Below are 130,247 nucleotides of genomic sequence, written 5' to 3'. Positions count from 1 at the left end.
TGCCCAGGCGAGGCAGGGGTCACACAGGTGTGGGGGTCCTAGCACTGCAGCACGTCCCAGTCCCTTGCTGTGAAGTGGCCTGGCTAGTCCACAGAAGAGGAAGTTGAAGCTGGCGAGGCAGTGGTGGACCCATGCAAACCCAGCTGCCTCCTCTGCTCGGCTCCCAGCCAGCCGTTCCCTCTCTTCCCTGGGTCCGGAACACCCCAGCTACCATTTATTTAGCACTTGTTTTGTGCAACGACCACTGTTCAGCACCTTCGCGTCTTGTCCTCATTACTCCTCCAGCAACCCCGTGAGTGAGAGGAACGGCGACTATTTTTATTTTACAGATGAGGGCGTGGAGAGCCCAGGGAGGTGGAGTTACTTACCTGAGGTCACAGCGCAGTAAGTGGTAGAAGTGAGATTAAACCCAGACGCCACAGGCTCCCTGAGTCCCCAGCTGTCCAGCCTCCTCTTCTGGCCCAAGTCCGAGTGGAGAAGCTCAGCCTGGCCAGCAGAGGGAGGTATGGCCTCAAAGGTAAGTCCTGCTTCCCAGGGCTCCGGCCAACAGCGGGCTCCCACTCCCGCATGATTTGAACTATCTGGCCTCAGTCCCAGGTCCTGGTGGAGTTGGGCCCATGGAGAGGTGTGCAGAGAAATAGTAAACAGCCCTCAAGTGAGGTGAGCCGATGGCTCACAGAGGAGGAAACGCAATGGCCTTTAGCATATAAAAGGCGCTCACTCCTCGTAAGGACCTGTGTCAAGTGCACAGCGAGCAGGCACTTTGTAATCCCTCACAGGGGCAGTGAGATGGGCGAGGGCGAGGGCACGGGTCCCCTCGCCCTCAGGCATTGCTGGCGGGCTTAAATCGTGTGGCATTAGCATCTGTGGGCGGCCACCTGGTGATATCTATCAGCATTACAAGCACACAGGCTTGCAACAGAAACGCATAGTCCACTCATCAAAGGCCTGTGCGAGGCCTGCTCTATGTGACACGAAAGCCCCGAGCCACATGTGGCTCCTGAGCACCTGCAATGTGCTGTCAGTGTGAAACACACCCGACTGTGTTAGTGGGGGGGGAAAAAAAGCAAAATAACTCCTTAATAACCTTTTCCTATTGATGATGTGTTGAAATAATATTTTTGATTGATTCGGTTTCATCATTGTAAAAGTTAATTCCACCTGTGTCTTTTTACGTTTTAAATGTGTCTGCTAGAAAAGTTTAAATTACACATGTGGCTTGATTTGCGGCTCGTATGATATTTTTTATGGTGGTAACACACACAACCTCAACTTGGTCATGTTAACCATGTCTAACTCTACAGAGCCGTGGCATTAAGCCCACCCACGTCGCGGTGCCACCACCACGCTCATCTCCAGAACTTCTTCCTCACCCCAAACGGAGGGTCTGTACCCATCCAGCCAGAGCCCCATCCCCTCCTTCTCCCGGGCCCTGCTAACCACCTTCCACTCTGTCTCTTGTCGTCCTCAGGCTGCCAAAAAGCCCCCGCTTCCCTCGCCAGGGAGGCTGGGAAATGCAGACTAGCTGTGTGTCCAGGAAGCAGAGGAAAGGGCTGCCAGTCTCTGCCACTCTGGCCCCGTCCCCTGCTGATGCCCATGGAGGCACACACCTACTGTGCGCCCAGCCCACAGGGCGGCTCAGTGACAGCAAGGACCTTGGCTCACTTGCACTTTCCAGGCTCTCTTCTGTAAAATGGGGATGTTAACAACAATCACTTCTTCCTGCTGATGTGGTGGTGGTGGACGCGTCTGACTTCGTAAAGAAATAGATGACACTGTCCTGCCCTCAGAGTGTTAATAACTGGGGTTAACAAGAATTTAAGACACATGCCCCACCCCAGGGAGACTGTAAGGGTTGTGTTAACTGGGCAGAGGCAGCCATCAGAGGGGCTGCCCCAGGAGAGGGCCTGTGGGCGAGCTTGGCAGCTGCTGAGCAGAATCAGAACAGACCCGGGAGCTAGTGTGGCACGGCCGGGGGGAGAAACAGCACGTGCAAAGGTGTGGGTTGCAGGGTCCTGTACCCCAGTATTTAAAGCAGAAATTCCCACAGGGTGGGCTGTTGGCTGAGCTGGGAGCAGACACACACTTACACGCATGTTCCTTGGCAAAATGGATTTGAAAAAGAAAAGAAAAAGAATGAGAGATCGGCCCTGGCCAGTGTGGCTCAGTGACCCCTGAACCAGGAGGTGAAGGTTTAATTCCGGGTCGAGGCACATGCCCAGTTGCAGGCTCAGTCCTTGGTGAGGGGCGTGCAGGAGGCAGATGATCAATGTTCTATCTCTCACTCTCCCTTCCTCTCTCTGAAAGCAATAAAAACATTTTTTTTAATAATAAAAAAGAAGGAACTCTTACCTTAAAAAAAAGAATGACCGGTTTGGCTCAGTGGATAGAGCGTCGGCCTGCAGACTCAAGGGTCCCAGGTTCGATTCCGGTCAAGGGCATGTACCTTGGTTGTGGGCACATCCCCAGTGGGGAGTGTGCAGGAGGCGCCTGATCGATGTTTCTCTCTCATCGATATTTCTAGCTCTCTATCCCTCTCCCTTCTCTGTAAAAAATCAATAAAAAATATATTAAAAAAAAAGAGAGAGAGAATGAGAGATTGAAAACAGTTTGTTGGGGAGAAAAGTAGTTCAGGCTCGAGACAACCATCCCTGCAGCCTCTGGCTCCCTCCCCACCCGTTCCCAGGCCCTGATGCAAGGCTGGCTGGGAGAAGGTACTTCTCTGGGGGCAGAAGGTGTGTATTTCTTTAAGCTGAGGGCCTGCTGGCTTGAGACGAAAGCCTACCCCATTCTTGCCTGGGTGCCAAATCTACGTGAGGCTTAAATATGCCACAGCCTTGACGCCATGCCTTAGCCATGCTAATGTTTACCACGCTCCTTGAATTCTCCCCTCAAGATACATTCTGTTATTGACCCCATTTTCCAGATAAATCAACTGAGGATCAGAGAGGTTGATAAATCAACTGTGGCTTGCCCACGGCCACACAGCCAGGCAAGGGTGAAACTGACTGATTTCATTGCCTTATCCTGGGTCTGGGGTGTAGACAGAGCAGGCAGAGGTTTAGGACAGCAAAGAAGAATGATCCAGAGGGTATGAGGTTTAGAGTGAAAGGCCATATTGCACAGTGGTTACCTGCTTGGCTCAGGAGTCAGACTTTGGGGTTGTTCGTTACAGCAGCATGACCTAGCTTGTACTGATTGATACGAAACATGAAAAACTAAGCTACATGTCCTTAAAAAGGTTACGGCTTACCATCTTCCTTTAAGAAGTGGCATTTAAATTTTTTTTAATTTTGGAAAAATACACATAACATAAAGTTTGCCATCTTAACATTTTTAAACGTGCAGTTCAGTGGCATTAGGACATTCACATCACTGTGTACCGTCACCATCATCCATCCACAGAACTCTTTTCATCTTGCTGAACGGAAACCCTGTGCCATTAAACAGCTCTGCAGCCCCCTCCCCAGCCCCTGACAAGCACCCTCCCACTTCCCATGCCTGTGACTGGGGCTGCCCCAGGTCCCTCTCATAACGGAATCACTCGCACTTGTTCTTTTGCACCCGGCTTATTTCACTCAGCGCAATGTCCTCGAGGTGCATCCATGTTGTAGCGTGTGCCAGACTTCCCTTCCTTTTCAGTCTGAGTAATAGTCCATGGTACACATAGAAGCACCACATGTTGCTTATCTGTCATCCACCCATGGACACGGGCTGCTTTCACCTTTAGGCTGCCGTGAACGTGAGTGTGCGCATACCCAGGGCAGCATTTTTAAACGAAGTCGTTGGAGGGAGAGGCCCTGCCCAAGAAGCCAGGACCCGGGGCTCCAGGCGGGACCACCCACTCCTGTGCAGTGTTGGGCACACCACTTTCTGCACCTGATCCGCACTCTCCCCCCGGCCGCTGCCTGCTTCACAGCACAGGGATGAGACCGAGTAGGGCTCGGGTATTAAGCCATGAGGGATTGTTATTGTTATTACTCACTGGGGTGAGGGCAATGATTTCCCAAAGGCGTGAGTCACTCATGGTGAAATTCCAGGCATCTGGAGAGGCAGTTCTGGGCAGCAGAGACCAGATTCCACGCAGAGCAGTGACCCTGACCCCGAGCCCCTGGGGGAGCCACACCCTCTCCCCTGGGCCACTGGCTGATGTGAGGAAGGAGTCAGTGAGTGTCACAGGCATATGGGTCCTTAGGGTAGAGCCTGTGGTCCCGTAGCCTCACACGACTGTCAAGGAGGCTCAGAAAGGGCGATGCACTTGCCCAGGGTCACACAGCCAGAGAGCAGCGGAAGCTGGACTGGAATTTGAAACTCTAGACTCCCAGTCCTGCACCCACTGCCTCCCACGTGGCTCCAATTCTAGGAAGAGGGTATCAATATGGGGTGGGAGAATCTGGAAATCCAAATGGCCTCCAGGAGAAATGGAACTGTCCTCTTCAGCATCTCATGGAGACTGACCCAGGAACCTTTCAACTCAGAGCCCTCTATACTTTGCAAAATCTTGAGGCTACTGGTGACAATAACAATTCTCCTTTTAACTGAGTGAGCCCTTTGTAAGGTGCAGGCTTAGAGCTGATCATGTCACGTGTCTGGTCACATTTCATCTCTCCTATGAGTAGGATCCAGTGTCATCCCCTTTGACAGCCCCAAACCTTAACTCAATGACATTATCAAGGTCACAAAATGAGCAGAGGCCGGAGCTAGATTTGAACCCAGGGCAGGGTGGCTGTGGACTCTGTCTACTGAAGCACAAAGATCTGCCTCTTCTACTGAATTCTGTTACAACTCTGTGAGGTAGAGATGGGGGAACCAATTGTGCCCACTGTGCAGGTAGAAAAACTGAGGCTTGGAGCAGGCTGGTGGCATGCTGGCAAGGGGAGGAGTCAGGGCTCGGACCCGCCCTGCCAGGGCAGACTTCTGTCCAATCCTTCTACTCGGGGAAGGAGACAGCTTCTTGGAGATGTGGGATGGAGAGGGGTGCTGACAGAATCTAGATGCGGTCCCCCCTCCATCACTGATAACCAGGGCGGCCATCACTTCAGGAGCCCTCACTGGGGTCCAGGTCCTCAGTTTAACACTCTATGTGGCTTATTTCACTTCCTCTTTGCCCGTGTTGAAGGAATTCATTTCCCTCCCCCATTTTGCAGGTAGAAACACTTCGGTGCAGGGAGGTGAGCGCACCTGTCCCGCTGGCCAGGCTGGGAAGTTGTGGAATGGAGATGCTGAAGCCTGGCCTCTTCTCAACCATGCAAATTTCCCTCCCCAAGGAGAGGAGGGAGACGCAGCCTGAAGGGGCCTGCCTGCCCAGCAGGCCCCAGGGCCCGGGGCTCCCGAGAGTCCCTGTGCTAGGAGTTCCGGACACATGCTCCTAAGAACCGCAGATTCCCTGAGGGGAGCCACCATATGTTCTGAGTCAAGTGTTGCCCGATTGTCTGCATAGGATGATACATGGAGTGGTCCAGAGGCTGAGCCAACGAAGGCCCTGGGTGGCCAGCGGGACGGGTGACCACACTGACAGCTGTCTCCCTAAGCCCCATCTTCCTGTGGCCTTAGCTCCAGCTCAAGCCCCAAGCCCATTGCTCAATCCCCTTCCTGCCCTCATCCTTATCTACAGCTGCCTGTGTTCTGGTATTGGGGGAGGGGGTGCAAAACGCTCAGGTAGAACCTCTTCCCCAACCCCTAAGCCATTCCAGGTTCTACAGTCCCCTTGACTGGCGTTTAGGGCTGGGGTGTGTATTGGTCAGGTTACGTCTTGTTAGCTGCGGTAACAAGTAACTCCAAGATGTCAGTGGCTTTACACCACAGGTCACGGTTCTTCCTCACGTCCCAGTACAAGACGCTGCGGCAGGAGGGTCTTCTCCGGGCAGCTTTTTAGGGACTGAGACTCTTTCTGTCTTGTGGCTCTGCCTTCCTTGTCCTCAGAGTCCTTTCCATTCAGCAGGCAGATCGAGAGCAAGAACTGTGGGCAGGAGGCTTTTATAGGTCAGACCCGAAAATGGTGCAATTAATTTTGCTCGCATCCAATGGGCCAGAACTCAGTCACGTGGCCACATCTACCTGCAGAGGAGGCTGGGACCTGCCGCCTAGCTGTGTGCCCAGAGAGGGGACTGGTGAGCACTAGCTGTCCTCCACAAGACGGTGACCCCGTCTGGCCTAGGAGACAGACAGTCGGCTGGGAGGGTCTGAGCAGGGCTTGCTGGATTGAAAGAGCTGTTCAGGGAGATGGTCCCCTCTCCTTCCCCTCTACGCGGTCGTGTGAAGATGTGACGTCTGAAACTGGCAGCCACCTTGAGACCACGAGGTGGCCCAGCCTGAGGGCGACAGCCAGCACACGGACGATGCCGGCGCGCCATCTGGGTCCTGGATGGCGTCACGGAGCCTCTGAACTAACCGATTCCGGAACCACCCACCTCCAGGTTTCTTGACCACAAAGGCCCTTACAGTTGACGTGAGGAGCGTCAGGGTATTCTGTTGTTTGCAGCCTGAAACCTCGGACTGGCTGGCCCTCAGGAACGGAAGCTGAAAATGGCCGGCAAGCCTACCCTGTGCTATTGGCAGGAGGGGCAGGGGAGGAAGGTGATCGAGGCGACGCCTGCAGGGGACGTGCCCCTGGGTGCCAAGACCTTTCGATGTTGAAAAGCTGTGACTGTCAGAGTCTCCCATCCGTTTCCTCAGCCCCCACCTAAGACCGCAGGACGCTCAGGCTCTGGGAATTGGAGATGGCCTGTGTTTCCCCTTGTTTTCTGTTCCCCATCCAGAGACGTAGATCAGGCAACATCTACTGACTCAGGGAAGGGGTGTTTCAGTAAAAGCAGAAAACAAGTTTTTAGGTTCCAAAAGCCCTGTTTTGTTCCAAAATAAACCATTCCGGAAGGGACTTGGGGCATATTAATTCCTAATGAGTCAGAGAAAGGCGTGATTCGATGCTTTCCCTGTTCCCTGCTGTACACATGCGGGTGGTGGCTGCTCCAGCAGCCAGGGCCCCGGGGTCAGGAGACACGGCAGGGCTGTGGCTGATCTCAGGTGCAGCAGGAGTGCCTGAGAAGCAAGGTTTGGGGGTGGTTGTTACTGCACCTAACCTAGCCCACCCTGACGGATGCACATCCCCCCCCCCCCTTCTCTCCTTCCTCCCAAATAACAAGGCTGGGAAGAGAGCCAGAGAACAAGCTATGAGTGAACATATTTTTAATTCTGTGGGTCAATGTGACCCCGAGAGCTTTGAAGAATCCAAAAGTAGAAGGGGGGGTGGGGGGCTCAAGAGATGAAACGGTCATACGATGTGTCCAAGCCAGGAGAGCCCAAGACAACGTCACACTTATACAACCACAGGGAAAGAGCGTGTGTGTGTGTGTGTGTGTGTGTGTGTGTGTGTGTGTACAACCAAACTAATCAAGATGACTTTTCTTCCTAGGAAGTGGACTATTGTGCTAAAAATGAATTCAAAATCGGGTACCTTCTCCGAGCATCTGAATTTTGAACTGAAATTTGTACCTGCCACACGTAATTCTAAGATTTCACAGCCCCAAGGGTCTTGGATTTGGGGCTTTTGCCGTGGCTCTTCCCTGGGCAGAAGGTTGGACGTGGACCCTGGGGCCACCCAGGTCCAGAAACCAGGAGATCTGAGCCCTACTTTCAATGTCACTTTCCCAGGGAGGCCTTCCCTGACCACTGGCTTTAAAAGGGAAGCCCCCCATCACCGGGGCATCCGTGACTCCTCTTTGTCTTTCTCCAAAGTACTGAGCATCAACTGATACACTGCAAGCTTTACTCATCTGTGTAGTGTCTACTCCCCCACTTGTAAGTTTGCAAAGGGAGGGAGTCCCTCCCTCCATCCATCCCTCCCTCCCTCTCTCCCTCCCTCCTTTCCTCCTTTCCTCCCTCCCTTCCTTCCTCTCTCCCCCTCCCTCTCTTCCCTCCCTCTCTCTCCTCTCCCTCTCTCCTTCTTCCTTCCTTCCATTTATAAAATATTTCAAACATACAGAAAAGCATAGAAAACACATAATGAACAACCACTTGCCATTTGCCCGTCTCCTTGATTTAAAAACTGTTAACGTTTTATTATACTTGTTTCATTTTTTTGGTGCCAGCGTTTTCTAAAGTAAACAATATCCGTCACTATCTTCTTTAAAAACTTGAAGGCAGAGAGTTTTGTGTCTTTTACTCAGTGCCTTCAATAAATAGCCTTTGAATGAATGGATCTCATTGAGTCCTCATGGCAAACCTATGCAGTAGATATTATTCTCCCCATTTTACGGAAGAGGAAACGGAGGCACGCCAAGGTAAAGGAACTGGCCCAAGGCCGCACAGCTAGGTGGCGTGAGAGGGGATCTGATCCGGAGCCCATGCATTTACTGCACTAGGACTCTCTAGGGCCCCTCCTCCATCTTGCCACCTGTCCCATCAGACACCACCCCCAGAGTAGGTCCAGAGCAGGTCACCCCCATCCGGGCAGCAGGGTGGTCTCCATAAAGACTGGGCCCTCTCGCCTGCCCTGGGGTGGGGACAGAACGCCGATTCCCAGACGGGTGACCTTTGGGGTTTGTTATGACTAGAGATTCCTTCTGGGGAACGTGATGGCTGATGCCGGAAGCCTGGGCCCCTAGACTTAACCCCCAGGAATGTAGGGAGAAATGGCCAGACCTCCGCCCTGCAGGCCAGTTCTCCCAGCTGCCTGCGTCAACCAGAGAGGAGGCGGGTCCCGGCAGCCCCTGGGTGCTGGGCCTTCCAGGGAGGGGGACGGGGACCTTCCACCCCGAGGCTGGAGGCAGTGCCTCGGAGTGGAAACAGCCCCAGCTTCAAAGTCAGAGACCTGGCGTCTGCTCTTCCTTCCTCGCTGTGTGACATGGGACAGGTGCCCGACCCGGCGAGGCCCCCGTTTCACACCTATCGTACGCGGGTAATTATTATACCAACCTCAGAGCAGACCTGGGACAGGGTGCAGCCAGCCAGGTGCCCAGGGCACAGCATTTAAGGAGGCGCTGGCTCCCAGGTGCCGTCCCTGCACTTGCAGGAGCCCAAGGTGAGCGCCTGCCTAAATGACCACCCTGACACCTTACTGCGCACCCTAGTCCCAGTCCTGCCCCCCGGGGTGTCCTGGGAAGGAAACGAGCTGTTCCTGCAAACACGTTAGCACGGGGCCTGGGGCCTGCTCAGTGCTCACTGGCAGAAACGCGGTCGTTGCTGCTATTGTTCTCGCTGGCTGCTGTTCGCGGGGAGGCTGGGCCCTGACTCCGGGCCCAACGGCCTCCATCCCCCCCCCTCCCGCCCCCCACAACCCCGTGCGCACTGCGCCCTTACCATTCTTTGTCCCTTCTCACAGTATCTGATGACCATGAACTTCATGACCTCCCTTGTCCTCAAGCTCCTGTTCCCTGTCGCTGCATTAACACTGCGGTTGCTAATAGTTACCGGGTGCTTCCCTGCGCCGGGCACGGTGCTGAGCACCACACGCCAGCTCCCATCTAGTCTTGACCTTGACCCTGTGAGGTAGGAACTATGGCTGTGCCCATTTTGCAAATGAGGAGAGTGAGGCACTGAGACACTGAGTAACTTGTCCAAGGATGCGCTGTTAGGGAGGACTGGGGGGGGAAGGGCAGACCATGGGGGTCCAACCCGAAACTCAGGCGATGGAGCCCAGAACACCGTGCCTCCCGCCTTTTGCCGTCCTTTGCCAAGGGGTGCAGACAGATGGCTCCAGGCAGGGGTCCCAGTGCTCATTTAGGCAGCCTGGCTTCCCTGAGCTGGGTCAGGTCCAGGCACCGGGGACAGGGGGACGGCTTGGTGCCCTCTGCACAGCCCCAGGCCACAGCAAGTGGCCTCGGAGCTCTCCCCAGGCCGCCAGTGGCTTCTGCCCTCGGGCTGAGATATGATGATTCGCGCAAATGTATCGGCAGTCGCTCTGAACCAGCGCTGAGCTCCAGGCTTCGCAGTCAAGAACTTGATCAGTCTTCACAATAGCCTCTCATTTACTACTGTTTCTAGGTTATGAAGGAGGGAGACCTCAAGGCCAGGGTCACAGGCCACGTATATGGCAGGCCCAAGACCTCGGCTCCCACTTGTCTGAACCCAGGTGGCTGTGAGGGCCTCGTGGGCCCCTGAGCCCAGTCACTGCTCCTTCCTGGGTCCCTTCCCCCTGCTGGCAGCCGCTGTGGCCAAAATGGGCTGAACCTGAAAGGAGGTCATTGCAGGGGCTGGGGCAGGGGCAGGGGCAGGGTAGGGAGGAAGGCACATGTCTGGGCTCCAAGGATTCTAAGTCTGGCTGCTCCCTGCCCAGACCCTGTACCCGAACACACACACACACACTGCTTTGGAAGAAGTAGAAAGCAGGACAGGTAAGCTTTGCTTTGGAGGGAGATAGCTCATCCCCAATAATGACGCTGAGGTTTGTTATTCGTTAACATTACTTTCTTCCCTGCCTCCTACCTCCTTCCTCCGAATGTATCTTCCATCCAGGCCACCAGAGTGGTCGCACATCTGGCCACAGGCAGGCTCTGCTCGGACTGCCCAGGGGCTCCCCCCGCACAGGACAGTCTAAACCTTTTCCGGGCACTCAAGGCTGTTTGCAGACGTCCCTCAGCCTTGCCTCTTGTTGCTCCCACCATTCACACACCTCAGCCCTGCACCCCACAGCCTTTGCTGTTCCACAAACAGGTCGTGTTGCAGAGCCTCGTGCAGTGGGCTGCCCTTGCCTCTTTGCCTTCCCCAGGTGGGTCCCTCTGCCTCCGATGGTCTCCTTTCCCCAAGATCCTTCTGGCTCTTCTCAGGCTGGGCTGGACACACGCTGAACCCCCAAGCCTGAGGGTGGCTGTGTAAGTAGCTTAGTGTTAAAAACGCAGGCTTTGAACTTGGACAGATGTGGGTTCAATCCCAGCCCTGCCACTTAACCAGCAACAGAACCGTGGGCTGGCCGTGTGAGCCTGTTTGCTTCTCTGAACAGAGAGAGAATGAAAGGAAGACTCCACTGGGGGTTCTGAGGGCCGGAAGGCGGCCGCGGCCACGCAGTGCTGGCTGGGAGCCCGCAGCCCCGCTGGGCTCAGGTGCTCAATGCCTGCTCTACGGCCGGGTCTAAACACCCTCTTGGTCTCGGGCTCTAGGCGGGCTCTGGGGCAGAGCAGAGAAGGAACGCGTGTGGCCCTAGAGACTGGACCGTCAGACGTTCTCGAATTAGTTGTCACTGTGACCACAGTTGGGAGGATCACCCCTGACCTCCAGGGTGTGCCGGGAACCTTGACTTTGAAGCTCCCAGGGGCAGAATCTAAACCTAAGTTCAGCTCCTCAGTCATGGCCTGGATGCTCAGTTGAAAACATTTCTGTAACAAACACTTAAGGCACAGTATGTGATAATGCCTAATTCTACGTCCATTACAAATATGACACCGTTTAGTCATATCAATATCCCTGTGAGGTGTATGCTAGTGTCCCCATCCCCATTTTGCAGATGGGGAAACTGAGGAACAGAAAGGTTCACCAGATTTCCCCGAGTTGTATAGCCAGTGAGGGACACAGTCAGGACTTGAACCCAGGCCACCTGGCCCCAGACTCCACATGACCCAGTGCCTCTGCTGAGGGATGCCACTTTCCAGGGGTGTCCAGAAAGGGCTTGGTCCTCTGGCCCAGGGAGGCCCAGGCCTGGCATGAAGACCTTGCCCCTCTACAATGTCCCTGGCCTCTGGCCTCCTGGTCCCTCCACCCCCAGGTGGGCCGCGGAGAAAACAAGGCCCAGCTGCAGCTGTGGATGGCCCTGCCAAGCTGGCACTCGGAGGCCCGGGTGCCTCAGGGGATCGCAGCCCGGCAGCTGGGCCGGCTCCAGGGCCAGCATTTACGTCAACACCCAGCGAGCCAGCCTCTCGTGGTGAGTCCCTGGGCCGCCGGCCTCGTGGGCAGAGGTTTGGCTGACCCTGCAGGTTTCCTCTAGCGCGGCCACCTCCACCCCCTCTGCCTGGCTGGGCTTCCAGGAATGAAGTGTTTTCCTGGGGCTGGTGGGGCTGGGAGGTGGGTCCCTGGCCCACTTGCTCCAGTTGGGCTCCCGAAAGCTGGTCTAGGAGCCCCTCACTGCAGCCTGGACAGCCACGTGCCTACCCGGTAACCTGCCTCTCAGGGGACCGGGCAAGGGCTCTGAGCCCAGAGGGAGGGTGTGGCTAGAACCTGCCCTGTTGTTCCTTTCTGAGAGGCTGAGGGGTTCGCGAAACAACTGGAGACAGAGCCAGACAGCTTGACGATGGAAGGGGCCGTCTCAGCTGTGGCCATCACTTCCTCCCCACTCAAAGCGAGTGGCTGCGGGGCCATGGGGGAGACTGAGGAAATACCAGTTGTGGAGAGTGTACCATCTCCTGAATGCAACTAGGCCCCAGCCGTTTAACCCCCATAGTCACCTTGCTTGGAAAGGGAGGCCCAGAGAGGTTCAGTGACTTGCCCAAGATCACACAGTGAGCGACAGCCAGGATGTGATTGAGTCTCTCCCTTCCCTTTGACCCACTTCTGTCTTACTGTCTGGATCCCTTTTCAGGCCATCACCAAAGAGGCAATATAGCACAGTGGGTAAGAGCAGCGATTCAGGGCCCAGCTGCTGGGTTCAAATCCCAGCTCTGCCTCCTTTTTGGTCATGTGACTTTAGGCAAGCTATTTAATTTCTTGGTGCCTCTACTTGCCCATCTGCAAAACAAGGATAATAATGATACAGTACTTAGAGGGTTGCTGTCGGGGTTAAACACACGCATGGCACATGGTAAGCCCTCCATGAATGCTAGTTATTTCTAGTCTCTCGCCAGCCTTCCCACTGTACAGCTGAGGAGGCACAGGCCCAGAGATGGAGGCAAAAACCTGCTGGGTCTTGCCTGGGGCAGAGCACAGCGTTAGCCCATCCCTCCTAAGGTGCCACGGAGAAGCTGTGATGTGTCTGAGTTGTCACTGGACTCACGGCTTCCTCTAGGGCAGTGATTCTCAACCTTCCTAATGCCGCGACCCTTTAATACAGCTCCTCATGTTGTGGTGACCCCCAACCATGAAATTATTTTTGTTGCTGCTTCATAACTGTAATGTTGCTACTGTTATGAATCGTAATGTAAACATCTGATTTGCAGGATGTATTTTCATTGTTACAAATTGAATATAATTAAAGCGTAGTGATTAATCACAAAAACAATATGTAATTATATATGTGTTTTCCAATGGTCTTAGGCGACCCCTGTGAAAGGGTCGTTCAACCCCCAAAGGGGTCGCGACCCACAGGTTGAGAACCGCTGCTCTAGGGGGAGGGAGGCCCTGCAGGGCAGTGTCAGGGCGGAGAGGAGAGGAATGAGTCAACCCGCTGCGACCTCAGGTGAGTCCCTGCCCCCTGGGTCCCAGTCTCTCCTCCTGAGGGGTGAGGGCATTTGGACTCTTGGACTCAAAGAGGCTCCTTAGGGCCTCGGATGGGAGGGAGCCAGAGCTGCTCCCCCCACCTCCTGCCCGCCTCATCCTGAATAACTTCCTTTGGGCCTTTTTAAATATTAGAGTTTCATATGGGATTTTGTTCTGAACCAGGGTTTGCTGTCTTGAGAGGGGGGCTGTGGGACGGTGAGGAGCATAAACGGGGTTCCCCTCCTCCCACCTGGGACCTGAGGCCCAAGCTGATGACTGGCCAGTGACTCACTCCCTTCTCAGCATTTCCTCCCATGACTGCGAGCCCACGGGGCGGCCCCTGAGCAGGGTCCCCTAGCCAGCGCCCCCCCAACACACATGGGGACTGGGAACAATTAACTCCCTCCTCAGCCCAGACCAGATGGTCACGTGGGTCTTGGTTTTGGTGACCACATGTGACTCAGGACTCCCTCAGTGCTGGAAGGGTCCCAGGAGGCCACAGGGGGCAACCCCGTCATGTCACAGGGGGGGAACTGAGCCCGGAGAGGTGAGGTGACTTGCCTAAGGTCACTCAGGGGAGAGGGGAAAAGGAAGCTGGCATACGGACGCCTGACCCGGAGCTTTTCTGCATCTCCAGAGGGTCCCTGGATGTCCCAAGGCCTCTACCCTTATCCCACCCCCAACTCACACTGCCAGGGCTTGCAGCCTCATCTCGCCCCACCTCCCACCTGGCTCTGCAGGCTTCATCAGACTCAGCTGCTCCGAGCTCCCCAAGCAGCTCCTGCTCTCCTGCTTCTTCAGTCTTTCTCCTCTCTGTGCCTCTGTTTAGGGGTGTGTGTGTGTGTGTGTGTGTGTGTGTGTGTGTGTGTGTGTGTGTGAAGGTTACTGGGTTATTCTAACAAATGTATGTACCTTTGAACAGCAAAATAACATTTAGATGCCTATGTCTGTCCCTCTGTTTTAATTGCCTTCTCACCTGGACGACTCCTACTCTTGCTTCAAGACTCAACTCAGATGTCACCTCCTCCAGTAAGACTTCCAAGCCACCTCTCCCACCTCCCAGGCTGGGTTAGGTCTTCTGTCATCACCATCAGTACTTGGTATTTGCCGCTAACTGTGAAGTAATCAGCTCTGCCTTTCTCTATCTTTCCCTCTCGTCTGTGAGCTCATTGTGGGAAGAACCCTTATTTTTGATTCTTCATTTAATAGTAGGGCATGGCCCACTGCATTCCGTGTTTGTTGAATGAATGCATGGATGTATGGATATATGGATGGAATGGGTGGGTGGGTGGATAGGTAGACCAATAGATGAATCAATGAATGGACAAACACAGGATCAATTGTGGATTGATAGACTGATGGGTGGATGGATTAGATAGACAATGGCATCTGTAAGAACTCAGAATGACCGGATATCCTGACCAACAGAGGGGCTCTTGGCTGGGGAGCCAGTAACCTAAGTTGTCATTCGCCTCCTCCATCTCTGCTCAGGTGCCTGGTCCCTCTTGACCAACTGACTGCAACTCAATGGGGTCTCTTGAACTCTGGTAATCAGTCAGACATCAGAGAGTCTGTAGGAGCCCCCTCTGCCTTGATTTTCGGGAACTCTGCGTTGCTGGGGGCCCTCCCTCCGTGCTTCCCTCTGGGTCAGAGCTGCCACTCCAGAAATGCCTCCAGGCACAGAAGCAGAGATTCCAAAGCCACGAGGCCTTAGAAAACATGGCGGTCATCCCTCTCCCATTTATAGGTGAGGAAACTGAGGCCGCCAAGCAGGGCCATGGACTTGCCTAAGAATGTACAGCAATAAATCTGGGATTAGACCTTGGGTCCCCCAACTCATTCACTCATTCATTCATTCATTCATTCACTCATGTGACAAATATGTATCTGGCACCTAACAAATGCCAGGTTCACTGCCTTTTTCCTGGCACATCAGGTCTGTAAATAATCCCTCATGCCAATTTCGAAGCCTTTTCCATGTCCCATTATGAGTTCCTCCAACTCCCCAGGAGACTTATCTATGCCTCACCAGCTGCACCCAGAAATTAAGAACAAATTCATTGCCAGGAACTTCCAGCTCACACTGGTATGTGCAGCCGTGTGCAGAGTTGATCACATGCGTGTGCTGAGAGCTCTACATTTCACTCTCCCTCAGTGGGGTCCGTGCTGGTCCCTACACACGGAACCTTGCCAGTTCAGACTGAAGCCAAGCGTTAACACGTTCAAGCCCCACAGGAGTCCTGGGGTGAAAGGGGGAGCTCATCATGGCATCGGGGACCACAGGGCCAGGAGCAGAGCGCTGAGCTCCTGCCCAGACTGGGGAGTGTGTGGAAGAAGAGGCCATAGAGGGGTGCCTGGGGGCTGGATATTTGTAGGCCAGATTAGCAGGCAGCAATCCACCCCCACCATTAGCCCCTCCCAATGTGGCCCAAGGCAGGGCAGGGCAGAGGCGGCCAGTCTTGGAGAGAGGGAGCCTCCTGTTCAGGGGCAAGCCATGGCCATTCGCTGGGCCCTTCCATGGCCCTTCCTGATGGGCACGACCTCGCTGAAGACGTGGAACAACTCAGGACTTATTGTAGGGGCCAACATAAGGTTCAGCTGCTCCTAGAAGAAGACCTTCTGAGAACAAAGCAATGAACCAAAGAGGAAAAGAAGAATGTGGAAGAGCAACAGAACCAAACGCTGTTTCTAACACAAAATGCATACGAGACAGCCTCCTCATATAATTGACCAGGACACAAGAGAAAGGATGGAATACAATAAAATGCAGCATAAAAAAGGAGAAGGACGTGGACTTAACAGGGATTAAAAGTAATTTAAAACTATTGCAAACAGTTACATACTCATAAATTAACTTTTATACCAGTAATAATCAGAAAAAACTCAAAATAATGGTGGCTTACACAAGAGGTTACACACACATATATTATGTACATAGAGATGATAATATGTTATTATATTCATATCCTTACACTAGTCTTATGTTATTATAGATATAATATATGTTACTCTTTTTTAATCATGTGAATGAAACCTACAGGTTGAGCCCGGGGTGCGCATGGCAGCTGCCGGTGGCATCAGGAACCCAGGCTCCTCCTTCATTCTCCTCTTCCCTCCTCTGCACATGCGGACCCTCCTCAAGGCACCTCATGGTCCAAGACGGCTGTCAAACTGTGCCATCCCGTCTGCATTACTGACTGGAAGCAGGAGGAAGCAAGGAGCGGCGGCGGTGGAACAGAAGGAAGGCCCTTCTTTTCAAGGAGCCTTCCCAGAATCCACACACGCTTCTGCTTCTATCTCCTCACTAGGACCTGGCCACATGGCCACGCCCCCCTGCACAGCTACGGGCATTGCTGCCCCAAATAACATCAGGGCTCAGCTATGGAGGCAGGATATTGGCTGGGGCACCCATCAGGCTCTGCCACAGATCCCGATTCCCAAAAGAGGACAGTGAGGCCCAGAGGGGTGAGGAAACTCACGCGGAAGCACATAAGTGGCAGACTTAGGGTTTCCACCTGAATGAGTGTGGAGCTTCCCACGCATGGTACAGGTGTCCCCTCTCAATGGCACGCCCGGCCATGGGAGCACTGGCCCTGCTCACTCCTAGCTCTGCGTGGGTCAGGGTTTGCTTCGGGTTTCTCTGTCCCCGCCTAGTGTTACCCCTGTGAACTCACTAGCGCCGGGCAGCTTACTCCCCGACCCCTCTGGCACCCAGCACAGGGTGTGGCAGGCTGTGACGTGCAAGGAGCAGGACAAACCGCGTGGCTGGAACGGACTTCATCCTTTCAACTTCATCCACTTTCTCGTGGCGTTTATGCTGTGCCCTGACCCAGGTGTGTTTCACGAGTTTCGCTTTTCAGATGCATGTCCCAGCTCTGAAAGTGCTCGGCCTGGCCCAGGTCTGATAGAGCATGTAGGCCACCTCAAAACAAAGCAAGACAGAGCACAGGAGGGCCAGAGAAGCCAAACTATGTGTCCCAGATCCCAAGACACTTGTGGCGAAGAATATGTCACCTGCCCCTCACTCTGGCTCCTCTTCTGGGCACCTCAGAAACACCACATTTTCTAGCCCCCCTTGCAGTTAAGTTGAGGACATGTGACTGCCCCTGCCCAATAAAATATAAGCCTAAGGGATGAACGTCACTTCTGGTCTGAGGCGGCGAAGGGCCAGTGTGTCTTCTCCACCCTCCTTCTCCAAGGTGACCTTGAAGACCCCTGGTGTAGACCAGTGATTCACCAACTGTAATGCGCAGCCCAATCACTTGGGGGCCTTATTAAAATGAAGGTCCTGAATCATTTCAAACAAGCAGCCGGGTGGTGCGTGCCTTGGAGCAGACATCTGAGGAGGGAAGGCTCAGGGGCCGCGGCTCCAAGACAGAGAGGACCTGCCCGACCTCAGTGGACCATTCAGGAACAAAAGGAAACCTTCGTTGGGTTAAACCACTGAACTTGGGGGTTTATTTGTGACCCAAGCATAGCCTAATGTACCCCAATGAATACATTAGACTAGGAAGTTGTTATTTAGTCATTCAACCAATATTTATTGAGTTCCTACCATGAACTCATTTTGTGCCCTGGACGCCTTGCTCGTAAGAAAACACTAACTCTCAGGGTCGTGCAAGTGCAAGGTCGGCATCTGAGAGTGAGAGCGCCTGGCGCTTGGCCCCCTGGGTGCCCTGTGATCCCACCCAGCTCCAGCGCTGTACGTCTGTGGCGGAGCCAGGATTTGAAGCCGGGACCTTTGACTTGAGTCTGAGTTTGTTTCCAGCAACGCAAAGGGCAGCTGTGCTCAGTTTGGGGTCTTACTTGGGGGACAGTAGCAGCAGCCGAAAGATTGATGGGCTCCCGGGACCGGCACATCCCTCTGGTGCCAAACGTGGCGGCTGGGGGCCTGCACCACCTGTAGGCAGTCAGCAAAGTGGCAGTTCCGGCTGCAGTCCTTCCACACTTCACACCGACGGCCGCGGACCCCCCCTGAATGGCCACGCGCGGGGCCTCCCACTGTCCACACGCGCCCATCCTCAGTTACCAGAGAGAATAAATTCCCAGCAAAATCCACACTCGGATGCAGAGGCCGCTCCAGGCTGGCGGCAACTCTTCAGCTCACCTCCTGTCCCTCTCCTGGGCAGCGGGCCCTCCTCCGTGCCTCGGTGTCAGCCAGCGAGCGTTTCCTGTTACTGATGTTGTTGGCATCACTGATCAGTGCGCCTCTTTCCTGCTCACACCTCCTTTCTTGCCCGTCTTCTTCCTTGCCCCAAAGAAAGAAGTGCTTCAAAACTGTTCCTCCCAGGAGAAGCGAATGAATAGGGACAGAAGTCAGAAGTACTGTACTTCTTGGGGGGCAGAAGTACACTCTTAGAAGGGGCATGAGGAACCTTCCTGAAATGTACCTCAATCTGGGTGGTGGTTACATCATTGGTGTGTACATATGTGAAGAGTCGTCCAGCTGTACACTTTTTAAATATATATATATATATTGATTTCAGAGAGGAAGGGAGAGAGATAGAAACATCAATGATGAGGGAGAATCATGGATTGGCTGCCTCCTGCATGCCCCCTGCTAGGGGGGGAAATCGAGCCCGCAACCCGAGCATGTGCCCTTGGCCAGAATTGAACTTGGGACCCTTTCGTCCACAGGCTGACGCTCTATCCACTGAGCCAAACCAGCTAGGGCTGTACACTTAATATGAATGCACATTAAGCCCTTCAATTTATAGAGATGCCACAGAGAGCTTTATAAGCAAAATAAATGACAACAACAAAAACCACAAGGAAAGTTTGGAGTCATTGGAACCTGTGCTGAAAATCTGGCTGTTTTCTAGCTGTGTGACCTTAAGTGAGTTGCCTAACCTCTCTGAACTTCACCTTTCTTATTGAGGTGTGGACTGTGAGGATTAGAAACATCACTTTAAAAAAAAAAGTACTTGGCACAGGGCTGGCTCCCACTGGGTGCTCAATTCATAATCATTTTCATTATTATAACCAGTGGCCCCACAAGGACAGGATATGGGGTGCTCTTCCCTGCATGCAGGCAATAAGAGGGCACACTGTCAACAGAAAACTTAAAGATAAAGTTGAGGTGAAGCCAGTCTGCCTTCTGTTAGCACCAAGCACTGGCAAACCTCAGCAATGTCAGTCATGAAGTATTCTGTCCCCAAAATATCTTTTTTTCCCCTAAGTTCTCAACAATTGGTATGGTAACTGTTGAATATTATTAATATACTAGAAGCCTGGTGCACAAAAATTTGTGCACCGGCAGGTGGGGGGGTCCCTTAGCCCAACCTGTGCCCTCTCACAGTCTGGGACCCGTCGGGAGATAACCACCTGCTGGCTTAGGCCTGCTCCCCTGGTGGCAGATGGCACGCCCGATCCTGCGGTGCCTGCCCCGTCTCCCCCGGTCGCACATGGCAGGCCTGGATCCCGCGCTGGGTCCGACGGCCACTGGGATTGTGCTGCCGCCTACCCCACCCGCCCCGGGCCACACACAGCAGGCCCAGATTCCCTGCTGGGGAGATCGGCGGCTCGGGATCACACTGCCACCCATCCTGGGCCGCACATGGCAGGCCTGGATCCCACACTGGGGTGGGCGGCGGCTCTGGATCGCGCTGCCGCCAGCCCCAAGCAGGGCAGCGCAGCGGGATCTGCCTGCAGTATGCAAATTAGCCGCCATCTTTGTTGGCAGTTAATTTGCATATCATGCTGATTAGCCAATGTGAGGCATAGCGAAGGTACGGTCAATTACCATGTTTGTCTATTATTAGATAGTATATGTAAGCTTGGAATGAGCACATTTTCATTTCTGGTTCTTTAATAAACATATTCTACATGGACGTTCACTTCGAGAATTTCTAGAATAGCTGTCCCCAACGCACATGGACTCAGGATCACACATTCTTCGGGAAAGTTCCTAACAGTTTGGAACTTGCTCTTGCTGCAGGGAAGTTCCTGTCTCCCCCCGCCACAGTGTCACATATTTCTGCATCTCAACAGCAGGTCCAAGAAACAACGCCTGCAGAGTGATGATGAAGACGAACCTACGGGTTTTTCAATCCTGACATTCTGTGTGGCTACTTGGTGTGCTGGTCGGTGCTTAAAATTTAAAACAGGGGAAGGGTGGCCTGTGGAGGATAATGACTGGGTTTGGTAAGTGCAGATTTTAGTTCACACATGAAATATATTTGTTTCATCTCATGATTATTACTGAAAATAGTTTTTTCCTATAAAGTGGGGTGTTAAAAAATAAAATACTAACATGCCTGACTAAAATATAAGAATTTATCAGTCAATCAATCCATCCATCTGTGTATCTCTCCTTCCCTCCAAGTCTGTGGAAACCCCATCTCCCCTTGGCCACTTCCTCTAGCCATAAGTGATCAAAACCTGCATTTTCATCTTCGTCCTTGTGAACTCTGAGAAAAAAAGACATCTACGAAGGAGGGCTCCTGGTGACCAACTGGCTCAAACAAACAAACAAACAAACCCAGAGCCTAGCAGCCATTTCTGCACGGGGGTCTCTCAGGCAAACTGCAGAAGCCTGTCCTGGACTGCCCAGCTCTCCACTGTGTCTCTGCCCTCTGAGCCAGCCCTTATAAAGGAGTCCCTGGAATCCTCTTTCAACCAGTAGAACAGAGGCTTTCCCCATCCAATCAGAACTGCACAGCTCCAGCCAATCAGAGTGGCTCTATTCTGACCAATCAGGACAGTGTCTTTTGGACCAATCAAACTATGAGGAACTGAGTACTCATTTGCATGAGGATGGACTAATCAGGGACCCTGGGCAGGGACTCCTGTCCATATAAGCCAGCTCCCTTCTGGTTCAGAGAGCGTATGTTCCCTTTCTACCAAAGACTGAAGCTTGCATCTCCCTGGCTGAGCTGGAGCACTGAAGATGTCTCACCAGAGCAGTGCAGACTGAGTACACCAGCAAGAAGCAGAACAGAGCAGACCCTCATGCAGAGCTGAGCTGTCTAGCTGTGGCACAGTTGAGCTTTTTACACTGAATAAAGTTTCCTTCTTCACTGCATCCCAAATTGGGCATTCCTGTTGGCACTGAATTGGCATCAACGACCATCAGTTGACATCCTCCATCCCCATCATCTCCTTCCCTTATGGCTGCATACAGGAGAGTATCGCCCATCTGCTGAAAATCCCTCACTCTCACACTGATATCAAGTCACTCTTCTTTCTCACCAGCAGCCCATTCTGGAACCCTCTGTTGTCCAGCTCCCTCCCTTTGAGGTTTGGGGCACTGGTGGAGATTTGGGGGGTCAAAGGCTTCCCCAGCCACTCCTTGACATCACCTCTATTATCTTTGTCAAAGTCTACAGTCAAAGCTCAGGTCTTTACATCCCCAACCCCCCAGTGGCTGGACTGGTGTCCCCAAAATACCCGGGGCTTAAATGGGGGTCTCTTACTCCTCACATTACACCACTCCCCTCCTCACAGTCAGCCCCAGTCCACTCCTCACAGTCAGCCCCAGTCACCCCGGGCACCTTGGGCTCCTAGACTAGGCAATGCTATCACGCTCTCTCCCACCATCTGGCTTATGCATGTGCTGGTCCCTCCGCCTGGAATATTCTAACCTCTCTGACTCCATCTTTTATTTTTAATATATTTTTATTGATTTCAGAGAGGAAGGGAGAGAGAGAGAAACATCAATGATGAGAGAGAATCATTGATTGGCTGCCTCCTGCATGCCCCACACTGGGGATCAAGCCCTCAACCTGGGCACGTGCCCTGATCGGGAATCTAATCTTGACCTCCTGGTTCATATAGGTTGATGCTCAACCACTGAGCCACCCATCTTTCCTTGGCTCTCTGAAAAGGCACTTCTTCAGAAAGCTGTCCTTCACCTTCCCTCTCAACAAGGACCCTTCCTCAGTGTGCACAGAAATTCCACCTGTTTTCTCACTGTCATCTCCTGCACTGGGCTTTGGCCCAAAGTCTGTATTGTGTATCCAGTCCCTGCAGAGGGGCCCTCAGAGATGGCTGAGCTACATGAAATGGATTTGGTTCTTCCAGATCAGCTGGTAGTGCCCAGCAAGCGTGGGCACGCAATAGGTCCAGCCTGTGTGGGCTCATCCACAGCGGCCGCCTGCCAGAGCCCAGGAAGCAGCCCTGGGGAGGCCCCTTGTTGCCAAAAGCAAACAGGCCGCCAGGGAAGTTTTGCTCTGGGTCACACCCGCCTCTGGGTGGCTGGCTGCCAATCCTCCTGCCAGAAACCGCAGGCCCTCCGAAGCCGCCCAGAGACCGGGCCACAGGGCTTTGGAGGACTTGGGTCAGCTCTGCTAAGGGGGTGTCTGCCCAGCGCTTCCTGGATCCACAGCCCCCCGGGGTTGGGCAGGGGGTCTGGGCAGGGCTGCAGCAGATACAGCCAAGGCTTGGGAAGGCCCTAGTGGGCTGGGAGGAGCTACAGAGGCCCCTGCCAGCCTGTCACAGGCTCTCGGTGCTGACATTGGCTCTGGCTTTCACACACACACACTCTCTCTCACACACACACACACACACACACACTCACACACACTCGCACACACTCGCACACACTGGCAGGCACCCCCTTGGTGGCCTCCACGTTCTCACCTTCAGGTAAATGGGCTCATCAGTGGGAGGCTGAGGATGGGGAGAGGAGCAAGGAATGCAAAGACTAATGTGCATGTAAATGTGCGTGTGTGCGTGTGTGTCTGTGTGTGTGTCTGTGTGTGTGTGTGGTGGGGGGGGGGGGCGGGGGTGGAGTGACCTCACAGCCTCCGGAACATAAAGACTTACAGGTCCTGCCTCCCAGGCTCAAAGCTGGCTCCGTGGGGGACACAGTGACATGAGAGGCACACCACAGACCCACCTCCTGGCCTTCTCCTTCCTCTGCCTCCTCTCTAAGGTAAGGGGGGCCCGGGCCCCGACACATACTGCTGGCTTCCACACCGCTGGGGGAGGTGTGAACTCACCGCCAAGGAGCCCTGCGGGGCCCATGTTGGGCACAGCCAGGCTGCCCTCTGGGCGCCCAGACAGCTGCCGCTGGCCAGCCCTCGGTGTGCCCGCAGGCAAGCCCCTTCTCGCTGAGCCTCAGCTGCTTCCTCGCCTGAATGGGCACAGTGTCCATGAGGTCTTTGTGAAGATCCTTTTTGAGAATCCATCTGAGGTCTGCACAGGACCTGGCACCTGGCAGAGTTCAGAAGGGGACTTTTCTGATTCTTACCAATCCCGACAATCCTTCCACAACGCAGTGGTGCCCTCCTCGCAAGTGAGACTCAAGAGATGACCTGCTTTGCCTAACAACGAGCCAGGATTTTAATGGATGTTGGTGTCTGCCTCATTGGAAAGGTCACTCTGGAAGGGCAGTAATGCTGTGGGCCCTCAGGCAGTACGTGACCTCTGACCCTGGCTAGAGGGGACAAGGAGATACCTCCATAAAGTAATGCCTTCCCTTACGAGACGTTTTCCAAAGAACTTGTGGAATGTCTACCTTGCCCAACAACCCTATCAGGAATTATTAGCGTGTTTTCAGCCAAGCAAGGCTCAGAGAGGGTAAGCAAGTTGCCCAAAGCCACACAGTCAAGAAACATCAGTGCAATAGAGGAGGTGGAGCCCAGGATAGGCCTGGGTGTGTGGGCTGGGGCTCGGGACTTCAGTTCCTACCTATCCACCGCCAACCCGGACTCCAGTTGCTGGGCCCTGTCATCCCCTCAGCAAATGCTGTTCCCAGTCCCATGGGGATTGGCCCCGCCCCACGCCATGATCTCACTGTATTTTTATGCTTCTTTAAGGAGCTTGCGCAGGAGTTTCTCCCTCCCGCTCCCACGCTGTGGTGCGGGGAAGGCTGAGAACCCTGCTGGCTCCCCATCCTGCTGCTTGTTCTGCCAAAGGGGGTGGGCAAAACACTGTGCCGGGTGGGTGGCTGGGTGGTTGGAGCAGGGGATTTGGGGTTTGGGGCCCAGGATTAAATGAAAGACCAACATGAAGCCGCCCCCAACTTGCTGTGCACCCCTTCATTCTTCCCGGGTCCCAGGGCGCCAGGCAGCATCCCACACAGAACACAGGGACTTGGTCATCACGAACATGGAAAGCCACCACACTCCTCAGGGAGAGCATGCCTTGTCCTCTAGGCAGGTGGCCCTGGGCTCAGGGCTACGGGCAGAGGTCTGGGGCGGAGACCTGGCAGTGTCACACTGACTGGGAGCTGGCCTGACTCAGTCCCTGTCCCTACTCCAGGGTAGGGGGCCTCCACCCCACGTTCCTGAGGAGGGGACAGCTCCCTCCCCACGGAGCAGTGAAGGGAAGAGCTCACAGTCACACAGCAAGCCAGTGTCTAAGCTCAGACTTAGACTTCAGCTCTTGCCCAGAAGATTCCATGTCCAGGGCTCTGACCACAGAGCCTTGCCCCCTGGTGACCACAGCAAGGGGCTGGGGAAACCAAGGGGGTAATGGGGCAACTTGGACAGAGGGATGGAGTGGTGAGGATGGATGCGGAGATAGAGGAAGGCCAGAGAGGGCTATGCTGAAACACCCTCCCTGACTTGTCATTATTCCCCTTGGAGAAATGGGTAAACCGAGGCAGGGGCTAAACTGGCATCAGAGCCCCAAAGAACAAGAGGGGAGCATGGCCATTAAGAGCCTGGGTCTGGGGCTCCCAGGACCCTGGATCCTAATCCTGGCTCTACCTCTGATAGGAGATGCCTCTACATTGCCTTGGGCTTTGGTGTCCTCATCTTTGAAATGGGATACCTCACATGGGAGGGTTAAATTAAACAACACATTAAAGGGCTCAGCACATGGCAGGCCCATGGTAAATATTAGCCATCATCACTGAGAACGTTAGTAGCCTCTCCTGGGTTTCAGGGCCTATGGTCCAGCCCGTGCCAAGGTTACGTGGTAGAAAGAGCCCCAAATGGGAAGCCAGGTGCAAAGCAGAAGACCTATGTCCAGGCCCTGCTGCTTCCAGGTAGGAGGGACCCAAGAGCCAATGCTGGGCAGACTTCCCCACTTTCCTCAAGAGGCCGCAGGCACACAGCTGCCCGCCTGCACCCATACTGCCCTTTTAGATGGAGCCCTGCAAGCACCTCCTGCTGAGGCCCCACCAGTAGCTGGTCAGCCTGTTTGGGGCACCCCCTCATGGCCAGGGTGGGAACTGCAAGCCACTGAAAGCATGTTTGCACACTTGGGGGTGCTAGGGATGGGACAAGGTGGGAACCAGAGTAAATGAGTCATTGCCTGCCTTGGGGCCACAGAGGCTATGAGGGCACTGATTTCATCTTCCTAAACTGCAAGTCTTCTATCCAAAACCTCCAGTCCCCCAAGGATCCTACTAAAGATCAGTCCTCCACAGATGGGGCCACTGGGAATATCTTGAATTACGCCTACCTCTTGCTCCCCACCTTCAACTGGACATACAGGGAGCCCATGCATCTGGTTTGGGTGTTTCTCTGTCCTGAGGGGGGAGGGGCAGTTAGGACATTTGAGTTGATACCTTGACCCTGCCCCAGGGCATGGGTCCCTGGCTCAGACCTTCCTCTATTACAGGGCAAGTCCACCCCCGTCTCCAGGCCCTGGGGCCTCAGTGCAGAAGCAAGGGCCCAGCTCTGCAGCTAACACATTGTGACTTCTGACAAGTCCCTTACCTTCTCTGATGCTCAGGAGCCCCATCTGTGCATGGCAGGGGGCAGGCGGGAGGGGGGAGATGGGAGCAGAGGTGCCAAGGACCTGGCTGTGCATCAGAAGCCCCTGAGCACCCTGTTAAAACTCAGACTCCAGGGCCCTGCCCCTGGAAGCTCTGACTCAGTAAGTCCCAGAGGAGGCCTAGGGGTCAGTATTTTACCAAGTTTCCTAGGTGATCCGATGCTTGTCCGGGAACATAATCTGAATTGTTCTAAAGATGAAAAACTTCCATGAGATTGTTGGATTTATTCAGCTCTCAAGATAAGTATCTAAGGTCCACCTGCTGGAAAGTTACAGGACCTGTGGTTTCAATCCTTCATTTTGCTGCTTCTGCCTTTCGGTAATCTTAGAGGGCGGATCCTGAGCCCTTTATTGTAATTCACAATGATGAGCATCACAGCTACATGCATGGGGCATCTGCTGCACCCCAGGCCTGTGCTAAGGGTTTAACATGCATCGTTCCATGTACTCCCCAAAGCAGCTTCTGGGTTAGATACTGCTGTTCCCCCTTTTTTACAAACGAGGATATTGAGGCTCAGAGAGCTTAAGTACCTTGCTCAAGGTCACTCAACTAATAAGGGGCAGAGTACCACAGGAGTGCCAGGGTTCAAGAGCAGGTCTGTGTGATTCTGGGCCAACATGTGGACCCCCACACTGCCCACCCTGGCAGAGAGATAGCCAGTTGTGAGGGTCTCACTGGCCACCTTGAACGACCATGGCTGAGTGGGGTCTCTGTCTCTGCAGGTGTGTGCCCAGCTGTGCCCAATGCCGTGTACCTGCCCCTGGCCGCCGCCCCAATGCCCACCGGGGGTGCCCCTGGTGCTGGACGGCTGCAACTGCTGCCGACTATGTGCACGGCAGCTCGGGGAGCCCTGCGACCACCTCCACGTCTGTGACTCCAGCCAGGGCCTGGTGTGCCAGCGCGGGGTGGGCCCTGGAGGCCAGGGGGCCGTGTGCCTCTGTAAGCAGGTTTGCGGGACTGATGGAGGGTGTGGTTGGAGGGGAGGGGTGGCCAAGGCCAAGGTGTCCTCAGTCAAAGGGAAGCCTTTCTCTCTCTACCTTTTACCTTCACTTCAGATCCATCATCCAGTTCAGCCAAACCTGGCTACAACAAGGTTCCCTAGGCCCACTCCCTGCTTCTCTCCTCTTGTATTTACTATGACCATGCCAACACCTGAACAGCCTTCCTCCATTCCTACCTGCCCAAATCATGGCCATAACCTCCTCCTCTGAGAAGCCCTCCAGTATTCTTCTAACCAGAAGTCATCACCCCCTCCTCAGGACCCTCAGAATACTTTTGGGAAAATAAAAGTGCAACAACCCCTTCTTTAGGGTGTAATATATGTCAGGCACTTTGCTAAGCACTTACTACATAAATCACAATAACCCTATGAGGTAAGTAGTACTTTCAGACCCATTTTATATATGAGGAAACTGAGGTTCATCGATATTAACAGAACAGGTTCCATGCTTGGAACCTGTTCCAACAGGCCCTAAAGCAGTGGTTCTCAACCTGTGGGTCGCGACCCCTTTGGCGGTCAAACGACCCTTTCACAGGGGTCGCCTAAGACCATCCTGCATATCAGATATTTACATGACGATTCATAACAGTAGCAACATTACAGTTATGAAGTAGCAACGAAAATAATTTTATGGTTGGGTCACAACATGAGGAACTGTATTTAAAGGGCCAGAAGGTTGAGAACCACTGCTCTAAAGCAACATTCTGTCTCTCTTCCTCCTGAATCGGGAGCCCATCGTTTGCATTTGCCAGTGACCCTGAGAGCCTCCATCTTCCACACTCTTCCGGTTCCCGGGCCCCTGATGCTTTCGATGGGGTTCTCAGCTCCACGCTAGGGACATTTGGGGCCAGATTATTCCTGTTGTGGGGCTTGTCCTGTGCTTGGTAGGGCATTTAGCAGTGTCCCAGGTCTCTGCCACTACATGCCAGTGCACCCTCATCCCCAAGTTATGACAATCTGTCTCCAGACATTGCTGAATGTCCCCGGGGAGAAAATCATCTCCAACTGAGAACTCGCTGCTTTAGAGAAATAGAAGCAAGGAACTGTTCTTCCCTTCCTCCCTTCCTCCCTTCCTCCCTTCCCTCCCTCATTCTCCCCCAGCCCCCTTGCTCTAATAAGCCTTGTAGAGCAACTGATCTCTTTCCTCTATGTGCAAGTCACACTTCTATAAAAATAAGAACGAGAGGGGTGCCCATGAGTCCATCTATAGGAAAAACCCTGCTAACAAGCAAAACAGCAAAACTTGGAGACAGAAAGTTATCCTTAGTAAATCCTTGTTAAATATTTTATTGGATCAGAGGCGTATAATAAGAAGAAAGGGGCGATTTGTAGATAAACTCATAGATGATTGCTAATTTAAAAAGTTCCTGAAGAAAGAAATGAGACAAGCAACATAGCTTATAAGGCTGATGTTTAGATTAGCCACGGCACTTCTCAGAGTTTATTTATTTCACAGCACTTAGTATGTGCCAGCCACTAGGGGTTTCACAAATCCCACCTCATTTGACCTCCCGACAGCCATGTGATGTAGGCACAGATGCTATCCTTATTTTATAGATGGAAAAAGGAGGCACAGAGAGGTGAAGCTACTTGCCCAAAGTCACACAGCTCATAAGTAGCTGAGCTGGGATTTGAACCCAGGAAGCTGGCTTCACAATCTTAGTGTCCATTGCTCTACTGCTTGACACCCGACATATGCCTGGTACCTAGTGGCTGCTATTGCCAAGAACTTCATTCAGGGGCCTTTTTCTTTATTTATTCCATCTCGATTCAGACTCAAACACCTGGAGGCCAAAGATTTATTTGGTTCTTGTTCCTTCCTGCAACTCCCAGTCCCAGTCTGGCAACATGGTGGATGCTCATGAATGTCTAATGATATGAACTGAATTTGGGAGCTGGGAGCTGGGAGCTGGTGAACCCCACAGGTGGGCCAGGGCCAGCTAAGATGTCACAGGGGCTAAACTAGGTCCTGGCTCTGGGGGGACACCAAGCTCCTGGCTTCCCACCCCCCACACATGCAGCTTCTGCAGCTTGGTGGAGGGCAGCTCCATCCTTCCCCTGGCTCAGGTTCAAAAGCTCGGAGGCCTCCTTGGAGTCTCTCTATTCTTTACATCCCACATCCGCCAGCAAATTCTTCACAAAATTTCCAGGACCTGACCCTTCTCTGTCCCTCCACTGCTACCAGCCTGGCTGAGCCCCATGGCCACTTGCCTGGATGGCAGTAGCTCCATAAGCCTCCCTGCTTCTGCCCCAGTCTATTCTCAACATAGTAGCACAAGGGCCCCTTGTGACACATAAGTCAGATCACGTCCCTCCTCTGCCTGAAAGTCTCCAACAGCTTCTCATTTCCTCAGAATAAAAGGCAGAGTCCTCTAGTGACCTGATCCTGTGGCTCTCTTATCTAACTCCCTCCCTCCTGCTCTCTGCTCCAGCCACACTGGCCTCCTTTGCTGCTCCTTAAATGCCCAGGCACGTGCCCACCTCAGGGCCTTTGCACTGGCCTCGGTACTGTTATGCCCAGATTTCAAGATTCCCAAGAGCCCACCAGGGAGCCAGCGAGTCCGATGCAAAAGCAAAGAGTTCTTTATTTCAAGCTAGCTCAAGCTCCCCATCCACCACACTCACCGACACAACGGCAAGCCGAGTGGCCGAGAGAGCGAAGCCTGATGGGACGAGGAGTTTTACGGGGGGGGGGGGGGGGGGGGAGTAAGGGCAGGAGAGGGGACTGTGGGCCCCACCGATTGGCCAGGCGCGAGTCGGTGTCTCATTACACAGGATGTGGTCATATTGATGGCGTGCACTTCCCTTGATTATCATTGGTTAGTCCAGAGAAATCCTGGGTGTGGCTAGCAGAGGCTTGGGGCTTCCGGGAAGAAGCCTTGCTGAGCACATGGCTCTGCCCAAAAATGGAGGACCCAGGGTAAGATGGAGGGTGTAGTCCTCGCCCTTTCAGATACTGTTCTTTGCCTCCTTCACATCTTTGCTAATATATCACCTTCTCAGTGAGGACTTCCCTGATCAACAAACACATTTAAAAACTATAATCCTGCCCCACTCCTTAACTCTGCCCTCCTTTACTTTTCCAGAACTAATCTCAAATTCTACATACTTGTTATTGTATTTATTTCCACTAGAGCAACATCTCCAATGAGGGCAGGATTTTGCCTGTTTTAGTCATTGCTGTATCACAAGTGCCTAGAACAGTGCCTGGTGCGTAGTAGGCACTCGATAAGTAATTGTTGAATGAATGAACGAATGAGTTCATGAATGAATAGTAACAGTAGTTCTAGTGGGGCTAGCAATCACAGCCACCATTCATTTATTAAGCATGCACTGTGCGATAGCCCTTCATGCACATGATTTAATTTTAGCCTTTAGTAATGAAGTAGGTCCTATTATTATCCCTGTTTTGCAGATGAGGGAACTGGGGCTCAGAGAGGTTAAATCACTGCCTAAGGTCACACAGCATGCAAGCAGATGAAGGTAAAACACACACACACACACACACACACACACACACACACACACACACTAAAACAAAACAAAGAGCCTGTGTTGTTCCTTCTCCTGTAGGGGACCCTCAGAGGGAAGGAGGATTCTGAAATCACCAGATGACAAAACTGTGCTCTGAATTATTTGGGGGAGGGCATTGGCGAGGGTCCGGAAGGAGGAGTGAGGTTTGGGCAGCTGTCAGTGTGCATGGATGGATGGTGGGGGGCCCACGACTGAGTAAGTGTGGAGGTACCTCGTGCTGTTGGGACCATGCCTGAGTGCACCAGGGCTGGGGAGTGGCCGCCCAGGCATCAATCTCCCACCCTCCCACAGCCCGCTCTGAGCTGGAGGACCCAGGAGAGGCGCCAGGAAACCTTGCTAAAATTATCGCCCCTCTAGCTGACTTTCCTAAACAGTCCCTCTGTTTACCAGTTTATCTCAGCAACCAAGAGGCCCGGGGCGGTGGCACCGGGGTGGGGGTGGGGGCCAGGTTTGGCCAGGCTGGGGAGAGGGATTGAGGTATAACTGCCGCTGCAGTTTTAGGAAACCGGTGGCCACGGGGTCCAGGCCAAAAGGCTGGGATTGAAGCGAAAGGGCTGTGGCCTGGGAGGAGGAGGAGGGAGGACTGGCGCAGGTCCCGTTCCCTCTGAGGGAGAAGCGCCACCCACTCCCACTTACTGAGCATCTGCTATGTTCCGAGCTCGGGGCCAAAGGCTTTGAGGCGGCTGGCTCATTCAGTCCTCCAGTGGCCCGGGTACCGCGGCTCAGAGGTGAAATACCTGCCCTCAGCTTGCAAGTGGGGAACCGTGGCTTGAACCCAAGTCTATATGGTTCCCACATTCCTGCATGTGCACGGACTGTTTGAGGTTTTTCTCTGAAGACCTGGGAAAACGGGCTTCCCTTCCCAGACCCAGTGGAACTGCCACCACGTCTCCAGGAAGCTTCCTGATGGCTCCTTTCTTTGCACTTCAGCGGCTCCCACGCACCTCTCCAGGGCAACTGATTGCATCTTGGAGATAAGGACTTGCACATCTGTCTCCCACACTGGCCCCCGAGTCTCCCCAGGCAAGGACTGTGTCTTAGTCCTGTCTAGGCGCACAGCGGTTGGCACCCAGACAGGGCACAATATATGTCTCAGGAATTATAAGGAGTCAGACCTATGTTATCAGTGTCTTTTATATGCTGGGCTCTGTGCCAGGCATTCATTCAAAGGACATGGAGTGTGCCATTCATGCTGTGAGCCAGCACAGGGAATGCCAGGATGAACACTCTCAGGCCCAGCCTTCAAGGAGTTCGTGTCTAGCAGAGCAAGTGGTATTAGTGCCCATGTCTTGGGGGCTTCATTCGAAGAGTGTTTCCTGAGCACCTACTATATGCCTAGCCCTATGCTAGATGCTATGCACCCATTATCTCATGTAACTGAAGGGGGAGGTTGCTGTCCTCATCATTGCTGCTGTTAGGGTGACTCAGAGAAGTTAAGTAGCTCACCTGAAGTTACACCGCCAGCAAGGCAAGCCCTGACCTGACAGTATGACTGCACAGGCAGAGGGACAATGGAAGTTTGCTGCATGAAATCTCAGTGTGCACATCCCAGTTACCCACTGTGAATCTATCACAATTATACTAATAACTACAACAGAGCAGATGTCTCCTTTCGGTTGTAGTCATTACATATATCGTGGTGTTTAGTCTATACCACAACCCCATGAGATACAGGGTGGGGCACAAGTAGGTTTGTAACTGTATGTGAAACAGAGTTTATTCTTGTGTCATTATTTATTAATTATTGTATTGCTTATATTGCAACTGTAAACCTACGTTTACCCACCCCTGTAAGTACCGTTGTAACCCATTTTGCAGAAGAAACTGAGGCAAGAAGAAGTGAAATCACTTGGCCAAGGTCCATAGCTAATCAAGGGGCTCAGACCAGGCAGGTCTTCTCGCCAACCCTGTGCCAGGATGCGGTCGGCCATGCTGGCTTCCTGCAGGTGCCAGGGCAGCTGGCCACGGGAGTGGGTGTGTGTGGCTGGCTGGAGCCCCCGGGCAGTGCTCAGATGCCTCAAGGGCACAGCCTCCCAGGGGGACCTGGGCCAGCTCTGCAGACAGAGCCACGTGGAGGATGTGGCCGGCCCAGCCTTGCCCGGGGAAGGTTGGGGGTCACCGATGGGCCCGCTTTCTCCTCCGCAGGGGGAGAGGATGACGGGAGCTGTGAGGTGAACGGCCGCCGGTTCCGGGATGGGGAGGCCTTCCAGCCGCACTGCAGGATCCGCTGCCGCTGCGAGGACGGCGGCTTCACCTGCGTGCCCCTGTGCAGTGAGGACGTCCGGCTGCCCAGCTGGGACTGCCCGCACCCCCGGAGGGTGGAGGTGCCGGGAAAGTGCTGCCCTGAGTGGGTGTGCGACCAGGCAGGGGCGCTGGGGGGCCAGCCCCTCCTGGCCCCAGGTGAGTGCTGGGCCGCCCAGGCCCTGGGGCAGGGCGCCTGGAGGGCGGGACCTCTGGGGGCAGCTGCCTGCACACACCAGAGGGAAGGTTTTAGCGGCAGAAGCGGGCGGGCCGCTGGCTGAGGAGACAGGAAAGCGGAGTAGAGACGCACAGACCTCTTTACAACCGACTAAACAACAAACAGTGGGCATGTCATTTTAAGTCATAAATAAATTAAGTCCAAATTGTGGCAGAGTGGAGAAGGGAAAGGAGGGTGGGAATACTTGAAGCAAATTCTCACATTTCATAGCGAAGTACACTATTATAATATACATTCTTTTATACCTAATTGGTACATATTAATAATATGTTTACATAACAGGACAAATATCCTATAATATATAACACTAATGTAATACTATTGGGCTTATCAACAGAGGAACTCAAAACTGAACATAGCAACGTGGCTGACACGGGCCTAGGGGTGGGCAGGGCCGGGGAAAAGACAGTTACCTTCTGCCATAAATTCTTCAGTTTTAGAGACTTTGTTGTTGACATGTTGCGGATTTGTAAAAATTGTTATGATGTGTTTTTTTTTAAAAAAAGGAAACTGAAAAGAGAGCACTGCCCCCACAGATGCTGGTGCCTCCTGGGAGGCAGTGGAGCGTGGTGGCTAAGCATGAATCGGCCCGGATGCTAAGGCCAGTTAGGCCACTTCCACGCTGTGTGACTCTGAGAAAGTTGCTTAACGTCTCTGTGCCTCGGGTCCTTCAACTGTAAAATAAGTGTCCACCTCATAGAGTTGTTGCAAGGACTGGAGGAGTTAACACAAGTAACGCAGTTAGGACCGTGCCTAGCACACAGCGCTCCACTGGTGGCAGCTGTTATTCCTACAGAACGTGACCCAGCCGTTTAAATCCACGGGAGAACGCCATGAGTTCACCTTCTGTATAAAAAGCAGGATAGGACACCATGTGTGCGATTTTATCTCCATTATGTGCATGCATATGTGTGTGTCTGCAAGTAAATGTACATGTACACATCATGCATGCTGCACACATGTGCATATACCACAGGGTTTCTCCACCTTGGTACTGCTGGCATTTGGGTTGAGTAATTCTTCAGTGAGGGGCTGCCGTGTGCATTGTAGGATGTTTAGCAGCATCCCTGTCTACCCCTGTGGCAACCTCCCTCAATTGTGACAACAAAAAACATCTCCAGACATTGCCAGGTGACCCCTGGAGGACAATGTCACCCCTGGATAAGGACCACTTGTAGAAAGGGCCAGAAGGAAGGACAACAAGAGATTAGCAGAGAAGAATAAAACGGGAGGAGGGAGCCCAGACCCTGGTGAACCCGCCGTGGTGTTCCAGGCGCGGCCTTGGGGTCACGAGCACCCCTGTTGCGTCACACGGGCTGCAACCTCCTGTGAAAGGAGAAGCCCGCTGGTTGCTGGGGGAGGGCCATGCCAGCACCAGCAGAGTAACCTAATAGCCATCATGTATGAGGGGGTGACCAGTACCGGCACTATGCTAAGTACTCCCTTCCTGAGGGCTGACTGACTTCTGTTACCACAGACTAGTGCTGCCTGTTCTTGAACTTCACATAAATAGAATTGCTCAGTAGGTACCTTTAATGAATGGCTTCTTTTGCTCAGTACCAGCTCTGGGGTAGAGGGGCCGAGGGGCTGAGGGAGGGCAGAGTCCAGAAGCCGGGACCAGCCAGCGGGAGATGGAACCACAGCAGGGCTGTCTGCCTGGAGCAGGAGCCTCTGAGGCGATGCAACCATGTAGACCTTACAGAAAGCAGGCGGAGGTGGGGGTAGACCTGGCTTCTGCTCCCTTCTGCCCCCCAGTTTCCAGTGGGGCCTCCCATGGGTCAAACCTACTGGAAGGTGGCAGGGGAGGGAATCTGAGGATGCAGAGCCTGAAACACAAGAGACATAACGCAGAGCAGAGGAGGGCAGGGAGGGCTTGAGAGCAGGGGTGAGTCCAGCCCACAAGGCAACAAATTGTATTCAGTCCTAACCAAGATCAGAGAATCTACAGTGAGGCGAGCACCGGGCACTATGCTAAGTACTCCACCTGCTCCACTCGCTCCTATTGACCCAGGAAGGAGCTGAGGTCCAGGGGGAGGAGCAATGTGACCACGATCGCACACAGCCCAGGGGGCTGATTTGCTGCCAAGTCCTGACCCAGTGCTGACCCTTCTTTCTTCCCCCAGGACCGCAGGCTGCTGGCCTTGTCGCTCCCCCGCCTCCCGGGGCGCCCTGCCCAGAATGGAGCACAGCCTGGGGCCCCTGCTCGGCCACCTGCGGGCTAGGCGTGACCACCCGCGTGTCCAACCAGAACCGCTTCTGTAGACTGGAGACCCAGCGCCGCCTGTGCCTGCCTGGGCCCTGCCCACCTGCCGGGGGCCACAACCCCCTACTCAGTGCCTTTTAGAGCCGGCCCAGCGGGCAGCCATCCCGCTCCGGTGCCCCCTCTGGGCCCTGGAGGACAAGAATGTCACAGCAGCCTGGGCCCTCTGGACCCTGAGATAGACCGGGGATGCATGCCTTCCTCCTGTTCCCTCTAACTCCCAGCCTGGGGCGGGTGGGGGGGGGGGCGGGGGGGGGAGGACCAGTTTCTAGGGTCTTCTGCTCCATTCCCAGCCTGCACACAGTCTTTATCCAAGGTGCACGGGGGCTAGCTTGTCAGGAGATGGGGCGGCCATCTCTGCCTAACCATCAGGCTCAGGCAGGTGCTGGGCTGCACTGGCCATTTTCCTGGGGTGTGGGAAGAGGGGCACAGATCTGAATCTCCTGCATCCTCTCCTGTGGTGATGCAGACACCTCCCTGTGCCTGCGCCTGTGCAGGAAGCTGGGTGTGGGGTGCTGTCTGAGAAAGCCTTCCCCATCCCGGGCAGAATTCAGGGGCCGAATGCTTTGTGAAAATCACAAGACGAAATCATGTCTTAGGAAGGTCCATTACACTCAGCTTGCATCGTGAGCATCACCTTAGCTGCGCGCCTGCGTGCCGGCACTGAGCTAGGCACTCCGTAGAGATCCGCGCTTTGCAATATTTTGGATTCAAGCAAAGCAGGGGAGCGTGTCCTCCGGGGACTGGGGAACACGGTCTGAAATAAACCAGCCCACGTGTGAGGTTCTGTTCAAAGTCTCGTGTTTAATTGTGTCAAAGACCTTCCTTACCTGTAAGTTTACATCCTCCTCTGTGACCTACTGTGTTTGTTCGAAAATAGAAACTGTGTTTTCTTCAGGATTCAACGAGGAAATTAGAAAACACAGTCAGACACACAGGCCTTCAGTGTAGGACTGAACGAGTTTTCATAGCGCACACACCTCTGTAACACACACCGCAATCAAGGCATAAAACATTCCCACGGCCTCAGAGTTTCCTCCCGCCCCTTCCTGAGGGCTGACGGGCTTCTGTCACCACAGACTAGTGCTGCCTGTTCTTGAACTTCACATAAGTAGAATTGCACAGTAGGTACCTTTAATGAACGGCTTCTTTTGCTCAGTACCAGCTCTGGGGTGGAGGGGCCGAGGGGCTGAGGGAGGGCAGAGTCCAGAAGCCGGGACCAGCCAGCGGGAGATGGAACCACAGCAGGGCCGTCTGCCTGGAGCAGGAGCCTCTGAGGAGATGCAACCATGTAGGCCAGTGATGGCAAACCTTTTGAGCTCGGCGTGTCAGCATTTTGAAAAACCCTAACTTAATTCTTGGTGCCGTGTCACATATAGAAATTTTTTGATATTTGCAACCATAGTAAAACAAAGACTTATATTTTTTATATTTATATATTTAAATGGCATTTAACAAAGAAAAATCAACCAAAAAAATGAGTTCGCATGTCACCTTTGACACGTGTGTCATAGGTTCGCCATCACTGTTCTATGCAGTGTCTCACTTGACCCCACTATAACCCTTTAAAGTAAGTATAAATGTGCCCATTTCATAGACAGAGACACTGAGGTACTGAGAAATTAAGGAGATAGCCCAAGTGTACAACAGTTCAAAGTTGGCAAAATCAGTATTCAAACCCAGAGCGCCAGCTCCAGAACCCGCGCTCTTGGCCACCAGGCCACACTGACCAAAGTCACTACAGTGTGCGGGGTAAGGTGCCAGGGCCTGGAGGAGACACTGAGAGAGTGGGAAGGAAGAAACGGAGGAATCAGCAGGGCCTGACCACACTTGCGGATTTTGTGTGAAGGATGGATATGACGAGCAAGGAGATGAGACCCTAAGCATGCCCCTGGGCTTTCTGCTGGCGGGTGGGGAGGAAGGGGGCCGTGGACAGAAGCCAGGAAGAGCAAAGGTGAGCCCCACAGCTGGCAGATAGGAGAGGGCATTTCAGGTGTTTTAAGTTTGAAGATGAAGTAGTCACCAGGACAGGAGGAGGTTATGATCAAAGATGGGTCAGGGCTGACACAGAGAAGAGTTCAGGTCAAGAATTTGAGTCATCTGCAGAAAGGAGAGGAGTAGGGAATGAGATTGGGAGGGCCAGTTTAGTTGGGGACACAGACAACCAGAATGTGTGTCCGTTGGTGTGTATAACCTGTTATCACCCCACCCGATCCCACTGCTCCCCGCTGGCCGGGCCATCATCAGCTCTGCCCAGATGATGTAGTAGCCTCCTCCTGGTCTCCTGGCTTCCACTCTTGCCCCTTACAGTGTGTGCCAGAGGGACCCTGTTAAAACCAAGCCAGACCACACCACTCCTTTCCCCTCTGAGAAAAGCGAAAGGCCTTCACACAGCCTGCAAGCCCCCACTCTGCCCCAGTCAGCCCTCTGTCCGCGCCCCCAATTACTGTCCCTCTTGCTCATGCTGCTCAGATCTCATGGCCTCCCTGCTGTTTCTCAAACACATTAGACATGCACCCACCTCAGGACCTTTGCACAGGCTGTTCCCTCTGCCTGACATCATCTTCCCCCAATCTCCCCAATGCATGTAGCACATACGACCTTTTAACACATTACATAACCTACTTATAACATTTATTATTTTTGCTGAATTACACAAGCACTGGGACCTTATCTGCTTTGTTCACTGATGGATCTCCGGGACCTAGAACAGTGCCCAGGAGGCTCAGTTGTTACTGAATGAATGAAATAATATATCTTGCTTTTTAAAAGGGGATTTAATGGTGCATTAAAAAGTAAATGTGTAGTTGACAAATGGGAGTGGCTGCCCAGTTCACAGTGATTTCTCAGTGTCATGTCAGCGTGGGTCAGAGCTCACCCCCACCCCCGCCCCAATCATCAACCTCAATATTTCTGAGTGGGGTACCCAGGCCAGAAGTATCAGCATCACCTGGCACCTGGCTAGAAATGCAAACATCTTGTGGCGCATTCCAGGCTCACAGACTGTGGGGGTGGGGCTCATAAATCTGTGTTTTAATAAACCCTCCACCTCATTAAAATCTAGGTCACGCTACAGTGTGACTTCAGACAAGAATCAGAAGAAAACGTGCTGTGCTGCTGCCCCCTTGTGGCATTTGGTGCATTTGGGCTCCTGGAGGAGCCCTCACAGACGGGGGTCCAGCTGCCCCCTGTTTCCCCGGTGGAGAAACGGAGTCTTGGGGAAGGGAGGCACCTTGCCCGAGGTCTCAGAGCGGGGCGGTGACAGGTCTAGGCGCAGGACTCTTTCCTATTTGTGACCAATGCAGCAGCTTTCTTTTTTCAAAATATTATTTAAACAGATGCCGTAAGGGCCCCTGCTGGGCCCTGAGCCAGGGTGCCTCCATCTGTCCCCTGGCTGACTCCCTGGTCCCTCTGCCCACAGTCCAGCTCCCTCCTCCCATCGGCTGTACCGCACAGCCAGAAAGATCCTTCTAGAGCACAATTATGGTTATGTCACTCTGCCTGAACCCCGCTGGGGCTCAGCATGGCCCTCTGGGTTCAGTCCAGACTCCTTCCATGACTCACGGGCTGCTGGGTCTTCCAGTCTCTTCTGTGCTCCAGCCACACTGGACAGCTCAGAGGGCCACCCCCTCTGCCCAGGCCTCTCCCCAGGCTGCACCCTCTGCCTGGGGCACTCTTTCCCCAGCACCCAGAGGACCCCTGATTATTCCTCATTAGTCACAGTTTCCATGTCTACCTGAGGCCGGCCCGCCCCAGTGCCCTGGCTCCTATGCCCTCTCGCCTGCCCGGGGACATTCTACCCCTCCCCCCACACACACACACCTTCCATGTCTCCCTTCCTTCCAGATAACCCCCGTCGATATACACCCGTGCTGGTCCTTTTGCTGGTGCTGTGAAGGGTGCAGCCACCAGCCCATGCCCATCCTGGCTACTCTGGTAACAAGAGGTGGAGTGCCCTCTTCAAGGGGCAACTGCAGCAGCCTCACTGGGAGTGCCCGGGAAAGGGAAGGCCACCTGTGGCCACCGTGTTTCATGTGCCATCAAAAGCCCCCTTGCCGCTCCATGGCAGAAATGTGTTCTAGGGTCTGAGCCAGCCTCCGCGGGGTCATGATTTAGCTAATTCTCGAGAACGCACCTTTTCCCTCGTCCCCTGCAGTTCATCATAATATCAGGGAGGACCCAGGGCAAGAGCCTAGGCCTCTGGGACGCCTTGGGGCTGGCCAAGGAGCCTCGTTGTAAGCAGCCCCATCCCACTGGTTTGCTTCTTGCCTGTGGCCCATTCACTGGTTTCTGGCCCCTCGCCACTGGCTTTCATGAAAACGCTTCCCATCTCATCACTGGGCCAGGTCTTTTCACCCAAGTCCATTCTCTGCTGGATGGGCAGTACCTAACATGAGCTTCTTCCGTGGCTTCTCTGCAGCCCTGAGCCAGCAGGCAGCCAAACACAAGTGGTCGATTCTGCCTTTCACACGCTTCTCACCTCAAGGACTGGACCTCCACGGCTCGATTACTCTCCTGCACCCTCCCCTCTCTGAGACATCCCATTCATGGCTGCTTGGACTCCCTTCCGCTCTTGATTCCTGCTCTGTGCTCCACTCTCAGCCTCATAGAAGCCCAAGGTTTTACAACCTTGTGGCAGCCACCCTACCTCCACAACCTCGCCCTTATCCGGGGTCTCAATGCGACCCCTGTGCCACGTAAAATCCCCCTCGGTCCATTCACCAGCTCAGCCAGATGTCTCGGGCATTTGAATTTGATCGCCAAAAGAAATACAAATATATTTTAAAATCTCATGTCAACCGTCATCTTTGTAATGTTTCCTTAATCATTGTGATGTTTGAGCTGCTGGGTCCAGCCATGCCTGAAGCCATACATCCCGACACCGTTTAGCTATGTGACTCAATAAATTCTCTTTATTACTTAAACTAGTTTAATTGGGTTCCTATCCCTTGAACTAAAAGAGTCGCAACAAATCTAACTACAGTAGGTCCTCGGGTTGCGTCAGAGATCCGTTCCTACGGTGCCAGGTAACGCAATTTTCGCCCCGAGTCGGAACCCACCTACATAAGCACCTACGTCACTCACATGGAGCACATACACAGCAGTAATGAAGTGAAAGAGTAATTGTTATCTTTATAAGAAAGATAACAATTCCTGACCTTTACTTGTGGTAAATAAATAATAAAAAATATAAAGCACATATGTACATATGTCAAAATGATGGAATTTTTTTATATATAAATAAATGGGAACCCTTTGTAATACTTTAAGCAATAAAAAAAATAAAAAAAAACAAAAAAAACCACAAAAAAATATAAATAAATAAATAAATAAATAAATAAATAGGAGATGGCGACGTAACCACGAAATGACATATGTCAAGTCCGACGTCACCTGAGGACAGTCTGTATATACAGTACTTACCTGCCCATTCTCGGCTTTTAGGTTGGGCTTTGCACCCTAGACGTTGAGTAGATTTCTGATCATTCCTATGCCCCTGGAGCCCAGCACGGGGCCTGGTACATGGTCGCTATTTACCTACATGCCTGCTGAATAGTGACTGAGGCCTGGGTTCTGGCCTTGACTGTGCCTCCAGTTTGTGACTTGGAGCATCCAACTCTCCTTTCTGAGCCGTTTCCGCCTGTGCACAATGGAGATGGTCATCTTGCCCTGTCCTGAGAGTGGTGGTGAGGACCAGATGAGCCCACTTATGAAATTACTTGGCAAATGCTAAAGTTCTGCATACATTCTAATTATATTTTCAAGAATGTAGCCGTAACCAGTTTGGCTCAATGGATAGAGCATCGGCCTGAGGACTGAAAGGTCCCAGGTTCGATTCCGGTCAAGGGCATGTACCTTAGTTGCGGACACATCCCCAGTAGGGGGTGTGCAGGAGGCAGCTGATCGATGTTTCTCTCTCATCGATGTTTCTAACTCTCTATCCCTCTCCCTCCCTCTCTGTAAAAAATCAATAAAATATATTTTTTTAAAAAGAATGTAAATTTTGTGCTAATTTCATCGCGCCCCCCCCCCTTCCCCAACCGCCCATGGGTTCCTGGGGGCACAAAGCAGACAGCCTGTTGAAACCACAGAAAGATATGAGAAGAGCAGCTTCAACTCCCCCAGCACCGCCTCCATGTAACACCAGACTCGTAGCCACAGATAAAATGAGCAAGATGGGTCCCTGGTGCTCAGCACCTGCCTCCCACACCCTCCTGCTAGAACTCAGTAAGACAGGAGGTCCCAGTGTCTCCTTAAATTTGAGTCATTGCAAGGGACATGATAATGGGGCAGAGGCTGGCTGACTGTTCTCTAAACTGTCTCCCTTTTCCTTCTGGGCACCTGGAGAGAGGTCCCATCTCCCAGCTAGGTGACTGAGGTCTGGCCACGGCGTATGACTCTAGATCTGGACCATAAACCCCCCCTTACAACTCACTCTATACTCACCCTCTGCCCTTATCCGCTGGTCCCATGCAGAGGGCCAATGGAGGACTCTGAGGTTCTACATGGCTCTTAACTTTTCTTTTAAAAATATTTATTGATTTTAGAGAGAGAGGAAGGAAGGAGAGGGAGAGAGGGGAGATGGAGAGGGAGAGAGAGAGGGAGAGAGAAATATTGATGAGAGAGAATCATCGATCGGCTGCCTCCTGCATGCCCCTCACTGGGGATGGAGCCCACAAACTGGACGTGTGCCCTGACTGGGAATCGAACCAGTGACCTCTCAGTGCATGAGATGACGCTCAAGCACTGAGCCACACCAGCCTGCACTTAACTTTTCTTTATGAGCCCAGGACTCCTCGGGCAGCTGGTAAAGTCTATGATCTCCTTCTCAGACTGGTAATATTAAATATAATGCATGGGATTACAAAGGAAGCAAATTAGTGAAATATGGTAACTATAGCAAAAAAGTATCGGAGGCAGTCATTATCTGTTCTTCTTTACTAACATATTAAACAACAAGATCTAGTCTCATTACCATCGTTTTAAGGTGGTGATACTATAACTGCCACATGATGTGGAAACACCTGTGATTCCATTTGGCAGCAACAGGTATGTGAACACTGCTCTGTTGTCTACATTCATAACTGAAGGAAGTGCTAAGTGTCAGCTGGAGGTCAGTGTAAAGATGCACTATTTTCCCTTTCCCGTTCAGGAATCCCTGAAATCCATCCACAGATCCGCTCTGGGGTAAGGACCGCTGCTTTAGGACATGACAAAGCCGCAAAGAGGAGGAGCGGGTGGCCCCAGAACAGGGGCCCCGCCAACATTCCTCAAACCAGACGGAAAGACTAAGCAGGTGCTCACCTAACACCATGAATAGGTTCTTAGGAACTGGGACTTTAAGGGAGACAACAAAACCACGAGCTGATTAGTAGAAACATGCGTGAAGTTCCTGCCTGCGGCATATTTCTGGTCACAGAAACATCACCAAACTTCTAAATACAGACCCCAACACTTCTAATCGTAAACACTGAAAGAAACGTGAGCCATACGTCCATTTAAGAAAGATGAGTAAAGACAAGAAACATCAGGATTTCCAACCTGCTTGTTCCGGTTCAGGGTCACAGTGGCTGGAGCCTGTCCCTGCAGCTCAGGGTGCAAGGTGGGAACCCACCCTGGACAGGCCGCCTTTCATTGCAGGGCCCCTCACACTCACCCACATGCACTCTGAGCGGGACAATGGAGACACACTAATTCGCCTCATGAGCATGTCTTTGGGGGGGGGTGGGAGGAAACGGGTGGCCCCGGAGAAAACCCACACAGGCATGGGAAGAACGTGCAAACTCCACACAGACACTGGCCCCAACCGGAAATCTTTTTTTTTTTCTTCTCATCAACGTTATAGTGAACCGACGTTGAACAAAAGATGTTATTTGAGGACCTGCTGTATTGTTTTCTAGGAACATCCAGACTCGGGGGCGAGGCCTGACTTGTTTTCCAGGTGGGCGACCCTGAGTGGGTCCTCTAACCTCTCTGAAACTCAGCATCCTCATAAAGAAAATGCAGACAATGATCCAGTCTCACCGGGCAGCCATGAGGGTTAAAGGGGATAACAGCTCTGGATGCTCGCAAACGGCATGGTCATTTCTAGCTGCGGTCTTCAAGCTCCAGCCAGGGAACTGGCGCTAAAAAATAAGTGAAACCTCTTCAAGGCAAATGGATTCCACCTGCAGGACTGGCCTTCACGGTGAACTTCTGACCTTCCCAATTGGAGGGGCTATGAAACTCATTCTTTTCTAAGAAGAGGACGATTACAAATAGCGCTTGTGGATTTCCCCCTTTGTCCTTACTTTGCAAACAGACTTGGCAATCTTATTTGAATTCACAAGTATTTTATGGGATGTGGTGGTTTTCTGACGACCAAAATGCATAAGAATCACTGTTTTATAGAACCACAAAAATAGCCATTTTTATGATCACTCCAAAACTAATAAAGCTTAGAGAGGATTTGATTCCTGACCTGGCATGAGTTTGAAAAATAATAATAATACTTAACATGCATTGAGGGTTTCGCTGTGTCCCAAATGGATCTAAACACTTCGTGTGTGTGTAACTGGTTTACTGAATAATCTGAATTTGGTGAGGGAGGCTTCAAACATTTCCGTTGAACACAATCAAATCTCTCCTCTTGCCCCTTGCCTCTCAGTCCAGTTTAAACTTCGACTCATAATCTGTTGAACACTTCCTCTAAGTCAAGCTCGCCCCTTCACCTCAAGAATGCATTATTTAACAAGCTGTTAAATAGCCTAACTAGGTGAACCTCACGATGCTATGCATCTTACAGGTACTAAGGCCCAGAGAGGTGAGGCAACTTGCCCAAGGTCACACAGCAAGTAAGGTTTCAAACCCAGGCTGTCTGGCTCCAGAAACTTGCCTGTAATCTCTGCATTACAGTTTTCAGTAGGACTGAGAGCAGTGTGAGGGTCCTTCCCATCTCCCACCCCTTCTAAGTTCTAGTTTTTCCATTTATGAGGCCCGGAAGGAGCAGCAGAGGACAGGGGACACAAATCTAGCCGGTGTTTTTTCAAGTCCTCTCAGGAAGATGGATTCCTTCTGTGTGGCCAGTGTCCAGAGGCTGGCACTCCTGGGCCACATGAGTAGCTTGTATAGGGGTCCCTGTATTGGTCTCCTGTCTGTTGAGGGAGATTTGGGATCCCCTGACCTCTCTTGGACCCTGTCCCCAGAAGTATACTTCACAGCCTCTTTCTGCCTCTTTCCTGGAAAGAAAAAGGATCATCCCTTTTGGGCAGGGGACTGGCCAGATGGCCTGGCACCCACTGGGCTCAGGGAAAGCTCACCCATTGTTATGCAGCCAAATGGGGGGGCGGTGCTGATGGCCCCGCCCTGCCAGGTCTCGCTAAGCCAGTGGTTCTCAACCTTCCTAATGCCGCGACCCTTTCATACAGTTCCTCATGTTGTGGTGACCCCCAATTTCATTGTTACAAATTGAACATAATTAAAGCATAGTGATTAATCACAAAAACAATATGTAATTATATATGTGTTTTCCGATGGTCTCAGGCGACCCCTGTGAAAGGGTCGTTCGACCCCCAAAGGGGTCGCGACCCACAGGTTGAGGACCGCTGCTCTAAGGATTTCCGCACACACAGGCACTGAGGCGTCTGAGCTGAGGATCAGCAGGCAACACCACTTCTGGCAGGAGCCCCAAGTCTCTAATAGTGGACCCTGTCATAACAGGGACACTCCCTTTTTCCTTCCCCCAAGAGAGCAGAAAAGGTATATCGTTTCTAGAAAATCATTCCAAATGCTAGTCTTCTGGTTACGGAGGCTGAGGGGGTTGGGATAGGGTCCCTAAGAAGGTATGATGTCTCCAAGAAAGTCCTACAGTGTGTCTGTGGCTTTCCCGAATATTGGGGTACTCAGCACCTTGTGTCCTTGCTTTGGGGTTTTAACTGAAAATATGTAACTAAGGATAAGTCCCCTTTAAGAGGCTGCTCATGTATGCCATCTTACTTTAATCCTCACAACAGCCCTATTAGGCATGGTTATTAATTAGGACAACGGAAGCTGCAATAACAAACCCCCAGATTCAGTGACTTGACACAGTAGAAACGTATTTCTTACTCACATAATATTCCAGGGCAGGCGTTGCTGGTTGGAGGGTGGCGTTCCTTCCTGCGGTGAGCCAAGTGACTGGCACGTTACAGCTTCACCATCCTCTCGGCCTCAGGACAACTGCCTAGCTTGCAGAGGGTAGAGAGACGCTCACCTGCTTCCTGAAGGCCCCACCTGGAAGAGACTGACCACGCCCACTCACTTTTTATTGGTGGAGACGAGTCCTACTAGGACGCAAAGGGGGCTGGGAAATGTAGTCTCTGACCTGACAGGTGTCTTCCAGAGACAACGCCACACTACAATCTGTGAGAGTATGACAAAAAAAGCTTTCTTTACCAATGAGTTTCATTAATCCACCAGGGTAACCAGTGCTCCCCACTCTGTCTGAATTCAACATTTCTGCCCCAGACATAAAGAATGCTCATCCCTAGTGCCAGTCGGTTCCTGGCCTCCTGTGTCATCCTCCCACTGAATGGTGTTATGGACTGAAAGCTGAAAGTCTGTACCCCTTCTATATGTATATGTTAAAATCTTAACCCAAGGTGATGGTATAGGACAGGGGTGGGCAAACTTTTTGACTCGAGGGCCACAATGGGTTCTTAAACTGGACCGGAGGGCTGGAACAAAAGCATGGATGGAGTGTTTGTGTGAACTAATATAATTTCAAAGTAAACATCATTACATAAAAGGGTACGGTCTTTTTTTTTTTTAGTTTTATTCATTTCAAACGGGCCGGATCCGGCCCGCGGGCCGTAGTTTGCCCACGGCTGGTATAGGAGGTGGTTAGGTCATGAGGGTGGAGCCCTCATGAGTGAGATTAGTGCCTTTATAGGGTGAGATGTGATGAGAGCTTGCTTCTCTTGTTCTCCACCATGTGAGGTGCAAATGAGAAGCTGCTGTCCGTAACCCAGGAAGAGGGCTTTCACCAAGAACCTGACCATGCTGGCACCTCGATCTCTGATGTCCAGCCTCCAGGAATGTGAGAAATGGACGTTGCCATTGAAGCTACCAGGCTGTGGTGTTCTGTTATAGCAGCCCAAGCTAAGACAAATCTGCCAAGAATCTGTTGGGTTTCTTCTCAAACCAGATTGTACCAGCCACACTCATTATTATACTGAGGTAATTTTATTAGAAGTTTATAAGCTGATGGGATCTGAGTGCAAAAAGAAAGAGATTTGTTTTTGTGGAAACTCAATAAAGATGAATTGCTTAAAAAAAAAAAGTGTCAAATTAGGCATGGAAGAAACAACTCCAGAAGACCTGGAAAAAATTACTATGAGAATCTAGGGGGATTCTGCCCTCAAGTTGCTACACAATCCTCATTCTACTTAAAATAAACCCAAACTGGAAATCAGGAGGCAGATTCTGGGTATAGGTTATGTTAGGAGGAGAAGGTGAAAAGCCAATCAACCCCACACTCAAAGAACAGACGGGCAAACATTCGAGGCGTGTCATTCACAGTGATCCCTGCTTCTTTCGTTCATGGACTAATCCCTGGGCCAGTTACAATGGACATGTGCACTTCTATGGGATTGTCACCTTATTTTATAGGTGAATAAACTAAGGTCCAGGGCAGCAGCAGGGAAGAGGTGGAACCACAATTCAAAACCAGACAAAATGCACTCTTTAAAATATATATATATATATATATATATATATATATATATATAGCCAAAACCGGTTTGGCTCAGTGGATAGAGTGTCGGCCTGCGGACTGAAGGGTCCCAGGATCGATTCCGGTCAAGGGCGTGTGCCTTGGTTGCGGGCACATTCCCAGTGGGAGATGTGCAGGAGGCAGCTGATCGATGTTCCTCTCTCATTGATGTTTCTAATTCTCTAGCTCTCTCACTTCCTCTCTGTAAAAAATCAATAAAATATATTTAAAAAAATAAAAATATATATATATACTAGTGGCCTGGTGCACGAAATTTGTGCATGGGGGTGTGTCCCTCAGCCCAGCCTGCACCCTCTCGCAATCCGGGACCGCTGGCTCCTAACCACTCACCTGCCTGCGTGCCTGATTGCCCCTAACCACTCTGCCTGCCAGCCTTCTCGCCCCCCTGCCATCCTGATCACCCCTAACTGCCTCTGCCTCGGCCCCCCCACCATGGCTTTGTCCGAAAGGACATCCAGAAGGTCTTCTGGTCTAATTAGCATATTACCCTTTTGTTCGTACAGATACCATATTTTTATTGATTTCAGAGAGGAAGAGAGAGGGAAAAGAGAAACATCAATGATGAGAGAGAATCATCAATCGGCTGCCTCCAGCACACCCCCTACATACCCCCTACTGGGGATAGAGCCCACAACCCAGGAATGTGTCCTGCCTGGGAATCAAACTGTGACCCGGTTCATAGACAGATGCTCAATCACTGAGCCACACTGGCCAGGCCACTCCTTTTTTTATTCATTTTGTGTGTGTGTGTAATCATTACCCAAAGAAATGTTTGATTTTAAGAGAGAGAGAGAGAGTAACACATGGATGTGAGAAACATTGACCATTGCATCTTGTACACACCCTGACTGAGGATCAAAATCTAGGTATGCATCCTGACCGGGAATCAAACTCGCAACCTTTTTGGTGTGTGAAACGATGCTCCAACCAACTGAGCCATCTGACTAAGTCTACTCTTGATGCCAGTGATGTCCAATCGCAGTTTCCATGACGATGGAGCTGGCCTATTGCTGCCACTAACACATGAGCACTTGAAATGTGTCTCGTGTGACTGGATACCTGAATTTTAAAACTTAATTTAATTCAAATGAATTTAAATATAAATGGCCACATATGGCTAGTAGCTACCATATCAGCCAGCCCAGCTCTGTGCTACACTAACGTTAACACATACCTTTCTCCAGGTCCCAGGCGCTTTTATTTCTGTTTTGACCCTTTGCAGCCGTGACGCCTCCAGAAATGCAAACCCTACCCCCCTGAATCACGATATTCAGACATCTCTGGAGTCCAATGCAGTATTTGCCTGGAGAACAGGACAGGCTCTGCCAGCAGTGGCCGAGCACGGACTGCCATGTGCCGGCCACCGCTGAGCTCCCGGGTCAGGGAAGTGTGGCTTTAGGAGCAGGAACTTGGCAGCAGTGACTTCAAGCCAATCTCCACAGCCCTTTGAGCCTCGGCGTCCTCCTCTGTGAAGTGGGATTCAAAGTGCCTTGTGCCGTGTGGGTTACCTCAAGTGACGCCTGCTGAACACCTAGCTCCCTGCTTGGATCATAGTAACTGCTCCGTAAATGCCCTTCAAATTCACTCCAACCCTCAGCGTCTCCCTCCCACTCAGACTAAAGGAGCAGCAGGGAAAAACATGGGGGTGAAATGCTAGGTCATACATAAAAGTAAAGAAGATGGTTTACTAACCACCCCCATACTCACATCACTTAGGTTTTTAAATATTAATCAGAGTAAAGGCTTCACTATCTCCATTAACCCGATGACACCTGTCCTCGGGAGGCGGAAGAACGAACTCCCAGGGTTCCAACTAAATGGCCACAAACACATCAGGGATTTTCTGAGCATCCCTGGCCCGTCCCAACAGCCAGAAACAGGGTCATCCTCAGACAGTTGTCCTTTGTCCCCCAAATAATATCCTCCTCATCCTGGAAACAATGGTGCCCCTCGTACTGAGCATGGCTATGGCGTTTCCCTGGCGATAACCAAGGTTCCATCTCTCTGGGTGCCCCAAACCCTACGGTTTGCCATCCAGTGCCTGGAAGATCCTGGGAGACCCCATATCCTGCCAATAACATTATTTAAGTCAGCACAAGGCACCTTTTAATTTCTTGCAAGCCACAGCCCTAAATGATACTCAGGCTGCCGAAAGACCACAGCTGTCATCTCAAAGGAGCTGGTACCTATTGTCCCCTGAGGTCAAAATAACCCATTCTTGCCCAGACGGCTTGGTTCAATGGTTGAGCGTTGACCTATGAACCGGGAGGTCACTATTTGATTCCCAGGCAGGGCACATGCCTGGGCTGTGGGCTTGACCCCCAGTGGGGGGCGTGCAGAAGGCAGTTGATCAATGATCCTCTCTCATCATTGATGTTTCTATCTCTCCGTCTCCCTTCCTCTCTGAAGTCAATAACAAAATTTGTTTTAAAAAACACGTTCTTTTCGGAGAGAGACCTTATTGGGGAACCCTGTAATTTTCCCTCTGGCCTTTGGGAAAATGACTGAACTATATTCAAACTATAACAATCAATGCCTGCAGATCCAGGAAGCCCTGGTTGGTTGCAGCATAATCCTGTGTGCCAAAAGGTGGCAGGTTCCATCCCTGGTTGGGGTGCATGTGGGAAGCAGCTGATGGATGTTTCTTTGTCACATTGTTCGTTCTCTCTCTCTCTCTCCCCTCTCTTCTCTCTCTCTCTCTCTCTCTCTCTCTCTCTCTCTCCTATCTCTCTCTCTCTCTCTCTCTCTCTCTCTCTCTCTCTCTCTCTCTCTCTCCTTCCCTTGCTCCCTTCCTTTCTCTAAAATCAGTTTAAAAAAAGGAAGAGTCCAGTAAGCTTGGGGAATTAGTGTGGACAAATAAAAGAAGACATTAATGGGGGGGGGGCGGGGGCGGTGTACTAACATTTACTGACGCCTACTCCATGCTGAGCACTCCCCCACACGTTCATTCAATCCCCGCAGGAACACTGCTGGGCAGGTATTTTCACCCCAGGGTCACAGATGAGAAAACCGAGACTCAGAGAGGTGAAGTCACTTCCCTGAGATAGAACTGGCGTCTGACTCACCCGGACACTCACGTCCTTTCCTCACCACTGCCCTACGCGTGCCGTGCCGTCCTAGGTGACAGTCCCCTCTCTCCGAGCCCGCTTCCTCCCCCTGGCGTGGGGACGGCAAAGCCGGCCTGGCTCACACAGCTCTCAGAGGGTCGAGACTCACAGGGGCCGTAAAGGGCTTTCCGGTGCCCAGGGCCCCGATGGGCACTGGGATCACCCGTCTCCTTGGCCTCCTCGCAGACAACCTTGAGCTGTGGAAGACGATCCCAGGCCTCGTGGGGAGGGCACGAACAACAGAGGAAAATCACTAGGCTCTGAGGTTCCCAAAGGAGGGAGAGGGGAGGAGGCAGAGGGAGGGGAGCTGCAGGGGTGCCTCCGGGTGTTGCTGTTTTTGGTGCCTGCACAGCTGATGGTTTTCCAAGCTGAGTAACACACATACTCAAACTCCAGCCTCCTCTGGCTTAAAATAGAGCCGCCACACGGAAAATGCCAAGCACGGGGCAGAGTCACCTGCCTGGCGGGCCCAGACAGCTCCCCCGTGGCCCCAATAATACCCCTCCCCAGCGGCACATCTGACAAAGCACCTCTCAGCTGCGTGTCACGAGGTCCTCACAATTGTGGGGGGACAACCAGCCAGCACTCCTCAGTCCCATCTTAGAGATGAGGAAAGTGAGGCCCAGAGAGGCGACAGGAAGGTGATAAAGCCAGCGGCATCTTGCCTGATGGGGCCGTGTACCGGAAGGATCATGACTGTGTTGGCCAGACAGCCCCGAGTTCAAGTCCTGGCTCAGCCACCGCCCGGCTCTGAGGACTTGGCAAGCAGGGCCTCTTCTCTATGCCTCTGCTTCCTGCTCTGGGAAGTGAGGGATCCATCGTCATGTCTGTGAGTGTGCCGTGCAAGGACAAGCGCTCACCAGTTTTAGCTATGCCCCTGCTATGGAAATGATTTTTTTTTTTTAAAGAGAGAGAGTGGAAGGGAGGGTGAGAGACACAGAGAAACATTGATGTGAGAGAGACACATTGATTGGTTACTTCCTGCAGAGGTACATGCCCTTGACTGGAATCTAACCCGGGATCCTTCAGGCTACTGGGCTAAACCAGCCAGGGCTGGAAATGAATTCTTGACATCTGTGGTCAGACCGTTGTAAACGGGAGTGGGGTGGAGAGTGGGGAGAAGTGGCTACTTTCTACCAGGCACACGGAATGTGACAAACTTATATTGTCTTCAACGTGGTCCTATGAAGCACGCATCATTATCACCCCATTTCTCAGATGGGAAAACCAAGGCACAGAAAATCAGAAGTGTTCTATCCACAGACACCTACCTAGAAAGTGGAAGAGCTGGAATTCGAATCCAGGTCTCATTGCCTCCAGCGATGTTCATGACCGGGACCTCAATAACTATCCTCGGTGTAAGCCTGATCCTAAGAACAAGCCTTCCCCACCCCCACACGGACCCAACAAGCTCTGCTCAGGCCCTTCTTGGGCTGTAGGTCCCTGGTGCCCCACCCACCCCGGTCTGGGACTGTAGCCCGGGTTTCTGCTCCTCTGAAGTTTGGAAGGGAATCAGAATATCAAACTTGCTGATGCCATTGCTAAAAATAAGGCTGAGGTAGCAGTGCCAGCACCCCGCTTCTAGGCCACTGGGCTATAGTCCAGCTTCCAGGGAGTAATGGGGTGCAACTCCCCCCCACGCCGCCCCCGCAGGTACTAGGCCCTAATTCTGCTGGAGAACAAAGTAGGGGCAGGCTCTGGGTGCCGTGTCCCTATGGGCCCAGGCCATTGCTCAGTTGTGATATCAGTAATAGTGGCTAACACTTCTAGACAGGTCTTCAGGGCTGGACACTGCTCTCAGAGCATCACATCTACTGGCTCATTTCATCCTCACAACCACTGTAGTTCCCTGTAGCTGCTGTGACAAATTATCACAAACTTAGCAGCCTAAACAGCACTAATGTATTATCTCCCCGTCCTGTAGGGTGGAGGTCTACACAGGTGGAACTGGGCTAAAATCGACTAGGACTGCAGTCCGTTCTGGAGGCTCTAGGGAGGGGTCCATTTTCTTGCCTTTTCCAGATTCTAGAAGTTGCCTATTCTCCTTGGCTTGTGGACCCTCCCTCAATCTTCAGAACCAGCATCGTCAGGCAGAGTCCTTCTCAACTTGTATTTCTCTGGTTCTCCCACTTCTGCCTCCATCTTCCAGTCATAAGGACACTTGCTATTACATCGGGTCCACACAGCTAATCTAGGATCATCTCCCAGCTCCAGATCAGCTGTTTAGCAGCCTTAATTCCATCTGCAACCTGAATTCCCTTTGCGATGTAACCTAATATATTCACAGGTACCAAGGATGGACATGAGCATCTCTGGGAGGCCAATATTCTGCTGACTATAGCACCTAATGAGATAGGAACTTTTTAAACCCCATTTTACTGGTGGAAAAACTGAGGCATTAATTTCAAACAGCTGGTAAACAGAAGTGGGCTATGAAGCCAGGCAGTCGAGGTGTACGGTCCACACTCAGCCTCTACCAATACATGCTGTGACTGCTCCTTTTTCCACAGGCCACTGGTGTGTATTCTGTGCCAGATCCGGGTGCTGGGGACACAGAGGTGACCAAGATACCTGTCTTCAGAGGGAACATAAGCATGGGATGCAAGAATCACAATGCAGTGTGAGGGATACAAGATGGCAGGAGGCAGGGGCTGCTGGGAGGAGTTAGGAAGGGAGATGTTCAAGTAAACTGAGAGCAGGAGGATGAATAGGGCGTGAGCCGGCTGCACCTACAGCACAACAGACTGTGATAATTAAGGGCATTAATCCTTGTAAAGTGCTTCCATCTGTGTCTGGCCCCGGGCAGGCATTCAATAAAGGCTGGCTATTGAGTGGATGGGGAGAGGACAATTCCAAGCAGAGCAGGACTGTGCAAGGGGCTGAAAATTCAGTGCAGAGGGGCTTTGGAGAGACAGGCTGGAGCAGTGATGGGAAGCAGGTGATACATGCCAAGGCTGCAGCCGAGGCCAGGGATGCAGGAGCTCCGGACAGCTGCAGGAGAGGCTGCCTGATGCTCTGCCCAGAGTCTCCACGAAGACCCAGCCATACTCTGAAATGAGTGTCATCTTGGTGCTGGGGCCCGGAGTGGATTTCTTGGAGAGTGAGTGAAGTCCATGGAAGGCTTCCCAAGCACCCAGCTGTTCAGGTCAAAGACCCAGGGGTTATCTTTGAGTCCCCCTTTGCCCTCCGCACCCAAGCTATCCGCAGGTCCTGTTGCTCCGTTCATTAGGGTAACACTGGCTGCAGTAACAGACTGACCCCATAACACTGGAGCTTAATAAAACAGAAGTTCAAAACGGGGGTTCGCCATGGGAGATGGCTTTGCAAAATGTCATTCAAGCGCCCAGGCTCCTTCCACCCCGTGGCTCTGTCCTCTTCTGAAGACTGCATTCAGCCTGCAGGTGGGACAGAGAAGTGACGCATGGCATGTGGGGGGTTTATGGGCCAGGCCTGCGAGTGGCACAGGCCACTTCTGCCCACATCCCATTGGCTAATGCTTCTAAGTGCCAGTGAGGCTGGGAAAGGTGTACCCAGCTCCACCTCCCTAACAAATCTCAGGTCCATCAGCTTCTCCGTCTCCAGTGCTGTGCCCCGAGTCCAGGCCGCCCTCAGCACACATTTGGACTACAAGCGTGGAGGACTACTGGCCTCCACTTAGCCATCTTCCCTTTCCCACAGGACAGCCAGGAAAGCTCTTTTTAAAAATGTCAATCAGCCGTAACCGGTTTGGCTCAGTGGATAGAGCATCGGCCTGCGGACTGAAAGGTCCCAGGTTCGATTCTGGTCAAGGGCATGTACCTTGGTTGCGGGCACATCCCCAGTAGGGGGTGTGCAGGAGGCAGCTGATCGATATTTCTCTCTCATCGATGTTTCTAACTCTCTATCTCTCTCCCTTCCTCTCTGTAAAAAATCAATAAAATATATTTTTTTAAAAATCAATCAGATCGTTGGTGTATTTGTTTATAGCCTTTCCAATTATACTGAAGAATAAATCCCTATAAGGGCCTGTGTGAAGTTGCCTTTCTGTTTTCCTTCTGCTCCCCCCCTCCAACCCTTCCCTCCCTCCCCCCTCAGACTCCCCCCAGCCCCCACCCCCCACTCCCCCAACCCGCCCAGCGCCCTATTCTCCTGGCTCCAGCTTCACTTCCTAAAGGTCTTGCACTTGCTGCCTGGATGCTCTCTGCCCAGTCACCCTGCAGGAAGGCCTTCCCCAACTACTTTCGCAGACCCAGGCTTTGGGCGCTTTGCTCCAGATGCCACTGTTTGCAGACACATTAGTCCCAGGGCGCCAGCGGGTAAACAAAGGCAGATGTGTGGCAGGGGCTGGGCGGCCGCAGTTGGGGCGGCCCTCCCTGCCATCTCGCCCCCCCCCCACCCCGCCCCCGGCCACCCCCCCCCACACACACACACACACACACACACACACACGCCCCGAAGCCCCGCCTCTGGGTGCCCCACTCCGGCCACGCGCAGCCTGAGCTCCTGCAGCGCCGGTCCCAGGCGCTGGCTGGGGCGGAGCGGGCACGGGGCGGCCGTCGAGGCGCATGGCCCCGGCCCGGACCAGGCTGGCGCAGCGCGGAGCCGGACGGCGCGGTTCGGGGCGCTGCCTTTCGGGGCGCTGCCATGAAGCAGCAGAGCGTGCGCACCGCCGCGCTGGTCCTGTGCATCCTGTCCTACCTGCTGGTGGGCGCCGCCGTCTTCGATGCGCTCGAGTCCGAGGCGGAGAGCGGCCGCCAGCGGCTGCTGGCCCAGAAGCGGAGCGAGCTCCGGAGGAAGTACGGCTTCTCGGCCGAGGACTACCGCGAGCTGGAGCGCCTGGCGCTGCAGGCCGAGCCGCACCGCGCCGGCCGCCAGTGGAAGTTCGCGGGCTCCTTCTACTTCGCCATCACTGTCATCACCACCATCGGTGAGCGCTCCGGAGCCCCCTGGGCGCTCGCTCCATCCCGAGCTGCCCGCGGTCCCCTGGGTTTGAATCCCGCCTCGGTCCCTGCCCATCGGGGTGACTTTGGAAGAGTCACCTCGGCGGCACCGAGCCTCACTTGCCTCCCTGTGCCGAAAGGGCTGTCATTCCTCGCAGGCTGGGCTGGGAGGAGTCAGTAGGTCAAATGTGCCAAGAGGCTGGCGCGCAGGAATGCCCAGAAAATGCCCCAGGGGCTGGGGAGGCAGGGCAAGTGGGACCTGGGAGCCCAAGCGGCTGAAGCTGCTTCCTTGGCTGCACCACACTAGCTGTGTGACCTGAGACAAGTTGTGTGACCTCCGAGCCTCACTTTTCTCCTCTTTAAAGGAGGGGTGCTAATCAGCACTCACTCAGGCGGTGGTGAGATCATTATCATCCAGGAAATAATATGTGCAGAAAGTTTCAGCCGGGGGCCTGGCACATAGAAAGCACTAAAGATAGAAATGGATTTCTGTATTGTAGTTGTCATTCCGTTACTTCATAAGACCGGAGACCTGGTCTGTTTTAGTCACTGCAGCATGGCCAGTGTCTGGCACATAGTAGACACTCAATAAATACATGCTAAAGGAATGACTGATGACCACAGCTTTGGACCTCACCCTCGGGGATCCAGAGCACTTTCTCCGCAGCATCTGGACCGCCAGCCGTTGCCATGGCCACCGCCTGGCTGGTACCTGTGGAGCCTAAGCCTGGGGAAGCAGGAAAGGAGAGAAGCAGGCTCTGCAGGGCTCCGAGCTGGGTGCCAGCCACTCCTGGGCCCCGGCTGTGGCTGTGCAGGTGCCCCCGTGAAAGCCCAGGCCTTGGAGGAAATGTCTCTATAACGTTCTTGCAAGTGAATGTGAGCTTGTGGGTTTAGCAGTGGCGTTAAAACCCGAGTTCTGAAATTACATGTTCTCATCGCTATTGCCGTCCTGCTTCTCTGGTAACTGATTGTACCTCTCTGAGCCCTGGTTTCCTCAACTTCGAAATGCAGTTGTTCCTACCTCACTGGGTAGTTGCCAGGTTTAAATGAGGTCAAGCATGTAAAATGCTTGGCACAGTGCCTGAGGCTAAATAGGCACTGGTAATTAGTAATAATGACAATTCATTATTTGCCAACTGTGGGCCCAGCTCCCATTCAGCCTCTGTCAACATGGGTACCCCTGCTTCTCTATCTTGGCTCAGTCTAAGACCCTGCACACACACACACACACACACACACACACCCTCTGTCGCTGTGCCCGGTGGTGTGGGACCCCATCCATCTCTTCTGCTTTCCCGCACATTCATTGGAGGCCTCCCAGCTGTGTTTGGCCTCCTCTCCTGGTTGTTCTCCTCCCTACCTGCCCCTCTCACCCTCCTGCCCCCCATGCATCTGGGAGCCTGGGGAAGGGACTAAAGAGGGAAACAGGAGTTTTGCCTTTTTGGCCATTTGGGGGCGCTGTGTGGTGCAGGCTGCATAAGGCCGCCTTGCAGACAACCCAGGACCCAGGAGGGTGAGCACCGCAAGGACAGGAGAGAGGCACTGAGAAGCAATGGAGGACAGAGGCTCAGAGCTCAGGCCTGGTGGCCTTTGGGCAGCTTCATTCCTCTAATTCTAATTTCCGTATCTGTGAAATGGGGATAATGTCATCTCATACCGGCACGGAAAGGGTTAAATAAGACAGCCCATGTAAAGTACCCAGCACGTTTAGTTATCTTTATCATTTCACTCTCTGCCAAAACCCTGACATAGCCCTAAATAGCTGGAAACAGCCTTCCTGGCCTCTTACTCCTAAAGAGGCTCCTCTGTCTCAGACCCACTTCAATTTGGTTTCATCGTTATTATTATTGATGATTAAATTTTCGTTGACCCCTTAGCCTGTGCCAGAATCTATAAAAGGCACTGGTGACCAGAGACACAGAGAAGTGACGGGCATGGCTTCTGGCCTCAAGGAGCTCACAGTCTGGTGGTGGGCAGAGCCCTCGCTGCCCCAATAACAGGGCCACGTATTGGAAAAGTGGAAGTGACCTGTAGGTCTTTAAATACATATATTGTGTTGGTATTTTGAATAAATTACATATGTACACACTACACACTTACATGGTCCAAAAAGGTATAAAATGAAAAGGAAGTCTCCCTCTTACCCTGTCCCTCAGCCCATAAATTCCTTTCCCTGGATTAAATAGTTACTGGTTTCTTGTGTGTCCTCCTAGATATAGTCTCTGCCTCTATATTCCTTTAAAACACACACATTACATAGACATGACAATATACACACTGTTTTGTTTCTTGCTTTTTTAACTTATATACAGAGTGGGGCAAAAGAACGTTTACTGTTGTTTGTATGGAAAATAATGCAATAATTAACGAATAGTAATACAAGAATAAACTGTGTTTCGAGTACTAACCACCATAAACCTACTTCCACCCCACACAACATTTTGGTGATATTTTTATATCAGTCCCTCAAGCACTGTGCCATCTTTTCCATGGCCGCATAGGAGCTCCTCTCCACCTTGGCACAACTGGCATTTTGGACTGAAGGGTTCTTTGTTGTGGGGCTGTCCTGTGCATGGCAGGTGCTTAGCAGTACCCCTCCTCTACCCACAAGATGCCAGTAGCACGCAGCCACCACCTCCCAGCTGTCACAACCAAAAGTGTCTCCAGACATTGCCAAATGCCCCCTCAGGGGCAAAATCACCCCTGGCTGGAACCTGCTGTGTAATATTCCATCCTTTGGATGGCACCGTGATTTATTTAACCAGGCCCCTGCTGATGGACACTTGGGTTGTCCAAAATTTTCACCAAGAGCAACAATGCGTCAATGATAACAATGTGCATACATCACTATGTGTTTTGGAGCGGGGGTCGCCAACCAGTGGTCCGTGAGGTCTGAAAGGTTGGCGACCGCTGTTTTGGAGGACTAACTTCCTCACCATGGAATTGCATAAGTCCAAGGGCCTGGTATTTTACGTCCTGGCCAATGGGGCCAGTTTGCTAGAGGGGGAGTATTCTGTTGGGGAAGGGCTACCTGACTTTTCCTGGGTCACGGGGCCCTTTGAGAATATCATGAAAGCCCACACTCCCCTCTCCTGGAAAAGACACATATCCACTTGTCTCCGGTGCCCTACACGAGTTGAGGGGACCGAGTAGAGAATCGCTCCACCAGACTGAAGAGGTGTTTAGTGAGAGGGGGCTTGGGGCAGATCCGGGAAGGAAGAGTGGCCTGGGGCAGGGCAGACAGGGCAACGGGGTGGTGGTGGTGGTGGTGGTGGTGGTGGTGGTGGGAGCGGGGACAGGAGAAAAGGCATGTGGTGGGTCATGCTGGCTGGGGAAGCAGCAGGGGGTCAGAGGTGAGGGGGATTCAGATCACAAAGGAGCTCAGACACCATGTGAGAACTAGTTCTTTACCCTGTGAGTACTGGGAGCCACGGACGATTTTACCTTAAAAAAAAAAAATCAAAACACAATTTACATACAGTCAAACTCACCATCTTTCAGTGCATACTTCTGTGGGTTTTGACAAGTCAAGTCGGGCCAGCCGAAATCAAGACAGAACCTCTCCATCCCCCTCCAAAGTCCTGTCACCCCCTCTTCTGTAGGTAACCCCTCCTCCGCCTCAATGACTGGCAACCACAGATCTGCTCTCTGTCTCCATCGTTTTTTTGCCAGCGTAACATTTAACTGGAATCATACAGTTTGTACCTTTTGAGCTTGGCTTCCGCATGATACATGTGAGATTCGGCCCTTGTTGCTGCAGATAACCGCAGTCCATTCCTTTCTATTGCTCCAAAGAATTCCACCGTATGGATGTACTTCGGATTATTTATCCGTTTTCCAGTCCAGGGACATTTGGGTTGTTTACAGTTTGGGGTGATAATGGATAGCCGTGCAAGGTTTGGAAGCCAGAGAATGTGCTAGCTAGGTAGAACTAGCACTGTCAAGTTACTCAGCCCGCTCTGGGGGCTGGGAGGCCGGCAGGCAGGCCGAGGGCCACCGTGTTGTTAGATGGCGCCAGGTACTCACCGACCCTCCCCCTCCACTCTCCCTCCAGGGTATGGCCACGCCGCACCCGGCACGGACTCGGGCAAGGTCTTCTGCATGTTCTACGCGCTCCTGGGCATCCCCCTGACGCTGGTCACCTTCCAGAGCCTGGGCGAGCGGCTGAATGCGCTGGTGCGGCGCCTCCTGCTGGCGGCCAAGCGCTGCCTGGGCCTGCGGCGGCCGCGCGTGTCCACGGAGAACATGGTCGTGGCCGGGCTGCTGGTGTGCGCGGCCACGCTGGCCCTCGGGGCCGCCGCTTTCGCGCACTTCGAGGGCTGGACCTTCTTCCATGCCTACTACTACTGCTTCATCACCCTCACCACCATCGGCTTCGGCGACTTCGTGGCGCTGCAGAGCGACGAGGCGCTTCAGAGGAAGCCGCCCTACGTGGCCTTCAGCTTTCTCTACATCCTTTTAGGGCTCACGGTCATCGGCGCCTTCCTCAACCTCGTGGTCCTGCGCTTCCTGGCGGCCAGCACCGACGCGCCCGAGCGCGCTGCTCGCCGCGCCAGCTCGCTCCGCCTGGGGGCGCCCGAGAGCCGCCGCCCGGCGCGCCCCGGGGCCGCCTCCGTCTCCTACCGCATCCACCAGCTGGAGATGTGGGCCCGCGACAATCTGGGCTTCTCGCCCCCCGCAAGCCCTGGGGCTATGGGTGGCCGCGGCGGGGCAGGCAGACCCCCCGCCCGGCGGAAGTCCATCTGACAACCCGACCCCCGTTGGGGTCGAGGGTTTGGGTTAACCTGTCAGTGCCCCACTCTCCCCAGAGCTTGGAGAGGGGTGAGGGGCCTCGGCTGCAATGCCATCTTCTGCCACAAGCAGGTTCGCATTCCCTTCTGTGGCTAGCCCCTCTCTCACCTCCAAAAATATATTAAAGTCGTGTCATAAGCATAATTACGATTCTAAAGTCACCCAGGAGGTGCAAGTCCCCACAGTCCAGAGTGGACACAGGTGGCTGTCCTGCTGCGGAAGAGGCAGGGAAAATGCACGGTTTTCGTGACTGGCATCCTCCCCGTGAGGCCAGCTGCTCACACCATGAGAAGCCAGGGAGGATGTGGACTGATAGGAAGGCCCCATCTGCTGCCCAGTGTGGACCAGCGGGCAAATCGCTGCCCTGTTTAAACGGTCTCACTCTCTTGCTCAGCACATAGAGAGGAACTGGCCCAGGGGGGACTGCAGCGCACTCTCCCCACCCAGCTGATGCTCTTGGCCCTGGGCCAGCGCCACTTCGGGAGAAGGGGGCCTTGCTGACACCCACCGTGTCACTGAGGCCACCTGGATGTGACGGACTGCTGTGAGACAAACTCTCGTCTGGGAGTTGTGAGATCTGGGTCCTGCTAGTCACCTGCACGCAATGTGACATTGGTAAATCCCATCCCCTATCTGGTCCTCTGTTAAATCTCATCTGTAAGATGACTGGGTTCACCCAGAATCCTGCTCCCTCCTATGCATCCCTGGAAGGGGCCCCGGGACAGGACCAAGGGGGCATCACGAAAGGCCATGGTGGGACATGCTGACATCCTGCAGACTCAGCTCCTTAAAACAGCTGCCCGTAGCTTCCCAGAGAGAATGGCCTCCACACAAAGCAGAGCAAGACAAGTTAGAAAAGCCAAAAACTTTAATTGTCAACATGAGCTACATGGTCATGGACACAATGCAACGTGACCCACTCCAAGCCAGGGCCGGAAACCCTCCCTCCCCAAAGGCCGAGCGGCTCCCGCGCCTGGAGAGGGAATGAAGGGAAGGTTGGTGGATGGAGAGGCCTCAGCCTGAGGAACCCGGGTCCTGCCTTCCTGCCGCCCCCTCAGGAGGCAGTTGAAGAGTGAAAGGGCTCCAGAGCTGATGTCTGAGGCCCTGGGTTCGAGTCTCCACTTTGCTCTCACAGAAGCCATGAGTAAAATGGGCACGACCAGCCTCCCTACGGGGTTTGTGAGTCAGATGAGCTCATGGACATGAAAGCTTCCCATCACTGAGGTGCTGCCACACAGACACGGGGCCCTCCCTGAGGGCTGTGGGGGTCCCCACAGGGAAACGGGGGTGGCTCGGTCCCCTGGGCCTGGCACAACGCTGCTGCTCAATAAATAAACACAGGTGGCCTTGCCTGACGCAACAGCTGTGCTCCAAGGGGAAGGGGGCTTTTCCGAACACCGAAGTGTGCCCGGGAGCTCCTGGTTTAAGGATCTGGATGGTGAATCAGCTTGTAAAGCGCACAGCCCCCCCCCCCCCCCCCCCCGGAACTGCTGTGCTTACCAGCACAGAAGAAAGGCTCTGAGCTGTTGGGAGGACTGAGCTCCAGGCTGTGCTCAGCCACTAACTCACATGGGACCCTAGCAGGCGCCTTCCCCTCCCAGGGCCTCAGCTTCCCCTCTTTAAAATGGGGCTGATAAGGGACCCCCACCTACTGCCCAGGGGATCCTGTAAGGGTAAAAGCACTTTAAAACAAAAACAACAGGAAGATCTGAAGGTGTGAGGATCTCCTTGAGATGAGTTGTACCCGAGCAGCCTCACACCCACGAAGCCCCCGCAGGAAGTGAGCTTCTTACCTCCCTCGAGTTGGTCCTAGAGGGTTATGGCCCCTCGGCAGGAGCCCCCATCCAGTCACCAAGGCCTGGACCAAATCCTGTCAGCTGGGCCAGACTCCCAGGAGAGCTAGATCTCTATGGCAAACCCTCTTCCCCAAACCCAGGCCCAGAAAAATTCCTGGCCCGTAGAGATGGAACCAAGCAGGAGTGGATGAACCAGGGCTTGAAGGCCACAACTACTTTCCTTAGCAGACATGCCCTGGAGCAATGGTCTCCTGTCCCGTGAAGGAAGGAAGGACAATGGAACCCTGTTCTGATTTACTGAGGAGTCGTCCTGCCCCGTCCTGCCCGGCTCCAGTGCAGCCTCAGGGAGGAGGAGGCCCCCTGAACTTACAGGTGACCCCAGGTGTAATTCCTGCACTGGCCTCTCTCCTAGTCTGTAAAATGGAAATGACTTTACTAATGGTCCCAAAGCCCCTTTCCCTTTAGTATGAAAAGCAGATTCTGGAGAAGACTAACCCCCACGCTACCTCTGCATGTGACCTTTGGACCAGAGATTGAAAAATAAACTCGGTTCCCCTAGAGCCCCAGCCCCTCCCCACCCGATTTGCCCCAACTCTGCCCTCTCTGATCCTGTCCAAATGGGGGAGTTTGAGCTGCAAAGGATCTGACAGCAGTGGGGACAGGATGACCTTGAAGGTTCCCAAAGCTAATAATGAGCATCGTCACCCCCTCCCCAAGCCCCTATCCCATGGTGGTTCCCACGCTAAATGGGGGGTCAGAGCCCCTTGGAAGGGGGAATGTGCTCACAACGATAATACCAAGAAAAGGGGCTCCAGCCCCCACCCACCCACCCCTCCAGGAGGTGAGCTGAGATTTCACAGAACAAACAAGAAAATCAGCGAGGGGGCCCTTGGGGACCACCCCCAGGATGTTGTTATTGCTTTGGAGCGCTCTCCCTCTTTATGAATGCTGTGCAGACATCAGAGGGGGGGCTCAGGCTGGGGAGCACCGAGCCTCCTCTCCCTCTGGCTGGGACAGCAGGCGCTGCCCCGTCTTTGAAAACGACCCCTGTACAACCAGAGCGGTAACAGCTGCAGAGAGAGAAGGCGCTCTCCTGGCTCAAAATATTCCAAATGCCGAGTAATAAACGAACACCAGAGAAATCACACTGGTTAAAACAAACAAACAGTGAGGGGCGATTCTGGGCCTCAGATGCGAGTCCATCCAGAGCCCAGCTGCCTCCTGACCAAGTCTTGGGGTTCCACCCCCACAAACCCCGGGAGCTCTGAAGGCCTCAGGGGCCTTTTCATCACCCTTTCCTAATGCAGTGTAAGAGGCTCCATGGAGGCAACTGAACTCAACCAGACTTTAAAGGATGCCCAGGGCTCAAACAGGCCTGGGGGGCGGAGGGTGAGTAGAGGTGGGGGTGGAGGCGGGGCTAAGGAATTCCAGGTGAAAGAATCACCTGGTCAGCAGCCTATAGTGGAACCAGGGATAAGGTGGGACTGGACACAGCCGGGGGTCCTCAGAGGAAAAACACCCCTTCTAATAGCGTCCAGGCCCCCTCCACCAAGGCCCACATCCTCAGGAATGCTTCATAAATAAAATCAGTACCAAGGATAATAAATCCGAACATCTGAGTATAGTGGGCAGCTCCAGCTACAATCCTACAGGGGGAGGGCAAGGCAGGGGGAGAAGGAGGGCTGGCCTCCTGAGCTACGGCCCAGGCCAGCAAGGAGACCGTGGTCTCCTGGAATGTTCTTGTGTCTCCTCTCCACTCCACCCTGGGACTCTGTGAAAACTACGTGCGAGCTAAGGACAGGCCCGGGGCTTAGAACACTAACTACCCAGCTAACCTGGACTACGCCCTACACAGCAGGGACTGGGTAATGAGGGGTGGTGGACTGCTGGGTGCCTCCCAGGGGAGGTGGCAGAAATGTGCTTCTATAAAGAGGGGCCAGCCTGAGTCCTCCCCAGCATGCAAAAGGGCTTCCGTGGGCCCCGGGGAGGGCTGGGCCAGGAAGGCAGCTACCCAGGCCCTGCTCGAGAAGGAATCTCACGGTTCTTTGACTCATACCTCCTCTCTTTCTCTCCTTGAGCCAAGGTAATTGAGGCCAGGGCAGTGGGTGCTGCCCTTAGTACACATGGTTTAAAAAGACTAAAGTAGGGGAGATCTGTGGCCTCTCCAGGCCCCTAGCCTGGAGGCAAAGGGATAGGCAGGATGACTTTTGACCTCATCCAACAAGAAGGGATCCTCCTATTTGGGAACCCTCACCTTGGCACCACCAATCCCAACCCCAGCTTTCCTTATATTCCCTTTCCAATCCAACACCCCAAAATGCAGAGACTGTGAGCCCTCTGGGCGTGGGGTTCTGAGAAATGAAGGTCCCACAGCTCCTCCCCCAAAACCCAGATGACAAAGTTCCTTCCAGTCCCACAGTTTCCACAGCAACTTGTTTCAATCGCACAGAGCAAGGCACCCCGGGGGGTCTGTGCCAGGCCCTGGGCACCTCCTCCTTTCCTTTGGTCCCTGCTGGACCCCAATTCCACTGGAAGAGAGGCGGGCAGGAAGGGACAGACAGATGGACTTGGACAGGCTGCGGCAAAGCTTCTTCCACGGGCAGGCGGAGGGAGGCCGGAGCTCCTCTTTAAGCGGGGGGCTCAGGGCCCCTCGGAGCTGGCTCCGGATCCTTGCAAAGCTGCCCCATCAGCTTTGGGGCAGGTGTAGCTGCCTGAACCCGGTGCCGCAGGAAAGACACTTGCTGGTAGTTGGCACCATGGAGATGGCTGCTGGGTTCTGGACTTGGCTCCGGGGAGCGAGCTTCCGAGGACGCAAAGAGGGGAGCCGTCAGATAGTGTCTGGGGCAGGAGAGTGGTTTGCTCTGCCACCTCAGTCTTCCCTTCTTCGGATTGCAGCCACATCCACCAGGTCAAGAACCGGCCAAGTCAAAAGTGCAGCCAATCCCACTGGGAAAGGAAAGGTCTCAGGGGATAGGAGGCAAAGAAGGGTGAGGAGGGTCCAAGGGGGGTAGGTCTCCCTATTCTGCTTCCCCACTGTGGGGGAGAACCCCGTCCTCCTCTGTTCAAGATGCCCCTGGGCCTGGGGTCCCAGGTCGGGGCTGGGTGGTCTCCAGGCCATCTCAGGGAGCCCCTCCCCGTTCCTGGCACTAAGATTGCTCACTGCAGGGCCCCACGGTGCTCTCGAGGGACAACTGGGATGCCTGCCGGAGCAGGGGGCCTGTGGCTGGGTCCACCATGGAGGAGGTGGGGAAGAGCTTGTACCAGCCCACGGCCAGGGTGGTCAAGTCCAGTTCCTCCAGCAGCACGCGGGCCACACCCATGAACTGCTTCCGCTCCATCCGTCCATAGTTGCCCCACACGATCACCTGTGGGGCAAGAGACACAATGGTTCCCACCATCCAATCCACTCACAGGTCCATAAACAGACCCTGGGGTAACCCTTATGCCCAATTCACCTCCGAGTCCTGTGGATTCAACCACCTTACTATTGCTCAACCTTAAAATCCCTCAAGCTCACCCTATTATCCTGACGCCAGTACTTCAATCATTGTTTGCCTGGATGGCTTTCTGCCTCCAGTCCTGCCCTGTGTGTTCCATTCATGCTCTACATGAGTCCACCTCGAGGGCTGACCCTACATCCTGAGTTCCCTCCCTGCTCCCCCCGTGGGCCCTCTGCTTCCGTAGCCGCAGAACCCTCCGTGTGAAACAAAGTTTTAAAAAGTGGCCGGTACATGCATGGTGTCTGGATGACCTTCTGGTTGTTTTAAATTGTATTTGAAGGGTTTGTGCAGACTTTTTTGTTGTTGTTAATTCTCACCTAGGGATATTTTTTCCCATGGATTTTTTTTTTTTTAGAGAGAGTCTAAGGGAGGGAGGGGGGAGGGAGAGAGAAACATCAATTGGTTGCCTCCTGCATGTGCCATGTGTCCCAACCCAGGCTGAGGATCAAACCTGCAACCTAGGTATGTGCCCTTGACTTGCCCTGGACCTGAAATCGAACCTGCGACCCCTCAGTGCTAGGGCTGATGCTCTAACACTGAGCTACACCAACCAAGGCTTTGCAAACACTTTTGACAGGGATCATGCCTAGCCATGCACACACGGGCTTCACAGTTGAAGGGAGTGTCCCATGAACGAAGACTTACCTTACTATGAGTGAGAGATGTTTTCTCTCCTATCCATTCCATTGAAAAACAAAACACAAAACTGTTGAGTCCAGCTGAATTGAGTTCACAATTCACTGATGGATCTCAACCCACAGGTTGAAAACTCTGTCCTAGACAGGACCTGGGCTTCTCAGTTTAGCAAAGTCCCACTGTCTTGGCAATTTGTAACCTTGGCCCCATCCTCATTTGCTTTGCCTGCCCAGGTGAGGAGCAAGAAATCAGGTACAAGCCACACATGCCCAAAAGATAGCACCATTAGGACAGGCACATGGCTTCTGCAGGCGTCTCACCTGGGCCCTGCCTGTACCCACAATGGGCGGCTGTTTCTTGCTCCAGGTTTCAGTCACCACTAGGATTCTCCTTATGGCCAGAGGGCCAAACACGTGTCGGGATACTCAAAAGGCTCCCAGTTTATTATCGCTGTGCTTCAGGCCATGCCCTGGCTTCCAGAGGTTGATGATGATGATATAATAATGATGATTATGATGATGGGAGCCATTTGTAGAGCACTTATGATAGGCCAAACTTGCAAATACTTTTCTTACACAAAGCACACATTTCACTGTTACTGTCACTATTATTAGTAGGTACTACTAATGTCCCCATTTTGCGGATGAAGAACCTGAGGCTCAAAGAAACTTGTGCAAAGTTGCACAGCAAGTTGTGGAGCTCTGATCAACCACAGCACTCTACCTCCTCCAGGTGAGGCCCTCCCCAGGGGCACCTCCCTCTCCCTCTAATAGTGTGCAGGTGCGTGCGCGCACGCGCACGCACACACACACACGCGCACACGCACACGCACGCACACACACATACACCCCTCACCTGCAGGACTTTGCCCTGGGGACTCTCAGGAAACAGCAGCACCTGGTTATACAGTGGGTCCAATGATTTGCGAGCAACTTTAGTCTTCTTCTTGGCAATGCAGACGCCATTCTCTAGCAGGTAGGCCTTGATATAGGCCGCTGGGAACAGAGGCCAGCAGGGTAAGTTGGAGTGTGGGCCTCCATGGTGGGCACAAGGCACAGCAGGGGGAGGCTGCCCACCACCAATGGGGATCAGAGTGCCCCCTTGGGGCCGTGGGCGGAGACAACAGGACCAAGCCCGGTGGTAGGTGTGGGTGGTAGGGTGGTGGGGCCTATTCCACCCCCGCAGGAGGTCCCCTACCTTCCCCTGCTCACTCTGTACTCACCTGTTTCCTTTCTCTGTCACTGACTCACCCTCTCCTTTCCTGGCTTATACATTCATCGCTACCCATTCACTGAACAAATGTTTTCTGATCTCCCCCTGCGTGCCAAGCACCCTACCAGACACCAGCGTATAATCATAAGCAGGAAAGACCTGGCTCCAGAGGCTGGTGTGAGCTCATCCTGACCAATCCTTACCTTGGTCAGTAGGGGTGCTGACAAGGTCAGCCGAGAAGGTCAGATGACAATCTCAACTGAGTCCCCAGAACCAACCCTGAGTCACCAGTTCTTTGTGAGTCACTACAGTTGAGACAAAGGAGTCCTCCACAGTGGGGCTCAATATTCTCTCTTCTACACTCATATATCCCCCCAGACATACTCCCCAGCCTGCACCCCACCTTGCAGTGGGGAGGCACACCACACCTGGCAGTGTCTTGGAGCCTGGCTTGGCCGTCAGTCCCCGCGCCTGGATGATGTCCACTTCGAGCTGACCATTCCGCTCCTGCAAGCCAATCTCCACGTCCCCTGCAAGAGGCCTCAACAGATGAGACTGGGAAGCGGCTTCAAAGTTCAATCAGGGACTCAGACCTTCCTATCTGCTTAGGGTTAAATCCCCTTCGTCTGCTCCCAGCCCCAAATTACTCCCACAGCACATGCCCAGGCTCCAGCCAACACAGAGGGGAAGAAGGGGTGACGCAAGCCTTCCCATGGGACCCGCCCTTAGGAACAGATCTTGGGGCACTTACCCATCGGTGTGGTGGCCAGGGTCTGGCGGCCCACAAACTGCGCTGGCCCCATGCTGCCCAGGAAGTCGCTGAACTGTGCATCCGATGCCAGGCAGACTCCCCCGTAGTTAAGGCTGTGAAAAGAAAGGATGAGATAAAAACAACTGTTCCCAGGGGCCAACCAAGGACTCAGATGACCCAGGTAGCCAACTCTACAATGTCCCTCATGCCAGGGTGATTCCGTCCACATCCATCACCCGCCGCAGGCAGACACATGCCCTGCCTCTCCCTCCCTTCTATCTCCGTGGCCCTAAACTCTCCTGTACCATCTCCCTGTCTCTCCTCGCCCAGCCTTAGGTTCCACCTCCATGAAATGGGTAAGGTGATACCTGCCTCTTGGGGTGGTTGTAGGCACGTGGGGAGATGATGCTTGCTGGTGCCTGGCTCTTATGGTTCAATGACACTCAGCGTGGTCCAGGGACCAGCATCACCTGAGGGCTCACCAGAAACGGAACTGGGCCCCTCTCCACCCCCAGCTGCTGAAGCAGAACCTGCCTTTTAACATGATCCCAGAAGAGTCACTCACACCTGACAGTTCGAGATCCATGGGACCAGTGGCTGGGCCTTGGAGGTCCTGCATTTGTTGCTGCTGTAGGCTGCCCAAGGTTTATCCTGTTCCTTTGGGAACAAGATCTCAAATCTCCTTTGGGGAGCCCCCTCCCCAAGGTATTGATTCCCACAGAGTGGAGCAGACCTGGCTCCAGAGGTTGGTGTGAGCTCATCCTGACCAATCCTTCCCTTGGTCAGTGACTGGCTCAGAGACAGGTGCGTGGCCAATTCGGCCCACAAGAATCTGGTTGGGAAGCTTTCTTTGAACTGTAGGGAGTGAGAAGCTCTCTTTTCCCACCAGACGTGAACCTGAACCGGACTGGAGCCTCTGGCAGCTATCTTGCTACCACCTGGAGTCCATGAATGAAGCCATCAGACTGGTGGCACTGCATGAGCTCCTGGATCAAGCTCTGCCTGAAGCAAAAACTACATCATTTTTTTTTAGTGACACAAATCAATAGTAATAACAACAATTATAATAATGTCCTTTGCTTAAGCCTATTTTCGTTAATTTTCTCTGAAAGGGGAATAATAAAATTCCCATCTCCTAGGTCTGAGCCATGTGAATGGCCTATCCTCGCAAAGGGCCTCAAACGACTAGCAACCTAGTCCTGGCTGCTCAGCTCTTCCTCAACCAGGTGAGACACCCAGCATCATTCTAATAAATTCGGTTTTTACTTAAGTTATCGGCAGAGTTGCTGTAGGATAAGAATTTCACATTTTAGCCTGTATGCTTCTCATTTTCATATATTTATATATGTATATATGTTTATATTGATTTGTAGAGAGAGGAAGGGAAGGGAATAGAGAGATAGAAACACTGATGAAACATCGATAGGCTGCCTCTTGCACGCCCCCTACTGGGGATCGAGCCCACAACCCGGGCATGTGCCCTGACTGGGAATTGAACCAGTTCCTCTGTCGAAGCTTAGCCACTGAGTCACAATGGCTGGGCATCATTTTCATGATTTCCTACCACCTCTTTTCCCCATCCAGGCCGTAGCCAGGAAATAAGACAGTCAGATTCCTGGCTTTTGAGCTTCAAATCTAAGAAGAAACAGACTTAGAAGGATAGGTGCAAAACTAGGCTGCCCTGCCTCCAAATAAACAAGCAAACAAAAAACCCCAGCCTGGGAGAGCAGAGGAGGTCAGGGTGGGAGGGAAAGGGCCAGAGAAGCCGGAGGATCCTGGAGGAAGGCTGGGTTCCTGAGCTGGGCGGGCGATGCTGAGGGTTGGCAGGGAACCCCAGCTAGGTCTGGGAATCTGAAAGCAGAGAGGATTGTGGCCATCCTTCTTACGGGGTGGGGCTGAGCAAAAGGCACGATGCTTTGCAGCAATGGCTGCCAGGTATCCTGTGAAGTGAAGCTGTGAGACCCTCCATGCCCCGGAGCGGAGCACCTGTTCCCGCTGCATCAAGAGAAGACCAGACAGAGGCAGAGTGGCATTTGAATCCAAGCAGCCGGGCTCCTGAATCTCTTAGCTCAACAATTATGCAACAGCATCACAGAGAAAGTACAGGAAATATAACTTAAATATCTGGGCATAGAAATGAGTACCTATTATTCTTACAAACCCAAAGACCCTTCATTAACAGCACCACAGCTAAGACCCAGGCTCTCTCACTCCACACCTGCCTCTTTTCCACCCCAACCTCCTGGCCATCTGAGGAAGGGTCTGGGGGCTCCAAAGGCCTGGAAAAAGTCAGTGCCTCTTAAATTCCAAGTCACTGAAGGGGCCCAGCCTCCCAAGCAGAGCCTGAAATTGAAAGTTTCCTCCAACATCGTCATTGTAGGCTCCTCGGTTCCTGGTGAGATTGTGAGCAGACAATGGGGAACTGGCGGCCCTGGTAATTAGCAGTAATTGTTTATAATATCTGGGCGGCTGCCTGATTTCCCAACCCAGGGTGCCTCGCCGCTGCCAAGGAACCAAGCAGACGCCCAGAAACTCAGGTTATCACATCCTCCATGGGGCTGGAGGAAGGAAGAATACAGAGCTGGCTGGTCCCTGCTGGCCAGAGGGCCAGCTGCATTGGAGACCCCACTCCACCTCGAGGTCTTCCATGAGTAGGACGGAAGGCAGTGGATGCAAAGTCAGACCTGCCCCTACACCTCCCAGCCAACTGCTGGCAGGTGCTGGGGTGTCTGCACTTGAATCTTCTTATCTGCAAACAAGACCACACCTACCTCATGGACCGTGTGCAGCCATTCCATGGGTGAGTGCCGAAAATGTCTGCTCATTGGATCCATTTGCAAAGAGCTTGTTGAATTATTACCACATACATGCTACTGCAGAGGCTATGCCTGGTATGCAGTAGGAATTCAATAAGTGTTCACTGCTACATCCTTTAGCTGGCCCCAAACTGGGAAAATACAGTAGTTAAGACTGGACTTGGGCATAATATAGACCCTGACTTCCAGGGCTATGCACCCTCTCTGAGCTGTATAAGATGGGAATAAGTTGTAATTGCCTTGCTGAGTTGTCGGGGAGAGGCAGTGAGATAATGCAGGCAAGGTGCTTGGCCCAGCACCTGGCAAATGGAATAAAGGGTTGAGATACTGTGGCCTGCTACCCAGACTGGAAGAGCCTCATCTCCCTCTTTGGCATTTTCCTGGCATTTCTGACTCCAGATCCGCTAGGAAGTGCAACATCTGGATGCCTGAGACCAAGCCTGGGCCTGGGGTGGGGCGCATGGGGGCTGTAGCAGGCGGTCCTCCCAGAGGCACATGGCACACAGAGGCCTGAAACAGGATTGCAACCCGTTCTCTACTGGCGTTTTATCTTGTGTTAATGGTGAAATGAGATTATCTGCATTTCAAATCCTGTTAGTTTTGTTTGAGGAGCTGAAACCCATTTGTCTTTTATTATTAATCCTCGACCTCTGTTTGGCCCTGGATTTTCCATGCTCTCCATGGTTAAAGAGGTAATTGAGTTATTGGGGGTTTGAGTCTTTTCCAGGTAGATCACCTGTCCCAATTGCATCCGAAATTAAAAGGCTGCACAGCCTTCCTGGTTCGGAAAGGCTTGGGCGGTTTATGAGCTCTCTGTCCATCCATTCACCACCTGCCTCACACATCCACTGTCCATCCACCTTCCCACAGGCTTGCTGAGCCTATCATACAGTCAGTTCTGCCATAACACAAAATATATATTCCTAACCATTACTGTGCATGCACAATCCTACAATAAAAATCACAGAGCTTATGGGGAAAATGGGGTTATGGCACAACACCCAAATACTATGTCAGTATTTCCAAAAAAAGACAGGAACATAGTAAAAATGGTAGCACGGTCTTGCACATGTTGAATGGTTAAGAAATGCAGAAATACTACAATAAATATGCTGCTTTACTTTGAAGATGCCCTGAAGTTTGCTTGTGGAAGTGAGTGTGAGAAGGATTGCAGCCTGGGAGTTAGTGTGAAGGGGAAAGAAGGCTGCTGAAATGGACAGAAACACCGGGTGTGCATAGGATGACACACGGGAGCTGAGGGAGCAGGTTGTGTTTGAGGTGTGTGTGTGTGTTTTGTGTTTTCCTACATGGATGCAAATTTTCTGTGTTCACCTACCATTTCTTGTGGATGAAATCGTACCTGAGCAAAGGCAAAATGTGTGCTATGCTAAATTATTCCCTAATATTTCAATCGTGTTGGAACAAATCCACATTTTCAAAACAAGCGATGTAGCAGAACTGATTACAGGCCAGGATACACAGCTTCACACAATCCTGACTGCGGCTTCTCCAGCATTTAAGACGATTCCGAACCTGCCTGTCCCCTCCTCTCCCCACCCCCTGCCTGCTATGAGAGTATGGTTCATGGGCATGAAGCCAGGGATTTTATTTATTTTAATTTATTAAAACATTGTCCCGAGCCAAGCACAGATAGTACTAGGTTAGCAACATTAACGTGTTTCATTCTCATTTAACAACTCAATGAAAGTTAGGTACACATTACCAATAACCCTTTTACAGATGGGAAAAATCAAGTAACCCAACCAAGGGCTATGGCTAGTAAGTAGTAGACCCAGGGTTTGAACCCTGGGAGTCTGGTCTAGAGTTCCTCTTTTTGTTGTTGTTGTTAATCCTCACCTGAGGATATTTTTCCATTGATTTTTAGAGGGACTGGAAGGCAGAGGGAGAGACACAGAGAGAGAAACATCGATGTGAAAGAGACACATCAACTGTCTGCCTCCTGCACATGCCCAACCAAGGTCGAGCCTGCATCCGAGGTATGTGCCCTTAACTGGAATTGAACCCAGGACCCTTCAGTCTGCAGGCTGATGCTCTACCCACTGAGCCAAACTGGCTAAGGCTAGAGTTCATCTTCTTGACCAGTCTGCTATACTGTCTCTATGTGCCCTAAGGGGACAGAGCCTTGCCCAAAGCAGAGTACAGGGATCTGCAGTCCACACTTTGGGGTCAGGCAGGCCTGGATTTGAATCTTGACTCCCCACTCACTAGTTGTTAAGGCACACCTCTCAGAGCCTGGGTTTCCTTTTTGGTGAAGTAGGGATAAATAATGATAGGATGCCCCCTCAGTACTGTTGTAGATATTAATTAGAGAAACGCCTCAGAACAGAATCTGGCATAGTCAAAGGCTCATCAAACACTAGTGCTTATTAAGCCCTGTCTCCTAGCTCACAGCCACATCCAGACCTGGTTTGTCCTTCGGACTCGATGACTGGGGGTTCTGACAACCCACCCAGCCTCCTGGGTCTTTGGTGATTAGCAAACAGCCTTGGCAGCAATGAGCCTCTGAGCCCGGGGCCCAGGTGGCCCTGCCATCAGCTCACACTCTCTTTTCTAGAGCTGTGGGCACAGTGACCCAGACAGCCAGGGAGCTGGATGCTGATGACCCAGACACCTCAGGACAGCCAGAAGCAGAGGGAAAGAGCAGGAGGGGCGCTGGCAGCCAGCTCGGAGAGATTGGGTTCACCGAGAGGATGCTGAGGCCTCGATTCTGTGTGATGAAGGAGACCGGGAAGGAGTGGGGAAAGTAAAACGTGTACATGCTTCGGCTCATGGTACCTACCCATCGTTCAACAAAATTTGCAGCATATCATCTGTGGGCCGGGCCCCCTGGTGAGCAGGCACTGAACTCAGTGTCTAGTGGGACAGACAGACACACACGTGATAACTACTACAGGGTGGTAGGTGCTGTGATGGAGGAAGGATAAACTGGAAGCTGCTGATACAGTCAGAGGAAGGGCAGACCATGCTGTTCCACTTCCCCTGCCCACGCCCAGGGCAGACATTGCTAATCAACCTCAGCACACCTGCCAAGCCTGACTGGGCTCCAGAATCCTTCTCAACACAGCACTCCAGGGAGCCACTATCAATTAACTAGAGCTGGCACATGAGATGAAGCTTATGTGCCAGTTCTTAGCTGAGGTCTGAAGGAGGGTGAGTCAGAGGATGCAGTGGGAATAGGGATAGGAAAGGGGGTGCGAGGAGGAGGGAGCAACGAATGAAAGACCTGGAGGTGAGACTGGGAAGTGTAAGAGGTTCAGGGTGCTGGAGTGGTGGCACAAGGCTGGGGGCTGGGAGAGGCTGGCAGAGGCCAGAGGAAATAAGTGCTGAGTGACAGGCTGTGGAGCTCAGACCAAAGGAGGACTTGCAAGTGTCCAGGCAGGAGTGATAGGCTCCTCCACAGGGGAAGGGATGGGGAGAAATGGGTGGAGTCAAGAGATAATTAGAAGTGAAAGAATAGAGCCTAATTATGGGTTGGATCTGGAGTGTGAGAGAAGGGGAGCCGTCTAGGAGAACCCCAGGTTTCTGGCGTGGGCAGCAGGACATGGTGCTGTGCACTCAGATAGGGGAGCAGACTGCCGACCACCCCCGCCAATATCTCCTGGCCTTCACCACGTCACACTGACTTCTAACTGCAGCACATGCACTTGTCTGGCCCCTGAGGACTGTCTCTGGCCTCCCCTGTGCGCAGGAAAGGCAGGAGGGTGAACCAGAGCAGCCGTCAACTAGTAACTGATGAGCCTGAGCACAGATACTTCACTCCCTCGCTGCCGGGGTGACTCTCAGGCACATGCTCCTCACTGGCTCCGAGTCCCCACGAGGACTGGACTCAGGGTGCCCACAGTGGCAGGTGGCTTCTCAAGGTGCAGGTATCCCCCTGTCCTGTCTCTCGCACACGATCCTCCACCAGGGTTTTCTGGATTCACTTCCAATGACCTACCTGCACTCGAATCCATGTCTCGGGTCACAAGGAACCCAGTCACCAGGGAGTATCTCAGGATTCAGGGGGGTCCAGGGAGATACTGTTCTCGTGGCTTGAACCCTGTCCTTTGTCTGGGGGAGATGGGCCTGCTGGTGGGGGGAGCTTGGCTGGTTACTAAACCCACATCTATTCCCTCCTATCTTTGACATTCAGAGCCTCAATTTTCAATCAGGCAGAAAGAGGCTCAGAGAAAGAAAGCCCTTCCTAGCTTCAGGGATGAACCAGGAGCAGTCCAACATACTGAGGCCTACGGAGGGAACCGATGGAGGGACTCTAGGCCCTTTATGGCATAATTTAGCCATCAAACCACCCTGGAATCATCTATCTCCAGAAATAGATGCATCCATTAAATAAGGGAAAGAGTCTAGAGCAGTGGTTCTCAACCTTCCTAATGCCACGACCCTTTAATACAGTTCCTCATGTTGTGGTGACCCCCAACCATAAAATTATTTTCTTTTTTTTTTTCCCCAAATTACCATTTTTATTTTTTTTTAATTTATTGCTTAAAGTATTACAAAGGGTATTACATATGTGTCCATTTTATCCCCCCGCCCTAGACAGTCCCCTAGCCTCCCCTATCCCCCAATGTCTTATGTCCACTGGTTATGCTTATATGCATGCATACAAGTCCTTTAGTTGATCTCTTATATAAAATTATTTTCGTTGCTACTTCATAACTGTAATTTTGCTACTGTTATGAATCATAATGTAAATATCTGATATGCAGGATATATTTTCATTGTTACAAATTGAACATAATTAAAGCATAGTGATTAATCACAAAAACAATATGTAATTATATATGGTCTTGGGCGACCCCTGTGAAAGGGTCATTCGACCCCCAAAGGGTCGCGACCCACAAGTTGAGAACCACTGGTCCAGTGTAATGGTTAAGGGCAGACTCCAAATGCCTAGATTTGAATCCCAGCATTTGAAGCCACTTACTGGCTCTGTGACCTTGGGCAAGTTAATTAACCTCTCTTGGCCTCCATTTTCTTGTCTGTAAAATGGGGATAGTAACAGTTTCAGTGTCATCAGGTTGCTCTGAGAATGAGAGGAGTCATTGTGTACAAGCACTTAGCACAGTGACTGCACACAGCCAGTGCTCAGTAAGTGTTAGCTCTAGGGCATCACTGTTGAGCCAGTGCTGCTCAACCTGAACCTCGAGTGCCGGGGAGCGTGATCGCACTCCACATGTCTTTCCCCAAAAGTGCGGGGAGCGCTATCACGCTCCTCCTGCAGTGTCACTATTAGATGCTAGTAGTTCACTCTTTATTGACAGATGGCACCTAAGTGCAGAGTACTTATGATGCCGAATGTTGGTAGTTCTAAAATTGACCACTGACATTTATCTGCCTAATTTTCATAATTTTTTTCCTAAACTGCTGTAAAATCAGCAAAAATGCCTTGGCAATTTTAGCATAGTTCCTAGGATACTGGTTGGCACTCAAAGGATTAATGTGCACATGCACCACCTGGGGACCCTGTTAAAGGCAGACTGATTCAGAGGGTCTGGGATGGAGCCTGACATGCTACATTTCCACCCAGCTTCCAGGGGACGCCAATGCTGTGGGACTATATCCGGAACAGCGAGGGACAAAGCCACTGTAACCTGGTATAGGATAATCTGGAGCCCAAGGATCTTCACTAGCAAGTGGCCCAACCCACACGCACCCCTTCCCCAGCCCCAAGACCTGGGTAGGATGCAACATTTCCCCAGTTCTCTACGCCTGTCCTTCGCAGTTCTCACCACTGCTAGTTGCTTCGTCAGAAGAAGGCAGGGTCCCCAAGGTGCACAGCCCAATTGTCTTGTACACTGTAAGTGGCTGATCCCATTTGCTGAAATAAAAATCCACATGGGAGCAGCCCTGTGCCCACCTGCAGGAACACACAAGCCTGGCGATCCAGTGGCTGGGGCAGACAGACCCAGAAGCTCCCAGGGCCACAGGCTGGGAGCTGCTCAAGCATGCTGGCTTCCTATAAGCCTGGGCTGGGCTGGCAGGAGCCCAGGAGGAGGATGGTCACACTCCCTCCTGTTTCAGAGTCTGGAATCTGGGTCCTGCCAGTGCCCAAAATACCTCCAGAAAAAGGAGGAGGCCAACCACAGCTCAAGGTCCCCACCTGTCCCTTCACCTTCCTTTCCTCAGCCAGGTGTTGAGCAGGGTGGCAGCACCTGGCTGAGCTCAGCCCCTCTCAGGCGGGCAAGACTCTGCCTTCTACCGGACCCCACATCCTCCAACCCACCCAATCCTCCCTCAACTGGGCTCAAGACCTCCTTTGTAAAATATATATATATATATATATATATATATATATATATATATACATTTTTTTAATTGATTTCAGAGAGGAAGGGAGAGGGAGAGAGAAACAGAAATATTAATGATGAGAATCATTGATTGGCTGCCTCCTGCACGCATTACACTGGAGATTCAAGCCCGAAACCCAGGCATGTGCCCTGACCAGGAATCAAAACATAACCCCCTGGTTCATCGGTCGACCCTCAACTACTGAGCCATGCCGGCCACATCTAAAATCTTTTAATAATTATAAAGCCAACATTTATCCTGTGCTAAGCACTTTATAGACACGATTTTGTTTAGGGTGGTTCAATGTATCCATTAAGATGCATCTGACCTTGAGGAGCAAAATATCCAAATTACAGCAGCTAAGTCAACAACAAACAACCATGACTGCGAATAATAACAGCACTTGCTATGTGTCAGTCACTATTCTAAGTGCTTTCACATTGATTAACTCACTTAGTCCTCACAACAACTTTATTACCCTCTCATGCTGCTCCCCTCGGAGAAAGTTGATTGGCCTTCATCTCCTGTTCTATGAAATGGGAATATGGGTTTGACTTCCTGTCACTGCTCACGGCACCACACTACCCTCCCGTGACCTGGTCCTCAAACCAACAGACAAAATGTTTGCTGGCCTCCTGCTGTTTCGACAGGCCAAGGAACATGCCCATGGCCACTTGGGTAAGTGGCAGAGCCAGGACTAGGACTCAAACCTCCTGACCCCCTGAAACTCAGCAGGGACCCACTACTACCCAGATGCCCAGAATATCTTCCTCCAAGTTTTGCGGCCTTGCCAAGTTTTTCAGGTTAAAGAAAACATTTGTTCCCTTCTCCTCCTCCTCCTCTCCCTTCCGCCGGCCCTCCTCCTCTTCTCGCCCTCCGGAAAGTCTCTCTAGGGGGTGGGTGGAACGGCAGTATCTGCCAAGGCGAGGCCATTCACAGAGGCCAGAGATGCCCAGTTTAAGAGGGGCTGGAGGTGGGAAGGCTTTCAGCCAGCAGAAACCCTGAGCCGCCAGGCAGGGCCCACAATTTCGGGGAGCCAAGGTGGAGGCTGAGCACTGTCCTATTCTTTTTATAAAAATGAACCCATTTAATCTTCCTAACACCCCTTTAATGTTAGTATTTATCCTCATTTTACAGATGAGGAAACTGAGGCACAGAGAGATGACCTGACCAAGGTCACACAGCCAGTGAGTGGTGGAGCCAGGATTCAAACCTAGGCAGTCAGGCACCAGAGTCTGGCTGTCCTTGGTCTTCCTCAGAGCTTCCTTGCTTCATCGCCTCCCTTCTGAAGACAGGACAGTGTGGGAACCCTCAGCCAATGCCCCTCGAAGTCTGAGACCCTCCCGCCCCATGCCAGGGAAGACCGAGAGCCAGGAGGCCTGGGGGCGCGCCAGGCTCACACTCACTTGCCCTCCGAGCCGTAGCTGTTCATGCTGTCCTCGATGGACTCATGGCTGGTCTGGCGCAGCGTCCGGCTGGGCATCTCCACCGCCAGGCCCGTCTCCGTGCTCCTCTGAATGGCCCCCTTCAGCCTCCGGCTGTCCCCTTCTTGGCAGAGAGGCAGCGGGAAATGAGGAGAGAGACACAGGGTGGGAGAGGACAGAGAGGCCAGACATCTGGTTAGCATTTCAGGGGCTGGTGGCGGCCAGCTTTGGTCCCACCCCCAACCCAACAACCTCCTCCTACCACTGGCCTCACCTGCACCCAGCCTGCAGGGGGCAGTCTGTCATTCATACCCACCCCATAATCAGTATCACATGTGTTCTCTCACCTGATGGATTCATTTCCATGGACTGCCTCTCTCTCCCCTTTGAATAGGAAGTCATGTCTCCCCTGCAACCTTCTCCAAATCCTTTCTCCTCCTCTTCTGCAGCTACTATTTATTGAGCACCTACTATAGGCCATACTCTTGTCAACCCCGCACAACGGGCAGTTTGGATGGGATATTGCTTTGTTGTCAGGGATGTCCTGTGCACTGTAAAAGTCTAACGGTAACCCTGGCCTCTACCCAGTAAATGCTAGTAGCACCCCTCAATCCAGTGTGGCAATCAAAAACATCTCCAGACACTGCAAAACATCCCCTAGGGGCAACAGTCACCCTCCATAGAGGACCACTGATTGAGGCCACTGGCTCTGAAACCAGATTGCCCAGGTTCAAATCCTGGATCTTTTTCTCATGGGCTGTGAGGCTTTGGGCAAATTACTCAGCCTCTCTGTGCCTCATTTCCCCAACTGTAAAATGGGAGAAAAACAAGGTTTTAATGAAGACAAACAGTCCTCTGCCCTTGCTATTCCCTCCCCTTGGGCAGGAGCTCAATCCATGGCCTCCACTCCATGATGGCACATCACCCTCTCTAAGACCTTCCTTGACCACCCCCTGGCTTTCTCTGCCCCGTGGCCATGCTGTGGCTTTCTCTGCCCCATGGCCATGCTGTGGCTTTCTCTGCCCCATGGCCATGCTGTGGCTTTCTCTGCCCCATGGCCATGCTGTGGCTTTCTCTGCCCCGTGGCCATGCTGTGGCTTTCTCTGCCCCGTGGCCATGCTGTGGCTTTCTCTGCCCTGTGGCCATGCTGTGGCTTTCTTCCAAACACAGGGCACATTCCTGATTTATTGGCCAGCTTTCTCCACAAAGACGGTAAGCTCCGCAAGGACACGGAACGTTGTTTTGCCCACTGCTGAAGCCCCTGGGCCGAGAACAGGCCCAGCCACTGTAGGTGTTCAATTAAAACCTGCTGGAGAAGGAGGGTCTGCCTGAGCATGGTCTCAACCCCCCATGTGGATGCTCCTGCTCTCCCTGCTTCAACACCGAGGACACGAAGCTCAGGGGTTAAGCGACATGCTCACATCTGTACAGCCAGAAAGGGGGGAGCCAGGGTTTGACCCGGGAGGGTCTCTTCGCTCCGTGCTCCACAGCCTGGTGATCGTGGAGAGCTTCCCATCGGCCACCACCCGGGGGACTGTGGCTTTGCTAGAGGCGGGGTGGATCTTTTGTGAGATCCCCCCCTCCCACAGTCTGGGATGAGCTGGCATACCTCAGGGGCTTCCCCAGTGCTTGCTGACCCCCTGGGGAAAGCAGCACCACCCACACCCCACCATCCTGCGTGGAGAGGACAGGAGCGCTGGGTCTGTGTAACCAGAGACAGAGCGGGACCAGGATGCCTGCCGCTGGCCTTCTCCCAGCCTCCCCCCTCCCAGCTCAATAATGGTGCCCCTTCCTCCTGACTCTGACACAGACACAAGTACAGGTGCTCTGTGCGTGTTCTCGGAGCATGTGCCCACATCTTTGTCTCACACATGTGCACATATACTCAGAAAAACACACAGGAACACACACGCATACACAGGAATATACGTGCAAAGACACGTGTCTGAGTGTCCATGTTTGTGTTTCCATGGGCTTCACAGACCTATCATGCTGTTTCTGAGGCTGGGCACACACACAGGCGCATACCCACATACGAGGGATAGGCCATCCCACTCAAGAAAGCACACAGGGAAACTGCCGATGCATTTCTGTGTGTCACCCTGAGTGTTTCTGAACATGTTGGGGGTCATGTGTGTCCCTGTGTCCGTGTTCCCTTCATTCCTCCATTTGTTCTCTCACTAATCTGTTTCTGCACCCCCCACACCTCAACATTTCTATTTCTCTGTGTAGAGCGGTACAGAGGCACAGAGAAAGACTCCGAAACACACACATGCTCCCTCAGAAACACTCACAGCACAGAGTCGCCGCTCCTCCACTCACGCATTCACACAAGCACAGTCCTATGTCGGACAAACTCCAGACCCCTGTCCGGGATTCAACCTCCCACTGAGCCCTGCTCTGGAGCCCCACCCCGACTCGCCCTCGCCCGCCAGGATCTGACACATTTCTCCCGGGAAAGGGCTCCGTGCTCCACAGCCTGGTGATCGCGATGAGCTTTCCGTCCAAAACATGATAACAACTCAGACAGACCCCATAGGGGCTGAGGAGGGGGTTTGGTGAGGTGGGCTTCACATCTGGGTGGCATTCTATGGCATCTAAGTATCCCACATCCAGTACCCTGTTTGGGCCCCAGAATAGGCGTGAGTCACCACACAGGTGAGCCTGGCTTTGCAATCAAAGCCCAGGCAGAGTCACAGGCAAGCTGACCTTGGGCAAGTTGGGTAACATCTACCTCATGGAGCTGCTGAGAGGGTTCACGATAGAACATTTACCACAGCGCTGGCATAGAGTAGGTGTCAAACAAAAGTAGCCTTAGCTGCTACAGAGAAAGACCTCCCAGAACTCTCCAAATCTGCCCAAGCCAACTGTCTTGCATGTTCCCTCTGACATGTCACCTTGTGAGTCCCCAATGTGGGTCCGTAGTTGTACCAACCACACCAACAAGATCTACCATTGAAGCTATCCACTGGCCATCTCTTGCTCATGCAGGTACATTCCCCAAAGTGCCTGGACCAACGTTTTCCCACTCCCCAGCCTGTAGGCCCACCCATCCCAACAGATGACCTGTCTCCCACTTGGCTGAAAAGATGTGTTTCCTTGACTTGCTCTTTCCCGCTTGCAAATGTCACCATCCGCAGACCTTCCAACCTGCCCCTCGACCCTCCCCCTTCTCTGACCTCCTTGCCAAGGCGGATCTGCCATCTGTTCTCCCTACCCCTCCTCCTCCCATCCTCGCCGGAGACTCCTCCCACCCCTTGTGCTCTCTGGACCTTGAATCTGCCACCTATCCGTCTTCGGCTCTTTCCACTCCTCCTGCAAGTCTGCTCAAGGCTTCACTTCTTCCACCACCTGCTTCAACCAACACATTTCTCATAGAACAGCCTCTCCCGCCATGTCGCCAACCACACACTTCCATCTCTTACAGCGTGGCTTCCACTCCGTTCACAGGGCTTGCTGAACCAGTCCAACGATGGCTCCAACCATGCACCAAGGCCTTATCTCAGCCCTAATACCTGAACTCAAGAAACAACCACCGATGCCTTTCTGTTCCTGGGATGCTGACTGCACTTCTAAGTCTGGTCTCCACTGACAAGAGAGGCTTCATCATCCCAGGTTATCAGGGTGCTCCACTGCCGAGGCCTGGAGTGGAGTCCTGTGGACTCTGGGTACCAACTGTGGCTGGCCACGGTGACATACAAATAAATGGAGTTCGAATGACCCATTTTGGCCACCCACTAACACTGGCTACACCCAAGGCTCAAACTGTGCAGCTTGAACTTTCTCCCGCAGGGTCCTAAGTCCCTCGTCTCCCAACTTGGGCAGAATGTGGTGTGTGGGTTTAAGGGAGAGGGAGGGTGTGTGGATGGCTGGATTCCTGCAGGAGGCAGCACACACTTAGGGAACCAACTCCACTGTGTGCCAAACACCGTGCCTGATGCTGGGGACAGAGAGCGAGAGTGGTGTGGTCCCTGCCTCCATGAGCTCACAGTGCGGAGAGAGGCAGACATTGAACAGATGATCACATGGATTAACCACAAGTGTGTAAGTGCTCTGAAGACAAGTACAAGATGTAATGATTACACCCATTGGGGGGCCAGAGGGAGGGGAGCTAACACTGATTACTTCCTCCCTTGAGTAGTCACTTCAGATCCCTCCTTCTTTGGCCTGTGATTGTGAATTGTAGCAGGCTTCCTCCTGTCCCTGATCACTACTACCATCCTGTATTTAGGACCTCGCCATTCTGTCTTTGGATTCTTTCTCTGCTCCAGATCCTCCCCCTTGTTGATTTCATTCCCTTCCAGCAACACCAGGACCATCTAGGTGAATCCTATGCCTCAACCTGTAGTCCTCAACTCTGAGAGCAACACTTCCAACTGCATTATGGACATCACCTCCTGGATGATGAGCAGGCTCCTTGGATGCAAGCTGGCCAAAGCCACACCCATCCCTGCTCCCACTTTCTCCATCAACTCTTTCCAATGTGTGTTCCAACCTTCCCAGTCACCTAGACTCAGAACCCCCAGGACCTCTCTGACATTTCCCCTTTCCCATCAATGCCAAGGCATACAAAGTCTTTGCCCTTAATATCTCTTATATCTACCCCTGCTTATCCCTTTTCACAACCAACCAGCTTCAATATCTCAAGTTTAAACTATTTTAACAGCCTCCTAACTGGTCTCCCTGCTTCCACCCACCAAACAAGCCATTAACAGATTAACTAACTTAAGTGACCACTTCAGACCAAGAGATTCCACCCCAACTAATTCACTCTACACAAATAGTCACAAAAGTACACAAAGATGTGCAGGAAGAAGTCCCCCACAGTATCACTTACACCAACGAAATGCTGGAGTTAACTGCCCACCAACAGGGGACCTGTTTACAAAAGGACACATCCCACAGGAGAATACTGTGCAACTGTGAAAAAACAATCACGTGGATCTATGTTTACAGTTAACAAAAAAGATCGCCTCGATATACAAAGCTAAAAACAAAATACGATGGGGAATGGTATGTAAGACATAATACTGCCTTTGTAAAGCTACAGATTATACATATCTTCGTGCATAGACACAGAAAATCCAATCTCCTGATGGTGACTAGCTGTAGGGGGAAAGGTTTTTAAAGGGTGTGTGTGGAAGGTCATTTTAAAAAGTGCAGAAACATTAAGCGTGCAGCTCGATGAATGCTCACAAACTAAACGTCCTCATGTAACCAGCACCCAGGTGGAGAATCAGAGCGTTACTAGGATCCCCAAAGCTCACCTGTGAGTCTTCCAGTCTCTGTGTTGCTCCAGAAGGATAGCCACTACCCTGATCTCCAACACCAGATACGAGTTTTGCCTAGTTTTGAACTTATATACACAAAGCATGGCCTTTTTTGAGGGGAGGGGAGCTTCCCCTGCTCAATACTTGTTGATTGTGCGATCCATCCCTATTGTTGGACGTAGCTGTAGATGGCTTATCACCACTGCTCTGTAGTGTTCCGTGGTATGAATATGCCCAATCTATTTATCTATGGTGCTGTTGGTTGGCGTTTGATTTTTTTCCCAGTTTGGGTCTATTAAGAATAATGTTGCTAGCCCTAGCTGGTCTGGCTCACTGGATAGAGTGTCAGCCTATGAACTGAAGGGTCCTGGGTTCAATTCCAGTCACGGGCATATACCTCAGTTGCAGGCTCAATCCCCAGCCCCAGGCAGGAGGCAAAGAATCAATGTATCTCTCTCACATTGATGTTTCTCTCTGTCTGTCCCCCTACCTTCCACTCTCTCTAAAAACCAATGGGAAAATATCCTCAGGTGAGGATTAACAACAACAACAAAAAGAATAATGCTCTTATATAATTACTTTAGTGCGTGGTCTGGTGAACACTTGTATCCAGGTCTTAGAACTATATGTAGGAGTGGAATCGCTGGGTCAAGGGGCAGGCATTTGTTCAGCTTTAGCAGACATTGCCAAATCATTTTCCAAAGTAATTGTACTAATTTATACTCCAACCAGCACCCTGGGGGACTTTTCTTTTTTGTATGCTTCTATGTCTCTTGAAGTTTTAGAGATAATGGATTAATTCTATAATGAAAATGAAGGTAAAATACAAATCCCATATAATAAAAGCCCAGTGAACGAACAGCAGAACGACCAGAATGACCTATCGACCAGTCGCTATGATGTGCACTGACCACCAGGGGGCAGACACTTAATGCAGGAGCTACCCCCTGGCCCCTGGTGGTCAGTGTGCTACCACAGTGGGAGTGCCGCTTGGCTGACCGGGATGAGTGGCTGCTCCGGCTGCGAACCCCAGGCTGATGGGCAGAAACCCCAGGCTGCGATCGTCGCCTCCTCGCCCCAGGCTCCTCCGCCTCCTCGCTCCCTGCCGCCTCCTCCGGACCACAGCACCACCACGGGCTCGCAGAGCTGACCCCAGAGGCTGGGAAGCAGGTTTGTGGCCACCACGGGACTGAGGCCTACTGTGCTGCCTCTCAGTGCTACTGTCCCTGGGCCCAGCCCCGAGCGGGTCCCCTGGAGAGGCGAGTGCTCTGGCTCCACCGAAGATGCTCCACAGCCGCTGGGCTGACCCAGATGAGCTGTGCTCTCACAGCAGGCCGATTCCCACAGGCCACGCCTCCCGCCAGTCACGAATCCTGTGCACCGGCCTCTAGTTTATAAATAAGTCACACCTTCAATCAGGCTATAATCCCATTTAAAGCCTTGGAATGGCTTCCCACTGCCTGCCAAGGTTCAACTTTTGCATCCAAGCATTCAAGACTCTCGGTTACCTGATTCCCTCCCCATCTGCTCCTGGTCCCCTTCAGCCTCCACACCCCAGCCCAGCTAGCACCTCATCACTCACGTACATCCTCAGTAACTTCCTCACCCTGGTTTTCTCTCCTTTACTCTCCTACTCCCTCATCTTCCCTATCAACATTCTAACCATCTTCTAGAGCTAAGCTTTAAATAACACTTAAAATTATCAGGCACTCACCAAACTCTTGGGGCTTTTGTAAGGATTAAGTATAACAATCAGATGATGTAATAATTTAATACCATTTAATCTTCAAGATGTCCAAGGGGGGTGGTGGTCCTCAGTAAGCACTCAACAAAGGTGGCTATTATGAAATTATTAACATTTTGCCAGATGCTATGCCAAGTGTTTGACATAGGCATCATCTCATTTGGTATGTAAGACATATACTCACAATAAGTCATGAGATAACTATTACCTGATTTTGCAGGGTAATAAAATGAGGATCAAGAAGGTTAAGTAACTTTCCCAAGGACACACACAGCTACGAATGGCAGAGGAATTCAAGCCCAGGTCTTTCTGGTTCCAATAACCATATTTTTTACCGAATCAACTCACTTTGTTCTACCACAGACTTCAAATTCCATCTCTTTTACAAAGACTTCCATGACCAAACTCCTTGAGCCCTAGGGGCCCTTTATCTTCACCTCCATGGGGGTCTCTACTCCTCCTTTAATTCAGCACGTGTGTGCTTGGGTGACCATTTGTGCACATGTCTCCTGGGTACATACCTAGGAGTGAACTGCTGGGTCATAGGCTATGCGTTTGCAATGCTTTTTAAATGGGTTAAGCATGATGTGGACTAAAGAGGTTAACACATTAGATTATCTTTCATCAGGAAGCAATGTTCTGAAGAAATGAGGCTCAGGCCTGGAATATTTTGGGAAGAAGGATGGTGGAAAAACAGTTAATTAACTGTCTATCTGGCTCACATTTATCTTCTCCAAATGTAATATTTGTTAAATAAATGTACAGAGGGCAGAGAGAACCCAGGACAGGAGAGAAAGGAGTGAAAAAGGCCTGGCTCTGGGTGGTGTGGTTTGGTTGGTTGGAGCATCATCCTGTACAGCAAAAAGGTTGCGGGTTCAATCTCCAGTCAGGGTGCGTGCAGGAGGCAACTGATCGCTGTTTCTCTCTCACATCAATGTTTCTCTCCCTCTCTTTCCCTTCCTCTCTCTAAAATTAATTTTAAAAGGGCCTGGAACACAGTGGACATTCAATAAATGCTGACTGTTATAATTAAACTGTTCAAAGATCAATGGCCAACTGCTCACTGATATTATCTTTCATAATTTGTCATCATTTCATTGATTCTTAGACATACATTTTTCAATATCTCTAAAATTAAGATATGAATGACAGCCAATGGCAAGTCAGAGGTAAATTCTGACATGTTTTATTTCTCTTGGTGCTACACTTGTGATTGAACGCGGATTAGACACTGTTAGGTGCAATAGCCACAGAGCCAGCCAGGCGCAAGGGGAGCTGTCCATGGTCCTGACCATGAGCAGGAGGCCAAGGCTTGCCTGGGGCAAAGGTGGCAGCTCACAGGGAGGGGAGATGCCCAAAACAACTAGGCAACTCATCCCATGCTTGTTATTAAACCACAATTCCTTTGCACTGGCTTGCTGATGCCTCAAAGTTCACCATTCCATAAGGACAGGCACTTCCACTTACTAAGCTCAACCAGAGCCTACGATAGGTATCAACTTACATGACTTCATTTAATCCTCACAACCACTACTGTCTCCATTTTCAGAGGAGAACGCTGACTCAGGGAGATCAATGAGCCTGCCCATTAAGTAGGAACACGATCTTGGTTCAGAGCAGATCAGGGTACAATTTGACCTTTAGGCTGCCTTACACTGAGGAAGGGCGGGGGCAGTGAATTCCTCAGACCTTCTTCCAAGAGGATTTGAAGGGTAAAAAGGGAGAGACCATAAAGAGGCAAAAATGAAATGGGTGGGAGCAAGGGAGGCAAAGAGCCCATGATAAGGATTTAAGAACAGAAGATGGGGAGAATCTGAAGATTTGGAGAGGATCAACTGAGCAATGTATATGTAACTCTGCCCCTGGAAAACAATGTACTCTTACATATCCAATAAAATACACATCTACTGAGCTCATTCCTTATGCCATGCTCTTCTTGGCATTGGGGATTTTTAAAAAATATATATTTTATTGATTTTTTTACAGAGAGGAAGGGAGAGAGATAGAGAGTCAGAAACATCGATGAGAGAGAAACATCGATCAGCTGCCTCCTGCACATTTCCCACTGGGGATGTGCCCGCAACCCAGGTACATGCCCTTGACCGGAATCGAACCTGGGACCCTTCAGTCCGCAGGCCAACGCTCTATCCACTGAGCCAAACCGGTTTCGGCGGCATTGGGGATTTTATTAAGACATAGCCGTTGTCTTTCAGGAGCTTACAGGTAGTGTGTGTGTGGGGGGGGGGGGGGGGATGAAACAGATAAGTCATTACCATTCATTCAACAAACTCCTTCTAAGTGCCTATTCCAGGCCTGTGCTGGGGACTCATAACAGATGAATTAAACCCAGATCTTGCTGAAACCCCCGCCCCCCTGTCTGTCAGGAGACAGACAAGTAAGGGGACAATTATGACACAAGGTGTTACGATTACAACACAGGATGGTTCAAGGGCAGAGATATACACAGTATTATAAGAGCAATAAGAAGAAATGAGCAAAGAAAGTAGAGGGAGGGTGTGGATTAGAAGTAGAATTATTTCAATAATGAATTAAATTTTATTGCAAATATAATCATAATAAAATTTATTGTAGATGCAGGTATTACCTTCTGGAAATTTACAACTGAGAAGTGTACTGATAAGTGCAAAACATGTAGAGAGGGGCAAAAATGTAGAACCAAAATATAAGCTGAGCACAAAGAGTTCTGAATGCACAGTAAATGCATTTTGGGCAGCGGGAGGTCCTACAGCTAGCAGTGATGGTCAGGGGAAAGTCGTTCACTCTAGTCCAGTGGTTCTCAGCCTGTGGGTCGTGACCCTTTTGGTGGTCGAACAACCCTTTCACAGGGGTCTCCTAAGACCATCCTGCATATCAGATATTTACACTACGATTCATAACAGTAGCAACATTACAGTTATGAAGTAGCAACGAAAATAATTTTATGGTTGGGTCACAACATGAGGAACTGTATTTAAAGGGCCAGCAGAAGGTTGAGAACCACAGCAGTCCGTCTAGCATGGGAAAACTTTCTGAGGAAGGGGCATCTTAGCAATCATTGGAAGGAAGACAATTTACAGTCTCCACAAGGGCAGCCTTCCAAAAGCAGCCATTCCCACCTGCATTTGGGAAAAGCTGAACAAGCTCTGGAAGAACTGAGTTGTGGGCCAAAACAGAGTCTATAAGCACAGTGCTCAAGGCTTTCATGATCTGCCCCAACCTATCCTACAAGTCTGATGCCATGCATATACCAGGTGCTCCAGCCACACTGTGTCACTCATCACTCACCAACCACAGCCTACATATTTCTGTCTTCTTTTGTAAAAAGATTTTTTAATTGATATTTTAAAAAGAGAGGAAGGAGAGAGGGAGAGAGAGAAACATTCATGTGAGAATAAAACATCGATCGGCTGCCTCCTGCATACCCCCTACCAGGGATCGAGCCCACAACCTTTGGTGCATGGGACGATGCCCAACCAACTGAGCCACACCAGCCAGGGCTACTTCCACCTTCTTACGAGCACAGTCTCTGGAGCCAGAATAACTGGGCTTGGGACTTGAGGCATCCCTCTGCTACTTTCTGAGTAAACTAAAGAAAGTTACTGAACTTCTCTGAGCTTTAGTTCCCTCACAAAATAGAAATAATAATAGCACCCACCTTACTGTTATTATAAGGTTTAAATGTATTGGTCAGGTCTCACTAGGTTATGCTAAGTAACAAGTGACCCACAAATTTCAGTGGCTAAGAGAACAAGGTTTAGTTCTTGCTCATATTAAACATCCTTTGTGAGTTAGCTGTGGCTCTATCTCATGAATTCTGGGATTCAGAATGAAGGAGCCAGTCCTATTTGGGACATGCAGTTCTCATGGCAGAGGGAAGACAGGAATGATAGAATCAGAACTCTTCCAGCCACTGAACTTTTCTCCATGTATATATATATATTTTAAATTTAAGTACAGAAAAGAAGAGATAAGAAATATGCCCTCTAATAATGTGAAAAAGCCAAAAGTGTAGGTGAGGTTGGGGGAGCTCTCCCCTGAACACACAATGAAAAGAGAATTCATCAAACTACCAAATGATTTGCAATAACAAGGCAATGTGTTAGCCCATTATAACACTAGTCCACATTAATTGTGCCCCTTTGGGGGCTAAACTCAATGACATAGCATATGTGCTGTGACTGTCATGATAAAGGCATTCAGTAGATTATAACTGCTATTATCAACAAGTAGTGTTATCTACCTACTCTGAGGTAGACAGCAGTGTCCCCAGTTCCCAGGAACTCTCAGAACACTGCGGCTCTGGGAACTGAAGCGATGTGCTCACAGTCCCACAGCCTGCAAGCGTGGCGAGGCAGAATATAAGACAAATCCATCCCCTCCTCACACAGCGCTGAACACAGCGTTCACAGCAGCATTCTTCCTAATAGCCAAAAGGTGCACACAATCCACATGCTCATCAGCTGACAAACAACAAAAAGTAGACCATGGAGCTACTGGAGTGTTACTCAGCCACAGAAAGGAATGAAGCACTGAGAAATGCTACAGCAGAGATACACCCTGGAAATAAGCAACATGAAAGAAGCCAGTCATGAAACACCACATAGTCTATGACTAGTCATATAAAAGATCCAGAAGAGGAAAACCATAGAGATAGAAGGCAAACTAGTGGTTGCAGGGGCTAGGGTGAGGGAGGACTTAAGAGTGATTACTAATGAGTATAAGGGCTTCTTTTTGGGGGTGATGAAAATGTTCTATAATTGATTGCGGTGATGACTACATAACTGAATATACTAAAACCTGCTGAGTTGAACCCTTTAAACAAATGAAATGGCATGTTATGTAATTATCCTATATAATAAAGAGGTAATATGCAAATTGACCCTTACATCATAACGGTGTCAAAAGATGGTGGCGTGCACAGCGGGGGCGGGGCAGTGGGGGCGGGGCTGGCGGCCACCTCCCATGGCTTCTGCTGGGGTTTCCGCAGCCCACACACATGGGCTGCGGGGGTCCCGGCGGCCGCTCCGCGCAGCTTCCACCGAGGTTCCTGTGGCCCCGCGTGCCACGGGGGCAGGGCCCGGCGGCTGCTTCACGCGGCCCGGAGGGGGGGCATCAGGGTGGCACTCCAGGACTCGGGGCTGTCCTCTGGTGCGCCGGCCACGCGGGGCGGCACTCCGGGACTCGGGGCGGTGGTCCCATGGCAAGGGGGGAAGGGAATGGGTCCTGGGTCTCACGCGGTTTTGCGCAACGGGTCACTAGTATCTCAATAAAGCACATATATACATATACGTACACGTATACGTATATGTGTATATATCCATCTCATCTCCCAGGCCCTGCTCTTGATCCTTATTCAAGGAGGCAGTGGTATGAGGGTGGGCAAGGCTTCTTCAGGTCAGCACTGGCCTCTGCCAGCATGTGAAGCCTGTTGCCAAGGCCAGACGAGGCCTGGGCTGTGCAGTGTGGACCCTGGGCATGCCATCCTCAAAGCATACACATGTAACCCCACAAAGGCACACAGATGAAAACATGCAGTGGGCACATGGGGGAGGAAGGGGGAATTCCTTACTCCCAGCTCCACAGGCCTTCTGTCTATGCTCCAGGCTCCCCACTGCCACCTTCTTCAGTCCACACATGGTCAGCTTCCTTCAGAGCCTACCAGACCCAGGATCAGTTGAACCAGATGGAACCAGCTAGAACCACCTGGCACTAGCACTCACCAGAGGAAAGGCACCTAGGACGAGCCATTCTCAGCACCGAGGCTGCTGGTAAAGCTGGCCTCAAGCAGCACACACCCTTTCTGCTCCCACTCAGCTCATCCCAATCCCATGACTGCTTAAAACCCACAGTCCCTTTCTGCACCACTCTGCAGGAGGGCAGCCACGGGTGCCCACTAAGGCTTTTCAGGAAGAATCTCCCTGCACAACTGCCTCATACCCCTAGGATAGAAGTTCAACCTTTATTTGCCAACAACTGAAACAAAGACCTCCCTTGAGTTGGCCCTGGCAGAGCTGCAGAGCAGCTGGGCCCCCTTGGCTAAGGGCACTTACTTTCCACTCCCTCAGAGGCGGGCAGGGAAGGAACTTGCAAAGGTGCCTGGCACTCAGCAGGCACCCCATACCCGTCCAGGAAACCAAAGCCTGCTACGCTTCCAAATCCCAGCTCTGTGCTTCTCAACCTTTAACGTGCAAATGAAGCACCCAGGGGGCTTGTTAAAATACAGATTCAGATGCAGTGGGTGCCGGTGGGCTTGAGATTCTGCATTTCTAACAACTCCTAGGACCTACATGAAGCCCATGCTGCCGGTCTGGGGCCCACCTTGAGTGGCAAGACTTTTGGCCCATTTCACTCACTCTTTTTTTTTTTTTTTTTTTTCTGATTTCTTCACCTTTCTTGGTTATGCAATGAACCTCTTGAGACGCTGATGAAAGCTATTTTCTCTTTCCTTAGAAAACTACCTGTCAGCACATACACACAATATGTTGCATAAAATTTTGAGGCTTGCAGTCCATGAATCAAAAGCCTTTCTTCTGGACAGTCCTCCTGAAAAAGAGGATGCAGTAGAGAATGGGGGTGGGGGGAGCCTCATCAGAAAGTTAGGGCTCCTGGGTATGGTCCCAGCTTCACTATGGACTTCCTGTGTGACATCAGACAAATTCCTGCCCCTCTCTGAGCTTTAATTTCCCCACCGCGAGGGGACAGGACGAGATTATGATGACAAATATGTTTTCTTATTCTTGCCAACTCTGGTAGCTGTTACCTAAAATACCCCATGTTAAGAATTCTTAGACTGTCTAGACTTGGCAGAAAAGGGGGCTGTGATTGATTGGTGATTCCTGTCATGGTCCCAGGATAGGGGAGCGGGGCTTAATTAATCGGTGATGTCTGCCAAGGTCCCAGGCCTGGAGGGCCCTTCGAGCAGTGACATTCCATAGCTCATTTAGAGCCATCTCCGAGTGGGGAAAGAAAAGTCTGTGCTTCTCCTCAAGGGGGCAGGAAGGGATAATTCTTTAAGCCGCTGGCTTCTCAAACCTGCCACCCTGCAGCCCCCTTTGAGACCAGGTAGCAGAATCCCTGCTCCATGGCAGAGAAGGACAGCATGTCCTTGTGCTCCCATCCTTGGCTATTTTTAACTCCAAGGACAGAGGCTCAGACAGAAGCTGCAATACAAGAGGGCTGCCGCAGGCCCCCCAGCCTCCTGAGGAAGGAGAGCCACCACCCTCCCTTTGTTCGCAAGTTGCTCCATTGTTGGCCAAGTGAGAGTCAAGGCAAGCTACCAAGGGACAAGAGAAAGGAAGTGAGAATTCACCTCACTTCCCGTGTGAATTCTTCCAGGGATCTGCCCCATCTTTCCCCAGGCTGGCCAGTGCCACTCCTTGGTACAGTCACAGACCCTCTGCCAGCCCCTACCTTCCCTCTATCCCTGTACCTGTTCATTCATGCATCCAGCCCACATATATGTGCTGGACTTCGTACTAGTGCTGAGGACACAGCATCGAGCAAAACGGATGAGGGTCTTTGTCCACTGAGCCCTTCTAGGCTGGGATGGAGGAAAGACTGCACAATTCTGTAGAAATGACTGTGAGTACCTCGCCTTTCTATCTCCAAAACTGAAGACCTGGCACAGAGGAGGGTTCCAGAGTATATTTGTTGATTAAAACTCACATAAGATAAATTCTGGAGTTTCAGGATCCTACGGGAACCTATCTCAGACTAAATGAGATTCATTCATTCATTCCCTCTCACCCTCACCAAGTCTTTTCTTGAGCACCTTCTTAATGTATCTGCTAGGCACTGGAGCTAGAGCAGAAAAAAAAACTAAGGGAAACAAAGTTCCCTCCTGCAGCTCCAATCTAGAAGAGACATCCAAACCTTAACGCCACACAAATACGTAAAGATAGAGAAGGTGCTGGAAGGCAAGTGGAAGGATGGGTGTTTCATTTTTAAACAGAGGTTAGGTAGGCCTCACTATGATATGTGGGTAAAGACCTGAAGGAGGTAAGGGAACGAGCCAGGTAGACGTCTGGGGGGGCGGGGGTAAGTGCTCCCAACATAGAGACTGCACATTGACAGAGCCAGAGGCAAGGCAGCCTTACGTCTGTATGTTTGACAAACAACAAGGAAGCCAGAGCGGCTGGAGCAGAAGGAGCAAGGGGAATGGTCTGAGAGAACTCTGAGATGGGGTGGCAGGCAAGGAAGTACAGACTTTGGAAGGCAGGCACACCTTGCCTCAAGCCTGGCATACAGCGGATGGAAACAAAGGTGACAAGGAGGAAGATGATGATGCAAGCAGCTGGCATTCCCTGGGCACTGACCACATGCCAAGTGCTATGCTACACAATGATCGTGGATTCATTCATGCAGTCCTCACAACAACCCATGAAATAATTCCTATATAACTCCCCCTTTACAGATAAGGAGGTGGCAGGGCTGGGACAGGAATGCTAGCAGTCTGGACCAGTCCACTGTCTTCCTAATCAGACCAGCCCTATTGCACATGCACCGTGGGTACCAGTTTCTTTCCCTCCCAGAGTTCTTAAACCATCTGGATTCCTTTGAAAAAATTTTGAAAGCTGTTTTTCTCCATTTAAAAAATTCTGGTTTTCTCCAGAATAAAAATTGATGCACAATGATACAACTTGTACATAATTTCAAGAGTTTCAAGGTTATGAACTCAGGCCCTGAAAGTAATTGCTTTGTAAACATTTGTAGCAAAAGTGAGAATTGTCACAATTGCCTAAAATGGCAGAAAGGGAACATGGGCTCCTATAATACCATCTAAAACTACTTCTACAATTTGTCGAGAGCCTCCAGAGCAGCGGTCACCACCTTTCAGACCTCCGGTTGGTGACTGCTACAAGAGTGAGGCATTTGTAGATTCGTTGTATCTCATTTAAACCCCACTTTAACCCGGCGAGGTGATTAGTATTATGCCCCCTTTACAAACGAGGAAACTGAAGCACAGAGAGGTTATGTGATTTGCCCATGATCACACAGCTGGTATTTGGCAGAGCTGGACTCTACCCCAGATTTAGCTGACCTCAGACAGTAGTCTCTATTCCAGTCACTTCCTTCTGGATTCTCTAATTGTACCCTTTTATTTCCCTAGGAAGGGTTAGAAACTTACTCAAGATCTCATAGCTCTCAGCACATACAGAGATGGGTTCAGGACTGTGTTGCCCAATATGATAGCCACTAGCCACATGTGACCATTAAATTAATTAATATTTTTAAAAATAAAGAATGTGGTTCCTCAGTTGCACGAACCACATTTCAAGTGCTGAATAATCCCCTGTGGCCATCATCACAGCAGTTTCTATGGAAAGGCTCTGATCTAGAACTTGTCTCTTGACTCTGAACCCAGGGTTCTTCCAATGTCAGAGTCTCCTAGAAATCAGATTTACATGATTAATGAAGTGGATGGAAGGGGTGACAGGAATATGGCAGCTGAGGGGGCACAAGAGACAAGCAAACTCAGAGAAAGGCTCATAGGAGGAAAGCCTACGTCAAAATCTTGTACAGGATAAAAGCCATGAGAGCCACTGGCTTGGGACCTACCTCACCAGAAATGAACACGCCTGTATGTCTGATTACAGGGACCCTCTTCTAATACAGTTCTCATTCTTTGTTGATGTGTGCGGTTTCTTTACTTGGGGACAGGACCTCTCAGCCAGTAAAGGGAGATCAAGTTGAATGGCAGTCCCCTGGGAGAGAGAACTCCGTGGCCAAAACTCCTGCTCACGTCTCTGGAACAGTGAGGAGACCAAGAGCAGGGGGCATTCTATAGCCAACAAATCCGTGGGGCCAGGACTCAGGGAAGCCACACTGTGGGCACTGGGCAGTGACTCAGGGTGGAATGGGCTGCAGACAGGACAAGGTTGCGGCTGCACCTGCAGCTGCTAGAGCAGATGTGAAGACCCAGACCACTCAGGCTGCAAACCCAACCAGAGAGAGCCGGCTGAGCAGCCGGCCACATGGTGCTCCCCGGGAACTCCTAAATGCCTGCAAGATATTCAAAGACATCAGCACAGGATCTCTGCTGGAATAGTGTGGAGGGCGAGAAGAAAGGACCACAGAGCTGCCCCAAAACTGCCTGGCACAGAAGAAACAGCTGGGGGAGACCCTTAACCCTGTGCGTAACGGTCCCTCCCTCCTTCCCTTCCTTTCTTCCTTTACATATGGACGATTGCAAAAGGCTGTCAGAAAATGGGAGAAGAGTATTAGATGAAGACAGATTAAATTCCTTCCCATCTCTTATCAGCTGAGTGGGCTTTGAAAACCCCCTAACCTTCATCTTCCCATCAATAAAAGGAGGGTGGTTTTACTACGTACTCCAGCAGTTCTGTATGGCTCAAATAATACCAATGCTACTGATAATGACAACAGCCATTTAGTAAGAACTTTTTCACGAGGTGCCTCATCACCTACAGTAGGGCTGGGCATGCATTCAACATTCAATAAAAACCTCTCAAATGCTGAATTTACCGTGTAAATGTTTTATGTAATAGTAGTAATAATAATCATAAATTATTATGAAGTGAGTGTCTTACTACTGTACTGAGCCCATGTCACACATGTTACTCAGTCCACCCAGTGACCTGAGAGGTAGGAATTATTATAATCTCCATTTGGGAGATGAGGATACTGATACAGGGAGGCTGTCCTTGGGGTAGGGCAAGAAAGGAGAAGTGGTTTAGATGCCGGGCTATCTGATTTTAACCTGTGTAGAGTCTGCCTTCAAATTTAATAAGTATTTTGTAGTTAACAAAGGACTGTACAGTATCATCTGATTTGCAGTATCATCGCTGTGTTGCGATTAATGGTGAAGGTGACTTTGGGCACACGGGAAGAAGGACTTTCTGCAGTCGAGCTGTCTGTCAATGGAAGGAACCGCCCTTCACTGTCATTCAAGAGAGACTGGACTGGGGATGAAGGCACAGTCTCCAGATGGGAGACTGGATGGGCTCCGTGAATCCCAATTGTGTGTGACCATCAGAATCACCTGGGGAACTTGTGAAGCAACCATGTCCAGGTCCATCTGAGATTTTTAATTGAGTTGTCCGGGTTGGAGCTCAGGATTCTGGTTCCGGATGAGAAGGCATGTGCAGAGCAGGTTGAGACTCACTGGATGAGTGAAATGTTGAGCACCCTCCTTACCAATATTGTTGGATTCTAGAGACCATGGGAGCCACCAAACAACCCAGGACATGCCCACAAAAAAAGCATGTGATCACTAAGTAATTACGAAACCATGCTCTATGCCAAGCATTACACGCCTGTCTCCATAGACTCCTTCTCCCACGCCACTTCCGCCCCGGGTTCCCTGTCCCCTTCCTCCCTGTTTCAGCTCCAGCATCCCCTCCTCCAGAAAGCCTTTCCTGACTCCCAGACCCCTCTCTGGGCTTTGCAATGACAAGATTCTCATTTGCAGGCGTCTCTGTCTACGCCTACCCCCACCACCCCAGGTTGTGATGGAGCTGGCGGCTCACTCGGGCCCAGCGTAGGTGCTCACTAAACATGTAGAGGGACCTGCTCTGCTCCATGAAGGATGGGCAGAGGAGGCAGCGAGGAAAGCTGCCGCTGCAGGAAGGAAGTAATCCAGGTCACCAGGTTGGGAGGAAACAGAACCTACAAATTCGCCCTGCCACCGTTCAGAAGCAGCCTGGGCTATTTATAGCACACAAGCCTTCTGCTTCTTGCATTTAAATGCAGGGCCAGGCATGGAATAAAATCCTGGGTAAGTCTGTCAGTTTAAAAAAATTTTTTTTACAAGAACAGGAGCAGAAAGCAGGGAGGAAAATGAAGTGTGGCTGTCAGGATGAGCTGCCTGGTGCCGTCCCTGGGCCTGCCTTGGCACGTCTGTGGTCTACAGACGAATCATGCAACTCCAGACCTGATCCTAGAAATCAGTGTCCCTGTGGAGACCAGACTGTGAAGGTCCTTCTAAGGTGATTTTTAAATAGTGGCTTCGGTTTACAAAGCAGTATCACAGCATGACCCGGCCTTGGTTTAAACTTGCGTTCCTGCACACACGCACATGCACGCACACACACAACTGAAAAGAAATGGCCCCAATGGTTAAATATTCTGCTTTTGGATTACAGAACTGGAGTCACTTTTATTTCCTTTTTGAGTGTTTTATGTGCATCTTCCCCCAAAATTTCCACCTTGGGTATACACTGCATAGGCTGAGCCCCTTAGACGCAAGGACACTGGTTCTGCCAGCTGCTGGTGTTTGACCTTGGCGGATGTCCTTAACGTCCTCATCTATAAAATGGGAACAGCAAGAGGCCCTTCCTCGGAGGTTCGCTCTGAGGACTATACAAGATCACGTGCATGAAATCAGCACAGCATCTAGGACAGCGGTTCTCAACCTTCCTGATGCCGCGACCCTTTAATACAGTTCCTCAAGTTGTGGTGACCCCCAACCATAAAATTATTTTCGTTGCTACTTCATAACTGTAATGTTGCTACTGTTATGAATCGTAATGTAAATATCTGATATGCAGGATGTATTTAAGCAACCCCTGTGAAAGGGTCGTTCGACCCTCAAAGGGGTCGAGACCCACAGGTTGAGAACTGCTGATCGAGGACATGGATATGCATAGGCAATGCCCGCTAGTACAACCCTACAAGTGTGTGCAACTTGTGAAAGCACAATATTGTTCTAAAAAATTAAAACGACAGTGACTCTCCCACTCCTGATATAGACCGTGGCTGGGAGGCCTCAGAGCCCCGAGTTCCATATCCGACCTGGCTGAAAATGCACCAAATGGCCCTTCCTCCTCTCAATCTCGCTTTTCTGACTTTGACAATGCACAGCTCTGGTCTTCAAGAAGGGCCAAGTCCTGGGCATGGCACGAGCCTTTCCTAACCCACCCACCCCTCTTTCCTGGCCCCACATGCTCCCCGTGCCCATTTGCTAATGCACCTACCTTGCCCCCATGAGGCATAAATAAACCACAGGAAGCTCCTCCCTGACCACACATATCGCCCAGGAGTCTGAAGCACCTGCCCCAGGTCCAGCCTGATGAGCAGCTTTTCCCCTTCAGGGCTGTACTCAGCACCCCCTGCTCAATGGGGTCACCTAGTTATCTGCTCTGCTTGTCTTTCCTCCCCAGCTGAAGGGCCCCGCCCCCCCCACCCCCCATCTCCCACATTGTACCTTCAGTACCCAGCACATCAGAACACGGGTCAATAAATATGTTTACTGCATAAAGAATACTTTTAAAAATGACAAAGGGCAATGGCCAGGGTAACAGACTCAATACCTGCAGGCCTGTGTTTGACCTTACTACTGAATGGCCTTGAGCCAAAGATAAGCCTATCCTCTCTGAACCTCAGTTTCCTTGTCTGTACAATGGGTACGACAATTGTACTCCCCTCATTTTCTGATGTTTCAATAGAATAATCCAGGTAAGTGCACACAGTACTTAGCATGCATAAAACCCAAAATAAACATTAGCTATGATGATGAAGATGATTATGAAAAGTGTAGGATGTGATAGACAAATGAATAAAGAAGGTGTGATGCATATATATATAATGGAATATTAGCCATAAAAAAAACAATGAAATCTTGCCATTTGCAACAACATGGGTGGACAAAGAGGGCACTATGCTGAGTGAAATGAGTCAGACAAAGACAAATACCATACAATTTCACTTACATGTAAAATCTAAAAAACAAAATAAAAGAAACAAAACTATTATGTCGAGATCCCAGAGTGCCAGCACTTTCCCTCCTGGTCTTGCCTGTGGCTCCTCTCTGGTTCAGGTGGATGGGGCCTGTGAACTACTGAACAGGCTGCTTGCTACCTGCACGAAGGTGCCCAGTTGGTGGTGGTCACAGGGCTGAAATCCAGCCTGCTTTCACTTGCCAAGCCATGCCTACCCCCACTGGTACTAGAGAAGAGTAGCCTTTTTCTGATTCATCCTTCTACCATTTTTAATATCATCACCTGGGATGGAGGTACGGGGAGAAAAGCGTCTTCCTCTAATTTGCACAAAGGTGCCAGACAAACAATGTGTCTGCACAGGGCCCAGGACGTGGGACCAGGACGGGAAGGGACTTCCCTGGCTTGTTCTCACACTCAGTTCAAAGGATGATGTGGGGTCCAAGGCAATTGAGGCCCTCATACTTCTTCAAGTATTTAAAAGTTCTAAATCAGGCTATTAAATAAAATATGTCCTACCCTTCCACTTTGACAAATATGCCTTCATAATGACCTTGAAGGCCAGGGCAGGTTCAAATTTAGAATCCTCAGAGTTCCGTGGCTGAATAAGAAGTGAGGAGGGAGCTGGCCCCCAGCTGCAGCCTGCCTCTTCCCTCCAGCGTCCTCTCTCCATGCCTAAACCCTTAGACGCCCTGCATGTCAAAGGTCTTACTCTATACATCTATGTTCTATTCTCACTCCACAAACTGCCACTTCAGGACCACCTACCAGGCCATCAGCCATGGACAAAGTCCATCCTGGATGGACCTAGCAGTGATGGAGAACCTATGACACACGTGTCAGAGGTGACATGCGAACTCATTTTTTTGGTTGATTTTTCTTTGTTAAATGGCATTTAAATATATAAAATAAATATCAAAAATATAAGTCTTTGTTTTACTATGGTTTCAAATATCAAAAAATTTCTATATGTGACACGGCACCAGAGTTAAGTTAGGGTTTTTCAAATGCTGACACGCCGAGCTCAAAAGGTTCGCCATCACTGACCTAGGAAGTGGTCTGAACAGCCCATGGGAGCTGACTCTAAGCCTTCTGGACAGGGAATTCTGGGGTCCCACGTACCCAGAACACAGCCTGAAAAGAGGGTAAGGGTGGGCATAACCCCATTTGCCCCAGTGAGGAAGGCTGGAGAGCCACCCAACAGTGACCCCACATCAGGGCCTTTCTTCCCAGTCTAAAGGCAGCAATGACGCACGCAGCCCACGGTTCTACCAGCAGCGGGCCTGCCACTCCCCAACAGGTTGTGAGAAAACTCACAAGAGACTGACAGGAGTCAATTCTTTTGGGGATTGTGGCCCGATTTTTACCAAACCCTTTCACCAATCAACAGATTTGCCAACCACTTGGGAGTGAGGTGGGCATGAGGCCTCTCTCACCTTTCTTCCCTAGCAAGGCCCAGATTTAGGGGTTTAAATTTCTTGGGCAGCGCCAAGCACCTGTAGGTTTAGACCCACCCTGAGCCCCTTCTGGGGCTGGAGACATACAGACCCTACTCCTGGCCAGGATTAGGGTCACAGACAACCTTATAAACCCAACCTTTAACTAAAGAGTGGTTTTCCTTTATTTTCTTAATTTAATTTTTTAAAGACATAAATGTTCACCTCTGGAGAGAAATTATGGGTTTCAAGGATTCTTGAAAAAGAGCTTCATTCCAGAAATGTAAAGCCGGCATTTTAAATTCGGTTCTCATTCACTGCTGGAAAGTATTAGAATGAAGATTACAAATTTAATAATGTAACGCGGCAGGAATTGGCCCAGCCTCGTCTCCAGGAGAGTAATTTGTTCCTGCCTTCAAACTGGCACTTCCCAGCCTCCCGGCATCACCAGACCAGCCTGGTGACACACTCCTGACTTTTCCGTGTCTTGTGCTCTGGCCCACGCAGCCAGTCCAGACACCAGATCACATCATCACCATGGTGTGCGGGTTCCATGCTGGCATGGCCAGTCCTTCGGGGACAGTCACTATAACCAAGGGGAGCCATCCTGGGGCCTCTTGGCTCCATGCTTCCTGCCTGCAGCCAAGGAGGTCTTGGCAAACCCCAAATCTGAATCTGTCACTTCTCTGCTCAAAACCCAACAGGGGCTCCACTGCCCTCAAGCTCAAGTCAAAGAACCTTGACTTTAAAGACCAAGTATGATGCAGTCCTGTTACTTCCCCCACCACACACTCTTTTCTTTCCTGGGGCTTTCAGAACACTGTGCCCACTGCAGGCTGGCCTCTGCACAGCTGCTAACAATAAGAACCAAATTAACAGAGCACTACCTATGTGCCAGGCACTGTTCTCACCGCTACCCTGTGAGGTAGGCAGTTTAGCCCAGTGGTCAAGCTCAGACTCCGCAGTCAGACAAAAGGGTGTGAGTCCTGCCTCTGACCCATGCTGGCTGTGCAATCTTGGGCATCAGACATAACCTCTCTGTGCCTGTTTCCTCATCTATAAACGGGGAGAGTGACAGTACCTACCTCATGGGGCAGCTGTGAAGCTTGAACGAGTTAATGGAGGTGAAGTGTCAGACCGTGATGGGTGCCATATGTTAATCATCATTATCCCCATTTTATAGCGAGAGAAACAGAATCACCGAGTGATTAAACAACGTGGTTAAGGTCACACAACTATCAGTGAAAGTGTGGTCTCTAGACTCTGAAGCCCTCAATTCTAACCATAACACATCCATTATAAAAATTTTTGAAAAATATTTAAAAAAGCACAAACCAGAAAGCAAAAACTACCCATAATTCTTCCATGCAGAAGCAATTATGGTTAATATTTCCATCATGTGCATGAGAGAGAGAGAGAGAGAGAGAGAGAGAGAGAGAGAGAGAGATAAGAAGGAGAAGGAGGAGAAGGAGGAGGAGGAGGAGGAGGAGGAGGAGGAGGAGAGAGGAGAGAGGAGGAGGAGGAGGAGGAGGAGGAGGAGGAGGAGGAGGAGGAGGTGGTGAGAGGAGGAGGAGGAGGAGGAGGAGGAGGAGGAGAGAGGAGGAGGGGAGGTGGAGGAGGAGGGAAGGGGGAAACATCCACACACACTAAGAGAATCCGGGATTCAAACCCCACCACTCATAATTGACTCCCAAACCCATGCTCTTAGCATTATGACATCTGGTCCCACTCCCCTGCCTTCACTTGGCCAACTCCACTCATCCCTTAGCTTAGCTGTCCCTTCCCATGCTCGTCCCTCCATCCCAGACAGGTCAGTTCTCCCCGCTTCCCCCGACCCCGCAAATGGCCAGACTGCAATGGCCCTGAGGGCAAAGACTGGGCTTGCCTTAGGTCACCACCACCTAGAATAGGGCCGGCCATCAGCAACTACTGGAGGACGAAAGGGGGAAATGGAGGGGAAGGAGAGTGGGAAGGGGAGGGAGATTTGGGATTCAGCTCGACCTTTTAGCTCCAAACTGTTCCCTGTGTGAAATGCAGACAAGCATCACACAGTCCCTGACCTGGTGTGGCTTACACCGTGGCAGTGGAAAAGTGACAGAGGCCAGATTGTGCAAGCGCTGGAGAGAAAGCAGCGCAAAGAGCATGTGGGTACCCAGGAGAAATGATCACCTCCACCCGAGAGAAGAGAGGTGTACTTCCTGGAGGAGGTGGCATTGGAGCCCTGAAGGAGTGTGTTTGTGTATGGGGGGGGGGGGGCGAGGTGGGGGTGTAATCCTAGAAGAGGGAATCGCCCAACCAGAGGCATGGAGGTAGAAAATGCAAGCATGACCACCAAGAATGGAGGAGTCCATTTTGCCTGGAAATAACAAATAGCTGGAAAGGCTGGAAATATGAAGTTCAATAGTCTGGCCCTACCCAAAACTTGTTTTCCTGTTCATCCTGCCACCTTCTCTCCAGTACACTCTCCAAACAAGCCTGGTCCCTGAGCTGGAGTGAGCGATGCTGTTAGTCCCCCTGCCCCATATCCTTCATCTTTACCATTTCAACGACCACTGGCCCGACCTCCTGCTGCCAGCACCTTATTTCTTGGCCTGAGGGCTACATCCTGGGACAGGTTGGATATGGTGGCCTCATATAACTCTCCAGCCCAGCCCTTGAGGCACCTGGTCCATTCTTGGTGTCGGGCCCAGGCAGATGAAAGGTGTTTCTCAGGACATTTGCTGAGGAACTAATTAATTTCCATTACAGGCCCCAATTAGTGACACATCCTCCCACCCACTCCCAGAGTGACTCCAGGTGGCATTTCCCAGGGACACCAAGTGCTGGAAACGCAGGGTGTGGACTTGAAGCCTCAGGTGCTGTTAGGGTCCAGGGAGAGACAAAGGCCCAGCAGGCAGTCCAGAAACGTGGATTCTATTCCTGACTTGGCCAGAGACCTGCTGTGAGGTTTTGGACAAACCATGCAATCCTTCTTTGGGCTTTGAGTAAAAAGAAGTAGATGACCTCAGAGAGACTTTACCTTGAAGGCGCAAAGATAGTAATAGCTAACACTTCTGATACACTTTTACTGTGTGTGGGATCTCTACAAAGCACTTCACAAATATTTACTCAATAGAGGCCTGGTACACGAAATTTGTGCACTCGGGAGGGGGTGGTCCCTCAGCCTGGCCTGCACTCTCTTGCAGTCCAGGAGCCTCAGGGGTTATCCGACTGATGGCTTAGGCTCACTCCCCATGGGGAGCTGGCAATCAGACATCCTTAGTGCTGCCACAGAGGCAGGAGAGGCTTCCGCTACCACCACTGCGCTCGCTAGCCATGAGCCCAGCTTCTGGCTGAGCAGCACTCCCCCTGTGGGGGCGCACTGACCACCAGGGGGCAGCTCCTGTATCAAGCGTCTGCCCCCTGGTGGTCAGTGCACGCCATAGCGACCGGTCGTTTGGCTGTTTGGTCAATTTGCATATTAGCCTTTTATTATATAGGACAACTGTGGGCAAACTACGGCCCGCGGGCCGATCCGGCCCGTTTGAAATAAATACAACTAAAAAAAAAAAAGACCGTACCCTTTTATGTAATGATGTTTACTTTGAATTTATATTAGTTCACACAAACACTCCATCCATGCTTTTGTTCCGGCCCTCCGGTCCAGTTAAAGAACCCATTGTGGCCCTCAAGTCAAAAAGTTTGCCCACCTCTGAAATAGGATGTAATCCTCATGACACCCTCAAACAGGGAGGGACTATTACCAGCTCATTTTACAACTGAGGAAACTGAGGCTTAGAGAAGTTAAGTCACTTGCTCAAGATCAAAGCCAACAAGCAGCAAAGCCAGGATTCAAACACAGGCCATCTTGCAGTGTAGTTCATAATGTAACCACCATCAGACCAAACTGCCTAATATAAACTGACTACTCTCAAATCCTCAGTGCCTGGCACAGGGCTGGGCACCACCACAGTGCTTAATAAGAATTTGATAACTAGAAACTAAAGAAAAAACTTGGAACATAAAAGACCAGTGATAGCCCTAACTGGTTTGGCTCAGTGGATAGAGTGTCGGCCTGCGGACTCAAGGGTCTCAGGTTCAATTCCTGTCAAGGGCATGTACCTTGGTTGCGGGCACAAACCCAGTAGGGAGTGTGCAGGAGGTAGCTGACCGATGTTTCTGACTCTCTCTATCCCTCTCCCTTCCTGTCTGTAAAAAAATCAATAAAATGTATATATTTTTAAAAAGACCAGTGATGGTTTGTGGGAGCAGGACTGGTGACTGAGGTGGGAGGGAGGCTGATGTTTTCTTGGATGTCCTTCAGTGCTCTTCGGCTTTTTAACCAGGTAACATATGACTGTCAGCAGCAGCCGCATAAGGGTTGTGAGAGCAGTGTCTGTCCCAAGGAGGGGACAGGAGAATCAGAGGATGGAGGTGCCTGGAACACTTTTTCCTGGGTATCTTTCATGCTTTTAAAATGTTTTACCATCTGCATATACTACCTAATCCAAATCGTACTTATCCTTTTAAAAATTATTCAATGACCAATCACCCAGAGAAACTGTGGCAGGAGGGGACGCTCTGGGGATGAAAGTGACGGTGGAGGGGTTCTAGCAGAGTGGGGGAGGACCCAAAGGAGGAGCCAGGGGGCCTGGACAAGTGTCCTCTGATTTCTGGACCCTCGGGTTGTATCTAAACCAAGCCCACAGACCCTAGTTCTGCAGATAGAGATTCTGAGGCCTAAAAGACAAAGGGAAGCGGCCGGAGGAGACGCTGAGGTTCAGCAGCTGTGCGGAGACCTCTTCTCCTGACTCCTGATGCAGCCAGGCACACCGTAAACACCGAGGAGCCAGCCCAGAGCCAGGGTCCAACCCCAGGCAGTGCGCTCCCATTATCCACCCGGACGCCTTCCATTCTCACGAGGTAGGAGTTATTCACTCCATTTTGTGAAGGACGAGGCCGAGGCCCAGAACAGTTACCGACCACAGTCAAGAGACACAGCCAGGACTGGGCAGAGACTGGGCCCAGGTTTGGGGCCTCCCAAGTCCCTGCTCTCTTGCTACCTGAGTCACCCCTCTCAGAGTTATTTCCCATTCGTCCAGGACAAGTCCCACCTGGAACTACTTGTCAATGTCTTTGTCTTCACACTCTGAGTTTTATGGGGCTGGATAGGGATCTTATCACATCATAAGGTTTGTCCCCACTGCCTATAATCCGAGCCAAATCTCAACCTTCCCTAGAAAATTATCAGCGACCTCCTTCTGAGAAACATCTACTAGTATGTAACTGACTCAGTAAACTCCCCTGGTAGCATTTCCCAGCATTTTCCCCCCTTACATGGATAATTCCTTGATTCCTCTGATTTACTTCTTCTCAGCAGAGGCTTGTCCTCAAATGAACCTGGTGGTTTTCACATACAGCCCTGCCTTCCCCCAACGCAGGACAGGGGCCGTATCCTGTTCCCCCTGGTAAAAGGTGCCAGATCAGAACCCTTCCGAATCCCCAGAGCTGTCTGAGTCCTATATCCTGCAAAAGGATATTATGGGCCGATGTGTAATTCATGTCTACCAATTTATCATTCCTACAGACGAAGCCTTCCAAAAGGATTTATGAGGTCCTACACATTCAACTCGGTGCAAAGTAGGGCAGCAGTTGAGACTTCTCTGATCTGAGACCATGTAATAAAAACAATGTCCTAGCATCTAAGACACACACTGAAACTTGAGAAAAACCCTTCATTTCTCTCCAGCTCTTTCCTCTAACCCAGTGGTTCTCAATACAAGGTCCCTGGGCCAGCAGCATCAGTATCAGAATCACCGAGGAGCTTGTTAGAAATGAGACTTCCAGCTCCCACTCCAAGCTGATGGGACACTCTGGGGTGGGGCCCAGCAATCTGTGTTTTAACGAGCCCCCGAAATTATTCTGTCCCATGAAAATGGACAGTAATAACTGCAATACCTGCAGCAGCTACCACTAACTGAGCATCTACTGTGTGCCCAGCATCTATTCTTACCCCAATCTCATTAGTCCTCATAACTGAGAAAACCTTTATGCCACATGCCAGGCTCTGGGCTAGGTACGTTTTGTGCACTATGTCCTTTGTTCCCCACAATAATCCTTTGAAGAACTTAGTATTATCATGCTCCCATTTTACAGATGAGAAAATTGAGTCCCAGAGAGGTGAAGCCACTTGCTCAAGGTCACACAACTTAGAAGTGGCCAACGTAAAGAAAATTCAGATCTGTTGGATTCCAAAGCCATGTTCTTCCTGTCCCACCACGGGAGCTCCCCAGGGTCTTTCACAGCTACATCCACCTTGGGAGCTATAAAGCTGGGTCAGGTGAGATTCGAGGAGGGGCGCAGGGCAGGCAGGATGGGCCCTGCCCAGACCTCCACAGTACCATTTCAGCTACGATGGGAAAGGAAGCCTCGTGGTGCCTTTAAAGAAACAGCCATCTCTGTCTAAGAAACAAAAAAGATGGGGCTCAGGAGGCTTGTTCTCAGCCTCTCTCTCTTCCCACTCTGCACCTCAGTTTCCCACCTGATATCATTATCATTGTCCTCAAGGCCGAATGGTCTGCCCCGTTTACTTCTTTGACCTTGTCTCCCCTCACCTACTGTGTCGAGCCATGCTGGTCTGCTTTCCGTTCCCTGAACACCCCAAATCACAGTGACCTCAGGGCCTTTGCATCAGCTGGTTCCCTCTGCCTGGATCACTCTATCCCCTCACATTTCCATTGCTGTCTTTCTATCATTTAGACCTCAACTCAAATGTCACATTCTCAGTGAGCCTTCCCCAACTACTTTACTTAATGTTATCTCCTATCCCATTAACCTGTTTTATTTTCATTCCACTTAACACAATCTAAAATTATTTATTGTTTAATTGCTTAACTGTGCATTGTCTGTCTCCCCCACCCCAGAACATAACTCTGTGAGAGCAGAAATTGTGTCTGCCTTGTTCCCCGATATATTCCCAGAAACTGTTTGGCACTCAGCAGCTAATTAAACACTAGTTGAATGAATAAATACCAAAAGAGAAAATCCAGACTCAGAGGCCAGAGTCCTGGCTCTTTAACATGTGACCCTGGCAAGCCAGTTTGCCTCTCTGAGCCTCAGTTTCCCTCCTTGCCTAACAAGGGGAATGAACTAGATGCTCTCTAAGCATCTTCCAAGACCGCCAGTCTTGGAAAGTCAGGCCTGGAACCTGCCCAGTTGGTCCATCCAGAAGAGGCAGCTGGCCAGGGTCCCTGCAGCAGCTGCCCCCCCACCACCACCCGACTCTGTCCCTGCCCAACCACGCAGTCCTCTCACTCCCCCTTCGCAGGAACTGTTAATGAAGTGCGCACTGCTAAATGCAGTTACAATTACGGGGCTAAGAATAAGAATAAGGCGCTGACATCAGCCTCTCAGTTTCCGAGTGAATCAGAAGGGGAGGGGGGAGGGGGCATGGTGCTCCGGAGCTGACAAGTGGAAATAGCACAGCGTTAAATATAATCCAGCACTGGCCTACATCAGTCTGGAGAGGCAGGTGATGGCGGCCCCCAGGGCCAGGGCAGACAACTGGATTCTTCAAGGAGGTCAGGCAGCCCCGTGATGGGGATCATCCAGGAAGGCACTCAAGTGGGCTGAGGCACATTGTAGCGGGATGGCGGACCCTAAAGGGGTGCATCTGAATGTGAACTGGCCCCTGTACCACAAAACTTACTGTTTTGATAGCACAAGCACAACCCCAGGGCTTACACAGCCCTTTCCCACCTGGAATCTCATTTCATGTCAAGAGGTAGAGGGTGGCCTATCCAGTCAAACACTCCGGGTTTGAATCACCACCATGCAACCCCAGAGACTCATTAAACTACTCCAAGCTGCCCATTTTCCTCATCTGCCAAATGGGTACATCTGCAGCAAGAACAGTCTTCTGGTTGCTATATGATTCAGTGAGATCGCGGAGAGCACCAAGCAGAGCCAAGCAGCCTTCCAATTATTTTATTTTTACAACCCTGAGAGATGCTCAAAGGGAATTAACTTTTTTTTTTTTAATAGGGAAACGGAGGCCCAGAGCCAAAGAGAAGTCAAATTCAAACCCCAGGGATTAAACTGGGCTGGGGAGAAAGAGAACTCCAGTGCGGCTGGTTGGTCATTCCAGGTGACAAGAGGGTGGCAACTGGGCTCTGCCAGACAGTGGGACTGACGGTAGATCTGAAAGGGGGGGGGGGAGAGACAGAGAATAGATTACAGTGGGGGGGGATGTAATCTATTACATCTCCTTGAGCACATTCTCCAAATCTGGCACCTTTCTAACAATTCTTAAAAGACGTGCTGAAGCAAGGGCTGTTAAGGCCACAATGAGAAGAGGAGGCGAACGAAAAGAAAGGCCCTGAGCCAGGAGAGAAGGCCAGCTAACACAGAAGCTCTCTATACCCTCGCGCTCCTCCACTCTTCTGCCCACCCTCACTCACCCTCACTCAGCCTCTGGGATGGAGGAGGGTGGGGAGTGAGGCAGCAGCATGCTCAAAGGAAGACAAGGTGGATGGATCCCTCCTTCCCCCTTCCTACCAAACAGGACCAGGTGGGCCTCTGGCAGCAGCAAAGGCATGGAGGCTGGAGTCAGGAGTCTGGCAGCGTGGGGACAGGGAAGAGGAGATTCATGAGGGAGAGAGAATTTAAGAAAAGAGTTCTGCCCTGGCCGGTGGCTCAGGTGGTTGGAGCATCGTCCCACATAGCAAAGGGTTGCAGGTTCGATACCTGGTCAGGGCACCTACCTAGGTTTTGAGTTCCATCCCTGGTTGGGCATGTATGGGAGGCAACTGACCGATGTTTCTCTCTCAGATCGATGTTTCTTTCTCTGTGTCTCCCTTCCTCACTCTCTAAAAATCAGTAAAAATAAAAGAGCTCTAACAGCACCAGAGCAGATGCTTATGCCAGTGATCCATGTAATGGGGGAAGGGATGAAACCTGATTTTTCTGAGAGACTTCTTTCAGGGTAATTGGAGTAAGATAAAGTAGTTTGGGTCCATATTCTCACAACCTGAACCATGGGAATAACTGGCTCAATTCTTTAACGTGCCTCCGTTATCCAAACCTAGAGGAGTTCTGCCCAACGCCCAACACATAGAGGAGACTGCTGCACTGGGTGGGAAACTGGGGAAGGGGACAGGGGGACGGGAAGTGGCCCACCCTAGGGATGAAGGTGGGAATGGAGGCTTCACAACTTCAACTTCATGCCCTCAAGTGGCCTTGACCCCAAAGGATATTTTAAGGCCTCCTCCTCACCCGTCCAGCCCCCCTCTTAGGGCTGAAGCACTCTGTCCCCACCATCTCAGGGGGAAGGGGTGGGACAGCAGGACATTCTGTTTCCCAGAAAAACCTCAGGTCAAATTTCAAGGACAAAAGTTAGCACTTGGTCTGGGAAAGAGAACTCTGCCAAGTGGAAGAAATGGGGGCGGGGGGATGGAGCTCTGAGTCCCCCTGCCGGGATCTGTCCGGCAGGATATGGGTATCTCCGCCCCACAACCCAGGATAAGTAACTCAGACAACCTCCTTCCATTTCCGGTCTGTCCAAAGAGAAGGGGAGTGGGCTTTGGTATTTGTTTGTGGGACCCACCCACCATGCCACCTCACCCACCAGATTTGGCCCGAGTAGAAGAGGGAGGTGCCATAAAGAGCTTTCCAGCCCAGAAATGCTGCCCGAATGGCTAGGAGAGGGACCGGTAGCCAGCCAGTGTTGCCATGGCAACGTCCTCCCTGCGCTGGATCGAAGCATCCTTTGGGCAAATCAGAGCTGGCTGCTCTAGCTTCTCCGCCCTTCTCCCGGGCGGGGGAGAACTGGACACCAAAACCACTTGGTCAGACTCAGGGACATCATCCTCAAGTCCAGACCCTGATGTAACACCCCCCTTTGGTATCTGCTGAAAACTGGAGACCCAGCTGTGCTCCAAGGCAGAGTGGCAGGGCTAGGACTATACATGTGATGAAAATTAACTATTCAGGAAGAACAGGGACACAGGGAGCTGCACTGCTCCCCACCCTCTTGTTCCGCATGCAAGTCCCCCAAATTCCCATCTTTAAACCAATTCCAAGAAGGAGGGCCAATCTTTGCCTTAATTGCTGTAACAATGCAATAAAATTAGCTTATTAAAAATTAGAAAAGCTAACATTTTTGAGAACCAGGTTTTCCCCTTCCTCAAGCCCACAGATTCATTTTCACTATCATGCTCAGAAACAAGTCTTGGTAATAAGACAGAAAATAGCTAACAGGTATTGCAAGCCTACCTGGTGCCAGGTACTGACTGTATTAAACCCTTTGCATAGCACAAACAGCATAATAATTAGAAGCACAGATGCTTGAGTCAGATTGTTCAAGTTCAAATCCTAACTCCCTCACTTCCTGGTTGAGTGACCTTGAACGAACACTCCCTCTGTGCCTTGATTTTCTCATCTAAAAATGAGGATGTTGAGTGTTCATTTTATAAGGTTACTATGAGGAAAGAATTAAAATAATATATTTAAAGTGCCTAGGAGGATGCCTAGTCAAAGGCAATCATTTTTTAAATGTTGACCTTATGTGGTCCATGCTACTATTTTCTTTCTCAGACAGATGAGAAAGCCAAGGTCCCGTGTCTAACTCCTCCTCAATTACAAACCCAGTGCCAACAAGGCTGAGCAATGGAGACACAGACACAAAAATGCCCCCAAGTATAGGCCTCCCTAAAACCCAGCATCTTTGTGAAAAGGGCCAAAAGCAGCATAAGAAAGGAGTTCTAAGCATGCAAGCGAAGATGCTTCTTGATAAAATGGACACATATGTAATACCCTTTGTAATACTTTAAGCAATAAAAAAAAAAAAAAGAAAGGAATTTTAGGAATCTGCCATGACCAGCATCCCAAGCCCCAGGGTGGCTAGAAAGGGGTGGGAGGAAGGGGCAGCTTCCTTTGCCCACAAAATGTCCAAACCTCCCAAGCCCAAGACAGGAAAGTGCTCTGGCCCAGTTAAGGCTAATGAAATAGTCTCCTCCTCACACAGTTTCTCAGGAAACCAGCTAAGGGTGGCAGGTAAGCCCTGAGGATGGCTGTGGCTCAATCTGGTTGATGGAAAAGATGCCTTCGATAGGAGTCAGAAGCAGCAAAAAGGGGAGGCACTTGGATGAGCCAGAGGCCTTCAGAAACACACTTCTGAGCCCTTAAGGGGACGTGGGGCGGGAATGGAGAAGAGGACAATGGCGTGAACCCCGTTCGGACAGTCCCCCTGAAGCAGTCTCTGTCCAGTATCTGAGACATTATTCAAGCTGCTTCCAGAAATTAGTTCAGCGCAATGCTGTTCTAAAAGAATAAATCCAAAAGGCTTTTTTAAGGAGAAAATTAATGACTTTGAGGAGAAGAAGAGAAATTAAGCACCAAGACAACGGTCCCTACTTCCGATCTTCACCAGGTGCTCATTAGTCTTCCGGAAATGAAACTTGACTTTCTCTCTTCCCCTCCCAAACCCGAAGCATCCCTGAAGATGAACAGACAGTGAGCATGAGATGCCCAAACCAAACTCTTGGCTGTCAGCCGCTCCCTGGGGCCTCCTCACCTGGGAACCATTTTCTACACAGTGAGATCTGGCTTTTTAAAAATCTTCTTTCAGAGAGAGGGCTAGTGGTTTACTGGAAAGAGAATCTGATTTTACTCTCAGCTTTTTGTGCCTGCCTCACTGGGTGACCTTGGGTTACACACACACACACACACACACCCCGGGGCTTCAGTCCCTCACACACATACATATATACATATTCTCTCTCTCTCTCTCTCTCTCTCTCTCTCTCTCTCTCTCTGTCTCTCTCTCTCTCATGCATTTGGGGGGGAGGGGAAGGTTGAACAAGATGATTTCTAGGTCTTTTCCAAGTGAAAACCTTAAGAATTTGAAGAAATCCACTTGAAAAAAACATCAGGTGGACCTTTAAAAAAATCTCTAACATTACACAAAGTTACCTATTCTGACTTAAGTGAAACCAGAGCAGGTCACCTGCAACCAATATCAATCACCAAGGCATCTGACCCATGACATGGAGCATGACTTTGGAGAAAAACCTAACTGTCGCTGCCATGGATGCTCCTACAAACCCACGCTGTTGCCCAGCCTGGCTCCTGAGACCCAAGTGGCCTGTTGAACTTCAGGAGAGCCCCTGACCATCAAGTCAGGGCTCCCTCCCCCAGCCCCCATACTCACCTGATTGCTTCTCTCTGATTCTGTTCCAATGGAGGCCACTGTGTTAGAGAGCCCCTCCATTCCTCCTCACCTTGCCTTGTCCAGAATAGTACATCTTCCCTCAGCTACCTGAAGGGGGAAGTTAAGGCCCTGAGCCTGTTATTTTTTCTGTAAAATGGTGATTCTGTAAAACGGCTCTGCAGTAACCATCTTTACCCCACCCCCATCTCTAGGTCTACAGCAAGACAGGTCTGCCAAGGGTCTGCCCGCCCCCCCCCTTCCCCCGACCCGACCCCTCCCCCCCCCCCCAGCTTCCCCCGCCCCCTCCACCGGCCATTCATTCACTCACTTAGCCAACAAAGTCTTCTCCTTTTTCCCCACCTGCCTCCTACTCCAACAAGAAGATGTGACCCACATTACCCACAGCTCCATTCCACGGTTATCAGATAACAGGTTGACCAGACCAGGACCCCTGCAGGGAGGAGTCTTAAGCAGGGCCCATGGACTTCCTAAAACTATGGACAAAATTCTGTGGGTGTGCACATGTGTATTTTTTTTTTACAGATAGTCCATTTTTTTTCATCAGGTTCTCAAGAGTGTCCATGAAGCCATGCTGCTCCTCTCCACCACATACACCCCTCTTCCCTTTTGACCCCTGATTGACTATAAAGGCTCTCAGATTTTCAGCTTACAAGACGCTTTTAACTCCACCCTTGTGTCTGCGGCACTGCCATCCCCTTTTTCAGATGAGGACACTGAGGCTAGGGGTGGCATGACTTGCCCAAGGTCACAGGTAATAGTGGAGAAGCGAGGCTGGAACCTGATTCTGACTCCCAGTGTGGCACTCTTTGGGGAACTCTCACCCAAGCCCTCTAGCTACCCCACCTGTTGGTGAATTCGCTTCCACAGGGCAGAACCTGACCCGGAGCCCTCATGTTCCCTCTGCCTGGTCCCAGAGCCCCCAAGAGCAGGTTTCCCTACATTCCCCACGCTCGGGCTCCGGCTAAGGTTGCACACAGGCCAGAGTGTCAGAGGTTCGGGCGCTGGATGGTGCCCAGGTTCAGCCCATCCGAAAAGGCTGCTCCAGGGACAGGAGCACCCGGGGTCAGGGGCACACGCGGAGGGCGCGCAGGTGTAGAGCTGGCACTCCCCTCCCTCTCTCCCTCCCCCCCCCCCCCGCCCCCAAACAGCGGGCTGGAAAGGAGAGGATAGGCCGTCATCCAGCCAGCTCCCCGCACTCCACCCTGGGGATCCGCTCCAGTCTGATAAGACCAGGAGTCCCGAGACCCCGCCTCTAGGAGAAGCGGAGGAGAGACAAATGGGCGCTAAAGGCCTGGGCCGCAGGGCAGGGGGTCTAGGGCAGGGAGCCTTTGGAGGCGGCCAGGAAAAAGATGGAGAGTTGAGGTCTGTGCGCCACCTCCAATGGCGGGGGGTGGGGGCGCACTGGAGCCCCAGGGGTGAGGCAGCCAAAGCCCGTGGGTTTAAGGAGTGGGGGCACACAGAGGTTCAGGAAGGGTGGCAGGTCCGATCCAGGGACAAGCCAGGGGGCACCCAGTAGGCGCAGGTGAGCGAGGAGAGCCGGTGCGGGCGACCTAAAGGGCCCACCTGCGGGAAAGGGGAGAACGCGGAGGATCTACGGGTCCCCAGGGGGCGGCGGAGGCTGCAAGACACCGCCTTCTAGAGACCCCGGGGTCCCGGGGGTGAGGAAGGAGACCGTGGGGCGCATCCCCGAGCGGGGCTGGGGAGGGGGCGGGGGAGAAGAGAGGAGCCGCCTCTAAGGACGCACCGGGTCCGGGAGGGGGCCTCCGGCTTCGGCTCCCGAGACAGCCCCCGGGGTCGAAGGGGTCGGGGGGGCGGCGCGCTTACCCGCGTCCTCATCGTCGAAGGAGTTCATGCACGGGAAGTAGATGGCGAGCGCCTCGAAGGAGGCGGACAGGCTGAGGCGGCTCTGCGAGCGCTCCATGCCCGCCCCGGCGCCGGGCGCCTCGGCCGCGGCGGCGGCGGGCGGCTTGGGCAGCTTGGCCGCCCCATTCTTGACGCGGAGTACGGCGCGCGGCGTGGTGGCGGCGGCCCGGGGCCGGCGGGACTCCGCGGCGGGGCTGGCGGGTGGCCGGGAGCCGGCGGTGTGCGGAGCCCGCGGCGCGCTGTGCTCCCGGCGGCGGCGGAGGTGCTGGCGGTGGTGGCGGCGGCGGAGGTGCTGGCGGTGGTGGCGGCGGCGGCGGCGGCGCTGCGCTCTCTGGCCCGCGGCGCCCCCCGCCGGCTGTGGGGGGCGGGCTCGGGGCCGCGCCGCAGCCAATGGGCGCCGCCCGCGAGCGGGGGTGCCGCGCGCCGGGGCGTGGGAGCCCCGGGGGCGCGGGAGGGGCCTTCTCGCCCGCCGCCCCGAGCCCGGCAGGTGTGCGCCAAGGGAGAGCTGTGCCAGGCTATTTGTGACCCGGCCCCGTGGCCGTACCCAACCCCACACGCTGCCCTCAGACTGGCCTGATGCAGGCGTCCGGTCACCCACCCACCGAGACAGGCCGCACCCAGGGACACAGACCCGCTCAGAAGGGTCACACTAGGAGGGACCGGCACGCGAGACCCTCAGGTTCACGCGTGAACCCACGGAGGAGCTCAGACAGGTACCCGCTCTATTGCATTCACTTTGCAAAATCCATCACAGCCACCATCAGACTCATACGCACACCTGAGAGATTCACCCAGATGTACTCACTCACAGAGACACTTGCCGAACCAACCACAGACAGACTCCAGACACCCAGAGACCCACACAGTCAGATCCACCCAGAGACACCCTCAGACTCTCACAGACCCACACAGGTAGATAGATGCACGTGGGTATACAGACTCACTGAGCAACAAGCATAGACACGATTGGCCACACAGGGAGACAGACCCTCAGATCTCACACAAACCCACAGAGAAGGTCAAACGGGCACACACACTCTCATGTACCCACACTACTCAGACACCCCAGAATTCACACACATGGGCACTCAGACTCGGAAGACACACACTCTCAGACCTGCACAGACATACTCAGAGCCTCCCCCCAGTGACGGCTCTCTCAGCACTGATTCACACATACACACAAACATTGGCAAACACTGTCAGACTCATACAGTCACCCTTACACAGACCCTCAGTGGGAGACACTCAGACACACTTCAGTGGGCACACACATGCTCACATTGAGACACAGCCATATTGCTTCGTGGCCTTTTGGCTAAGATCATGCAGAGACATAGCCACATACAACTTAGTCACTCCCAGTAACAGCTATATTCTGATGCACAGACACGCTCAGACTCACACACAATGAAACACACCCCACCAAGCTTACACAGACACTCCCACATATACACCTTAAGTCACTCAGAGCCCCTGAGAGGAACACAGTCAAAATCAGAAACTGGAACTCCATTCCCTGGCCTTGACCAGGAGCTGAGGCCCCCATCCAGCCTAACCTCTGCCAGTTGCTCTGACAACCCTTCTGTGAAGCAGCCTGGTGAGTTGGTAAGATTCCTTCCATCACAACTGTGGCACTGTGTGACCCAGGGCCAAGCCCCTTTACCTCACCTACCTGTTCCTCATTTGTGCAATGGGGATGAGACCCTCCATTTTGGATGGTTGTGAGGATTAAGTAAAATAAGTTTCTACTGCAGCATAACAAACTACAAGGCTTAAAAACAACACCCATGTATTAGCTTACAACACCATCGGTCAGAAGTTTGAGCAGGCTCACCTGGATTCTTTGCTTGGACCTCACGAGTTAACAGCAAGACTGGGGTCTTAGCTGGAGGCTCTGGAGAAGAATCGGTTTGCAAGCTCACTCTGGTTGTTGACAGTATTCGGTTCTTTGTGGCTGTAGGACTGAGGTCCCTGTTTCCCTGTTGCCCATTGGCTGGAGTCTCTCTCAGCTCCTAGAAGTATCTCTCTGATCTTTGCACATGGTCTTCTCGATCTTCAGGGTAATCATCAGGATGTCAAACACTTCTCATCCTTTGACTCTCCCTAACTTCTGCTTACTAACATGAGAAAATTTCACTTTTAAAGTGCTCTTGTGATTAAATGAAGTCTACCAGGATAATCTCCCTTTGTCATGTAATCTACACTAATAAAAGAGAAACAGGCAAATTGACCGTCCATCTGCTATGCCCAGCAGCCAATCAGAGCAAGTATGCAAATTAACCCAACAAAGATGGTGGTTAATTTGCATATGCAGGCACAGAGCAAAGCCTGAAGACAGCGTAGAAGGAAGCCAAGCTCTGCAGAAGAGAGCGAAGCAGTGGAGAAGGGAGGGAGCCGAGGCAGCGGAGACGGGAGCAGAGCCAAGGCAGCAGAGATGGGAGGGAGCGAGGCAGCGTCCTGCTTTGCTCCGGCCTCAGGAAGCCCTATTCTTGCAGGAATAGGCCCGAGGAAGCCCTATTCTTGCAGGAATCTTCCTGCAATGGGCCTCTAATCCTATATAATAAAAGGCTAATATGCAAATCAACTGAACAGTGGAACAACTGGTTGCTATAATGCGCACTGACCACCAGGGGGCAGATGCTCAATGCAGGAGCTGCCCCCTGGTGGTCAGTGCACTCCCACAGGGGGAGCACTGCTCAGCCAGAAGCTGGGCTCATGGCTGGCGAGCACAGTGGTGGTGGCGGGAGCCTCTCTCACCCCTGCGGCAGCACTAAGGATGTCTGACTGCTGGACATACCCTGAGGGCTCCCGGATTGCGAGAGGGTGCAGGCCAGGCTGAGGGACCCCCTCGCCAAGTGCACAAATTTTGTGCACCGGGCCTCTAGCATGACATAATCACGGTAGTGATATCTCATTATATCCAGAGGTTTTACCCATACTCAAACAGGAGGGGCTTAAGCCAGGGCCAGAATCTTTGGAGTCATTCTTACAATTCTGCCTACCACAATATGTGAAGCACCCAGCACAGTGTCTGGCACAGGTAAATGTTCTTGATCCCTCTCCTCTTCCCCGGAACCAGACCTAGCTTGAAAGCAGCTTGGTGCGATAATTATGAGTCAACAGCCTCCCCTCCCCCGATCGTCCCCATCTTGGTAATTGGCAGCTCCATTTTCTTGCCACTGTTCAGGCCATAAATCTTAGAGTCATCTCTGATTCCCGTCTTTCTCTCACCTGCCACATTCAATCCATCAGCAGTTCCTATCAATTCTACACGCAAAATGTATCCAGAATCTGACAACTTCCCTTCATCCCTCTCCTCCCCACCCCCCTCCCCAAGAGTCATTTCTCCCCAGGAGTCTGGCAGCAACCTCCTCTCTGGGCGTCAGGCTACTGCACCCAGCAGTCAGAGGGACCCTGTGAAAACTGAAACCAGCAGCTGGCTCTCCTCCACCCCAAACCCTCCGTGAGACCCGGGAGGAATGTCTGAAAGACCAGCAATGAGCCAGCCTTTGGAGCTGAATCCCTGCGGTGGTTTTAAAACACGTGTGCACATTTTTTGTCCTCCCATTGAGAGGTAACATCTGTGTCCCTGTCCCTTAAACTGGGTCACCCTTAGTGACTGGCTTATAACCAGTAGAATGCAAAAGAAGTGCTATGCCAACGTCTGAAGCTAGGTCAGAAAGCGTCCGGCAGCTTCTTTGTGGCTCATTCGGGTTGCCCACTCTGTAGAAAGCCAGCCTCCAAATAGGAAGTCCAAATGCCCTGAGAGGTTGTGCTGGAGAGGCCCAGGAAGGCCTGCTCACCTGCAGGCCGGCAGCCAGCATTAGCAGTAGGCATGTGAGGGGTGATCTGGGGTGTCCCACTTCGAGGCAGCCCCAGCTCAATTCTGATGGCAACTGCATAAGAGACATTCAAACAAGAACTACTCAGCTGAGCCCTCCCCAGATTCCTGACGCACAGAGTACGTGGTTGTGGTTTTACACCACTGAGTTCTGGGATAAACATTATCTGCCACAAGGGGCTGGGAATCTTGCGCAAGTGAACTAACCTCTCTGGGCCTCAGTTTCTTCCATTATAGAACGGGGACCGTGCCTCACAGTGTGCTGTCATCGAGCGAGGAATGAATGTGGAGTTCTTAGAACAGAGCCCAAACAGTGAGTGCGCTGCAAGTGTGAGCTCCTACTACTAAGGGCAGGACAGCCCCCTCTGTAAGAGACAGACATCCCGTGCTGGAAGGATCTAACGGTCATCCAGCTCCCTCTTCGGAGAGAGAGGGAAACTGAGGCCAGAAGGTGCCAGAGACTGCCTAAAGCTGCATAGCACTTTGGACAAATCTGCTGCAGCACCTGGAGAATCAGTGCTTCTTCGGAACATGCCCTACAATGGCCACGTGCCCTGATGTGAGCCAGTGCTTTCCCTGCTGCCTTCCAGGTTGCCTACTCACCCAGCAAGAGTGGCAGGGGGTCCCGGAAGCTGACAGTGTGGAGGAGGGAAGGCAGCTAACCAAGTGGATTGGGCCACTGGCCAACAATATAGTGGCAGGCAGTGGACTCCTGGTGTGATTTCCCCTTTCTTGGTTAGCTCATGCCTACAGTTCTGCCACTAAGTCAGGCGTTATTGCAGACCTGGGTTGGGTTGCCTCAAGCCAGGCTTCACCTGTAGCAGCCCCTACATCAAGGGCTGCCATTCTTCTTGGGTCTTCTCAACCAACACACACACACACACACACACACACACACACACACACACACACACTGACCCAAATTGGACTGCGATGTAAGCAAGAAATAACATTTTATTGTCCGAAGTCACTGAGAGTTCAGACTCGCTTGTTGCAGCAATTAGCCTACCTTGGCTAGTACATCCATTGTGAGGTCTGAGTACTTGAGCTGGGAGGAGAAATCAAAGTGGGTTAAAGGAGCCTTGTCTGGGTCATGGGCCATGTGGGGCAAAGAAAGCCAGACTGTGCAGAGAAGCAGGAGCGAGTGAGAAAGAACTCTGTAGAGATGAACAGAGAAAATCAGCCTTGCTGCCTGATATGTTAGTTCCCAGTTCCATTTCCTCTTCTTTTTTTCCCCATTTCTTCTTGAAGTCATCTGAAACATACTTGGTGGATTGCCTACCCAAATCCATCTCCCTACCTCTTTCTCTGTTTTTATTGGGGTAATTCACACCACATAGCCTTTTTTTCTGGCCAGGGTTTGGTGTATACATAGGACTCAGTTATAATCAATGTGATGGGAGTGAAATTTGGGCTTCCCTCGCTCTTGAAAAATAGGCACACTAGCCCTGGCCAGGTAGCTCAGTTGGTTGGAGTGTTGTCCCAATACGCCAAGGTTGCAGGTTCAATCTCACGTCAGGGGACATATAAGAAGCAACCAATGAATGCACAAATAAGTGGAATAACAGTCCCGGCCCTTGAAGCTCAGTTGGTTGATCATGGTCCCTTGCACCGAAAGGTCACCAGTTCGATTCCTGGTCAGAGCACACACTTGGCTTTCTGGTTTGATCCCCAGTCAGGTGCATACAGGAGGCAACCAATCGATGTTTCTCTCTGTCTCTTCCTCTCTTTCTAAAATCAGTTTTAAAAACCATATTTAAAAAAATAAGTGGAACAACATATTGATGTTTCTCTCTCACCAGTAAATAATTTAAAAAAATAAAAGAAAAATAGACATGTACAGAGGAACATTACCTTTTTCATTGCTGGACATATACTCATTGCAACCAGGAGGGAAGCTAAATTAGGACAAAGCTGAAACACTGTTTGGCAGAGCAGGTAAAAGAAAGAACCCAGATCCTTAATGATGTCACTGAGCCACCGAATTAACCAAGCTTGGAGCTGCCCTACTTAGTCTCTTAGTGTAATTGTTAGCATTATTGTTTAATACATATTACCATGGGCTCTTTGGTCACCAAAAGCATCCCAAAGGATACACTCACCTGATGGTATCTCCTGCCAATGACCTGTTTGACATTCCCTGCCTGCTTTCAATAAGAACCCCTCGTTGTTTTGTTTCTTGAAACCACCTCTAAATGTAGATTTTAATGGCATTTGTCTTCATGTCTGATTCGAGGAAGAAAGGGGCAGACAGGGAGGTGGATGCAGGCCTGGTGTTAATGCTACCATGCTATGTATTTCATTCTATTGCCTCTTTTTAGTCGATCAATACTGTTTTTTTAGATCTGTGTTAATTTATGTAACTCTAATTTATTCACTTGAACTACTGTTTAGTTTTTATCTTCATTTCTAAAATTTATTTTCAGACTAATGTAACTGGTTGCCATCACTTTGCTTTATAAACAATTCTGTGACGGATATCTTCATGGCTATCTACCTTTGCTAGAGTTTCTATGCAGAAGTGGGATTGCGAGATGGTAGGATTACCAGTGTCTTTCAAACTTATTTGACTAGGACTCACAATAAGAAATATATTTTACATCATAATCTAGTAATGCCCCCTCCACACACATAAGTAAAACAAAAGTTTTGTGAAATAACACTTACCCTTATTATGAGAAAAGCTTTCTGATGTGTTTTACTCTATTTAATTCAACTTCCTTTTTAACATGTTGATCACAGTCCTGGCCAGTGTGGCCCAGTAGATTGGAGCATCTCCTGTACACTGAAAGGTTGAGAGTTTGATTCTGGACAGGGCACATACCTAGGTTGGGGGTTTGATCCCTGGTCGGGGTGGAGTGCAGGTGGGGTGTAGGTGAGGTGTAGGAAGCAACCGATTGATATACTTGGATGAGGATTAAAATGTTGCTCACAGCATGCTAAACTGATTTTATAACATATTAATGAGCCATGAACCACAATTTAAAAAATAATGGATTACAATATATTCAGGTTGACTAAATATTTTGAAATTTCTCTTCAGAGTGGCTACACTAATGTATGTACAAGGCAATAGGGCCTCATTTCCCTACTCCTGGCCAGCACTTGATATCATCTTTCTTCTTTTTGCCAGTCTGATGAATGCAAAGCAGTATTGTTGTCTTTATTGTTCTTTCTCTGCTTATGAATAAGTTGAGTTTCTCTTCATACGTTTATTCACTACTTGAGTTCCTCTTGGGTTGAGTTTGCCCATTTTTCGGTTAGGTTGCCAGCTTTTTTCTTGCTGATTTACTGCCAAGTTTCTTGTGGAATTTAAATTTTAATCCTTTATTGATTGTTGCTGCAAATACACTTTCCCAATCTGTCAATCATTCATTAGTTTTGTATGGGATATCATTTATTGACATCCTTCAATCATTTCCTTTATGGTTTGGACGTTTTGTATCTATTTAAGAAATGAATATCATAAAGATAAAGATATCCCTAATGCAATATCATAAAGATTTGCCTTTTAATATTTTACAGCTTCTTAAACCATCTAAAGATTGTCTTTTTGTGGTGTGGATAGGATATAATTTAATTTATTTTTATTTTGTCCAGTGGAGCTACTTTCCCCCACACCATTCAAACAACCCATCCTTTCCCCACTGATTTATGTTGCCGCATCTATCACATACCAAATATCCATATACATATGTCTGTTTCTGGATTCTTCTCCTCTGTTCCATTGGTCTATAGTTCTTGCATTAATAGCACACTTTGCCAAATTAGAGTTAATAGTATGTCTCAAAGCCTAGTTGGGTGAGATCCCACCTTTCTTTTATTTTTGAGAATACTCGTCTTAGCTACTTGTGGGAACTTACTTTTCCTTGCAATTTTAAAGTTGGTTTATCCAATTTATCTCCTACAGATATTTAGTTAGAAATATATGAATTGACACAATTAAAATGCCAATTATGTCTTACCTTCCAACAAACATAGGATATTTCTCCATTGATCCAGATCCTCTATTTATCCAGGAAATTTTTTAAAATCTCCTTGGTCAGGGCACATGCCTGGGTTGCTGGTTCAATCCCCAGTGTGGGGTGTGCAGGAGGCAGCTGATCAATGATTGTCTCTCATCGTTGATGTTTCTATCTCTCTCTCTCTCTCCCTCTCCCTTCCTCTCTGAAAGCAATAAAAATATATTTTTTTAAAATCTCCTTTAATAGTTAAGTTAATTTCAAGATAATTCATTTTCTTTTCTCCTCTCTCTTCCTTTTATCTTTTTTAAATATATTTTTATTGATTTTTTTACAGAGAAGAAAGGAGAGGGATAGAGAGTTAGAAACATCGATGAGAGAGAAACATCGATTCAGCTGCCTCCTGCACACTCCCTATTGGGGATGTGCCCACAACCAAGGTACATGCCCTTGACCGGAATCGAACCTGGGACCCTTGAGTCCGCAGGCTGACGCTCTATCCACTGAGCCAAACCGGTTAGGGCTCTCTTCCTTTTAAAAAATATTTTCCAATTTAATAGCTAGGAATGGTGTCTTCTTTCAGGATAACTAGGTTTCCTATACATTTCCTTCATGGCCTTTCCTCCTGGATTGCTTCTTTGGCAAGGAATGACCCCAAAGATCTCAGAAATCCAGGTAGAACCAGTAAGGTACTAGTCAGAGGGGCAGTTACCAAGAGTGCATTCTATAGAAGGTGCTGAAACAACTTTAGAGATAAATGAGATGAAGAGGATTATATTGACCTGAACTCCTCTCAAGGATGTCACTATACCTGTTTAAAGTTGATACTTTAAAAAACTGTTTGGAGTATTGGGGGAGTGGGGGGAGACTATTTAGCCTGCAAGATGACCTTCCAAGGAAGATGGGTCTGTCCAAGTGCAGGGCTCTAGTTTCATTAAGCCAGTTATGCAAGTTTAGGGCCAGAGCTGAATTGCTTGTTGCCACATGGAGTCTTCCATTTCAAATCCACCTTCATATATCACCCAATCTCTCTTCTAAACAAATGCTGAACAAACATGTTCAGCATGTTTTTAGAAGAATAAGAGAGAGAGAGAGAGAGAGAGAGAGAGAGAGAATTATTAGTTGCTCTGGAGCCTATACATCTCAGGCTGGCAAGATGTAGTGAAAGGGGGTCCTGGCAAAAATAGGAACCATGAAATCAGGTAGACCACCAAGGTGAGAACTTGGGAATGGGGACAAAGGCCCAGATGTGCAATAACACATCCATGGCTGAGTTATAGGAACTGCCACCCATGCAGGATAGAACAGGACTTTTTAAATTGGGTAATGGTCTGGTTATTGAAACACCAGCAAATGTCCCAACAGAAAAAAATAGCAGAACACCTGGTCAGGGCAATTTCCAAATGAAGGAAGAAAACAAATGGCCAATAGAAAAAAAGAAAATGGTCAACCTCAGTGAAAGCAAACCAGCATTAAGGGATTTCCCTCTTCACCCCATCCCCACCCCCCATTTGATCGACAAGGTTTCTTTTTTCTTTTTCCTTCTTTGTGTTCTTCCTCCCTCTTGTTCTTTTGTGGTGATACTCGTTGTTGATAGAATGGTGAAAGGGCACCATTCCCTGCTAACGTTTTTCTGGTCTTTTCCTCACACACAGCTGGTAGTTTTGTGAGTTGGCCAGCTTCTCTGGAGGGCATTTTGGCAAACTGTGGTAAGAAAAAAAAACACCCTAAAGACAAGCATTCTTTTTGATCCAGCAATTTTATTTCTAGGAATTTTTTTCTAAGAAAATAATTAGAAGTGAACACGAAGATGAATAATAGCAGCTTAACATTTACCGGGTGTTCACTCGGTGCCAGGCAATATGCTAAGTACTTAACACTTTGCCTATTTATCCCTTCCAGCAACACATGATGAGATGAGTATTATCATGTTCATTTTCAGGTGGGGAAACTGAGGCTCAAAGAGATGTAAGTTGTGAAAGTTCTAGTAACTGGTAAGGGACAGGCCGGGGCTTGAACCCTGATCTCTTTAACTCCAAACCCATGCTCTGAACCACCTTGCTATCCTACCCTCTGGAAAACTATGTGAAAGATGATGCTTCAAATAGTACTGTTTAAAATAACAAAAATTCAGAAAAAGCTTCAATGTGCAAAAATCGAGGGGTTAGTAAACAAATCACATAGAATCATATGAAAAAATACATAGCCATGAAAAATAACTGTTGAAAGAAGAATGACATAGGGAAACACTCATGATAAATTCACTGGGGAATAAAAACATGACATCAAACAGTTATGTCTCATTTTAATTTTAAAAATGCATCTATGCCATTTTCATGAAGTTGAAAATTACAAAAGACTAGTCTATGGTGATCGAGATTTAGTGGGGAGGTCGTTAATTGGGAAGCCTACTGGGAACATTCTAGATCTGGGTCTGGGTTGTGGTCACATCAGTGTATTCATACATAAAAATCCACCCAGTCGTATAGTTAAAATTTGTGTGCTTTATATACGTTTATAGAAGTAAATCTCACTTTAAAAATGCATAATGCACAGAAAAAAAGTCCTGTAGGAAAACATCAGAAAAATGTTAGCAGTGATTTTTACTAAGTATAATTTCTTTATTTTTCTTTTTTTTTCAGTGAGCCTATGGTATCTTCATAATCAGGAAAAATAATATCAAGTTCATTACTGGAGGGGGTGGGAGAAGAGAACATGGACATGAGAGCCAGGTAGTCCAGGCCTGGAATTCTGGGGGTGGGGGTGGGCAGAGCCGTTCAAATGTATGTAGTCCTGGGCGCCCAGCGAGTCTGGTCTTGTAGGTAAGACTCCATGGTTCCAAGAATAGAGGGCATGGAGGAGAGAAGCTAGTGCCCAGCCCTCCGTGGAAGGAAGAGTTGGAGACCCTGAGGTGCCTAGGACAGACTACAAGCAACACCCTTAAGACAAATTCCTCCGACTTCAGAGTCCTGCTGAGTGGGTGTTACACAGCCATCCCAGACAATTGTCCTTCTGCTGCCAGTCAGATGCCAGGCCTCCAGGGAGCACATTGGCTGTCAATCTGGCAGCAGTGAGCTACCCCTGCCTCCTCTGTCTTTTAAAGGGACAGCTTCTGCCTGGGGGAGGGAAGCAGGTTTGGACCACCTCGACTCTCTTTCAATTCAGAGTCTGATTCCAAGGCAGTGAAGACATTAGGGAAGGACAAGGCAGGTTTCTATGTGTGCTTCCTGGGGTTCCAGCCTCAGCTCACCCCAAAAATGAAATCCTGCCAACCAAGAAGTGGATCAAAAGAAATCATTCAAGTATAAAGAAGCTTTGGTATATAAGGTTACCTGTAAATATTAAATATATTTAAATACAAAACAAAAATATAACTGCGAGAATCAGCAGTTCTTCCTTACTAAGAAGTACCAGTTTTATTGGGGCCATCAAAGGTGCCTACTAGAAAAATTCCCACATTTCCCAGCCTCAGTTGCAGCTAGAGATTGCAATAACACATCTGTGGCTGAGTAAGAAATTGTGGAAAGCTTTCCTTTCTTTATAGAGTAATTTTCTCTGTCACCCTTGGTGGAACAAGAACATGATGGTTGGGGTAACAGCAGCTGTTTTGCAATCATGAGGAAAACTCCGGAAGAACTGTAGAGAACCCAGTCCTGACATCCTTGAGGCACTGAACCCCGTGACAGCAACTGCCTAACTCTTCACTACTTGTTTATTTAAACTGCTGTTTGCTTAGGTTTCCTGTAATCCATGACTAAAAACAACCTTTAACAGATTCACACAACACTGTAAAAATATCAATATAACTAATATAAAACAGGAAGTTTGGGGAAAAGTTATTACAATGCCAATGCAGGTAACAAAGAGCTAAAATTGAAATATTGAATGTCAACTGTAATTGAAAAACAAAATTTAAAAAAATGATGTCTGTAACCTCTTGATGTTTTCCAGAGGGATCTTTGAGGAGATAATATCTCTTTGGTGGAAGGATACCTACCTAAAGTTCAGAAATTCTTTCATCTTTGCTTTCATTTAAAAATTGTTAAATCCAAGTAAAATAAATATCTCTCAAAATTTGAGTATTCTATATCCTATATAATAAAAGCCTAATATGCTAAGTGTCCGGTTATCTGTTCAACCAATCAAAGTGTAATATGCTAATGATATGCTAAGCACTCAACCGCTCACTATGATGTGCACTGACCACCAGAGGGCAGATGCTCCGACCAGTAGGTTAGCTTGCTGCTGGGGTCTGGCCAATCAGGATGAGCAAGAGGGCCGGACATGCCCTGGAGCCCTCCTACAGTCCCTCCCCAGCTGGCCAACCTTCTGCATATCTCCCTGGCCCTGATCGTGCACTGGTGAGGTCCCTGGGCCTAGCCTGCATGCTCTCGCAATCTGGGACCCCTCAGGGGATGTCAGAGAGCCGGTTTTGGCCTGATCCCGCAGGCCAGACAGAGGGACCCCACTAGTGCACGAATTCGTGCACCAGGCCTCTAGTTATAATATAAAATAATTGAAGTTATTTCTGATTATCTGTATACATGCATTGAAAGATGTTTGGTTCAATGTTCGTCTCATTTGAAATATATGAACTTCAAGCTTTTTTGTTTTTTTAACGTTTAATACTGAAATGATTGTAGATTTACAGGAAAGATGAAAGCTAGTACACAAAGTACTATCCCATTTGGCCTTTAATGGTAACATTCCTCTAATGTCACATAAGCATGGAGCAGTTATCAACATTAAGAAATGGTAATTGGTATGATACTATTAATTACACTACCAACTTTATTTGTGTTTTTTCAATTTTTCCACTGATGTCCTTTTTCTGTCCCAGTTTCCAAACCAGAATACTATGTTGCATTTAGATGTCATGTCTCCTTAGTCTCCTCTGGCCTATAACAGTTTCTCAGCCTTTCCTGGTCTTTCCTAGCTTTGACCCTTTCAGAGAGTAGTGGTCCGATATTTTGCACCATATCCCTCAGTTTTCACTTGTTTGATATTTTCTCCTGATTAGACTGAGGTTATTGGTTTTAGGGACTAAGACCACTGACGTGATGTGCTTGTCTCATCACATCTTATCAGGGGCAAATGATCTCAATGTGACGTCATTGGCGATGTTGACCTTGATCACTTGACTTTTTTTACTTTCTTATTTGTACTTTTCCACTGTGCTTTAATTCTTATACTGAGTACATGAAAACAGGGAATCTGGAAGTGCTCCTTAAACCAAAGAACTCCACAAATGTGAGGGTTAATATTTTTATGTGAAGGATAGAATTGATGTCCAAGGCTTGGCTGGAAGCGGGAGGAGAAGATAAGTATAGCTACAACATCAATGTTTAATTGGTCTGGAGGCTAGCCAGGGTGGCAAGGAAAGATAGAGATGACTTTAGGACTTATGTAAGGAATTAGGGCCTTATCCAGCTATTTTTAATATAATTGATTTTCCTTCGCCCTATAGCCTGGGGTAAGAGTGGAGGCCACTAGTCAAGTTGGAAATGACGTAACAGAGGAGAGCTGATTCTGCTGGAAAAGTGAGTGGGTAAGGAAAATAACATTGACTAAGCACCATTTATGTCCCAGGTGCTTCACCTCACTCATTTAATCTTCATGACTCTGCTAGCTAAGTGTGATGGTCACCTCCATTTTACAGATGAGAAGGTGAGACTCAGAGAAGTAACGTGGTTTGCCCGAAGCCACACTGCCAGTTAACCATCAGATATTTCTCAGGTAATCAATGCGTTAGGTAGGCACAGGAGAGTCACTGTTAGAATCTAGATCTCTGTGACATCAAACCTATGCTATGCCTCTTCCACTTCACACCACCTGCTGCCCAGGAGGAACCAGGAGCAAGTGTAGGAATTCCAGTCATGAGGAGAGAAGGTGCGCTTTGAAGACTACCCCCTAGCTATAAGATTTTTCATATTCTTGATAATCTCTCTGTCTCTTCATTGATCAGAGAGTCACCTGGCATGAATCCCAGGGTTCAGGATTGCACTACCCTCTGGATGCCTTGGACAACTACCTTCTGCCATCAGATGGGGCCAAGCACTCAGGATAGCTGGGAGAGCCTTCCCCTAACCCCTGCTTGGCAGGATATTAGTATGCAGAGAAAAACAAAGATGTGGAGAGTGGGGAAAAGGAAGAGGAGAGAGAGAGAGAGAGAGAGAGAGAGAGAGAGAGAGAGAGAGAGAGAGAGACTGCTTGGTTTTGGATTCTAGGCCCTTTTCTCAGTCAGTCCTAGAGCCAGCCCATTTTGCCCCTCCTAAGGATGGGTCTGGCCAAATGAACTCTTTTTTTGTAGAAGCTAGTTCAAGTTTGGTTGAAACCAAAGTATCCTGATGAGCACATTCTACTTGCTCTAGTTTCTACTCCCTCATAACATTGTGCCTGTGGTTTTTTTCTATCTAGGCCCCCAGATCTGCTTCATGAGATCTGGAGTCTGAAGATGGAGGGTTGAATCCCAGTTTCTCTACCAACAAACAATGCTGCCTTGAGCAAGTACTTTATCCCCTCATACTTGTTGAATCAGATTTTATTCCTAGAAGGGGTATTATAAGAATTATACAAGATAATGCATGCAACACAAATGCTTAGTGCAACACAAATTTAGCTTAGTGTTCAATAAATGGTAGCTATGATTATTATCATTCAACTCGCCTTGCCAACTAACCACAATTTATTCATGCCATGAGATATCTGCTGGCCTAAGCCATTATATATCACCAGGCCACATAACTTATGCACCACTGATAACGTGTGGATAAGTCTTCCTAGGGATAGAAGTCTATCTCAGACCCTTAAGTTTCAACTTTGGGTTGGAATTTCAGCAAAGGTTAGGAATTGCATGGTGGCCTGTACACAGTGGTATGCCAGTAATTAACAACCAGCACTCTAAAACAAAAACAAACAAACAAAAAAACCAACAACAACAAACGTTTTTGCCAATTTTCATGGTGTAAATACTCCCACCATGGCTGATTTCAAGCTACCAATGTAGTGTCACTGAATGCAGAGCTGGGAAGAATGGGTGCAATGGGCCCTCATGAGCTAGAGCCGGCCAGCTCCAGCACACCACTGCCTGTGCAGGTAGAATTTCTCCAAGAAGGGGATACAGCCAGGGAACACATTCCAAAACCTGTCTCCTAGAGCAGCAGTCGTCAACTGGTGGTCCATGAGGTTCGAAAGGTTGGCGACCGCTGTCCTATTTATAGTATTGACTAAAGTGGCCGTCACATATCTCAGGTTGGGTTCTCTTGAAGTAAAAGGGATTTTTTTTTTAGTTGTTAATTATTTAAATTTATTTTATTGTTGAGAGTATTAACAGATGTCCCCCATTTTCTCTTTTTGCCCCCCTCCACCCATGGGCTATGACTAATTTGTACTTCTTAATCCCTTCACCCTTTTCACCCTTCCCACTCACCCCCCTCCCACCTGGAAAAGGATTCTTGTAGAAATGATTTATTGAGGGACTTCTCAAGGTGAAACCTGTTAAGAAATGAGGGGTTCAGACTAGAACAGGAGAGAAAGATGAGCAAAAAATGTGGGTTCTGCTGAGGTCTAGCCTCAGCCTGATCCCATAGAGAGCTCTGGAGCATGAACACTCCCACAGAGTTGAGGTAAGGGATCAGGGGGTTTGTACATCCCAGGTAGTCAGTCACTGGGTGCAGGATGCCTTCAGAGTGGAACTTCCAGGCATTTCCTAGCAAGGAAGTTCTGTTGGCTGAGGGGAATTCTCAGGAGAATGGAGTAGCTGTGACCTGTGAGTAACCAACTCTTACAGCAGCCAGGGGGTGATGATACCAGCCTGACGAAGGTCACCCAGGTGGAACCCCTAATCATTTACTATGTAGCGCTAACAATACTGATTATAATTTCATGGTGAAGATGATAGAGATGGAGATGATAGAAGTGGTAACAGTGGTGGTGGTGATGGTGGTGGTG

At 50.9% G+C, this 130,247-nt stretch overlaps 3 protein-coding genes across 3 annotated transcripts; 2 read left to right on the top strand and 1 right to left on the bottom strand.

Annotated features, from left to right (window-relative positions):
* Nucleotides 1-22,684: 22,684 nt before the first annotated feature.
* Nucleotides 22,685-36,073, top strand: CCN5 (cellular communication network factor 5). The gene is made up of 5 exons (XM_081097969.1): nucleotides 22,685-22,923; nucleotides 23,120-23,212; nucleotides 26,731-26,947; nucleotides 32,688-32,942; nucleotides 35,145-36,073. The coding sequence occupies exons 2-5, from the start codon at nucleotides 23,153-23,155 to the stop codon at nucleotides 35,363-35,365; spliced, it is 753 nt and encodes a 250-aa protein (XP_080954095.1). The 5' UTR covers nucleotides 22,685-22,923; nucleotides 23,120-23,152; the 3' UTR covers nucleotides 35,366-36,073.
* Nucleotides 36,074-54,763: 18,690 nt separating this feature from the next.
* On the top strand, nucleotides 54,764-59,805 carry KCNK15 (potassium two pore domain channel subfamily K member 15; the record flags this gene model as incomplete). Its single annotated transcript, XM_081097819.1, has 2 exons — nucleotides 54,764-55,046; nucleotides 59,114-59,805. The coding sequence occupies 2 exons, from the start codon at nucleotides 54,764-54,766 to the stop codon at nucleotides 59,803-59,805; spliced, it is 975 nt and encodes a 324-aa protein (XP_080953945.1).
* An 895-nt stretch (nucleotides 59,806-60,700) lies between these two features.
* Nucleotides 60,701-114,604, bottom strand: RIMS4 (regulating synaptic membrane exocytosis 4). The gene is made up of 6 exons (XM_081096759.1): nucleotides 114,453-114,604; nucleotides 78,277-78,415; nucleotides 67,746-67,858; nucleotides 67,423-67,524; nucleotides 66,638-66,777; nucleotides 60,701-65,011 (listed from the first exon to the last, which is right to left on the bottom strand). The coding sequence occupies exons 1-6, from the start codon at nucleotides 114,547-114,549 to the stop codon at nucleotides 64,793-64,795; spliced, it is 810 nt and encodes a 269-aa protein (XP_080952885.1). The 5' UTR covers nucleotides 114,550-114,604; the 3' UTR covers nucleotides 60,701-64,792.
* Nucleotides 114,605-130,247: the final 15,643 nt, after the last annotated feature.

Source organism: Myotis nattereri (genome assembly GCF_964212035.1).
Source record: "Myotis nattereri genome assembly, chromosome: 8".
NCBI classification, from domain to species: Eukaryota; Metazoa; Chordata; class Mammalia; order Chiroptera; family Vespertilionidae; genus Myotis; species Myotis nattereri.
This window is presented reverse-complemented; position numbering and strand designations above follow the sequence as displayed.

What these genes read in the sequence shown, in the direction of transcription:
- CCN5 (XM_081097969.1), top strand. Translation starts at nt 23,153, where the DNA reads ATGAGAGGCACACCACAGACCCACCTCCTGGCCTTCTCCTTCCTCTGC. An exon ending in TCCTCTGCCTCCTCTCTAAG is followed by an intron (nt 23,213 to 26,730) that starts GTAAGGGGGGCC and finishes CTGTCTCTGCAG; the next exon opens with GTGTGTGCCCAGCTGTGCCC. An exon ending in CCAGGGGGCCGTGTGCCTCT is followed by an intron (nt 26,948 to 32,687) that starts GTAAGCAGGTTT and finishes TCTCCTCCGCAG; the next exon opens with GGGGAGAGGATGACGGGAGC.
- RIMS4 (XM_081096759.1), bottom strand. Translation starts at nt 114,549, where the DNA reads ATGGAGCGCTCGCAGAGCCGCCTCAGCCTGTCCGCCTCCTTCGAGGCG. An exon ending in CTTCGACGATGAGGACGCGG is followed by an intron (nt 78,416 to 114,452) that starts GTAAGCGCGCCG and finishes TCTGCCAAGAAG; the next exon opens with GGGACAGCCGGAGGCTGAAG. An exon ending in AGCTACGGCTCGGAGGGCAA is followed by an intron (nt 67,859 to 78,276) that starts GTGAGTGTGAGC and finishes TTCTTTTCACAG; the next exon opens with CCTTAACTACGGGGGAGTCT.